General features: G+C 43.6%; 1 protein-coding gene and 1 pseudogene across 2 annotated transcripts; one reads left to right on the forward strand and one right to left on the reverse strand.

Moving 5' to 3' along the window:
- Window positions 1-337: 337 nt before the first annotated feature.
- On the reverse strand, window positions 338-112142 carry alg14 (ALG14 UDP-N-acetylglucosaminyltransferase subunit). 2 transcript variants are annotated; one of them, XM_078560823.1, is made up of 4 exons: window positions 111872-112137; window positions 97143-97294; window positions 81996-82118; window positions 338-9066 (listed from the first exon to the last, which is right to left on the reverse strand). In XM_078560823.1, the coding sequence occupies exons 1-4, from the start codon at window positions 112014-112016 to the stop codon at window positions 8836-8838; spliced, it is 651 nt and encodes a 216-aa protein (XP_078416949.1). In that variant the 5' UTR covers window positions 112017-112137; the 3' UTR covers window positions 338-8835. The 2 variants fall into 2 exon arrangements, with proteins under 2 accessions (XP_078416949.1, XP_078416950.1); XM_078560824.1 differs by lacking the exon at window positions 81996-82118 and having other exon boundaries at window positions 111872-112142.
- A 17236-nt stretch (window positions 112143-129378) lies between these two features.
- On the forward strand, window positions 129379-129842 carry LOC144692731 (THO complex subunit 7 homolog pseudogene; annotated as a pseudogene).
- Window positions 129843-144179: the final 14337 nt, after the last annotated feature.

Consider the following 144179-nt stretch of genomic DNA (forward strand, 5'->3'; position numbering starts at 1 on the left):
TTGGCAAAAGCCAGCAAGGAGATAGGAGAACATTTTTCACACAGTGAGTGGTTCATGACCAGGAATGCATGGCCTGTAAGGGTGGTGGAAACAAATTCATTAGAAATTTTCAGAAGGGAATGGATATAGACTTGAAAAGGAAAATGCGCAAGGTTACAGGAAATGGCCAGGGGAGTGGGGCTAATAGGATCACTGTACCAAAGAGCCAGTGCAGGTGCAATAGGCTGAATGACCTCCTTCTGTGTTGTATAAATCTATGCAAAATAATTTGTGCTGAGTCATTTACATTCACTGTTCTTGTTTTCTTTAGATTAAACAATATTCAAATTTTTTAAAAAAACTGATTTCCCTGAATTTACCTGCATGCTTTGGGGTTCAATTTCTTCCCCCAACAAATTTCTTCCTATTTTAAACTAAGAATAAAATCCGAAAACAACAAGCCAAGGTTTGGAAACTGGCACGAATATTAAGCTTAATGATCCTTCCATATAGCGTGGTACATTATGATCATCATAAGTGCCATATCATTTAATTGAAAGCCCAAAACCCCAGAATGAAGCTACATGATATGTGATTATATTTTGGCAACTCTTAGCAACTTTCACCCTGTATTGCCACGCCAGTGCTGACAGTGCAAAGTGCACAAGTTTGTGCTGAGCTTGGGGAGCAAACAGATGCTACTGCACAGAACACTGCTTCGTAGGCATGAGAAGTTACAAGATCACACCGATCAGCAAAGTTCTCATTATGACATAACGTGCTTCACTACTCACTGCTATTTTTAAGCTGGTGCTGATGCACTCAGTAGAATCTCACAGCCAAGCATTGCGTTTTGACAAAAACTTCACTGCTCAGAGAATATGTCCTGGTATGTCAACAGTAACATCATAATTATTTCCAACAGAACCAACACCTCAATAGTTGCTTACTTGTGGGAAACTATATCCTGGCTTTGCTGCTTCACCCTTCTTCAAGCTTCAAGTCAGTCATGTGAACAAATAAATTTTTTTAAACTATTAAATGCCAATGATTTAATCATGGAGTCATGAACAACTTAGAAAAGGAGACAATTTATCCCATCATGGCTGTTGCAGCTTCATAATGAAACTATAGATTCCTATATCAGTCACCTGGTCTTTTGTCATTCCCTTTAATATCTCTTCTCTTCATTATCTAATTACTCCTAAAATGCTGTAATTAACACAAACAATGCAAAAACTTCCATTTATATTTCACCTTTCAGAATCTCAAGACATCCCAAAGCATTTACAGGCAATTAAGTACTTTTCAAGTGCTGTCACTGTTATAATGTACAAAACATGGCAGCCAACTTTCACACAGCAAACTCCCACAAACAGCAATGAGCTAGTGATGTTGTTTCAAGGATAAATATTGACTAGGATACCAGGAAGAATGAGAACTCCCCTGTTTTTCATTAAAATAGTGTCGTGAGATCTTTTGCTTTCGCCTGAGAGGGCATTTGGGGGATTGGTTAAACATCTCATTCAAATGACAGCACCTCCAACAATGCAGCACCCCCTCAGTATGGTACTGAGTGATAAATAAGATAACCTACTCAAGTCTCTGGAGTGGTGTTTAGCCCAACAAACTTCTGACCCAGCAAGCAAGAGTATTACTTATTGAGCCATGATTGAAACTCAGTTTCAATAGTCACTCGTGGTAATGTATTCAATAATATGTGAAAAATATCCTCTAGCCTCCCATTTATATTTTTTAAAAGTTGCTGATTTACTAACCCATGGAAAAAACCTTTCACTATTTACTATTTGCCCTTCAAAACACTAAGAGTTTGTTTCCTTGACCTCCTCTGATGAATATTGACCTAGTTTGTCAAGTTTCAGTTCATAACGTGCTAATACTTTCCTAGTAAATCTATGTTAATTATCTGCTTTTGTGTTGAAATCTTTACATTAATTTCAGAATCCCATTTGCCTTTTATAGATTTGCTTTTATAGATTTATGTAACTGCTTCCTTCCTTAAATCAGATCTTCCAGTCGATTGAGTAGTTTTTTTTTGTACATTGATTCTGTCATTGGTTGGATTACCACATATCCCTTCACTTCCCTCACCCAAGTCCTTCTACAGTCTCTTGAAATATTTATTAGTCATGTGTGACTTGCACTTTACAAGTTCATATTGGCTTTCCCTGATGAGCCCAAATCTTTCTAAGAGCTCTCTATTTTTAGACCTTATGAGCTTTGCAGTTTTACTACTACCAACATGAGGCTAACTTGTCCAGTTGCCTGACTATTGTTTTCCTTTATTGAACAACGTAAATTATAAAGCGCCTTTAACTGGTGAAATATTCCAAGGCACTTCATGGGAGATTTATCAAGCACAATTTGACACCTAGTCACTTAAAGGAAATATTGGGGCAGGTAACCATAAGGTTGATCAAACAGCAGGTTTTAAGCAGTGTCTTAAAGGAGGAGAGAGAGAGCTTAGGGCCTTGGAAGCTGAAGGCATGGCCACCAAAGGGTGCAGCGGTTAAAATCAGGGACTGAAAAGGAACCAGAGTTGAAGGAGTGCAGAGATCTCAAAGGGTTATAGTCATTTTCCAGTCCTTTGAGACAATTCCCATTTCTTCAATATTCTAAGGGGTAGCCTGAACTGACTTGCTCTACTGTCCATTAGTAATTCCCAACTCCTCCTCTGATAATTCTATGTTCTTTTCTTCATGTTCCTCCCTAAGTGCAGAAGCACAGTATTAGTTAAGTATCTGTACTATTCCTTTCTGCTTCACTGTAAGACTTCCCTTTTCAGCCTCCATAACCCAGCCCATATTTAATTTGTTTAAATTTTTGATATATGTAGGAAAGCCTTCATCATTACCATTTAAATTGACTGCCAGTCCTTTTCACACTTAGAGCTGTTCTAATCTATCTCCCGTATTTTGATATTTTTTAATTCGTTTATGGGATGTGGCTGTCGCTAGCTAGATCAGCATTTATTGCTCATCCCTAATTGCCCTTAAGATGGTGGTGAGCTGCCTTCTTGAATTGTTGCAGTCCCTGTGGTGCAGGTACATCCACAGTGCTGTTAGGGAGGGAGTTTCAAGACTTTAACCCAGTGACAGTGAAGGAACGTCAATATATTTCCAAGTCAGGATGGTGAGTGGCTTGGAGTGGAACTTCCTGGTGGTGGTTTTCCCATGTGTCTGCTGTTCTTGTCCTTCTAGATACTAGCAGTCATAGGTTTGGAAGGTACTGTCTAAGGAACCTTGGTGAGTATCTGCAGTGCATCATGTAGATGGTACATACTGCTGCCACTGTGCGTTGGTGGTAGAGACAGTCAATGCTTATAGATGGGGTGCCAATCAAACGGCTGCTTTGTCCTGGATGGTGTCAAGCTGCTTAGGTTGTTGAAGCTGCTCATCCAGGCAAGTGGAGAGTATCCAATCACACTCCTGACTTGTGCCTTGTGGATGGTTGACAGGCTTCGGGGAGTCAGGAGTTGAGTTTCTTTCCACAGGATTCCTAGCCTCTGACCTGCTCTTGTAATCACAGTATTTATATGACCAGTCCAGTTCAGTTTCTGGTCAATGGTAACACACAGGATGTTGATAGTGGAGGAAGCAATGGTAATGCTGTGAAATGCCAAGGGTCGATGATAAGATTCTCTATTGTTGGAGTTGGTCATCACCTGGCATTTGTGTGGCACAAATGTTACTTGCCACTTCTCAGTCCAAGCCTTGAAATTGTTCTGGTCTTGCTGCAGTTGGAAATAGACTGCTTCAATATCTCAGGAGTCATGAATGGTGCTAAACATTGTGCAATCATCAGTGAACATCCCCACTTCTGACCTTATGATGGAAGGAAGGTTATTGATGAAGCAGCTGAACACTGTTGGGCCGAGGACACTACCCTGAGGAACTCCTGCAGTGATGTCCTGGAACTGAGATGATTGACCTCCAACAACCACAACCATCTTCCTTTGTGCTAGGTATGACTCCAACCCAGAGGAGAGTTTTCCCCCCGATTCCCATTGACTCTTGTTTTGCTAGGGCTCCCTGATGCCACACTCAGTCAAATGGTGCCTTGAGGTCAAGGGCAGTCACTCTCACCTCACCTCTGGAGTTCAGTTCTCTTGTCCATGTTTGAACCAAGGCTGTAATGAAGCCAGGAGCTGAGTGGAGCTGGCAAAACCCAAACTGGGCATTGTGAGCAGATTATTGTTAAACAAGTGCCACTTGATAGCATTGTTGATGACCCCTTCCATTATTTTGCTGATGATGGAGAGTAGGCCGATGGGGTGGTAATTGGCCAGGTTGGATTTGTCCCGCTTGTGTACAGGACAGACCTGGGCAATTTTCCATATTGCTGGTTGGATGCAAGTGTTGTAGCTGTACTGGAACAGCTTGCCTAGGGGTGTGGCAAGTTCTGGAGCAGAAGTCTTCAGTGCTATTTCCGGAATGTTGTCAGGGCCCATAGCCTTTGCAGTATCCAGTGCCTTCAGCCATTTCTTGATATCACGTCGAATGAATCGAATTGGCTGAAGACTGGCATCTGTAATGCTGGGGACCTCCAGAGGAGGCCGAGGTGGATCATCTACTCAGAACTTCTAGCTGAAGATTCTTGCAAATACTTCAACCATATCTTCTGCACTGATGTGCTGGGCTCCTTCATGAATGAGGACAGGGATATTGGTGGAGACTCCTACCCCAGCGAGTTGTTTAATTGTCCACCACCATTCAAGGCTGGTTGGGTGTGGCAGGACTGCAGAGCTTAGATCTGATCCATTGGATGTGGAATCGTCTAACGCTTATCTATCATTTGCTGCTTATCCTGTCTGGCACGCAAACAGTTCTGTGTTTTAGCTCCACCAGGTTGACACCACATTTTTAGGTTTGCCTGTTGCTGCTCCTGGCGTGGCCTCCTGCACTCTTCATTGAACTAGGGTTGCTCCCCTGGCTTGGTGGTCCTGGTAGAGTGGGGGATATACCGGGCCAAGGTTACAGATTGTGTTCGAGTACAATTCTGCTGCTGCTGATGGCCCACAGCGCCTCATAGTTGCCCAGTCTTGAGTTGCTAGATCTGTTCAAAATCTATCCCATTTAGCACGGTGGTTGTGTCACACAACACAATGGAGGGTACCCTCAATGTGATGACAGGTCTTCATCTCCACAATGACAGTGGGGTGGTCACTCCTATCAATACTATCATGGACAGATACATCTGCTGCAGACAGGTTGGTAAGAATGAGGTCAAGTATGTTTTTCTCTCTTGTTGGTTCCCTCACCACCTGCCACAGACCCAGTCTAGCAACTATATCTTTTAGGACTCAGCCAGCCCAGTCAGTAGTGGTGCTACAGAGCCACTCTTGGTGATGGACATTGAAGTCCCCCACCCAGAATACATTCTGTGCCCTTGTCACCCTCAGTACTTCCTCCAAGTGGTTTTCAACGTGGAGGAGCGCTGATTCATCAGTTGAGGAGGGGGAGGGACGGTATGTGGTAACCAGCAGGAGGTTTCCTTTCTCAGGTGCCATGAGACTTCATGGGGTCCAGAGTCGATGTTGAGGACTCCCAGGGTAACTCCCTCCCGACTGTATACCACTGTGCCATCACCTTTGCTGGGTCTGCCCTGCCCGTTGGAGAGGGCATACCCAAAAGGTGCCTGGGACATTATTTGTAAGGTACGATTCTGAGAGTATTTCCATGTCAGGCTGTTGCTTGACCAGTCTGAGAGACAGCTCTCCCAATTTTGGCACAAGCCCCCAGATGTTACTAAGGAGGACTTTGCAGGATTGACAGGGCTGGGTTGACTGTTGGCATTTCCAGTGCCTAGGTTGATGCCAGGTGATCTGTCCGGTTTCATTCCTTATTGCAGTTTGATACAACTGAGTGGCTTGCTAGGCCATTTCAGAGGACACTGAAGAGTCAACCACATTGCAATGGGTCTAGAATCACATGTAAGCCAGACCACGTAAGGACAGCAGATTTCCTTCCCAAAACAACATTAGTGTTTTTAATAGCCTTAGTTTTATCTTTAACTTTATATTTGCCTTGATCGCATGATCTCTGAAACTTTGGGCTTTGTTAAACATCTCCACTGCTCATTAGAATATTTTTGGTCTGTCCCCTATCCTGTTGGCTAAATGCTGCAGAGGCTCTGGGTTCAAATCCTACTATTGAATAAAACTGCAGTGCAATAGTGAGTGAGTGCTTCAGCATTGTCTCTTGGATTAGATGCCAACTAATGGGCTCGAAAAACTGAATAATCTACTCCTGTTCCTTAATGATCCATTGATGTACCGATTCAGGTGGACATAGATGATCTCATGGGTTTTTTTCTCCAATGCAGAGCAGGGAATTTCCCAGCGTTCTGGCCACTCTTAACTCCACGTACATTTGATCATTGTTATAGGATCTAGCTGTATGTAAATTGGCTCACATCATTTTCTGCAAAACAGTGACTAGACTTCAAAAGTAGTTTCTTAGTTGGGTTATGCTTTAGGCTATCCTGAGGGATGTGATATAAATGCTTTTTCCTCCTTCATCCCTTTCCTTTCACTGCTGCAGTGTTGGGTTGTGTGCAAAACTTTCCATAAGTTAATGAGGTTTATGACTCCCTTCAGCCTAATATCAGTCCAACACCTCGTGTTTTTGACAGGCTTTTTCTCAAATTCTGACAATATTGCACGATCAGCACTAACCCTTAAATGTTCTCCCACTGTCAAGCTACTTACCTATCCCAGTTTATTACTCGAAATGAGCTCTAAAACTGCATCCTTCCTCATTAGACTTGTAACGTAGAGTTAGTAAACAGTTCAAAATACACTCTGCAAACACGTCCCTATTTTTGACCATCACTGTTAGCATTATCCCGTTCTGCCTCTGGCTTGTTGAGTGTCCTACATTGTTATAGGTCCTTCTACAAACCTCTTTGAATGGCCTTGAACTTAGCACGTTTGAATTATCTATAATTGTTCTGCTCAACTGACTGTCAATATTGTTGCAATGCCTATCATCATTTTTCGATTCAATTTGGTCTAACACCTGAGATAATGACCTTTTTCCCTAATTCTGTCATTATTAAGTGCCGAAATGGTCCACTTAATAATTGTTAGTAAGAACGACAGTGGCGTCAGTACAAGCACATAGTCATTTAAATTCCAGAGCGATTTGTAGATTTCAGCTGCAGCAGGTATAAATCAAAGTTTGAGAAAAACCTGCTTATGTGAAGTTCCAGGAGAAAGGGCTCATCCTTTAAATTCCAATCTATGGCAATGTCTGTTCAGAATGCAGATAAATGGAATGTACAGTTGACAGAAAGTAAACATGACACATTGAGGTCAGGATAGGAATCTGCACACCAATTCATTTAAGATACCATTGCAATAACTAGGCAACAATATGAAAGAAAGGAAACTGGCAGCTGCTTATGAATTATTGTTGCATTTGTACACACTGATTTTGAGGTATTTGGCTTGCCGCCAAGCCCTGGACAGATTTCTAAATCAGCTGAAAAGAACCTTAGAGCTAGACTTGCTTTTTTTTTTGTTTCCTTCTTTTAGAAAAGAATATTTCTCTCCTTGAAGTTGCACCCCACTATGGATGTTTCCCCCACGATAGATTATGGAGGTGCAGTCTGAGTCGCAGCAAGTCAAATTTTCCATCACCCAGGACTGAATAATTACCTTCGGCATGATGTTTCCTACATTAAACAATGACTACATTTCAAAAGTACTTCATTGGCTAGAAAGCACTTTGAGATGTCCTGAGGCTGTGAAAGGCACAATATAAATGGAAGTCTTTCCTTCTTTCTTTAACACTGGAACCTCAAGCATCTGCCATAACCGAAGGGATCAGTCCCTACCTTTCCATCCTAGTGATCAATAATTGAGAATTACCTGAACTTTTTTTTAAAAAACAGGTGCAGTGAGAGGAATAAGGAGGAAAAGCAAGGGTAGAAGATAAAACAAACCTCCAGGAGAAACAAAGGAATAACAGAGAGGAGAAGTAAAATATAAAAAATTGACAATCTGAAAAAAGAAAGCCAGCAGTGATGAGCATCAGAGATTAGGGTAAATAATGACAGAGCAAATAGTTCGAAGTGTCACAGAAAGACTTTAGATAAAATAGATGTATGCCAGCCAACATTTTTTATCACTTCTGTAGTTGGCTTTGGTGTTTCGAAAACCATAGGTAGGAAGAAAGCACACAATAGTATGAAAGATTGCTCATAACATGAGTATCTGACAGCTCAAAAAAGGGAAACATGCTCTACAAAACAAGGAGAGTTCAAATGACTTCTGGCTGGGAGTCAAGTGTACTGCCACGCTAACCTTTGATGTGCAAAATGTTTATAGCAATTAAGCATTCGCAATAAATATAAATTAAATGCAGGTCCATTTGGTATATATTGTCAGTCAGGGACTGAGGTATACAGCAAGAAGATAATAGTGTTGATCCATTAAAACGAGCTGGTTTGTTGGGTCTAATGGCCTTCTATTAAAACATGGTGACAAGAAAGTGGAGAGCTGAGGAGTCTAAAGTACTTGAAGCAACCAACATTTCTAACAATTCTATAAGATTGTTTATGCGGGAGTTAACTCCCTCAAACTGGACATGTTAATACTTTCTCTGACCAAGCAAGCAGTCCCAAGACCACAAATTTATACCGAGCATATCTTCCCCCAAAACCATAAATTTACACAGAATTTTTCCTTTCGGTATGCATTTTCCCCCCTTACAGGCATGAGGCCCAATATACAATGTCTGGAATGTATATTTATTCTGCATAGCTGCTGCTTCCTGACATCTGGGCACAGATGTTATCTAGGCAATCAGCAGCCCAGCCTCAACGGGCAGCTCAAACTAGTCGGCCAAGGTAGATTGCTTTAGGATATTTCTCCTGTAGCGTTGACCACTGAACAAAAAAGTAATCTGACAAATTGTACAGTATCTTCCCAGAAAGAGACAAGGTTTCAACTCGGCAGATGCTCTCTATGTAGATAATCAGTGTTTTCTTCATTCCGAGTATTCTGAGGATCAGAGCAGATATACAGAGAGGCACACATGTTCCAGGTCCGTTACACAGCACCTGCGTAGAGAAAAGGAAAGGTTATTTGCATAATTTACAGATGTTTGAGAATTTAGTGCAGCCAATGTGGATCATTAACACTCTACCCTTCTAGTGTTGGATGTAGGGTCTTCACTTTTGATAGCCTGGATATGGAACATAATTTCAGGACTACCACTTGGGAGGTGACTGAAATAAAGAGAGAGAGAGCGAAAAAGGGAGAGAGAGAAAAACAAGGAAATAAAGAAAGAGGGAAAGGCGGAAAAAGTTTAAATTCCACTTTTTTAAAAAAAATATCCATACAAGAATCTTGTACCAAAATTTGTCTAATATGCTGAATTTAGCAGACACACTGAATTTAGCAGACAGTTATGATTGAGAAAACTGGATTTCCTGCGACAATGAACCATCCTGGGCAACCCCAGGTCTGAGCCACAACAGTAGTGGGGCGTTAGGATGGGGAATAAATTCTGCCAGGATCCCCACTCTAATGATCTTTGGTGGAAAGTTCACACAAGTGGATGTCTGGAAAGGACACAAACCCCTCTGCTGTGATGCCTGCTCCAACCTACTTGGTCTGAAATGCTGCTGTTTAGGCTCACATGTGAAGAACGGCACTCGGAGGTTGACAGCACTTGTGAAACTGCAGCCAAACTGGAATTCTCAGCTTCAGGAAGCAAGAAAGATCATCCAAAAAATTATTTACAATGACAATGATGTCCATCCCAAGCAATGATCTAATTCAACCCTGCCAGCCAAGAATAAACCACTAAGGACAACATTTTGTTACATTCCACACATGCACAGTGTAAATCATAAGCGTTACACTGTAAAATGATGATCTGGTTTCATTGATGTGTTAGATGAAGTAATGGTGTGAAATTAGATCTCCACCATTAATGGCTTTCATTTGACATCATCCTCGCACTGTCAAGGTAAAGAGCAGCAACAGCAGTCCTCAAACACAAGAGCTTCATTTTTTAAATTTTAAAAATGATATTGTGGTAAAATTATCTTCCCCCTTTTCCCCCTAGGCTGGTACCCCAGCAGTACCAGCTGTTCATTATATGGTTTGACATTCCCATAACTAATGCTGTCTCTCAATTTAGGAAATATAAAATAACACCACAACACCCACCCCTCCTCACTCCCTTTCCCCAAGCACCTATATAGCTGTGCTTACCATACTGATCATGCTGGTTACAACAATGCAGCCCCTTCTTCTGGGCTCTGGCCGAGCTCCGCTCCATCATCCTCCTACTGGCTCTCTTTTTGACCTCATGCCCCTAACCTCATGCTCTATCTTTCTCCTCCGTTACAAAAAGTCTCAAACCCTACTCTACCTCACCTCTGCCTCCTCCACTGACACTGGCCAATCTCTAGCCCTGCTCAAACTTCGCACCCTGCTGGTAACCTTGAACCTTCCTCTACCTTTACTCTTGCTCAACCTTGACCTCTCCTTTACTTTTCTACTGGTCTGCCTCAACCCTCCAGCCTCAAACATAACAATTCTCCCTCAGACCTGGTCTAATTATTCCCCTATCTATAAATATATTTGACCTAAAAAGCTGACAAAGTCTCCACTCCCCATGTGAAAAATAAATTGACTTGAATTTACATTGCACCTTTCCTGATCCCTGGACATCCCAAGATGCTTTCCAGCCAATGAAGAATCTTTTGAAGTGCAGTCTCTGTTCTGATGTACAAAACACAGTTGCCCATTTGCACACAGCAAGCTCCCACAAACCCCAATGATATAATGGCCAGATAATCTGTTTTAGTGATGTTGGTTAAGGGATAAATCTTCAACAGCACCTCGGGGAGAAAATCCCTACCCTTCTTTAAAATAGGGCCATGGGATCTTTCAGCACCAACCTAAGAAGAAACATCTCATTGTAAAGGAGGCACCTCCAACTCCCTTTGTGTGGCAATGAACTATCAGCATAGATTTTGTGCCCAAGTCTCGAGAGTGGGAGTTGAACCTACAACCTTCTCCTCAGTGACCAGGGTGCTATCACCGGGCTAACACCAAGACCCAAAACAGCAAATCTCAAAAGTAAAAATTCATCGCTTTTTAGGCTGATTGTCCATCAAGACAAAATAGCTCGTCTGTTTAAGCAGATATCCTAATTTAAGATAGAGCCAGCTAAAATGCTTAATAAAAGGCCCTGGATGACAAATTTGTCCAGGTGATGGCAATAATTAATATGGATCACCAGGCTGTCACATGCCTACTTTCATAGACTGTGATGCTTGAACAGGGCTCTCACTCTTAACCTTTGTTTTGAAGGTGCTCACTCTGCTCATTCAGATTCTGAGGGGCCACCCTGGGTTAGAATTTGATTTTTAGTCGATAACTCTGTTACAGTTGAAGATACCATTTAATCTTCCTTTTTTGTTATCTGACATCAGAAAACAGGAGCTCAGAAACTGGATGCATTCTCCATGTTCTTTCTTGCTGCTGGCTATGTGGGCCCGAGACACTGTCCGTCACCTTTCCCACACAAACCCTTTTTGTTACAGATGCTTGATTCAGAAGTCAGAGAATTCATTGAGCTCTTTTTGACATAGCTTTTAAGAACTTGCAAGAAAACAAGAATTACTTTATAGTACTAATTTTGCTAATTATTTTATTCCGTCTCTTCATAACGAGCATTTTTCTATCAATTTCAGTTACAGGTGAAATATTTCCCTTTCCAGTGCAAATGTGCGTGATATGTCCTAGTTAGTGTTCACAAGGTCAAGTTTCAGTTGGCAGGAAACATGTGCTCGCCTAGGAAAACAAGACTATTGTGTGGAGCCCCGGTGAGAAATATCTGGAGGGGGTCCGGATCATAACAGAACCTGACAGCTTTATATAGCAACATATTAATTTCCCCTGTCTCAGTCATTTTTAACCAACAAAACTTGATCCAAGCAGACTTTTCTTTTTTAAAAAAAGCAAAATTATATGAGAATTGACACCAATTAAAATGGATGTAATAGCTCATCCAAAAACATCACTTGAACAATGATGCTAACTTCGGTAGATAGGTCTGGATGAAGGTGGACCTTGGCTTAAATTCTTCCAAAATATGGCCATTCCATACAACACATTCCAGCTGCTGATCGCACTCCGCAAAAAGAAATGTTTATTGCCAGTATCCTAAGTTTACCTTTCGCAACCTTGATTATTTTGCTGCGCTACTGTGACATATATCTAAATACTGTTCTGGGTTCGCTTTCTCTCTGCCTTTAATTATCTTATATCCTTCTGTAAACATCGTCTCTTTTGAGACTGAAAACCTATGGCTCATCTTGTTCTTCCTTTAATGCTTCTGGTGTCTTGCCCAAGTTGCATTCTTTGCACATGAGCTCAGTGAAAGCGGTTTGTGCTCAGTGTGAGCCTGAAATATTCAGGGAGATCATTTCTAACAAGTAAAATCATATTCCTGAAGAAAAAAAAATTAGAAGCAGGGTCATTAAAATTAAAGAAAGTGAAATGACTCAAATGAAACAATTACAGAAACCAAACGCTCTCGGTATGTGGTTAAATATGTCAAATCCAAAGTCTTCACTTGAGCTTCATGGTGAACTATTGAAAAAATGTCCCTTTCTTCACATCTCTTGGAAGCTAACTATCCTAAAATGCTGACATCGATTAAGAGGTACACTAAAGCCAATGTGCTAACTCAGCCTGTGGTAAATTACATACTGAGTTTAGGAATCCTGACATCAGATCAGACACTAAACTCAAAGTTTATTGCGCAGTGGCTCTCCATATGCTTCTCCATGGTGCTGAACGTAGAGACACCATATAAAGGACCTAGGGCAACATGATTAATGCTGTCTTAGAAGGAACCTTTGAATCAAGTGGGAGGACAAAAACAAACATGCACGCCCTCCAAGACACAGATATGCCAAGTATTGAGGCTATGATAATCTCGCATCAGCTGAGATGGGCAGGCCACGTCATCAGAATGCCCAACTCAAGACTGCCCAAACAGGCACTCTACTCAGAACTACCCCAGGGAGCCTGTTCACATCAGGGGTAAAGGATATGTTTTTAAAAATAATCTCAAAGCCTCCATGAAGACCTGCTCTATTATCAATACAGGGGAAGCAGATGCCCATGCATTACCAAAATGGCAATTCATCATCAAAAATGATCTTCCAATCAACAAGAGCAGTCACAGAGAGAGAATGGTAAGAGAGATGGAAAGAGGGGGCAGCTGCTCCAGCCAATAATCCATCGCCAACAACAACTGGTGCCCTCACTGTGGGGAAAGCCTTCCAAGCTAAGATACAGCTCAGATGCTATCTGCAAATGCACAGCCAAAACTGACGTCTCACTTCCACCCAGCCATCCACAAGAAAGAATCAACCTCGACACGGGGGATTGCCAATAATATGACAATTACTCTCTCAACAACGAGGAGGCAAAAAAGTCAGCAAATACATTTCCAAATGAAGTATCCAAATTCACTGGAAAAACTCAGCAGGTCTGGCAGCATCGGTGGAGAAGAAAAGAGTCGACGTTTCGAGTCCACATGACCCTTCAACAGTTCTGATGAAGGGTCATGTGGACTCGAAACGTCGACTCTTTTCTTCTCCACTGATGCTGCCAGACCTGCTGAGTTTTTCCAAGTAATTCTGTTTTTGTTTTGGATTTCCAGCATCCACAGTAGCTTTTTGTTTTTATCCAAATTCATTGTCTGGAGGCCTGCCCTTCCTGTTTCTAGATTTGCTCTGGTGTCTTCAGGAGCAACTTGGTTAGCTTAAAAGGGGACTGAAAGTTCAGATTGGTCCAGCAGCCATTTCAATGACTTTCAGGAGTGAGAAGGGTGTGCTGCACAATTTCAGGCAGCTTTGGGCCATCTTCCAAGACAATCCAAACCAAAGTGGCTTTGAAGGCAAGGAAATCCAGAACAGCAGCACATCTTGACTATTGTTCTTTTTGACAATGCGTTTCCTATCAAGAATTGTGAGGGTAACTCTAATCTGAAAGTAGTCGACTGGATGTTCACAGAATTTTGGAAGAGGGACAACATCACATTAATACAATGCTGCAGAATGTGAATATACATATTCACATTAAAGCTGGTTTTATTAATATACCGGTCATTACCTTGACATCTATGTATTACTTCCAAATGGAAATATTGTAACCTTACCTTCAACATAACTTCAGTAATAGACTTAAGCAAATTTGAGTGTAGGACCAATTATCCGAAAGATCTTAATTGACGTTTATATGAGGACCTGTCAAAACTCAGCTCTGAAATTCAGCTGGAACATTCTTGAAAGATCTGGGTCTTTCGTGTAAATAAGTAATATAGTAAAATTTCTCTGCAATCATTCAGCCACATCTTTTGTAAGTCTGACTCCTTAACTTTCACGCTCACTGCAATTAAAGGAAATTACAGAAAGCACAAACCGCCCCTCCCTAACTTTCTTGCTCAACTTTCTGCTTGATTAATCTTAGACTGGGTAGATTTTCAGCAGAATATTTTTATCACTCAAGTATTTTAATTGTTTGAGCAAGATAGGTGATTCTGAAATTACTTCAACCCATCCCAACCCTTCCAAATATTTATTTTGCAAATATTTATCCACTTCCCTCTTAAAAGTATTATGGCACAGCCAATGGTTAAATGCTGAGCTGGTCAAATCCCAAAGGGAAACTTAAAACAACTGCCAGAACTGTTTTGCAATTCGTATATTTATTTCAAAATGCGTGCCTTGAATTCAGTAGTAATTAAGTCCACCAAGTCTTAGAGGGCTTTTACAAAACTAAATTAAACATTTATTAATAAAAGAAATAATTTTATGCATGCACATAGGTCTACAAATTACTACTATGATAACTCCTAGCTCCCCTAATTAATCTAATTCCCAGTTACACCTCTGTTAGGGCAACAGTGAAACATGGAATTAAACAGACCCAGGCAAAGCACACACTCTGAACAGTCGAATTCAAAGTGAATTTTTCTCAGCTTCGGTTCATTGTAGACAGCAGCTTGAGGCTTAGATGCTGGAGGATTTTCACACGTGTTAGGTCTTAAAATGCCTTCTCTTACACACAGCCTTCTCTCTTTTATACATAGTTTCCCCTTTGAATGCAAATTCCCATTGTTTCAATATGTCTTTGGACTTTACCTCGCTAATAATAAAAATCTATCATAGTACTAATGTTAACAGTAAACTTTGGGAAGAATAAACACACAGGGAGGAATTTTCCCAGAATTGCACTAAATGCCGTAGTGGACGGAGAAAATGGAGTCCTACCAGCTGATGAAAATGGCGGGTTTTCATGCTGTATCTTCTCGATCCTGCCTTATTATTTATTCACTCCAACAAAACATGCCATTTCCATGGCAGGCAGGCTGTCATTCGCCCAAATGCCATCACCCCGCTGTTGCATCATGCCGACTGCCATATTTAAAAGGTAGCCAAGTGCTCATGGCCAGCAAAGGAAAAAAGACTGCAGCCCCCCACTTCAACAACGGGTCCCTCGAGCAACTGCTGGATGCCGTGGAGGCCTCCCCAGCTTGGGAGGTGGTGGTCAGCGCAAATGCCCTGCAGAGGAGGACAGCCACCCAGTGCCGCAATAGGATGAATGATCTCCTCCATTCCGCCAGGGTAAGTCACTCTTTTCATCACTCCCAGCTCACACACTCTCAAATCCATCACACATCCACAGGGCCCTCACTCACTGCCAGTGCAAGGGACATCACCATTTACTCTTTCACACGCACCATCATTGTCCTCATCCCATCCATGGGACCACTCGCCACCCACCACCCACGCAGGCCAGGCATACATATCATCTGGCCCGGCAGGCGTCCTGATACACTGTCCCCATCTCTATCCACGCAGGACAAACTGGCTCACAACAGGAGGGAAAGGTCGCAGACATGTGGAGGGATGCCGGAGATCAAGGTTCTGAGAGAATTCGAAAACAGAGCCATCCAGCTGGCCAGTGATGACCGGGACCGGTCCTGTACTGGCATTGAGGTAGGCGCTGCTCTACCAAGCGAGGATCCAGCAGTGCAACATCCATCAGACAACCATGCCGTGAGTGATGTGTCCTCTTTCACAGGCCGCTGCCATGCGCTAATTATCTCCCCTTGCTTTCGCAGGCACATCTGGGAAACAGCAGACGGAGTCCACGACCCAGAACCTCCAATCAAGATCTGAAGAAACCTCTGAAGAGGAATCTGAAGGCACCCTCCCTGAAGTCCTGTCAGGGGCTCACACATATCCTCCACCAGCACAGAGACACACATCTTGGTGGGACCTAGCTTTAGAGTAGCCTTGGGATCACAATCTGGTGAGCACATCGCACTTTCTGATCCACAGCAGGTGGTTGCAGGGACTTCCCAGGTCCCCGGTACTTGGAGGACTGCTGGAGGCTAGAACGTTGCTGAGTCTGAGTCAGATGACGAGCCTCTGGACTCAGTCATGTCACAGTTGCTGGAGCTGCAAAGGCAAGCTCAGGGACATCAGGAAGGGATGTCCATTGCACTCCTCAGATTACAAAGCACGATGGAGGAGTCCATCCATCTTCAGGCTGAGGTAATAGCGCCGGCATTGCAATGCACCGAGGTCAACACTGGCAGGTTGGTGGCCACCATAGAGACCTTGGTCCAGGATGTCGCTCCTGCACTGCTGCATGGGCTTAACTCCATCGCTAATGCCATAGTTGGCCTCCAACGGTGTGTACGCGAGGAGGGGTGCTGAGCAGCTTGATCTCACTCCAGCTACCCCTTCCGCTCAGAGTCAGCCCATGGGGAGGTGGATCAGCAGGTGCACCCTCCGGGGCCATCCACCCAGGTAACTCTGGGAGTGACCGGCCCATCTGACTCCCCTATTCCTGTGACCTCCGCAGATCCAGCTTCACAGGCCGAGGAGGGTGCCACTGGAAACCGTGCGCAAACCTGCAGGATGCGGTTCTGGTGGTCGCATACAAGCTGCACCTTTAATGAGAGGAAGCCCTTGCAGTTGATGAAGTCCACTGAGTGTAGCGATGGATACCTGAGCGCCACATGAGTGCAGTCAGTCGCCTCCTGCACCTTTGGGAATCCCGAGATCAGGGTGAATCCAATGGCCCTTGCATGCCGGCTGTCCCGGTCCCGGGCAAAATGCACAAAGTTGTGTGCCATGGAGAAGATGGCATCCATGACCTCAAGGATGTATTTGTGGGTGGCGGATTGTGAAATCCCACAGAGGTCACCTGTGGAGCCCTGAAAGGAGCAGCTGGCATAGAAATTGAGCACCGCGGGCACTTTCACAGCCACTGGCAGTGGATGCCCTCCATGTCCCTTAAGCACCAAGTCCTGCAGTAAGTGGCAGATGTGAGCCACCAGGTCCCTGGACATGCACAGTCGTCAGTGACACTGGTTTTCAGTCATCTGCAGGAATGGCAGGCAGAGTCTATAGACCCTGGGTGTCGCTAGGCACTGACCAGCCACGGCTCACTGTCGCTCCTGGACAGTGTGTGCTTGAGCCCCTGCTGCCCCTTCTTCATGAGGCTGCTGCTCCTGCCTTTGCACAGCCAGGGGCCTCAGTCACTCTCTTCCCTGTCTTCTACGGTCTCTGTAGGCCATCAGGCATACAGCTAGGTCACCAGGATCCATGATCCTTACGTGGTCCCCCTGCAGCATGAAAGAGAGAGAGTGAGAGAGAGAGAGAGAGAGAGACACGTCGCTATCATGGCCGTACTTAGCACCTTTCCAGGCCCCGTGTGAACGCCCCTGTGCTTCCTGGAGAGTGCTGGTCACCCCTCGGATGGCCAGAGATGAGTTCGCTGCATGACTGCCCTGTGACAAGGGAACACTGGTCCAAACCAGGATGCTGAGATTGCAAGGGGCTGTGAGCACCTCCAGCAGTGACTGCTACATGGCCAGCGCTGGCGAGGAGATTGTACAACGTGTGCAGTCCAACTGCTCCGCAGACCAATAAAGTGGTGACGGACTCAAAAGTCTGTGCTGGGGGGGGTTGGGGGTAAGGTATGGAGCGCTTGGTGGCCCTTTGGTGCCTCCGCGTTGCTTGCATGGATGGGCAGGCTAGGGGCCTGACCCCAATCATATCACTGTGGCTGGGCCTGGTCTGTCTTAGTTGCAGAGGCATGGTCAGTTTATACAGGTGTCCCTAATGCGTGGCCACTTCCCTCGCTTACCCTGCCCCCCACCTCGATTGTGTGTGTGTGGCTGCAGTGCCAGGGCAGCACATGAACCCCACCCTCAGCAGTCGCCTCCGAGGCTGGCCAGCACTTGACCCCAGACACCCCCCACCCCTCAGCAGTTGCCTGCGGGGCCAGGCATCCGTTTTCCCCACCCCCACGGTGCCTGAAGCCTGTAAACAATGGGCGAGCTGTGGAGAACGCCACAGCTCACTCACCTCAGTTCCCCCAAAGTGAAAGCCACCAAGTGCACATTGTTGTAAAACACATTGGCGTGCTTTCCCACCAACGTGGACGGATGATATGGTGGGATTCCAAGAGCCTGGTGAGATGGCCTTTTAATTGTATGTTAATGTATTACAATTAGCTCCCCGCTGACCGATGGCGGGAACGCAGCCCACCGTTGGCAGACTGAGCAGAAGATTGCGACCTGCCTTCACGCCGTCGTGAAGTGGGTCCCGCCATATTTTCTGCGCACGCCACCCATCTCGCCCACCATCAACGGGCTCGGAAAACTCTGCCCAGTTTCTGAACTTCACCTGGCTAGGTGTAACATTTCACCCCCTCTTTTGAATTCAAGCTACTCTATTTAAAAATACAAATGTTCCCTTTACGCCTCATATTCTAAAACTTCAACCATGTTTACCTATTTTGCATTTCAAACCTAGCTTCTCTTCTTATATTAAAGTCTTCAGACCAGCCGTTTTTAATTCAATTAAGTCCCCCCACCCCCCCCCCCCCCCCACACACACACACACATATAGACACAGACCCCATTATTACTCTACTTTACAATAAATTCCAATAATAGTATGAAAATGACAAAAGCTATTATGAATTCTGCTATCATCATTGCTCCTGGTAGAGCATTCCATGTCCGATTGCCAGATGGTCTCCTGTGCCAAACTTCATGCATCAACAACATTCCACATAAAAAAATTCTCAGAGTCTCTCACTTTCTTCTTTCAACGATAATCGTAACTATCACCACAAAACACAAAGATCTTCCATCCCGGTCACATCGTCCACCTTCGCCCTTGCCTCTACTTACCTGCTGATGAAACAATCACTGATGCTTTTGCTATCTCCATACTTACTGGTAAATGCTCCAATGTTCTCCTGGGGCAACCTCCAACCTGCAGCCTCCATAAACCTGAGCTCATCCAAAACTCTGCTGGCCATATCCCAACCTGCACATTCCAGCTTACCCATTACCTCAGCCCATTGACTGGCTTTTGGTCCATTAAAATCTCGATTTAAAATTCTCATCCTTATGTTCAAATCCCCCATGGCCTCACTCCTCTCTATCTCCGTAAGCTGCTATAGCCTCACAATACTCCAAGAATTTCAATTTTGGCCTCTTGTGGAAACCCCATTTTCTACAGCCTATCATTTGTGGCTTTCCCTACAGTCTTCATGGCATGTTTTCAAGTCTTACAAACCAGCAAACTCCCCTACCCAGTGGTAGAGAGCACTGTGTGTATTAGTGGGTCATTTGACAACACACTAGTTAAGATAGGGCCATCCGACAACATTTAGTTCATGTATTATTTAGTATTATAAATGATCGCATTTGATTGGGTGTAGTACTTTCCAGAGTCTGGGTGATACATGACATCTATCTGCTCTGTCACAATAAGGCCTTCGTTATTAGAAGCTGCGGCAAACCATTTGGCAACAAACTGCAGATCTTCCTGAATGTGTACCTCTAGAGCCAAACCATCTAACATAATCACAGAATCCGAAGCTACTGGATGGAAGCACACACCCTTATTTAACTTCAGGAAAAGTAATACAGGCTCATTTATGGTGAGCTGAATTGAAAGATCTGTATCTCTGGAAGCAGGTGAGAGAAGATTGACCCCTGACCTTTCCTTTTGTTCCAGCTGACTTTTCCCCCCACCGCCCCCGCACCCCCCACCTTTTCAACAACATAAAACCCATCACATTTCTACCTCTCCTCAGTTCCAAAGAAGAGTCATATTGGACTCGAGTGTTTCTATCCTCACAGATGCTGCCAGACCTGCTGGATTTTTCAAGCACTTTGTTTCTATTTCAGATCTCCAGCATCCTTAGAATTTTGCTTTTATTATACGAGAGAAGATTGTATTTCTTTGCACTGGGAGCGGTTAGGAATCCATATGGTTTGCTCTTACCAAATTTTGATGCAAAATACAGTAAAATGGAGTATTCAATTCTCCAAAGCAAAGTCCACGCACAGTCACAGACATCGCTAGCTAGTCCAATTAAATATCTAAGTGGCTTGTTTTATTTAGTTGGTGCCATTGGTAGCTAATGATTTCCAAACACTCACAATCAAATGCTGCCTCAATCGATACAATTTGGTTTGGGTGAACGAGTTGAAGGAACAGATCTTCAAGGGTCAACTTCTGAAAGAAGGAAGCAGGGTCATGGGAGACAGGGGTGGGGTCAGGGGGATGCGTCCTGACCTTTTCTTTTATGAATAAGAGAAACTAGCAGGTCCTTTGGGGCACTGCATGCTCTGCCAATTACCACATAACAAACATAACAACATAGATGCACTGTACTACACAGTGTTCTTATAAAACTTAATGGGGAACCTGCCTGCCGCTGGCTCAAATACATCCCTCAAAGTGGCAGTGCCAAATTCCTGAAGGACAGATGCAGAATCGAGCTGAACTTGCCCTTTCAATGTACAAGACGGAACTATAGTTCTGTGCAAAATAAGCAAAGGCTTGGCTGAACTATCACTGCACTTAAGGTAGTGTCCTTGGTGTCTAAACAATATAGACAAAGCATTCATTTTTCTGTTTCCATAAAGGATATCCCGTCTTATTTTTGTGTTAATTATAAACTAGGATTGAAAACTGCTTGTTCAACTAATCTGCTATTCAGTCTTTAATTTCAGCCGATTTGGCAAGAACTAGAATCAATTTTGTTGAAGAGAAAGGCATGAAAATAAGCTCTGGCAAAGCACGACCACCTATTTGGTTTGCACCCAATTCAATTTAAACTAAATAGTGGGGGAGGGAGAGGGTTCACAAGATGGGAGATTTGGAAAGTTAAAGCGAAAGGACAAGACAAGACAACAGTACACGGTAGCAATATGGGTAATGGAAATCGGAGCAAGACAGAAAGGGACAGAGCATACAAACACAGGAGCACACCAGCAAATGTGATCAGGGTAGGGAAAATTGGCTTTAAACTAACAGAGTGGGGTGTGGTAGGGAGGGTTCGGGTGAAAGAAAATTTAGAAATTCAAAGATAAAAGTTGGGGCAATATAAATATATATTGATGTGGGTAAAGATAAGCTGAATGGGACAAGAAGGGACAGAGAGTTTAGTGGTGTTAGTGCAAAGAGCAATGTCCATCCAGGGAAAAGTAGTAAAAATGAAAGTTAAGTCACTTTATCTGATAGCATGGACCATCCGCAATAATTCAGGTGAACCAGTGGCACAAAGAGAGATAAATGGTTTAGGTCTAATCACCATTATGAGACAAGGTTACGAGGTGACCAAGGTTGGGAGATAAATATTCCAGGGTACACTTTTTGAAAAGACAGGCAGAACAGAAAAGGAAGAAGAGTAGCCTGATAATAAAGGAAGACATAAGAACATTAGTGAGAAAGGACCTTAGCTCAGGAAATTAGGAAGTAGAATCAGCATGGGTGGAGATTAGGAATAGCATGGGTCAGAAAACACTAATAGTAGTAGTAAAAGTGGGGGACTTTAAGTTTCAGTATGTTGTGGAACCAACTAGGGACAAAGCTATTTTAAATCTAGTATTGTGCAATGAGGCAGGGTTAATGTGTAATATCATAGCAATAAGACCCACTGGGAAATAGTGATCATAATACAATTGAATTCTACATTAAGTTCGAAAACAACATACTCCAATCACAAATAAGAAGCTTAGACTTAATCAACACAAATTGCATAAGTATGAGGGGAAAGCTAGCTAAGGTTAGTTGGGTAAATAGATTAAAAAGAATGGCAATAAATAACCAATGGGAAACAGTTAAAGAAACAGTTCAAAATGTTCAACAAAAATACATTCCATTGAAAATCAAAAGCTCAGTGAGAAAGATCCATCTGTGGCTTTCTAAGAAGAATAAGGATAGTATTAGATTAAAAGAAGGGCTTAAATGTTGCAAAGAATTGTAGGAAGTCTGAGGATTGGGAGTGTTTTAGAAACCAGCAAAGGGCAACTAAGATGTATAAAATACAAAGCTAGATGGGAATGCAAGCTGTGAGGAGGACATAGAGGCTTTCAAAGAGATAGAGACAGGTTAAGTGAGTGGCTAATAAGATCCCAGATGGACTATAATGTGGGGAAGTGAGAGGTTATTCACTTTGGTTAGCATGCAAGTACAGCAAGGAATTAGAAAAGCAAATCGTATGTTGGCTTTTATTGTAAGGGAATTAGAGTACAAGAATAAAGAAGTCTTGCTACAATTGTACAGGGTTTTGGCGAGACCACATCTGGAATACTGTGTGCAAATTTGGTATGCATATTTAAGAAAGGATATATTTGTATTGGAGGCAGTAAAGTGAAGGTTCACTAGATTGGTCTTTGGGATGAGAGAGTTGTCCTATGATGAGAGGCCAAGTAGATTGGATCAATATTCTCTGGTGTTTAGAAGAATGAGAGGTGATCTCATTGAAACATTCAAAATTCTGAAGGAGCTAGAAAGGGTAGACATGGAGATTGTTTCCCCTGGCTGGGGAATCTAGAACACGGGGAGCAGAGTTTCAGGATAAGGGGCTGATTATTTAGGATTCAGAAGAGGAGAAATTCCTTCAAAGGTCTGTGAATATTTGGAATTCTCTCCCCCAGAGGGTTATGGATGTGTCATCATTGAATATATTTGAGGCTGAGATGGACAGATTTTAGGTCTCTCAGGGAATCAAGGGGAGCAGGCAGGAATGTGGAGTTGAAGGCCAGGATCAGCCATGATCGTATTGAATGGTGGAGCAGGTTCGATGGGCTGTATGGTTTTCTCCTGCTCCTATCTCCTATGTTATGCTGTTAAATTTTGAAAGTGGTTGCCCAGTAAACTTTGATCACAGTAAACCAGACAATAAATAAGATTTTTTAAAAGGCTTTTTATGAGCGCAATCATGTTTTCCCACAGAATTATGGAAATTACAGGTCAGAAGGAGACCACTTGGCTCTGTCACCTTTGTGGGTAATAGCTCTCCAGTTGTAGCTATTTGCTCTAATCCAATTTGCCTGTACTTTTCTATATTTGTTCTTTTCAAATTCTCATGCACTTCCTTTTGATGCTATAGTTTCTGCCTTATAAGGCATAAAGAACTCATTACATGAAAAAAATTCCAACTTCTCTTTCAATTTTTCTACTGTGAACCTTCAGACTATGCCCCTTTGTTACTGATTAATTAACCAGCAGAAGCAATCTATTATTTAACATTTAAAAGCATTAACTAATTAAAAATTTCCCTTAGATTTTCCTAAATGTCTCTGTTCCCATGGGGAAACAAGAACAATTTTTCCAAACCTTTCTTCAAGAAAATAACCCTTCATTTTTGGTGTATTCTTCCTCCCCACCTCTGTAATCTCATGCAGCCCCACAACCCATCAGAGATACCTGTACTCCTCTAATTCTGCTCTCATGAGCATCCCTGTTTTAATTGCTCCACCATTGGTGGCCATGCCTTCAGCTGCTTTGGCACCAAGCTCTAAACCTCTTCACCTCACTTTCCGCCTTTAAGACACTTCCTAAAACCTACATTTTTTTTATTCATTCATGGGATGTGGGCAGCGCTGGCTAGGCCAGCATTTATTGCCCATCCCTAAATGCCCTCAGAAAGGTGGTGGCAAGCTGCCTCCTTGAACTGCTGCAGTCCTTGTGCTGAGGATGCACCCACAGTGCTGTTAGGGAGGGAGTTCCAGGATTTTGACCCAGCGACAGTGAAGGAACGGTGATATATTTCCAAGTCAGGATGGTGAGTGGCTTGGAGGGGAACTTCCAGGTGGTGGTGTTCCCATCTATCTTGTCCTTCTAGATGGTAGTGGTTGTGGGTTTGGAAAGTGCTGCCTAAGGAGCCCTGGTGAATTCCTGCAATGCATGTTGTAGATGGTACACACTGCTGCCACAATTCGTTGGCAGTGGAGGAAGTGAGTGCTTGTGGAAAGGGTGCCAATCAAGTGGGCTGCTTCGTCCTGGGTGGTAACAAGCTTCTTGAGTGTTGTTGCAGCTGCACTCATCCAGGAAGTAGAGCCTCACTGGCGAAGGAGGCTCCTCAAATGTCCCCATCCTCAATGATTGCGGAGCCCAGCACATCACTGCAAAAGGTAAGGCTGAAGCATTTGCTATAATCTTCAACCAGAAGTGCCGTGTGCATTATCCATCTTAGCCTCCTCCGGAGGTCCCCAGCATCACAGATGCCAGTCTTCAGCCAATTCAATTCACTCCACACGATATCAAGAAATGGCTGAAGGCACTGGATAGTACAAAGGCTATGGGCCCTGACAATATTCTGGCAAAGTACTGAAGACTTGTGCTCCAGAACTTGCTGTGCCCCTTGCCAATCTATTCCAGTACAGCTACAGCACTGGCATCTAGCCAGCTATGTGGAAAATTGCCCAGGTATGCCCTGTACACAAAAAGAGGACAAATACAACCCGGCCAATTTCCACCTCATCAGTCTTCTCTCAAGCATCAATAAAGTAATGGAAAGGGTCATCAACAGTGCTATCAATTGGAACTTGCTTAGCAATAAACTGCTCACTGGCGCCCAGTTTGGGCTCCACCAGGGCCACTCAGCTCCTGACCTCATTACAGCCTTGGTTCAAACATGGACAAAAGAGCTGAACACCCGAGGTGAGGTGCGAGTGACTACCCTTGACATCAAGGCAGGATTTGACAGAGTGTGGTATCAAGGAGCCCTAGCAAAACTGGAGTCAATGGGAATCAGGGGGGAAACTTTCTGCTGGTTGGAGTCATACCTAGCACAAAGGAAGATAGTTATGGTTGTTGGAGGTCAGTCATCTCAGCTCCAGGACATCACTGCAGGAGTTCCTCAGGGTAGTCTCCTCGGCCCAACCATCTTCCGCTGTTTCATCAATGATCTTCCTTCCATCATAAGGTTAGAAGTGCAGATGTTTGCTTATGATTGCACAATGTTCAGCACCATTCGCAACTCCTCAGATACTCAAGCAGTCCATGTCCAAATGCAGCAAGGCCTGGACAATATCCAGGCTTGGGCTGACAAGTGGCAAGTAACATTCGTGCCACACAAGTGCCAGGCAATGACCATCTCCAACAAGAGAGAATCTAACCATCACCTCTTGACATTCAATGGTGTTACCATCACTGAATCCCCCACTATCAACATCCTGGGGGGTTACTATTGACCAGAAACTGAACTGGACTAGCCATATAAATACTGTGGCTACAAGAGCAGGTCAGAGGCTAGGAATCGTGTGATGAGTAACTCACCTCCTGACTCCTCAAAGCCTGTCTACCACCTACAAGGCACAAGTCAGGAGCATGATGGAATACTCCCCACTTGTCTGGATGAGTGCAGCTCCTACAACATTGAAGAAGCTTGACACCGTCCTGGGCAAAGCAGCCCACTTGATTGGCACTACATCCACTCCCTCCACCACCGATGCACAATAGCAGCAGTGTGTACCATCGACAAGATGTACTGCAGGAATTCACCAAGGATCCTTCAACAGCACCTTCCAAACCCACGACCACTGCCATCTAGAAGGACAAGGGCAGCAGCTAGATGGGAACACCACCACCTGGAACTTCCATCTAAGTCACTCACCATCCTGACTTGGAAATATGTTGCCGTTCCTTCACTGTTACTGAGTCAAAATCCTGGAACTCCCTCCCTAACAGCACTGTGGGTGTTCTTACACCACATGGACTGCAGAAGTTCAAGAAGGCAGCTCACCACCACCTTCTCAAGAGCAACTAATGCTGGTCCAGCCAGCAAAGCCCACATTCCATGAATGGATTAAAAAAAAAATCCACACAGTCTGGTCAATGGTAACCCCCAGGATGTTGATAGTGGGAGATTCAGTCATTGCCATTGAATGTCAAGGGGCGATGACTAGGTTCTCTCTTGTTGGGGATGGTCATTGCCTGACACTTGTGTGGCACGAATGTTACTTGCCACTTGTCTGCACAAGCCTAGATATTGTCCAGGTCTTGCTGCATTCGGACATGGACATCTTTGACCAAGCTTTTGGTTATGGGACCTAATATCTCATGTGACTTGATTTATAATTTTCCTTTATAATGCTCCCGTAAAGCATCTTGGGACACTTTATGATGTTAAAGGTGCTCTATAAGTAGTTGTTGTTGGTGGATGTCTAACTCAATTTACACAGCAGGCCTGGTCCAACATCTTGATTTTTGACGTAGGCCACATTCAGCAAAAGTTATGTAAAAACATTGGGATAGAAATTGCTTTGTCTCACAGCCAGTTTGAGAGTGTAAAATGGGTGCATTGTGCTCCAATTTATGGGTGCAATGTCCTGCACCTAATCTGTGTCATGGTATGACCGCCACCATATTCTTTCTTGCCAGTTTCAGCCTGCAGTCCTAGGATCCTGCCCAGTTGCAGTCCCAGTTCCAATCTTCCATTTCTCACACCCTTTGTCCCAATGTTCCAGTCTCATGACTACCCCAATCCCCCAACACCAGCCCCCAACATGCAGCCCCGATCTTCATCTCGAGTTCCAATCACACTTGTGTACCAACCTTGTGGTAGTCGGAGGGAAGGAGGTTGATGACATGGAGTGCATGCAGGGTACTGTTGTGTTGCAAAGTTAAAAAGGCACAGTTCATGTCCCAGTACAGGACATCTGACAACATTTAATTCAGCACAGTTGGGCTAAATTAAACTGTACCGATGGCCACATCCAGCCCAAGGGACATCTGTCTGACATTCTCTGTCGGGTTAATCTTTTCATGGTTTTAATATTCTAAGTTGTACATTTACACGGAAGCATTTTTTTGTTGCCCTCTATTTCTTTAGGGGGTGAAAGGTGGCTATTATGAATCAAGCAGCATCCAAAAATCATGTGGTTGGAAACCTAATGTATTCTTATGATGAAAAAATCCAATCTCTTGGTCAAAAATGGGAACAAGGGTTTCAAGAGGAGGATGAGCCACCATTTCAAGCTGCAGTGTGAGCTTGCTAAAAGTAACTTGCTGGTTTTGCCAGCAATGTCCACATCCAATGAAAATATAAATTTAAAAAAAACTGATGGCACATCCAATTAAAATATTGGATGTTTCTAATGGACAATCTCCTCTATGTGAGCAAAGCAGTGGTTGTGAAAAGGCTCTGCAGCATTGATGACCTACTCTCAGGTTAAGGACACAGTAAAAAGCTGCACCCACTAATGGGAAAACATTATACCAAGGCTCATCTAGCTTTAACAGAACATGACGTTTTGATGGAGGGTCAAATTACATTGCATTGGGGGTTTAATAACAACAACTATTGCCTTTTAAAGAGTAATAGTACTTCACGGAAGCACAAAGGGAAAAAACTACATGCCACATCGAAAGAGAAGGGGTGGTCAAAGAGGTGGGATTTAAACCGGGTGTTAAAGGAAGAAAGCGAACTGAGGAATAGGAAAGATTTCAGCGAGGGGATTCCAGAATTGAAGACACTGCTGTCAATAGTGCAGCACAGGGAGGTGATAAACATAAAAGGCTGGATTCAAAGAAATGATGAGTTCAGGGGATCATATTTTTCATGGGTAAGTTAGAGTCAGGAAAGGGCAAGTTTAGAGATACTTAGAAGATATAGAGTTCTCTACATTACAATAGTGGCTAAACTTCAAAAGTACCAATAAGCTATTCACCAATTCAGGGCATCCTGTGGTCATGAAAGACTATATAAGTGCAAGTACTAGTTATTCTTTCTAGTTGCTTTGAAATGTTTCCAGGAGACAATATGTGGTCAGTCGAGTAATATGTGCAATGAAGTGGACTGCCTGTTAATTTAATTTTTGGGTTTCTGAGTTTCTCATGTCTTATAGAAAAACAGTTCCCTTTTCCCTTTCTTTAAACAGTCAATAGAGACGGAATTGCTGATAAAATGGTATCAAGTTCAATTGCCTGAAATGTTTTCTGGTGTGTCAGCTGCGACTCAGTTGGTACACTCTTGCCTCTGAGTCAGACGGTTGTGGTTCAAGTCCCACGCCAGAGACTGAGCACAAATTGAAGGCTGACACTCCTGTACAGTACTGAGGGAGTGCTGCACTGTTGGAGGTGCCATCTTTCAGATGAAATGTTAAACTGAGGCTCCATCGCCCTCTCTTGGGTGGAGGTAAGAGATCACATGGTATTATTTCAAAGAACAGAGGGGTTCTCATTGGTGTCCTGGCTAATATTTAATCTCTCATCCAACATCACTTAGAACAGATTGCCTGGTCATTAACAATCACCGATTACGGGAGCTTGCTGTGCACAAATTGGCCATTGTGTTTCCTTCATTACAGCAGTGACTACCTTCAAAAATATTTAACTGGTTATGAAGTGTTTCAGGACATCCAGAAGCTGAGAAAGGTGCAAAATAAATAAAAGGTTTTTTTTTCCATCATTTAACTATACTTGCCATTGTATCTGGAAACAATCATTCCTTTGATACATCAGCAAGTGTAAATCACAGCATAAAGCCTTCAACAAATACCTTTTAGCTAGAAATAGTCCACTTGATACCTTATACTATCCAATAAATATTAATGGTTCCAAACAGTTTAATTTGGTCTCTCTCTGGCAGCAGCAGCAGTTTTCTGCAGACGATATGAAAGTATCTTATTGTTTAGAATACATGAGCACTTTTTGACTTTTCGGTATGCATATGAAATTCATTTTTTTGGTCATTTCCTTCAAATGTAAACTTCTTTTATTTTGATGAAAAGTGATGAAATTAGATTAATGTAGTAATTCATAATTTTTCTACCTCAAAAATAAACAGGAAGTTTGAAACAAAAACCATGGTTTTGGCTCAGATTTTGCAATGGGATGGTAGGCACTGTTCACCTCAATGACAGCGGCTCTCAGATTTTTGCAGTCTTTATAGAATGCAAACTTGCTCTATTGTAGCATCTGGTCCAGCACAATGCCCTCTGCAGGAGTTCTGTGGCATCCACGAGCGGGACAAGAAATATGTAGCTCTTGAAGCAGATTGAAGCATCCTCACCGAGACGTGCAAAAAACAAAACAAAGGCTAAGAAAATACAGATGAGATATTTGTATATCTCATATATACAAATGAGATATTTTGTATCAGAGAGATAAAAGATACAGACAAATGACAAAGAATGGAGAAAAACTTGACTTCTGAAGGAATTAGGCTCCACACTTGAAAAACATACATTTAGAGGGCCAGAGAGATTATTTGACAGTAATGATTGCTTAAAAACTCACTCAATAATGAATGCATGAGACTTAACTAGTTCTCCACTAGAGATTGCAGGAAAAATGAGCCAGTATCTTAGGTTCACATTATTGCAGTAATTTCAATGCTGAGTCTACTGATGAGGACTGTACCAACGCATCCTGTGAAGGAGGAGGAGGGATATCTCTGACAGCAATTTCTGGATTTCCGCGTTAAACTGCCCATGTGCAGACGCCTGAAGTGCTTTCTGACTTCCCTCATTATAATGGTGAATACTGTTAGTCTCAGCATCATTCTTATCGCAAAATCTAGCCCTGTTCTGTATACTGCATCTGCTGCTAAAGATTAGGTCTGCTCTACATCAGGGATACTAATTCAGGTTGGGAGATACTAAGTGGAACAACTGTGTTCAGTCTGCAGGTTCCAAGCTTCTGGTTACCTGTCATTTTATTTCTGCATTCCATCCCCACCTTGATCTTTCTGCCCTCGACCTCCTGCAGCGTAAGCTCAAGAAACAACACCTCACCTTTCAACTAAACACTTTACAACCCTCCACCTTCAACACAGAGTTCAACAATTTCAGATTATAACCTCCACACTTTTCTTGTGGACAGGTCTGAAGTTAACATGGTAAACAGGAACAAAAAGAGGCAGGAAAGTGGGTTTCATAAACCGCACTATGTTTAAACAGAAGAGTGCTGGAAAGAGGTGAAAAGTATTTGATGATAGACAAAAAAAATCATACAAAAAGGCAGGAGAGAAAAAAAACGGCAGGAGAGAAAAAAACAAGTCAAACAGCTCCAAAATAAGAGGCAAGCTAAGTGAGGAATGTGAGGAGGAGAAATTGGCAAGAAGTAGGAGAGACAGATAGGCTCTGAAGTGGCTGAAGCTTTTGCTTACAGATGATTAAACCCTTGAACTGCCTTTTTTAAAAGAAGAGTTTGTGTATTGCGACCATCACCTCCCTTCTACCTTTGTTTCAGTCAGTTAAATAATGGATGCTTCTTTCCATTAATGGTTCTGCCAATCAGTCTCTACCCAAAATGTCAAATTGTTTTTTCTCTCTCTTCAGATGTTGACAGACTTGTATGTCCTCCCATGTTCACTTCATATTTCTAACATCTATCATTTTTTAAAAAAATGTCTCTTTTTGCAAGAGAAACACGCTATTGTTTCGGATACTATATTCATTCAGAAAGAGGATGGAGTCACTTCAAAAGTACAATCTTAACTGATTTAAAGCTAACTTAGAAACAGCCCCTATATGTAACACACTTTATATAACAATCTGTATCCAGCTCCAACAAATCGAGGTGGTGAAAACACTGATCTGAATACATAAAACTAGAAACATTAAGGTAGATATCAAGATGCACATGAACAACAAACAACTGTGCAAAAAGCAGGAACGGGAGAAATTGTTAACTTTACTCTTATGCTTCGAGTCAGTTCCAATGAAATCTCCAAGACCTTAAACCTCCAGCTTGACCTTCCTAAGGATGTTTATGTTGCAGTCCTGTGATCTCAGCATATTGAAATGTTAGACACTGTCACTACCCCAAAAACAAATAAACTCCAAGCAGGAAAGTGCACAACTTTAGAAATGTCCTGGGGTCACTCTGAAGGCGAAAATATTAAACTGTTAAAAACTGGCTCATGGAATGACAGTAACGTGAAACTAATAGAAAGCAATTGAGATGTTCAGGTGACGAGGTGAGCTGGAGTAAACTTAGACAATTCATGCTTGGCATTGTGACTCCAAGATTGTGCAGCTGTGGTTTTAAGAGTGTGGTTTTAAACCAATCATTTTAAACTTCCAGAACTTCATGAGCCTCAGTAGAAGTTTAAAAATGTGTTATCAGTGAAAGCAAGCCTTAATGCAGAATATCACATCCACTGAGTATTGAAATATACTATACAAGGGTATTTATAACATTTTTTCTTATTTTATTATACATGACATGGGCTCTCTCTTCCACCTCTTTTTCTATTAACAATGTATTACTGCATCAACTACTATTCACCAATAGTGGGGTATATTCTCTCCTTTCAAATAGAATACACAAAAAATAGTCACTTCTCTATCTATATTCAAAGGTCTTGCACCTAACAAGCACACCCTGTTTCACACCCTTCCGGCTGTCATATTTTTTGGTGACAATTTGGGCTGGATTTTCCTGTTCCAACGACAACTAAATCATATTGGACATGCTTCACAAATGGTGGGTGGGGCATGATTCCGGATTCAAGACCCCACTCCCAGTGCGGCAATTTTCATTGGCGGGGTGGAGGTGGGGTTGAGAGGGGGTGGTAAGGGGGTGGGTGGGTGAGTGGTATAAGGGTTAGGGGGTGAGGGTGAGGGGGCATCACACTCATCTTCAGAACTGGGCTGATGTCTCAGTGAATGAAGGTGGGCCTTTTAACCTGGCCACCTAGGCATCAGCTCTCCTTCATCTCAGGCCTGCTGCAGGAGAGAGCAGGCCCACTCCTGACTCCCCACCATGGAGATTGGCTGTGCCAGCCCACACTGTCAGGAGGTGGGATCGCAACATTGGGAAATTTTCCAACTCCCGATTCCTGCATCCAGGGTGAAAATTTGCTCCTTTGGTGATTAAAACAGTGGTGCATCTGAACTGGAATTGTGCGAACACAGAAATCAGGAAAGATCGATGGAAAGCTGCCAATGAGGGAGTATTGAGGTGTCAGCCAAGCACAGTGCTGGCAATTGCACCTCAGCATCATCAGGTTGTCAACCCAGTCTCACTTCAGAGACCTGAGCACATATCTAAGTTGGCACTTCAGTATAGTGCTATGGGAGTGCAGAACTATGGAAGGTGCATGAGGCACCATCTACCCTCTCAGGTGGATGTAAAACATCCCACGGCATTATTTGAAGGACAGTATAGTTCCCCCAATAACCTGGCCAATATTTAGCCCTCAACCAACTTCACTAAAACAGATTATCGACAGTACTTTCCTGCAGGATAAAAAAGGATCGCTCTACAAAAATATTTTCCTGATCTAATGTTAAACTTTGCCATTCCCTCCCAACAACTCTACTGGTTGCCAGTGCTCTTCCTTCTGCACGTTAGTACTACTGGTTATTTGGAAAGTGCACTAAACCTCGTAAAGTGATAACATGATGTAAGACCCTGACCCAGTATTTTCAAATCCCAGGAACCTCCCCAGTCACAACCCGACACCCAAATGGTATTGCTAAACGTGAAGCCTCCTTAATAGTGATTCTAAGCCAACAGATAATTTCTATTCCTAGGATCATCCTCGAGTAATGTCAAACCCCAGCATTGCTCTATCCCTCTATACCCACCTCTAATGACCCCCAGAACAGCCAGATCCCAGGATTCTCTCTCCTAATTCTGGCTCTTGTGCATTCCCTATTATAAACGTTCTACCAATGGTGGCCATGCCTTCCGCTGCCAAGACCCTATGCTCTGGAATTCCTAAATTACACTTTTCTGCACTCTATTTGCCTTCCTCCTTCAAGACATTTCTTAAAACATATCTCGGACCAAGTTTTTGGTCACCTGTCCTAATATCTCCTCACATGGCTTGGTTTTTTTTCATTCATGGGCTGTGGGCGTCGCTGGCTAAGCCAGCATTTATTGCCCATCCCTAATTGCCCTTGAGAAGGTGGTGGTGAGCTGCCTTCTTGAACTGCTGCCATCCCTGTGGTTTAGGTACATCCACAGTGCTGCTAGGGAGGGAGTTCCAGGATTTTGACCTGGCGACAGTGAAGGAACAGTGATATATTTCCAAGTCAGGATGGTGAGTGGATCTGAGGGGAACTTCCAGGTGGTGGTGTTCCCATGTGTCTGCTGCCCTTGTCCTTCTAGATGGCAGCGGTCGTGGGTTTGAAAGGTGCTGCCTAAGGAGGCTTGGTGAATTCCTGTAGTGCAGCTTGCAGGTGGCACACACTGCTGCTACTGTGTGTCGGTGGTGAAGGGAGTGAAAGTTTGTGGCAGGGGTCCCAATCAAGCCGGCTGCTTTGTCCTGGATAGTGTTGATTTCTTGAGTGTTGTTGGATGTGTGCAGCTCCAAGCAAATGGAGAGTATTTCATCACACTCCTGACTTGTGCCTTGTAAATGGTGGACAGGCTTTGGGGAGTCAGTTAGTGAGTTACTCGCCAGAGGATTCCTAGCCTCTGACCTGCTCTTGTAGCCACAGCATTTACACGGCGCGTCTAGTTCAGTTTCAGGTCAATGGTAACCTCCAGGAAGCTGATAATGGGGGATTCAGTGATGGTAATGCCATTGAACATCATGGGGCAATGGTTAGGTTCCCTCTTGTTGGAGATGGTCATTGCCTGGCACTGTAAGGGGTGCAGCAAATTCTGGAGCATAAGTCTTCAGTACAATTACCAGAATGTTGTCAGGGCCCATAGCCTTTGCAGTATCCAGTGCCTTCAACTGTTTCTTTTTATTACATGGAGTGAATCAAATTAGCTGAAGACTGGCATGTGAGATGCTGGGGACCTCTGGAGGAGATCAAGATGGGTCACCTACTTGGCACTTCTGGATGAAGATTGTTGTGAATGCTTCAGCCTTATCTTTTGCACTGATGTATTGGGCTCCTCCATCATTGAGGATGGGGATATTTGCGGAGTCTCCTCCTCCAGTGAGTTGTTTAATTGTCCACCATCATTCACGACTGGATGGGGCAGGGCAGCAGAGCTTAGATCTGATCCATTGGTTGTGGGATCGCTTAGCTCTGTTTATCACTTGCTGCTTATACTGTTTGGCACGCAAGTAGTCCTGTTTTATAACTTCACCAGGTTGACACCCCATTCTTAGGTATGCCTGGTGCTGCTCCTGGCATGTCCTCCTGCACTCTTCATTGAACCAAGGTTGATCCCCTTACTTGGTGGTAATGGTAGAGTGGGGGATATGCTAGCCATGAAGTTACAGATTGCGGTTGAGTGCAGTTCTGCTGCTGCTGATGACCCACAGCATCTCACGGTTGCCCAGATTCGAGTTGCTAGATCTGTTTGACATCTATCCCTTTTAGCATGGTGGTAGTGCCACACAACACGATGGTGGGTATCCTCAATGTGAAGACCGGACTTCAAATGGACAGATGCATCTGCGGCAGGCAGGTTGGTCAAGTATGTTTTTCCTTCTTGTTGGTTACCTCACCACCTATCACAGACCCAGTCTAGCTACTATGTCTGTTAGGACTCGGCCAGCTCGGTCTGTGGTTGCGCAATTGAGCCACTCTTGGTGATGCACATTGAAGTCCCCCACTCAGAGTACATTCTGCACCCTTACCACCCTCAGTGCACCCTCCAAGTGGTGTTCAACATGGAGGAGTATTGATTTATTATCTGAGGGGGGAACGGTATGTGATAATCAGCAGGAGGTTTCCTTGCCCATGTTTGACCTGATGCCATGAGACTTCATGGGGTCCAGAGACAATGTTGAGGACTCCCACGGCAGCTCCGTCCCAACTGTATACCACTGTGCTGCCACCACTGCATTGACAGGGATGATGATGGTGGTGTCTGGGACGTTATCTGTAAGGCATGATCCATGAGTATGACTTTGTCAGGCTGTAGCTTGACTAGTCTGTGAGATAGCTCTCCCAATTTGGGCACAAGACCCCAGATGTTTGTCAGGAGGACTTTGCAGCTTCGACAGGGCTGGGTTTGCCACTGTCGTTTGCGATACCAGGTCAATGCCAGGCGGTAGCTTTGGTTTCATTCCTTTTTATTGACTTTTTAGTGGTTGGATACAACTGAGCGGCTTGCTAGGCCATTTCAGAGGACACTTAAAAGTCAACCACATTGCTGTGGGTCTGGAACCACAGACCAGGTAAGGCTGGCAGATTTCCTTCCCTAAAAGAACATTAGTGAACCAGATGGGTTTTTACAACAATCAACAATGGTTTCATGGTCATATTTAGACTTTTAATTCCATATTTTTATTGAATTCAAGTTCCACCATCTGCTGTGGTGGGATTCGAACCCAGAGCATTAGCCTCGGTCTCTGGATTACTAGTCCAGTAACAATATCATTACGCCACTGCCTCCCCCTACTTTATTTTATAATGCAGCTGTAAAGCGTCTTTGGGATGTTTCATTATGCTACAGGCACAGTTGTTGATTCTTAACCAAGTTTCATCAAACCATAGGTCCACCCACTCCATGTCTGGGGCCTGTCCCCTTGTTGTAAATCCCAAGTTCCCCAAGCCCGACATGGCATCAAACCTTAAGACTGCTATCTAACAACTGCCAAATTCAGGCCCTGGCTCCTTTGTGTCGATAATAATTCGAGAACTATCTCCCATACTGCAAAACTCCATCTCCGCACAGTTCTGCTTTGCCCCTGAATGATACAACCCAGTTCAGCGAACATGCAAGTCTACCCAACCTACTATAACTGCCAAAATCCAGTCCCACATTGACCCAAAAGACCAATCTTACTCCTAAATGGCAGGTATTTCCCTCCAACCTGGTAACATCTTTCCTATACTTTATCTGTGCAGCCTGCAATTTAAAAAATGACATCAAGTAAGTAAAAGCAATACAGTAGAAAGTGAATTCAGTGACTTACAATCTCCACAGTAAAATGCATACACAAGGAATTTGATCTTCAAAACACTGGTAATAATCCCACAGAACCACATGATCAAATTTCAATTATCGTGAATGAGTACGTGTGATAATATATTCAATGTAGTGTGACATTACACCCCTATTGTTGTCATTATAGTGTCAGCCATGGCTCAGATGTAGCATTCTCGCCTTTGAATCAGAAGCTTGAGAGTTCAAGTCCCACTCTTATTTTTATCCAATCATGTAACAGGCTGATTTCCCTTTGTAGCCCATGTCCTCCTCCCCCTCGCAGCTTACTGTCCCACCTAACTTTGTATTGTCAGCAAATGTGGATAGATTACACTTGGCAACCTCATCTACTGTAGGAACAACTCATATTTATAGAGCACCTTTAATGCATTACAATGTCCCAACCCACCTTACAGGGGTATTATAAAGTAAAGTTTGACAATGATTCACATAAGATAAATGTTAGGACAGATGACCAAAGGAGTGTCTTAAAGAAGGAAAGAGCGGTCGAGAGGTGGAAAGGTTGGGGGGTGGGTGGGGGGGCGGGGATGTTAAATGGATCGAAGCCAGATAGTGAAGTATGAAACTAGACATAGATCCTTTTCTTGATGGTAGGTTTATTCGCAGAGTACAGCATTACGTATCTCTGCCTCCTATTGACCAACAACCCTAGTATCCCAGCAGTACCTTTCTACATATGCTCAAGATATTTAATCTATCAATAACCTCCACCTGTTTATCCTTAACCTTTGCAATACAATTACATAACATTAACAGAGGGAGTTCCAGAGCTTAGGTCCTAGGCAACTGAAGATGCGGCCACCAATGGTGGAGCGATTAAAAGCAGGGCGCTCAGGAGGCCAGAATTAGGAGAACACATATCTTGGAGGATTGTGGGGCTCAAGGAGATTACAGAGATAGGGAGGGGCGAAGCTATGGAGGGATCTGAAACCATGGTTGAGAATTTCAAAATCAAGTCATTGCTTAAACTAGACCCATTGTAGGTCAGCGTGCACAGAGGTGATGGGTGAATGGGAATTGGTACAAGGCAGGACATGGGAGGAGACTTTGGATGACCTCAAGTTTACGGAGGGTAGAAGATGGGAGGCCAGCTAGAAGTTTGTTGGAATAGTCAAGTCTGGAGGTAACAAAGGCATGGATAAGTGTTTCAGCAACAGATGAGCTGGGGCAATGTTATGGAGGAGGAAACAGACATTCTTGGTGAAGGTGTGGATGTGTGGTTCTAAGCGCATCTTGGGGGAAAATATGACAACAGGTTGCGAATGGCCTGGTTCAGCCTCAAAGTTGCTAGGAATAGGTATGGAGTTATTTGTAGAAGACCGAAGACACTGGCTTCAGTCTTCCCAACATTTAATTGGAGGTAATTTCTGCTCATCAGCACAGGATGTTAGATAAGCAGCCTGATAATTTAGGAAGATTGAGGAGTCAAGAGAGGCGATGGTGAGGTAGAGCTGTGTCATCAGTGTACATGTGAAAACCGCTGCATTTTCAGATGACGCCCCCGAGGGGCAGAATGCAGATGAGAACTAGGAAGGGGCCAAGGAAAGATCTTTGTTGGACATTGGGGGGGTGGGGGTGCATGGTGTGAGAGTGGGAAAAGAGGCCATTGTAGGAGATTCTCTGGCTACAATTAGAAAGATAAGAATGGAACCAAGTGAGAGCAATCCAGCTCAGCTGAACGAGTGGAGAGATACTGGAGGAGTACAATGCAGTCAACTGTGTTAAAGGCTGCAGACAAGTCGAGAAGGACAAGGAGGGATAGTTCACCTTTGTCAGTCACATTGGATGTCAAATTGTGACTTGGATAAGAGCCATATTGGTACTGTGGAAGGGGAGGAAACCTGATTGGAGGTTTGGAACATGTAAATCATTAATACATAATGTAAATAATTGAGGCTTAAGTGCTGAGCCTTGTAGCACTCCACTACTTGCTCCTGTCATCCACTTATTCCTGCTCTGCTTTCTGTCCATTCAACAATCCTCAATCTATGCGAATATGGGCTATGTTTGCTGCCAATGCCGTTTTAGATTGTGATGCGTGAGGAAAATTTGCATTTTTAGATAAATTAGAGTAGTTTTAATTTCCAAGAGATGGTAGCATGTTATACCTAGCTAAAAGAAGCTAAGCCAAACAGTGTGTTTATTTTTCCCAAAGGTTAGTGATAATATGAATACTATGAAGGATTTATATTATGAGAAAAATAAAGTTGCCAAGACATATTGGAACAAAGGAGTTTACATTAAAAAGGGAGAAACATGTATAAAGGAAATGAGGTTATGTGTAGGGGAGAAGGCATTCTAAGATCAACACAAGTGTGAAGAGCCTCCAGCCTCCATGTATCAAGTTGCTGTCCACAGGAACCAAAGTTAAGAAAATTCACTTTGAAGATCACTGTCCAGGGTATCATGTGCTTTGCCTAGGTCTGTTGAAATCTTTTATTTTACTGTTGCCTTAACGGAGGTGTAACTGGGAGCCAGATTAATTGGGGGATTTAGGAGTTATTAAAGTAGTAACATAGTAGTAATTTGTAGACCTATGTATGTGCATAAAATCTTTTCTTCTATTAATAAATTTTTAATTTAGTTTTGTAAAAAACCTCTATGGCACGCATCTTAGATAACATACAAATTTCAAAACAGTTGTGGCAGCTGTTTCAAGTTTCCTTCTGGGATTTGAGTATCTCGGCATTTACCATTTGCTGTGCCATCACAAAATGGATGGCATTGGCAGCAAACATAGCCCATATTTGGGCTATGATTGAGGATTGGTGAATGGACAGAAAACAGAGTAGGAATAAGTGGATGACAGGAGCAAGTAGTGGAGTGCTGCAAGGTTCAGTACTTAAGCCTCAATTATTAACAATATTTATTAATGATTTACATGTTCCAATCAGGTTTCCTCCCCTTCCACAGTACCAATATGGCTCTTACCAAAATCACAATTGACATACAATGTGACTGACAAAGGTGAACTATCCCTCCTTGTCCTTCTCGACTTGTCTGCAGCCTTTAACACAATTGACTGCATTGTACTCCTCCAGTATCTCTCCACTCGTTCAGCTGAGTTGGATTGCTCTCACCTGGTTCCATTCTTATTTTTCTAATTGTAGCCAGAGAATCACCTACAATGGCCTCTTTTCCCACTGTCACACCATGACCCCCATGTATTTGGCATTTCAAACCTAGCTTCTCTTTTGATAACTCAAAAGCTCCAGACATGTCTCCAACTGAATTAATTCCCCTCCACAAACACATCCACCCAGAGAGACTAATCCAAACCCCACTATTTAACTAGCTTTACAATAAATCTCAATATTATAAAAATTATATTTTCATGACAATATGTAGTTGTACTGTCTTACTCTGTGACATTATTGCCAGCGACGGAGTTCCTAACTTTACTAAGATAAAAGCAGAATAGTGCGGATCCTGGAAATTTGAAACGAAAACAGGAAATGCTAGAAAAACTCAGCAGGTCTGACAGCATCTGTGGAGAGAGAAACAGAGTTAACGGTTCGAGTCCGTACGAATCTTCTTTAGAAGAAAAATCAAACTAACTCGAAGCGTTAACTCTGTTTTTCTCTCTGATTGGCCCTACGGTCAATGTCTCTGCTCATTAGTGCAAAATAATCACAACAACATAACTGGGACACACAATGGCAGCAAGGCAATAAAATCATGTTCTGTCATATTCACAATCAGCTCTGCAATTAAGGTCGCAGACTATTAGACGCTGCATAAACACAAGCAATGAATAGGGAGGGAGATGTGAATAACCCCGTATTTAGGATAACATCTTTAAGTGAATAATTCCCAGTCGCTGCTTCTCTGAGGGTCCCATTTTTAGCAATCTGCGCAACATCACTGGCTTACCGTAGTTAAATAAATCAAATCCATGCACTCTTCAAGTAGCGAGATCTTAAAGGGTCAGAAACATTGCGGTGTTAAATTTCTATCTAAAGCTTTCTGGCAGGCTGGGGCACATTGAAGTAACCTCATTGGATTTCTGTAAATGCGCGGACCAGTGCATATGCATAGACTGATATTGGCAGTCATCTTTGTGGCTATCTGGCATTGGCAGGAGACTGTGGCTACTATTTTAGCCTCCCATCACAAGCCCTAACTTTGTGCAACAACCTCTTGTATGGCACCTTATCAAATGCCCTCTGAAAACCCAAATATACTGCATTCTTGGTTCCCTCTGATCTATCCTACTAGGAATACCCTCAAAAAACCTCTAATAGGTTTGTCAAACACAATTCCTTCTCTTAAAACTATGTTGACTCTGCCAAAGCAGATTGTGATTTCCCAAGTGCCCTATTACCACATCCTTAATAATAGATTCTAGCATTTTCCCTGATGTCAGGCTAACCGGCCTTCAATTTCCTGTTTCCTCTCTGCCTCCTGTCTTGAACAGCAGGGTTACTTTTGTTTTTTTCTCTAATTCACAGAGGCCATTTTAGAATGGTCCAGGTTGACACTGCAGTGCAATAAAAGCTAAAGGGAAAGCATACAATGCGGCGAAGAGCAGTGGGAAACCAGGGGATTGGGAAGCCTACAAAGACCAACAAAGGACAACTAAAAAAGAAATAAGGAGGGAGAAGACTAAATATCAGGGTAAACTAGCCAGTAATGTAAAAGAAGATTGCAAGAGTATTTTTAGATATATAAAGAGTAAGAGAGAGGCAAAAGTGGACATTGGGCCGCTGGAAAATGACGCTGGAGAAGTAGTAGTGGGGAAAAAAGAAATGGTGGAGGAACTGAATAGGTACTTTGCGTCAGTCTTCACAGTGGAAGACACGAGTGACGTCCCCAAAGTTCAAGAGAGTCGGGGGGCAGAGGTGAGTATGGTGGCCATTACCAAGGAGAAGGTGCTAGGAAAACTATAAGGTCTGAAGGTGGATAAGTCACCTGGACCAGATGGATTACACCCCAGAGTTCTGAAGGAGATAGCTGAAGAGATAGTGGAGGCGTTAGTGGTGATCTTTCAGGAATCACTGGAGTCAGGGAGGGTCCCAGAGGACTGGAAAATCGCTAATGTAACCCCCCTGTTTAAGAAGGGAGTGAGGCAAAAGACGGGAAATTACAGGCCGATTAGCCTGACCTCGGTCGTTGGTAAGATTTTAGAGTCCATTATTAAGGATGAGATTTCAGAATACTTGGAAGTGCATGGTAAAATCGGGCAAAGTCAGCATGGTTTCATCAAGGGGAGGTCATGCCTGACAAATCTGTTAGAATTCTTTGAGGAGGGAACGAGTAGGTTAGACAAAGAAGAGCCAATGGAAGTTATCTACTTGGACTTCCAGAAGGCCTTTGACAAGGTGCCGCACAGGAGGCTGCTCAGTAAGATAACAGCCCATGTTGTTAGAGGCAAGGTACTAGCATGGATAGAAGATTGGCTGTCTGGCAGGAGGCAGAGAGTGGGGATAAGGAGGTCCTTCTCAGGATGGCGGCCGGTGACTAGTGGAGTTCCGCAGGAGTCAGTGTTGGGACCACAACTTTTCACTTTATACATTGATGATCTAGATGAAGAAACTGAGGGCATCCTGGCTAACTTTGCAGATGATACAAAGATAGGTGGAGGGACAGGTAGTATTGAGGAGGTAGGGAGGCTGCAGAAGGATTTGAACAGGTTAGAAGAAAGGGCATAGAAGTGGCAGATGGAATACAATGTGGGGAAGTGTGAGGTCATGCACTTTGGTAGGAAGAATAGAGGCATAGGCTATTTTTTAAATGGGGAGAGAATTCAGAAATCTCGAGTGCAAAGGGACTTGGGAGTCCTAGTCCAGGATTCTCTTAAGGTTAACTTGCAGGTTGACGCGGTAGTTAGGAAGGCAAATGCAATGTTGGCATTTATTTTGAAAGGACTAGAATATAAAAGCAGGGATGAGCTGCTGAGGCTTTATAAGGCTCTGGTCAGACCACCTTTAGAATATTGTGAGCAATTTTGGGCCCCGTATCTCAGGAAGGATGTGCTGGCCTTGGAAAGGGTCCAGAGGAGGTTCATGAGAATGATCCCAGGAATGAAAGGCTTAACATATGAGGAATGTTTGAGGACTCTGGGTCTATACTCGATGGAGTTTAGAAGGATGAGGGGGGATCTGATTGAAACTTACAGAATACTGAAAGGCCTGGATAGAGTGGACATGGGGAAGATGTTTCCATTAGTAGGAGAGACTAGGACCCGAGGGCACAGCCTCAGAGTAAAGGGAAGACCTTTTAGAACAGAGATGAGGAGAAACTTTTTAGCCAGAGAGTGGTGAATCTATGGAATTCGTTGCCACAGAAGGCTGTGGAGGCCAGGTCATTAAGTGTATTTAAGACCGAGATAGATAGGTTCTTGATTGGTAAGGGGATCAAAGGTTACTGGGAGAAGGCGGGAGAATGGGGTTGAGAAACTTATCAGCCATGATTGAATGACGGAGCAGACTCGATGGGCCGAATGGCCTAATTTCTGCTCCTATGTCTTATGGACAGTGCTATAGGAGTGCTGCACTGTTGGAGGCAACTTCAGATGAGACTTTAAGCTGAGGCCTCATCTTTCTTCTCAGCACTATTTCAAAGAACAGCAGAGATCTCCCCTTGTCCTGGTCAGTATTCATACCTCTACCGACATTACTACAACAGAATATCTGGACATTATCTCATTGCTGTTTGTGGGATCTTACTGTGCACAAATTGGCTGACACATTTCCTACATTACAACTGTGACTAAACTTCAAAGTGCTGAGTTGCAATGCAATTTAGAGTGTCCAGAGGTTGCGAAAGGCACGACGTAAATGCAAGTCTTTCTTTGTAAAATTATTCTTAATGAGCATGGCCATGGCACATCTGCCGGTATACATTTAAAATCTCTACTGCAGAATGTTGCATTCCACTAATTCTGGCCCTCTGTGCATCCCTGATTTTAAATGCTCCACCAGTGGTGGCCGCACCTTCAGTTGCCTAGGCCCTAAAGCTCTGGAGCACCCTCCATACACCTCTCTGCCTCGCTTTTCTCTTAAGATACACCTTAAAGCCTACCTCTTTGACCAAGCTTTTGGTCATCTGACCCAATTCTCTTTCTGTGGATCGGTGTCATACTTTATTTCACAATGCTCTTGTGAAACACCTTAGGAAGTTTAATTAAGGGTGGTATATAAATGTGAGTTGTTGTTGTCAAATGTGAACCAAATAAAGTGCCACAAATCAAAATTTTCTGTGAGTTTTCCTTCAGATTCTCCATCTTCCTGGAATATAAATTTCACACATGATGCACAGGTCGTTCATTTTGACCATTGCCATGACACAACTGCCTTCTACTGTCCAGCATCTTGATTCACATATAATGATGCTGATGTTGGCAAAGATACTAAAGCACCTCCACTGCTGGTGAAACCATATCCAAATGAATCATCATCTTTAAGGAGGGGATGGGGGGGAAAAATGGACGGGGATAAAATGATGGTCTTTGTCCCAGTTCAAAGCGTCATTGTTTGTCCAAATCTTCAACAGCCTACGCAAACCATTTTCCCTAACATCATTTACTGAGACAGCTATCATTCAATTTATAATGTCTTAGTCCTATAGAACCTTACTGAGGAACTTGAACAGGTTTATCACCACAGGCAACAGCATCTTCTTACACAACTCATTCCGCGCTTCTCAGGCTGTAACTTGTCCGTGCCCTTACTTGGAAAGCTCTAGAGGAAAGTAAGGTCCTCCACTCGGGGCCTCCCAATTTAAGCGTGGCATCAGGCAGACGGCAGTGAGAAATGGGGCGTGGATATGCTTCACCAAGTCGCTTCCCATTTAAGTGCACAGTCCATATTCTGCTGTTAATTCTGGCAGCTAAGAGGAGCCCCGATGTCAAACAAGCAGGAACGTCATACAAGTATTAATCTGGGGGCAGGGATATTACGCATATCATTGCCCACCTTTCTGATGTGCAGCAGATTGGATGTGAAATGGATGCCCAGGATTGCAGGGCAGCAGTAATTGTGTGTCAGGGAGCGGAAAGTTATGCCAAGGTCAATGTATTACACCCATTAACGTTTTTTTCCCCCTCAATGGTGGTGAAATTCTTTTGATCCTTCGTGCCAATTGTTATAATTGTCCTGCTCCCAGCACAATTACTTGCACCAATGAGTTTCCTGATAACAATTCCCCAATCTGAGCTGAAGGGCCAATAAAAGGATGCCAAACAAGTGAGGCTAAAAATGGTACTCTACGCTCATGCACCAATACCCACACAACTACACCTGCACACAGAGGTAACTATACAATGGTTTAACGGCACATAAACATGCAGCTTTTATGCTCCACAGAAGCCTCCTCCCAGCCCTCTTCATCTTGGAGGTCTAGGAGGGGGGCTGGTGGGAGTGCATGTTCTGTTACTCCAAGAGGCAGCACAACCAATAAAAACACGTTTGTTTAGTGTTGGTAACATAGAAACCCTCTAATATGTGTCGCTCAGGTACAAGAAAAAGATGCATGTCAGGATACTAGGAGGATCCATTAGCTTGATCACGGATCGGTTTTAGAGAGGACCTTGAAGAAGTGAAGAGGGAAGCAGAGACTAAGGTAGTGAGTCCCAAAGTCTGGGGTCAAAGTAGTTGCAGGCACAGCCACCAATGAGGAAGATCATTGTGGGGGTGGAGGGCGGGGCGGGGGGGAGGAGTGGAATGGACAAGGACTGAGTCAGAAGAACACAGAGTTTTGTTTGTGGTGGTGGTGGGGATGGAGGGGTGCGGACAGTTGTAGTGTTAGCGAAGATCATAGAGACAGGGAGGACGAAATACAAAGATGATCACATGAAATTTGAGGCCTTTGAGCACGAGGATCCAATGCAGGTCAGTAAGCACGGGGCTGATGGGCAGGCAGGGTGTGATGACAACAGCTACAGGCAGCTGAGTTTTTGGGTTAGGCAAAGTTTAAGGAAGGTGGAGGATGAGATGACAGCCATGAAAACATTGAAACAGTATAACTTTGGATGCCTCAAAAGCATTGGTGAGAACATCAACCGTAGAATTGCTGAGGTACAGGAAGAGGTGAGTGACAGTACTGTGGTGGAGGGATGGTCTTTGTAATGGAGAGGAATATGGCATTGGAAGCTCAGAACAGGGTAAAATAATGCATCGAGGCTGTGAACAATTTGTTTCAGTCATGAAACAGTGGCCGGAGTGGTTTGTGAATGAAGACCCTTGTGTAAAACAAACGTAATAGCTTCAATAAGTGTCAGTTAAGGAATGAAACTGGACAGACCACCCGGCATCGACCTAGGCAGCGGAAACAACAACGGCAAACTCAGCTGTTGGAGGAGCCCAGCACATCAGTGCAAAAGATAAGGCTGAAGCATTTGCTATAATCTTCAGCCAGAGGTGCCAAGTGGATGAACCATCTCGGCCTCCTCCAGAGGTCCCAGCATCACAGGTGCCAATTCAATTCACTCCATGTAATATCAAGAAATGGCTGAAGGCACTGGATACTGCAAAAGCTATGGGCCCTGACAATATTTCAGCAATAGTACTGAAGACTTGTGCTCCAGAACTTGCCGCGCCCCTAGCCAAGCTGTTCCAGTACAGCTACAACACTAGCATCTACCCAGCTACCCAGAGGGCCACTTGGCCTCCGACCTCACTACAGCCTTGGTTCAAACATGGGCAAAAGGGCTGAACTCTCGAGGTGAGGTGAGAGTGACTGCCCTTGACATCAAGGCCGCATTTGACAGAGTGTTGCATCAAGGAGCCCCCAACAAAACTGGAGTCACTGAGAATCGGGGAAAACTCTCTGCTGGTTGGAGTCATACCTAGCACAAAGGAAGATGGTTGTGGTTGTTGGTCAGTCATCTCAGCTCCAGGACATCACTGCAGGGGTTCCTCAGGGTAATGTCCTTGGCCCAACCATCTTCAGCTGCTTCATCAATGATCTTCCTTCCATCATAAGGTCAGAAGTGAGGATGTTGGCTGATGATTGCACAATATTCAGCACCATTCACGACTCCTCAGATACTGAAGCAGTCTATGTCCAAATGCAGCAAGACCTGGACATTATCCAGGCTTGGACTTACAAGTGGCAAATAACATTCGCAACACACAAGTGCCAGGCAATGACTATCTCCAACAAGAGAGAATCTAACCATCGCCCCTTGATGTTCAATGGCATTACCATCACTGAATCCCCCATTGTCAACATCCTGGGGGTTACCATTGACCAGAAACTAAACTGGGCTAGCCATATAAATACTGTGGCTACAAGAGCAGGTCAGAGGCTAGGAATCCTGTGACAAGTAACTCACCATCTGACTCCCCAAAGCCTGTCCACCATCTACAAAGCACAAGTCAGGAGTGTGATGGAATACTCTCCACTTGCCTGGATGAGTGCAGCTCCAACAGCACTCGGGAAGCTTGACACCATCCAGAACAAAGCAGCCCACTTTATTGGCACCCCATCCACAAACATTCACTCCCTCCACCACCGAAGCACAGTAGCAGCAGTGTGTACCATCTACAAGATGCCCTGCAGGAAATCACCAAGTCTCCTGAGACAGTGCCTTCCAAACCCACGACTACTACCATCTAGAAGGACAAGGGCAGCAGATAGATGGGATCACCACCATCTGGAAGTTCCCCTCCAAGCCACCCGCTATCTTGACTTAGAAATATATCTCCGTTCCTTCACTGTCACTGGGTCAAAATCCTGGAACTCCCTCCCTAACAGCACTGTGGGTGTAACTACACCACATGGACTGCAGCGGTTCAAGAAGGCAGCTCACCACCACCTTCTCAAGGGCAGCTAGGGATGGGCAATAAATGCTGGCCCAGCCAATGAAGCCCACAATCCCATGAATGAATTTAAAAAAAAGCCTTGGATCAGTTGGTAACACTCTTGCTGACTCAGAAGGTCGCAGGTTCAAAACAAGGACACTAATGAGAACAAAAATCAAGGCCGACAGTCCAGTAGAAGCTGAGGGAGTGCTGCTCTGTTGGAGGTGCCACCTTTTGGAAGAGACGCTAAACTCAGGGCCCTGTCTGGCCTTTCAGGTGGAAGTGAAAGATCCCATGGCCAAATTTCTGAGAAGTGCAGGGGAGTTCTTCCCAGTATAAAAACAGGAAATGTTGGTAAAACCAGAAGGTCTGGCAGCATCTAAGGAGAGGGAAACCGAGTTAACGTTTTGAGTCCATATGACTCTTCTTCAGAGCTAAAGGAGCTTAGCTCTAAAGAGTCATATGGACTCGAAATGTTAACTCTGTTTCTCTCTCCACAGATACTGCCAGACCTGAGTATTTGCAGCATTTTCTGTTTTTATTTCAGATTTCCAGCACCCGCAGTATTTTACTTTTATCTTAGAGTTCTTCCCGGTGTCCTGGCCAATATTTATCCCTCAGCTAACATCACTAAAACTGAGCTGCCGCTTTTCCTACATTACAACAGTGACTACACTTATAACGTACTCCGCTGCCTATAAAGCGCTTTGGAGCATGCTGCAGTTGTGAAAAAATATTTATAAAAGCGTTCTTGCTTTTCACCCGAATGGGATGTTAAATCGAAATCCCTTTTGCTCTCTAATGCAGATATAAAGATGTATTTGCAGCGCAAGGTCTGACACTGCCTCCAGAAAGGCTTGATGTTCTGCAACCATACTTCTTTTAAAAGCAGGGCCCAGACGAACTAGATCTCCAGTTTCTTCAGCGGATAGACATGGGGCATGACCGTCCTGGCGGGCAACACCAGGCGCACTTTCGCCCTTATCTGAAAGTTCCAGGAAATAAAAATGACCATGAGGTACATCACCCAAAATTCCACCTTTCTTTCACTAACAGCAATATCAGTCTAATTCAGGAACTACTCAAATTGTCAAACTAGTTTTAACTCTTTACCTGCACTGGAAGTTTCATTGAATTTCTAAAGCAAAACTACCAACTAAAATCTTCCGTCCAGTCACAGGAAAGGGTTGAGTTGCATTTGGAAACCCCTGATTTCAGTTTTACTATATCCTTAATGAACAAGAGCATAAAGTAGATTACCTTCATATTTTGTACAGTTCCAAACACGTGAACATAGTATCTCATAGTTATAGGTTGCTCTGAATGCTTGATTACTGCGAGCTGCCAATTGCTAATTTCAGGTGTTGAACAATATTTTGGTTTGGCTAAGTAGTTGTTGAATAACTCTGCCATTGGAGTAACACAAGACCTTAACATAATAGACAAGCTGCTCAGGAGGCTATCCTTTTTTGCATTACCTCCCTCAACTGCTGCATCACACTATGGTTAACTGGTGCTAGCAAGGTAAAAAAGGCAGATATATTTATATCTGTTCTGTTGAAGTTCTGTTCTGTTGAAGGGTCGTGAAGACTCGAAACGTCGACTCTTTTCTTCTCCACCGATGCTGCCAGACCTGCTGAGTTTTTCCAGGTAATTCTGTTTTTGTTTTGTGATATATTTATGGAGTGCCTTTTACAACCTCTGGGCACCATAAAGGACTGTAAGCCAGTTAAGCTATTTTTGAAGCACAGTCACTGTTTTAGGGAGCAAGGCATTCAATTTGCACACAGCAAGCTCCCACAACCAGCAATGTGACAATGACCAGACAATCTGTTTTTTGTGATGTGGATGGAGGGATAAATACTGGTCAGGGCAGAGGAGAGAACTGCCCTGCTCTTCTTTGAAATACTGTCATGTGAACTATTATGTCCACTTGAGGGGGCAGACAATTTAACATCTCACCCCCAAAGTGCAGCACTCGAGTATTTCATGGAGTGTTAGCATGAGAATCAACTGCCACACCCCCTCCCCTCCCCTGCTCCCTCCATCAACTCCCCCCCTCTACCCCCAACCCCTACAGCATGAAATGATTTGAGGAAATATGCCATTGTAATTCTATAATCTCAAGAAGGAAATGTGAGAAGAAACATGGAAACAAACACAAGCATGGGAGTAATTTAGAAACATAAAGAAATTTGGAAGTAAAAGAAAGGGAAAACTAAAAGTCAACAAGAAAAAAGTGAGAGCCAGAGAAGTGGGAAATTAACTGGTGAGAAAATGTAGAGGGGGGGAGAAAGGGCGGGGAGGGGAGCGAGAGGGAGAAAGGGCGGGGAGGGGAGCGAGAGGGAGAAAGGGTGGGGAGGGGAGCGAGAGGGTGGATAAGGAGAGAGCGGAGGAGGAGATAGGGGAGAGAGAGAAAAAGAAAAAGAGAGAGAGAGGAGGGGAGAGGGAGAGGGAGGGGGTGAGTGGGGAGAGAGAGAGGGAGGGACTGGGGGGAGAGAATGAGAAAGAGAGGGGGGAGAGAATGAGAAAGAGAGGGGAGAGAGAAGGAGAAAGAGAGGGGAGAGAGAAGGAGAAAGAGAGGGGAGAGAAGAGCAAGAAAGAGTGGAGACACATCAAGAGCAAAAGCAAACAAAGTAAAAGAAACCTGAAACAGAAGTTTCCCAGTCCAATAAATCTTCATTTGGAGACTCCAACTGGCTTATCAGTAAAGGCAATAGTATCCTCTTACACTGTAACAACACTGCAGATTCTATGGTCTCTTGTGTTATAAATTCATTGTCTGTATTCCCAGCTAGTTACAATACTCTTAAGGTGCTTCTACTCCACAGGAATGCAGCCGACTGCAGACGTATAGTTCTCTTGGCATTGGCTCCGTGTCTTAACTGTAAACAACTTCGCCCACAGGAAACCAGTGGATTGTAGACCCAAAAAAATTACAAACCTGCCATTGAATTAAGGCTTCTGTTGGAGAGTGCTAATCATTCAAAGCCTGTCCCTCAGGCCTTAGATCAGACAATCGGGCCTCTGGAGACCTGCAACCAAAGCTGGGGGTGTGGGAGTGTAGGGGTGCAGGGGCTAGCGTTTGGAGATTGTTCTTTTCAGAAGATAAAACTGTAATATTAAAAACATCTTACAAAAGCTGAAGCATCTCTTTCCAGATTCCTAAGTATACTGACAAAGAATATAGAGTATCAATGGGTTAATTATGGGACTGAATTTCATAGCTAATGGTGAAAGCATTTAAACTGCAGTCAGTGATCTCACTCAACAGAACTGAGCGTCACTCACACCCTCCTACACTTATTCACAGAGGAATTATTTAATGACGGAACAATTGTAAATCAGGACGCCAGTGAAATTTGACAATAAGTGCTCATTAACTTTACTGCAAATTCAGAATTTGCCACAAATTTCTCTCAATAAAAGTAATGGTAGCCCTCGAGTTGCACAGAAGATTCTTTGCACTTTCACACGCACCCCCCAAGCCAACGTGGAGTGCACAGATGAAGATTTCTTTTTATTAGAAACTGACATTCTGCTCCTCAGATTATGTCTCAGCAAAATATAAATGGCTTCAGAGCGGAAAAATAAAATTCCAAGCTCAGTCTCTTGACTCAGCCCATCATCCTCCCACTGAGAGGAGAAAACCTGATCCCATTTCGCTAAAGCTTTCAGACTTGAGACTGGCAGCTGGCCAAGGGGTCTGTGAATGCAGCCTGTGAACACAGCACTTCTGTTCTGGTAAAATAGTACAAATCACTGGGGACCAGTCACGAGCTCTGCTGCAGTTCTAATGCGTTGTCAAGGCCACAGAGGGTATCCTTCTTCACCCACTGCCATTCTGTAGCCGAAGCACTTGTTTGGTTAATAGTCACTTCAAACATCTGTAGACAGTGCTTTCTAAAAGTGACCTAATTTGTAAGCAAATGAACAATTTTCCTCCACACAGTCCCAAACACAAACGATGCGTCGGTAGTGCCGTCTTTCGGAACAGACATTAAGCCGACGCCCTATCTGCTCTCTCAGGTGGATGTAGAAGATTTTATGTCACTATTTCGAAGAGTGGGGGAGTCCCCGCAGCGTCTAAGCCAATGTTTATCCCTCAACCAGTCACTAAACAACAGATTAACGGTCATTCATCTACACTGCTGCCATGGGAGCTTGGGGTGCAAACTGGCTGCCACATTTCCTGCAGAATAGCATTGACTGCACTTCATATAGTAATAGTTAACAGCACCTTGAGATGCTCCAAGGTCATGAAAGACACTACGAATTCAAGTCTTTTTTTCTGTTATGATGGTCAATTCACCATAGCAAACTCTAACTAGCTACATGGAGTTATGTTGTGATATTATAGCTATTATTTGAAATATAGCAACCATGAAGTATATCAAGCTGAGTGAAGCTGCGTGCAGGGAGATTAATTAACAGTTGATTTTATTCTGTCTGATGCATGACCAAGTTTGAAAAGTAGGATTGAAGGTGACGGTGAATATGTTTTTTTCTTTCCCCAACCAGAGATTTGTACATTGTGTTCCTGTGGACATGATCCATCTGGCTCGGTGACCACCACGGCACAGGGGCATGGTATGGGCCAGACCTGCGCCATGTACAGAAACACCGAGAGCACCTCGCACCTGATGACCAGGCAGTGTCGCTCCCACATGCCCAGTTTCTGCCTCACCTTGACTATATATTCCTCACAGCTTTTGGCACACGCCCCGAACCGCATCCTCAGTACCCTCAGGTAGTCTGACCTGAAGTCGAAGGAGAAAAAGGATCAGTCAGCCTAGTTCCCAAAGAACATGGCTCCATTCTTGCTGTGATTCGCCTTGGCTCCCGAGGCATGTTCAAACTGGTCGCAGATGCTAACCAGTCTGCGAACTGATGGCGGATACGAGCAGGAGACAGCCACATTGTCCACGTACAGGGAGACTTTGATTTTCATGCTTCCCCTGCCTGGGATCATCACCCCTCTTATGCCCACATCCACCCTGATGGACTCGGCAAAAGGTCCGGTACCACATACTGTCACTATGATGTGAAGTGTGCATGTGACATGTTAATCTTTTATTTCATCAGCTGGTCAAACATATACTGAACTGCTTGAAAAGAACTTTTAAAAAGCAAGCACAGACACTGACTTAAGATAGTTGCCACAGGTCACATGACGACTGGTATTACAAGTTGGCCAGTTTCTGGAAGTCTCCAATGTGAATTACAATTAAGACAGGCCAAGACAACCTCCGATGAAATTTCACACCTGCTGATGTCAAGAGCTATTCCAAAAGATGAACTGAAACCGTACTGGCTCTCACCATTTGCATTTCTGTACAGCTATCCTTTCAGGCAGAGGCAGAACAATGGTCATATAGAAGGTGTTCTTCCTAGCTCATCACAGGGAAGAATCATCTATATTAGAAGTGATAAAGAAACTAGGCCACAAAATAGCCACGGTCTGTTCGGACATGAAATATTAACTACCTTCTGAAAACAATGTGGGTAGAGAGGTCATGTGACCAGAATAACCATTTTGAAATGTCTTTTGTTACAACACCCACGCTGCTAAAAACAGATTCCGGAAGAAATCTGCCAATGGAGCAGTAACACCATCTCTCCTCCTCTCTCTCAAGTCCGAGGTGGAAAAACAGAATTCCAAGCTCAGTCTCTTGGCTCAGCCCAGTATCCTCCCACTGAGAGAAGAAAACCTGATCCCATTTCTCTAAAGCTTTTGGAAACATTTTGGAAACCACCACAGGGATAGGGAATTTCCACTGAAAGAAACCTCAGGTACAATTCACATAGAAATTTGGAAAACACGGATTACAGTTTTAAAGAGACTGTCATCCAGAAATTGCAGTTTGCATCAGCTGCAACTACACTGGAGTTTCAAGACCACCAGGGAAAAAGTTCTGACTCAGCCACGAACACCAGTGAAGGGCTCAAACAGTGAACATACTATCTTTTTTTTAACCTTTTAGCATTGAGTTTTAATTTGGCCAAAAAGTAACCTCCTACTCTATAGCTTGGAGCTTTGCGTGAGTGTGTGTTGCAAAGGTCAGGATGTGGGTTTACCCTTTTAAATTTCTTTACATCTTCACCTGGGTGGGGTTTTAACTCAACAAAAACTAACCACTTTGTGTTTAAATTCAAGAAGGCCTGTCAGACTCAGTTCTTTGCAATCAGCGCATGAACGGTTAAGCACGGACATTGAACTAATACCTTCATCCGTATCATTTACAAAAAACCCTGTTACAATCAATCGAGGAGTGAGAAAGAAAGGCCGAGTCCTGACATGGGTCCTCCACGTCCAAAACAATACGAATAAAACACAGAGGAAAGGGCGGCAACCTTACCGACTCCAGACTGGATTGGAAAGCTTTCCTATTCCCAACCATTGATTGAAACCGTGCTACTGATGTTTATAGAGCAGTTGGATCCAATTGCGGATTCCCTCCCAAACCCCATTTTGGACAGCACATCCATCACGTAGGTGTGCCACATTGTCAAAGGCCTTCTCCTTGTCCAGGCTGATGAGACTGGTGTCTGCCCTCTGACCTGCACAAAGACGATCGTACCCCTGAGTAGATCTTCCTGCCGTGTACAGTGCAGGCCAGGTCAAGGTGAATCACCAACTCCAGAGCAGAGTTGACCAGATTGACAATGACCTTGGTTAGAATTTTGTGGTCCACATTCAGCAGTGAAATGGACCGTCAATTTCTAACTTCCCCCATTTCCCCATTCTGCTTGTAGCTGAAGGTGATGATGCCTTTCCTCTTGGATTCTGACACACTGCTGGCCAATTCCAGCAGGTATGGCCAATCCAGTCCCCCAGAGCAGAATACAACTTGGATGGTAAAATGCTGCTTCCGGGAGTTTTACTCATCTCAAAAGGACCTGACAGCCTTGTCAGCTCGTCCAGGGTCAGAGATTTGTCCAGACCCTCCCCTGCTTGCTGTCATCTAAGACCTCGGTGACAGAGGACAGGAAGGACTTGGAGGCTATGCTCTCAGTGGGCTTCACGAGGCACAATCCAGCATAAAAGGATTCCCTGATCCTCAATATGTCAGACAGTGTTACCAAGTTGTCTTCTTCCTTCAAGACTGCTAATCACAGAGGTGTCTCTGTGTACCTTTTGGAAGAAGAACTAAAAGTACATCTTATCCTGCTCTACCAAACTGAATCTGGACTGGAAGATGATTTTGGAGGCCTCCAAGGCAAACAGCAAAGCCTGCTGGCCCCATCACCTCTTGGACATCCTCCTTGAAGTCAAGTCCCATCGCCTGCAGCAGTGGCAGATTCTGTATGTTTTTCTGGAGTCGGGGCATTTCCCTAGTCTCTCTCTCTCACCTTCTGAACAGCTTTGAGGGTGAAGAACATTTTGACGTTTGCCTTGATTGCTTCCAATGTCGTGGATCCAGAGAGGTACTATTCTCCAACCTTTGTTTAACCCTTTGCGTTCCTCAAATGTTTTTTGGGGTCAACAGTTTCACGTTTAGCTTCCATATCCCCCTGCCATCCTCTGGGATTCCTGTGAGGGCCAGTAGGAGGCAGTGGTCAGAAAAGAACACTGTCTTGACATAATTTGACGATGAATGTTTGGGACACAAACAGGAAGTCAATCCTGGAATGGTTGGACCAGTCTGGCCTTGACTAAGCGTATCTACATGATGCTCTGTATGCAGGGATGAAGATGTTTCACAGCTTGGCATCTTTTACCATCTCCTTAAGGAGTCTGGACATGGCCCTGCTGGATCAGCCAGACACATCAATGATGCAGTGGATGTTGCTGCATAGAACAACCAGCTTGAACAACGCCTGCAGTCGTGGGAGCTGCTGGAAGATGGCCAGCTGCTCACTCTGTAGAGCCGGGACATACTTGTTAATTAACTGGAAGGGTGTGTTTTTTTATATACTATGCCTACTACAAGGAGGTGAGTGCTCATCACCTCCTTAACTGTGGCGATGGTGGAGTTGCCTCTCTGCAGAATACCCAGGCTGGAGGAACGGCAATCGTTGGAATGGCCCCTGGGACCACCACCAGGACCAATTTCTATAGCTGTTGAGGTGAGGTATTCTGTACTCATGCAGGAACAGGTCAGCTTTGACATTGGCCAGATATTCCAAAGTAGAGACAAAACACAGTGGCTTTAACGTTATGTACATTAATAGAGGCAATTTTTGGCCACCACCATGAGCTTGCATTTTTATAGTGTCTTTTAGGACATCCCAAGGCAATTTACAACCAATGAAGTACTTTTGCAGTCATTGTAACAGTTTCAGTTTTCAATCCTTCTTACATATACTGACATTCCACTGGGGTATGTGGTAAGATATACAATAACAGACAGCTAATGTTTGTACAGTTACCTTGGACAGGGTCTGCTATTTTACATCCAGCATCTCTCGCTGGTGATCAATGCTTTGGAATGAAAGCCTCAACAGCACACCCGGTTTAGAGACCACCTGGTTTGCAGCTCCGTTACTGATAAGGAGATCAAAGTAAATTTTGCTTTGCGTGGGTTTCATCTTGAAGAAGACTGGCTCATAACTCAGATAAGCCGAGTATCGTGAGGTCACAAATTAATTGACACTCATGTCAGAATGTTCAATGCTACATTTAGAAAATGTTTTTCTATTAACTAAAGATCATTCAATAAATACTATGCTTTTTTATTGCTAGAGTTTGAGGACAACGAGTGTTAAAAGTATTAAGCAGTAGCATAACTGAAATGAGTCAGATTATATCAACTGCACTTACATGCCCCACAACCTATTTGAACCCTCAGATTGTGTCACATCATATTCATGATCATTTTCTTCTTCATACCTCGTTTGAAGCTGAACCTTGCTACTGTAAGTCTCTGCAGGAACTGTCAGCCATCCAGTACTTTGACATAATGTGCACATTATTTGTCTCTCAGCCCTGACAGGCTTCAGCAGTTTACAGAGCATGAGATCAATCCTGTCCATGTCTAGACACTTGCACTTTCCAGCAGAGATGAAGAAACAGTAACCAAGAAGTACTAATTTTTCCTTTCTCTAACCCATCAGGTGCTGGAGCAAGTGTCGACATCATCTATCGTTAACTTGGAAAGAAAAATCAGCAAATTCTGGTTTGTATGTACCTTTTGCCACATTCACTATAATTTACATTTTGTCAGCTAATGTAACAGCTGGTTTCATTCTACAGTAAGGTTTATATTATGAAACTGATTCATGAAAGTTACAGTATAAAAACATTTCAGAAAGTGCTAAATTATTACATGGATCCACCAAAATGTCCAGCTTCTACTTTGATTCACCACAGGAGTAGGAGTCAGCCCCTCCAGCCTTTTTTGAGAAGGATACATTATGCATGGCTGAATAAGGAAGATAAAGAGAGTGTCAAATTGAAAGAAAGTGTATAATCTGTAAAGATTAGTGATAGGTCAGAAGATTGGAAAACTTCAAGAACCAGCAACGAATGATGAAAATAATAGAGGGAGAAAGAAGAGTGAGAGAAAGCTAGCTAGTAATGTGAAAGCAGATAGTAAGAGTTTCTATAAGTAAATAGGAAAAAAGTAACTAAAGCTATTGTTGGTCCTCTAGAGAGTGTCTTGGGGAATTGATAATGGAAAATGAGATGACAGAGGAGTTGAACAGGTATTTTGCGTATGTCTTCACTGTAGAAGACTTAGAAAACTTCCCAAAGATATTTGGAAATCAAGAGGTGGTCGGGAGGAAGTTAAAACAATCACTATCACTAGGGAAAAGGTGCTGGGAAATCTGTTAGACCTAAAGACTGACAAGTCCCCTGGACCAAATGGCCTACATCCCAGAGTCTTAAAAGTGGCTGCAAAGATAGTAAATGCATTTGTTATAATCTTCCAAAATTCCTTAGATTCCGGAAGGGCCCCAGTGAATTGGAAAATAGCTAATGTAATATAACAAGCAAGGAGGGAAACAGAAAGCAGGAAACTACAGGCCAGTTAGCCTAACATCTCTCAGGGAAATTGCTAGAATCCATTATTAAAGAGGTTATAGCAGGACACTTAAAATATCGTAATTTGTTCAGGCAGAGTCAACATGGGTTTGTGAAAGGGAAATCATGTTTAATTTGTTAGCGTTTCTTAAAGGAGTAACAAGCAAGGTGGATTAAGGGGAACTGGTAGATGTGGATTTCTAGGAGGCATTTGGTAAGATACTGCATCAAAGGTTACTACACAAAATAAGATTACATGGTGTAGGGGATAACATATTGGCATGGGTAAAGGATTGGTCGGCCAACAGGAAACAGAGCAGAGATAAATGGGTTTTTTCCAGGTTGGCATGCTGTGACAAGCGCAGTGCTAAAGGGATCAGTACTGGGACCTCAACTATTTACAATCTACATCAATGATTTGGATGAAGGGACTGATTGTACAGTAGCTAAATTTGTCAATGACACCAAGGTACGTAGGGAAGTAAGTTGTCAAGAGGAGGTAGAGAGTCTACAAAGGGATGTAGACAGGTTAATTGAGTGGGCAAAAATTTGGCAGATGGAGTATAATGTGAGAAAATGTGAACTTGTCCACCTTGGCAAGAAGAACAGAAAAGCAGTATACTATCTAAATGGAGAGAGATTGCAGAACTCGGTGATACAGAGGGACCTGGGTGCCCTGGTATATGAATCACAAAAAGTTAGTATGCAGGTATAATAAGTGATTAGGAAGGCAATTGGATTGTTGGCATTTATTGCATGGGGAATGGAATTAAAAGGAGGGAAGTTTTACCACAGCTGTACAGAGCCTTAGTGAGACCACATCTAGAATACTGTGTACAGTTTTGGTATCCTTATTTGAAAAAATATACTTGTGCGAGAAGCAGTTCAGAGAAGATTCACTCCACTCCTTCCTTGGATGAGAGGCTTATCTTATGAAGGGAGGTTGGGCCTATACCTATTGGAGTTTAGAAGAATGAGAGGTGATCTTATTGAAACATACAAGATCCTGAGGAGATTTGATAGGGTAGATACCAGGAAGTTGTGGGAGGGACTAGAACCTGGGGACACAGTTAAAGAATAAGGGGTCTATCATTCAAGACGGAGATGAGAATTATTTTGAGGCTCGTTAGTATGTGGAATTCTCTCCTCTTGAGGATAGCGGAGGCTCGGTCATTGAATTTATTCAAGGCAGAGTTAGGTGGATTTTTGATAGGCAAAGGAGTCAGTGGTTATGTGGGGGCAGGAGGCAAAGTGGAGTTGAAACTCAACCAGATCAGCCATGATCTTATTGAATGGCGGAGCAGGCTCGAAGGGCTGAATGGCCAACTCCTGCTTCTAAGTCCTATGTTCCTATGTTCTGCCATTTAATGGGATCATGGCTAACCTGCGACCTAACAAGATATGTCCCTTAGCAGCTTTGATTAACAGAAGCCTATCAACTTCAGTATTAAATTTAACAATTAATCCAGCATCAATTACCGAGAGTTCCAAACTTCTACCACCCTTTTGTGTGTAGAAGTGTTTTCTAATTTCACTCCTGAAAAGTCTGGTTCTAATTTTTATTCTGGGCCTCCTAGTCTGAGACTCCCCAGCCAGCGAGAGTAGCTTCTCTCTATCTACCCTATTCGTTCCCTTCATATCTTGAAAACTTCAATAAATTCATCCCTTGCTCTTCTAAATTTCGGACAATACAACCATAGCATCCTTATAATTTAACTTTTGGAGTCAGGATTTTGTTCTAATAAATCTCACTGCGCTCCCTCCAAGGCCAATATATTGTTCCTAAGGTCTGGTGCCCAGGGCCACTCACAGCACTTCAGGTGTGGTCTAAACAGGGCTTTGTACAGCTGTCACATATCTTCTACTCCCTTGTATTCTGGTCATCATTCCATTAGTTTTTTGATTATTCTCTGCATCTGTTCACGATATTTTAATGATCGGTGTACCCCACACCCCAGCCCCCAAGTCTCCATGGACCTCCACTGTTTCTAGCTTTTCACTATTAACAAAGTATGCTAATCTATCCTTTTTAGGTCCAAAGTGGATTATCTCACATTTGTCTACATTGAAATCCAGTTGCCTATTCACTTGATCTATTATTATTGCTTCGTAATTTTATGGTTCCATCTTCACTGCTTACAATGCCCATCTTCTGTGCCATTGACAAGCCTGGCTGAGTAGGCTAATAAGTATGGCAAATTTTTGAGGTCCCAACATAGATCCTTGCTGGACACCACTTGCCACATCATGCCAATTAGAATATCTGCCCATTATCCCTACTGTCTCCTGCTGCTCGACCAATTTCCTAACCAGGTCAATAATTTGCCTTCCATTCCATGAACTTCTACTTGAGCTAAAAGTGTTTAAAGAGGGATTTTAGCAAATGCCTCTGGAAGTCCACGTAAACAACATCTATAGGCATTCCACTGTCCCCTACTTTAGTCACTTCAAAAAAATTCAGTCAGGTTCGTCAGGCATGATCCATTCATGATCCACACTGATTCGCTCTGATCAGCTGACAAATTTCAAGGTGTCCATTCACACTATCCTCAATTATAAACTCCAGTAACTTCACGACAGCAAATGTTAGGCTAACCATCTATGGTTCCCCACTTCCCTTCTCAAACCCATCTTAAATAGCGGAATGACCTGGACAATTTTACAATCTAAAGGAATGGTTCCCAAATCAAGAGAACTTTTGAAAGATGACAGTTGAGGCATGTGTCATGTTCTGCCCTCCTTCCTTTGAAACCTTGGAATGAAAACCATCTGGTCCTGGTGATTTGTCATTCTTTAGTGCCTTGATCTTTGTCATTATTGTTATTTTCCTAACGGTAATTTTGAGGAGTCTCTGTTTCAATATCAGTTTCTTTGGGAAGTCTGACAGGCTGACCTGTCCCTCTTATGAAAATACAGACGCAAAGTAATTATTCAACATGGCTGATATTTCCGTGTTTTCATTGGCAATATCAGTAATCAGTTTGAGGGGTGAACTTTGCTCCTGACCATCCTTTTCTTCTTAATAGAACTGTAAACATTTGTGTCGATTTTGTTATCCCTTACAAGTCCTTTCTTGTATTTCTTACTGTTTTCACATTTTTTGCTGTTCTTTGTATCTCTCCCATTCTTTAGGACCTGTGCTATATTTTGCATTTTTATACACATTTTCTTTTAGTTTTATGTTGTCTCTTATCTCTTTTCCCATTCATGGTTGTGTACTTTGGCAAGTAGATCTCTTGCCCCTTAGTGATATGAAATGGTTCTGTTTCATCCCATTGAAGTCAGCCTTACCTAAACTTAGGACCTTAGTAGCTATTTTACGTTTTTCCCTTTCAAACACTACACTGAACATGATCATATTATGATTGTTATTGGATAAATGTTCACACATTGTTAAGATGTTAACTAAATCTAGCTCACGACTCCATCAAAAATGGTATGCCCTTTTGTTGGTTCTAGGGTATATTATTGCAAAAACTACCCTGGACACACAAGAAATTCATGAGCGTTCAATATTGTGTTGCACATGATGCATCAGTGTAAGGTTTTCTCTTAAAGAAAATGGCGAAAAGCTTTTTCTCAATTTTCACAAATACACTGCACGGTTTTGTTACAGCACTGAGAAACAACACGAGCTAACCGAACACAGACAGGATTGAAAAGTTCCATGGGTCTTTGTGTTTAAAGAGAGGTTATGCCCAATGCAAGAATGTTGCAGAAGCCCGAACATGAGTGACTGAATCAAATGGGACTTTGAACTCAAAATATCAAGAGGTCATAAGCTGCCTTTCTCAAAAGGAAAATAAAAATCCTGACAACATCAGCCTTTCAAAAATTACTTCAATCTGTGTGTGGATGTTGAGTGAGAACAGGGCTGGGCTTGGCTACATTGCTCCCCAATGGTAACTTGCCAACACTCAGTGTCACAGCTCACATATAAATAACAGTCACTGGGTAAAGTCCAAGGAACCAATCCTCAGAAAACAGTGAAAAAACTTTCAGGGAGTGTATGAAAATTGGCAAAGAGAATCTCAACTGACCATAGTTACATGGGTGGTCTTCGTTTTCATAAGTACTCCTGAGACAGCAATGACTAACGAGGCAATCATAGGATTTTATCAGTGCAATATTTTACAATTAATATTAAGTTCTATATATCTTTAAAAGGTGACAAGATTCTCAAGTGCATACTTAAAAGACTGCAAGCACCAGGATGATGTTATTACTACGTGTAACATTACAACTTGCATTCAAGTAGCACCTCGAACATATTAAATATTCCAATATGCTACTAAACCCTACATGAACTAAGGTTTCTTCTGTCTGCAATTTGTGACAGGACTGTAAATGGGTCTTTAAATGGTGCTAAAAACTTACACTGCAGTACATACTTATTTCAGTACACCTCAGCATACGTTTCACATGAAGTATTACGCCCGAGGGCGAGAAAGTCAAACAGCCTGGAAATCTGGTCATTCAGGACTCATTTTTCAGCTGCGTAAAGGGCCAAGAATCCAACATGGTGGGCAGGAAGCACATGCTATCACAAGTTGGTCTTAACAGTAAAAGGATTGTCAGGGGAGCAATGGGGCCAAATTAGAGATCTACTGGAAGCTGAAGACATGCCTGAGGCACTAAATGAGTTCTTTACATTGGTGTTTAGCAAACTATGGTAAACGAATAGATTGCTGGGATACTGGATGAGGTAACAATAGATAATGATGAGGTACTAGAAAAGCTGGCAACACTTAAAAGTAGATATGTTACTTGGTCCAGATGGAGTGCATCCTAGGTTGCTGATGGAAGTTTGGATATAAATTGCAGAGTTGCTGGCTACAATCTTCTAATCCTCTCTCGATACCGAGGTGGTGCAAAAGGATTAGAGGATTGCAAATGTCACATCCAGGTTCAAAAATGGGGAGAAGGATAAAACTGGCGATTACAGGCTAGTGGTTTAATATCGGTGGTGAGGAAGCCTTTAGAAATAATAATCCAGGAGAAAATTAACAGCTATTTGGACAAGCATGGACTGATAAAGGAGTGCCAGCTCAATTTATTATGGGCAGGTCACGTTTGATTAGCTTGCTTGAGTTTTTTGATGAGGTAACAGAGATAGTGGATGAGGGCAATTGATGTTGGGTATATGGACTTTCAAAAGGTATTTGATAAAGTGCTACATTATAGGCAAGTTAGCAAAATTAAAGGCCATGTGATTAAAAGAGGCAGTAGCAGCATGGATACAAAATTGGCTATGGAGAGAAAACAGATTTGTGGTGAATAGCTCAATCCAGGCAGCAAAACAGACATACAGTGGAGTCCCCCTAGGTTCAGTGCAAGGACCACTGCTGTTTTGATACACATTAATGACTTGGGCTTGGAGGTACAGAGCACAAGTTTAAATTTACATATGGCATGAAACTTGTAAACGTAGCAAATGCTGAGAAAGATAGTAACAGAATTCAAGAGGACAGAATGGTAGAATGGACAGACACAGGGCTGATGAAGTTCAATGCAGAAAAGTCAGAGGTGATACATTTTGTTGAGGAGTACGAGTAGAGGCAATACATGCTAAATGACACAATATTAAAGGGGGTACAATACGAAAGGTGCTTTTGCACAAATTATTGAAGGGTGTGTTTGGAAGGTTTTGATTCCATTTAGCCAATAATTAACTCGAATTATCTAACGGAAAGAACATTGAGCAGCGTAGTTGACAGGAGGGGCAGGACAGGCTAACAAAGCAGTTAACAAGGCATATTGGATCTTGGGCTTTATAAACAGAGGTACCGAACATAAAAACCCAGGAGTTATGCTAAACCTATAAAAGTTTGACCCCAGCTGCAGGATTGAGCACAGTTGTGGGCGCCACACTTTCAGAAGGGTGCAAATGAGATAGATTAGAATAACTGCCGGGGTAAGGGAGACTGGAGAAGCTGGGGTTATTTTCCTGAAAGCAGGGAAAGCTAAGAGGAGATTTGATAGGGATGTTTAAGCTTATATGAAGGGTCCAGATAGTGTAAATAAAAAGTGTCCAATGGCTGAAGGGTCAATAACCAATGGACACAGATTTAAGATCAACGGCAAAAGAAGGTGACATAAAGATAAACTTCTTTTGTGCAAGTGGTTAGGGTTTGGAATGCACTGCCTGACAGGGTGGTGGATACAGATTCAATAGCAGCTTTCAAAGAGAACTGGATAAATACTCAAAGGAGAAGAAAAATGCAAGGATATGGGAAAAGAGCAGATGGGCTGGGGGGAGGAAATGGGACTAACTGAATTGCTGTTCCACCCTTTTGTCTCTTCCTCACTTACTCAAGGACCACAGCAACCTAATCATTACTGTCTGCCGCTTACCAACTTGATGGTAATGAGGCTCAATATTTGGTATGCCTTGGACCTCGCCATTCAGGTGCAGGGATTGGTTTCTGAACCCACTGCATGCCCAAAAAAATAGGCCTACGCAAATTTCTAGGCCAAAATATTGATATGCACTGTGTGGGGAAGGATCAACGGTGGGTGAGAAAGGGGTTTGGCGGGGGGGGGGGGGGGGGGGGGGGGGGGTGATTTAATGGTGAAAATATGACAATCTGAAATTGAGTGTCACATATATGTAGCAGTTCACTGAACTTCAAACCTCAGTTTGCCCCTAAAGCTTATGACAGCAAAGAAAGCTGTCCTTTTATATGGCGCTTTATTTTTCCCCTTAGAAAGGTCTTAAACCGCATTGCATACAATGAATCACTTTGAAGTACAGTGACTATTATGAAGGCATACAAGGCAGCCAGTTAGCAGGCAGCAAAACTTCACAAACATCAGTGAAATAAGTAACCACTTAACTGTTTGCTGGGGCAGGGGAGGGGTGCAGGGGGGCGCGGGGGTGGTATTGAAAGGTCACTTGCTAAATCTCTGCCTTTCTTCAAATAGTGCCATGGCATCCTGAAATACCAAATTAAAAACGACCATTTAACGTCTCGTTGGAAGGAAATTAAAACAAGGGAGATCCGATAACAAAGGAAAGGTTCAAAACAGGAGATTAAATTCAAAAATAAAATTGGAGGGGATACAGTAACATGCTGGGAATGTTACTGGGCAAGTGACTCTGAAGCCTGGACTAATGATCATGAGTTCAAATCCCAGCACAGCAGCTGGTAAATTTTAACTCAGTTAATTAAATAAAATCTGCAACAGAAGGTTAAAATCATTAACAGTGACCATGAAACAGCTAGATTGTCGTAAAAACCCACTGGGTTCACAAATGTCTCTTAGGGAAGGAAATCTACCTTCCTTACCTGATCTGGCCTACATATGACTCCAGACCCAGGGCAATGTGGTTAATTCTTCACTGCCCTCTGAAGTGGCCGAGCAAGCCATTCAGTTGCCTCAAGGTGGCTCACCACCACCTTCTCAATGTCAGTTTTACCAGTGACATCCACGTCCCATGAATAAATTAAAAAATATTTGGCAGAACATAGGGCGGGTAGATATTGGAGAGTGGTGGAGAGAGAATACTATTAAAGACCAGAGCTTACATACGAGTTTCTCTTTCAAATTGCTCTTGCATCTTCTTTTAGGAATATATCCTCTTCAGCTAGGCTCCTTTCATTTGAAGTCAGAACATTGATTAAGCCCCATTACAGGACCTGAGTAGACAATCCGGGGAGAAGCATCAGGGAAGGAGAGCGTGGTTTTATTGGAGGTGCCATCTTTTAGATGGAACATTTAACCAAGACCCTGACTACCAAAGATGCTACAACACTTTTTCCAAAGGAGGACAGGGAATTCATCCGGTGTTTTGACCAACAATCATCCTTCAACCAATTTCATCAAAACAAATGAACTGGACATTTGCCTCCTTGCTGCTTGTAGGAGTTTGCTACAAACATACGAATTAGGAGCAGGAGTAGGCCACTCGGCCCCTCGAGCCTGCCCCGCCATTCAATAAGACCATGGCTGATCTGAATGGAACCTCAACCCTATGTTCTTGCCTACCCCCGATAACCTTTCACCCCCTTGTTAATCAAGAATCTCTCTAGCTCTGCCTTAAAAATATTCATAGACTCTACTTCCACCGCCTTTTGAGGAGGAGAGTTCCATAGACTCACAACCCTCAGAAAAAAGTTCTCCTCATCTGTCTTAAATGGGTGACCCCTTATTTTTAAACAGTGACCCCTAGTTCTAGATTCTCCCACAAGAGGAAACATCCTCTCCACATCCACCCTGTCAAGACTCCTCAGGATCTTAAAAGGTTTCAATCAAGCCATCTCTTACTCTTCTAAATTCCAGTGGGTAGAAGCCTAATCTGTCCAGCCTTTCCTTACAAACCAACCCGCCCATTCCTGGTATGAGTCTGGTAAACCTTCTCTGAACTGCTTCTAACGCATTTAGATCATTCTTTAAATAAGGAGACCAGTACTGTACACAATACTCCACTTGTGGTCTCACCAATGCCCTGTACAACTGAAGCATAACCTCTCTACTTTTGTAATCAATTCCCCCACAATAAATGATAACATTCTATTAGCTTTCTTAATTACCGGCTGTACCTGCATACTAACCTTTTGTGATTCATGCAGTAGGACACCCAGATCCCTCTGAATCTCAGAGCTCTGCAACCTCTCACCATTTAGATAATAAGCTTTTTTATTCTTCCTGCCAAAATGAGCGATTTAACATTTGCCCACATTATACTCCATTTGCCAGATCTTTGCCCACTCACTTAACCTATCCATGTCACTTTGTAGCCTCCTTATGTCCTCTTCACAATTTAATTTCCTACATATCTTTGTGTCATCAGCAAATTTAGCAACCATTCCTTCGGTCCCTTCATCCAAGTCATTTATATAAGTTGTAAAAAGTTGAGGTCCCAGCACTGATTCCTGTGGCACACCACTTGTTACATCCCGCCAAGCAGAAAAAGACCCATTTATGCCAACTCTCTGTTTCCTGTTAGCTAGCCAATCTTCTATCCATGCCAATATGTTACCCTCTACACCATGAGCTTTTATTTTCTGTAATAACCTTTGATGTGGCACTTTATCAAATGCCTTTGGAAATCTAAGTACAGTACAAACACCAGTTCCCCATTATCCACTACACGTGACTCCTTCAAAGAACTCCAATAAATTGGTTAAACATGATTTCCCTTTTACAAAACCATGTTGACCCTGCTTGATTGCCTTGAATTTTTCTAAATGCCCAGCTATAACATCTTTAATAATAGCTTCTAACATTTTCCCTATGGCAGATGTTAGGCTAACTGGCCTATAGTTTCCTGCTTTCTGTCTCCCTCCCTTTTTGAATAAAGGAGCTATATCTGCTATTTTCCAATCCGGATCTAGGGAATTTTGGAAAATTAAAACCAGTGCATCAATTATCACACTAGCCACTTCTTCCAAGGCCTTAGGATGAAATCCATCTGGACCTGGGGGTTTGTCAGCCCACAGCCCCAACAATTTGCTCAGTACCACTTTGTTGGTGATTATATTTTTCTGAGTTCCTCCTTCCCTTCCATTTCCTGATTTATAGCTATTTCCGGGATGTTACTTGTGTCCTCTATAGTGAAGACCGAAGCAAAATACCTGTTTAATTCATCCACCATCTCCCAATTCCCCAGATGCACTCTCTATAGGACCAACACTTAGTTTGTTAACTCTTTTATTTAAATATCTATAGAAACTCCGTCTTTTTATTACTGGCTATCTTTCATATTTTTTTTCACCACTTATTAATCTTTTTGTCATTCTTTGCTGTTCTTTATATTCTTTCTAAATTTTCTGACTAATTATATGTTTTTTAAGTTTGATACGCCTTTATCTCTTTAAGTTAGCCACGGATGGTGGGCCCTCTCCTTGTAATTTTTCTCTCTCATTGGAATGTATCTATTCTGTGTGTTCTGAAATATCCCTTTAAATGTCTGCCATGGAACGTCTATTGACCTATTCCTTAACCTCATTTGCCATTTCACTTTCATGAACTCTGCTTTCATGCCCTCATAATTGCCCTTATTTAAGTTTGAAATACTAGTCTTGGATGCACTTGTTTCTCCCTCAAAATGAACGTAAAATTGAATCATATTATGATCGCTGCTACCTAGGGGCGCCTTCACTATGAGGTCATTGACTAATCCTATCTCGTTGCTCAATACCAGGTCTAATATAAAACAGATTTTACCTGGAAAAACTCAGCAGGTCTGGCAGCATCAGCGGAGAAGAAAGGAGTTGACGTTTCGAGTCCTCATGACCCTTCAACAGAACTGAGCAATATCAGGAGAAGGGTGAAATATAAGCTGGTTTAAGGTGGGTGGGGCGGGGGGGGAGAGAGAGAGAGAGAGAGCAGTTTGGGGCGGGGGGGGGCGGGGGGGAGGTGGTTGTAGGGACAAGCAAGCAGTGATAGGAGCAGATAATCAAAAGATGTTACAGACAAAGGAACAAAGAGGTGTTGAAGGTGGTGATATTATCTAAACGAATGTGCTAATTAAGAATGGATGGCAGGACACTCAAGGTACAGCTCTAGTGGGGGTGGGGTGGAAAGACTGACAGGGCATTACAGGTATAGATTTAAAAATAATGGAAATAGGCAGGAAAAGAAAAATCTATATTAATTATTGGAAAAAACAAAAGGGAGGGGGAAGAAATGGAGGAGGGAGTTCAAGATCTAAAGTTGTTGAATTCCTTTGTCTGTAACATCTTTTGATTATCTGCTCCTATCACAGCTTGCTTGTCCCTGCAACCACCCACCCCCCCAACTTCTCTTCCCCCCCCCCCCCCCCCCCCCAACCAACCCAACCTTAAACCAGCTTATATTTCACCCTTCTCCTGATATTGCTCAGTTCTGTTAAAGGGTCATGAGGACTCGAAACGTCAACTCCTTTCTTCTCCGCCGATGCTGCCAGACCTGCTGAGTTTTTCCAAGTAATTCTGTTTTTGTTTTGGATTTCCAGCATCCACAGTAGTTTTTTGTTTTTAAACCAGGTCTAATATAGCCTGCTCTCTTGTTGGCTCCAGAATGTGCTGTTCTAAGAAAGTATTCCAAAAACATTCCATGAACTCATCTACGCTACCTTTGCCCAACTGATTTTTCCAGTCTATACATAGATTAAAATCCCCCATGATTATTGCTGTACCTTTCTCGCAAGCTCCCATTATCTCTTCTTTTATACTCTGTCCTACTGTGTAGTTACAATTAGGGGGCCTGTACACCACTCCCACAAGTGACTTCTTGCCTTTATCATTCCTCATCTCAACCCAAACCACTTCTACATCCTGGTTTCCTGAACTTAGTTCATCCCTCTCTACTGTGCGAATACCATCATTAATTAACAGAGCTACCCCCCACAACAGTTTCCTAACTTCCTCTCCTTCTTAAATGTCACATACTCTTCAATATTCAGGTTCCAATCTATGTCATCCTGTAGCCGTGTCTCTGTAATGTCGATCAGATCGTACTTATTTATCTCTATTTGCACTATCAGTTCATCTGTTTTATTTCAACTGCTACATGCGTTTAGATACAGAGCTTTTAGTTTTGTGCTTTCATTATTTTTGTAGTGTCTAGCCTTATCTGCTGATTTACTCTTGGATTCGTACTCTCTGTCCCTTCCTGTCACAGTCCGTTTATAATTTCCCATATTAATGTCTGTGGCTTTTGCCTTGTCTTTACTCTTTGGTTTACCACATCTTCCCAAATTTGGTCCCTTGCCCTCACTATTCCGTTTAAAGCCCTTTCTACTTCCCTAGTTAGTCGTCTAATAAGGACACCCGCCCCATCACGGTTAAGGTGTGGACCGCCCTAACTGTACAGATCCCATTTTCCCCATCACTGGTGCCAGTGCCCCACAAAATGGAACTCACTTCTCCCACACCAGCCTTCGAGCCACACATTCATTTCTCTAATCTTATTTATCCTATGCCAATTTGCACGTGGCTCAGGTGATAATTCAAAAATTATTACCTTTAAGGTTCTGCTTCTTAATTGGTGCCTAGATCATCATACCGACTATGCAGAGCCTCCTTCCTCATCCTGCCTATGTCATTAAAACCTACATGGACCATGACCACTGGATCCTCCCCCTCCCACTGCAAGTTCCTCCCCAGCCCTGAGCAGATGTCCTGAAACCTGGTACCGGGCAGGCAACAAAGCTGCCTGGACTCTCGCTCTTTGCTACAGAAAACAGTGTCAATCCCCCTCACTATACTGTCCCCTACTATCACTACATTCCTTTTTGCTCCCCCCACTTGGATGGCTTCCTGTACCATGGTGCGATGGTTGGTTTGCTCACCCACCCTGCAGCCCCCACTCTCATCCAAACCAGCTGAGAACACCTCAAACCTGTTGGACAATTGCAGGGGTTCACATTCCTGTCCTCCGGGTCTCCTTACCTGCATCACTCGTAGTCACACCCTCCTGTCCCTGGCCACTGACCATATCAGAAGGCCCTATCCTAAGTGGTGTGACTGCCTCCTGGTATAAAACATCCAGGTAACTTTCCCCCTCCCTGATGTGTTGCAGCGTCTGCAGCTCAGCCTCCAGCTCAATGACTCAGAGCCGAAGTTCCTCAAGCCACAAACACTTACTACAGACGTGTTTGCCCTGGGTCACAACATTATCCAGGAGCTCCCACATGCTGCAGCCTTGACACATCACATGCCCTGTCGCCCTTAATGTGTTTTAAATAATTACTTAATGATATTAATCATTTGCTTATGTTGCTTTCATATATATTTTATTAACTTTACTACAAAATGGTGTACTATTTCAAACCTTAGGGATAGAATAGAATTTACCCACTTACCAGATACTCACCGAACACCAGCTCCTTTCTCTGTAGAGAAAGAACCAATTTCTATGGGGTGAGAAAGATAAAAAGAGGAAACGAACAACTCCTTCTCCCAACTCTTCTCTCACCAAACTCCAAGTCTTCACTCAGTTAGTCACTTAGTTAGCTGCACTCTGTTTGCCAAGGCTGCACTAAAGAAACCTGAATTCATAGTAAACTGAACTGGGGCTACAGTAACCAGATTCAACCAGTTAGCTAATTAATTACCAAGCTCCTACAACTGAGAGTGAGTTTACCCGGTCTATACTGCAAGAAAGAAAGAACATAGCCTGCTTACACAGACTAGATTAGATTTTAAGAACAAAATTTAAGAGCAAAATTAACACTTAAAATTCCCCTCTCATCAAACTCCAAGTCTTCACTCAGTTAGTTCCTCTTTGCAATTACTCTGCTGTGTTTGCCTACAAAACATCACTGATCATGCTTCAAGACAACAGGATTACAGGCAGTCCTCAACTTTAGGACATTCTTAAGACACTTATAAATTGACACCCTGTCTTGATTTTCCCACGTCGGTTTTGACTTTATGACGCCGCACCAGCGAACAAGTTCAAATGTTCGTACGTGCGCATCGACATTCTGCGCTGCCCATCTCCCTGACTCAAGACACTCAGTTGCTGTTCCGACAGTACTGTACTATATTTCTACAAGTATTTTTAGCTTGTGATTTTTTTATGCCAATCTGATTTCTGTTTACAACATAAATACATTAATGTTGCTTTATTACTCTCTATAATTGATTGAGTACAAAATTCTGGGTTATTTTGGTGAAAATAGGGTATCAGGCCTTGGTTCAGGAAACAATCCCCCATTTAGAACATTGCTCTGATGGGAAAATCGGTTCCGAATTACGACATTTCGACTTAAGGTGTGGTTTTCAGGAAGCAATTGTGTCGTAAGTCCGGGGACTGCCTGTACATAAATTCAAGGTCATTCTTTCTCATTCCAAAGTTTTGTTACTCCCGATTTTCTTTATATTTCCACTTTGTCAGCTGTGGTTCAGTTGGTGACACTCTCATTTCAGAGTCAGGAGGATGTAGCTCAAGTCCTGTTCCAGAGATTTGAGCACAAACATTAAGGCTGGCACTCCAGTGCAGTAACAAGGAAAAGCTACACTACCGGAGGTGCTGTCTTTGGATGAAAGGTTAAACAGAGGCCTGCCTGCCTCCTCAAGTGGATGTGAAAGATCCCATGGTGCTATTCCAAAGAGAGGGGTTATCCCCGGTGTGGGGAACAATATTGATCCCTCAATCAACATCGCAAAAACAGATTATTTGGTCATTATAACATTACTGTTTTTGGGAGCTTGCTGTGCACAAATTGGCCAACACGTTTCCTACATTACAGCAGACACTATACTTCAAAAGTACTTCCATTTGCTGTAAAGTGCTTTGGGGCGTCCTGAGGTTGTGAAAGGCCATACACAAAGGCAAGTCTTTCTTCTTCTTTGTCTTTTGTCACAGTCTTTATTTTGCGCTCTTCAGGTGCCTCACCAACTCCATATTAAATCAACTGAAGCAACTTTTATATAGATACAGGGAAAAACTTTTTTGTTTCAAAGAGAATTACATACCAAGAACAATCTGTTAACTGGGGCAGAAGAGACAAATATATTCGGGAAATTCAAAACATTGCTGGATGCCAGAATAGGAAAGTTAGATTTGGATGAGCTTTCAATGGAACAAATAGCTTTACTGCTTCTTTTCTTCTCCCGTGTTATTGTCTATCTTCTGAGCTTTTCTGACTGGTAACCCCCATTGGCCTTGATTATTTTCCCTCTGGTTTTAAACAAATCATTTCACTTTCTCCTACAGCAGCAAGTCAGCACTGGGATAATCAATTTATCAAAATCAACATTTCATCATCTCCGGCTGACCTTTGCTCAGGAATCATTGACTCTCATTGCTTTCATTTTTCACACGGGATGGCCACGTTTTCTGCCTGACTAGCCGACAGTGCCCTTCGCATAATTGCGATTGTCCCCCATTCACATAGGGCAACATCCACCTGCAAGAGCTTCTCTGCTTTTGTTGAGTCAGCTGCCAAAATGTTTAGCGACGATTTGAAGGGTCATCTGGAGGATTTTTTTTTTCCCCCTTTGTGGTGGACCCCAGGTTTTCCTGCACAACTCTGCAAACACTTTTTAAAAAAATCCTGATTGGCAATACCACAACAAGCACTCCCACCAACCCCCCCCGCCCCCCCCACCCACCCACCCACCCACCCACCGAACGGATGCACACAGCTAATGCTTGTTGCAAAATTACAAAACATTAATTTCACTGACACCATCCTTGCTCATGCACAGGAACCAGAGATGTGCAGATTACATCTTGCAAAAACTTCCACAAAAACCCACTCAAAATGGAACGAGAATATTTGCGAAATTCGTGTCTGCCTGTTTTGGTGAGAAACTAGATTAAACTATGAAAAAGCTTAAGCTGATCCAGGAAAACTGTCGTGGTCCTTTTTAGCAGTTTTCTGGCAAAGTGAATCGCTTGCCTTTTGTAGAAACCTGTCCAAGTTTCATCCCAATGAAATCAAATCGGACATAGGAACAGCAGTCAGCCATTCAGCCCTTCCAGCCTGTTCTACCATTCTATCTGGTCATGGCTGGTCGTACGTCAAATCCATTCATCCCCTGAAATACATAATTCCTTGACAGCCTCCTAACTGAAGTTCCATCAGTCTCAGTGTTGAGAAAATTTCAAGTGGCCCAGCGCCCATTCTCTGTTGGAGAATGTTCCAGATTTGACTACCCCACTGTGTGGAAAAAGTGCTTCCTGATTTCGATACCGACTGGCCTAACTCTAATTTTTAAAAGCATGTATTCTTGTTTTTGATTCTTCACCAGAGGAAATAGTATCCTTCTAACCTATTGAATCCCTTCTTCATTTTAAACACCTCAATTAGTTCACCTCTCAGCCTTTTAAACTCAAGCAAATACAAGCCAAGATTACATAACCCATCCCCATAATTTAACCCCTTAAGCCCTGGTATCATACTGGTTAAGCTGTGCCTTACTCCTTCCAAGGTCAATCTCTTTCCTGAGATGTGGGGTCTAAAATTCAATGGAGTACCATGGATGGGGTCTGACCAGAGCTTTGTACAATGGAATCATAACATTCCCCCCCACTTAATGTTCCAATATCTGGGAGTTTAAAAAAAAATCAATATTCCATTAGGGTTTGATTACTTTTGCAGTTCTGCACTTAGATTTTACCAATTTGTGTACATGGCCACCCAAATCCCTCTACTCCTCCACAATTCCTAGCCTATCATTAAGAAAATATTCTGATTTATCTTTCTCAGATTCAAAGTGGATGACCTCACACTTCCCCACATTGAACTCCATATGCCACTGCTTTGCCCACCCACCTAATCTGTCCATATCCCTTTGTAACTTCCTTCTCTCATCTGCACATAATACTGTGCACTCCTAATTTGAATATCATCGGCAACTTCATATATGAAAAATTAAAGCTTCAGTACAGATCCCTGGGGAACACCACTCGTCACAACCTACCAATCAGGAAAGTTCCCTTTATCCCCGCTCTCTACCGCCCACCTCCCAATTATTTACCACATGTGTGACGGACTACAACCTCACAATACTTTTTTTTACAAAACTGAACCCTGGCTGAACACAACCCTTAAAATGGCTGAACCTGTGTTTGTCTGTGACTCCAGAACAAAAGAAGCCATTTTGCAGTTTCAGGGAAAAATCACACCTCGTTATCTCTGAGGAGCCACTGATGATCGCCTGGGGACCGCACTGCCCAACTTTAAAGAGAGCTATACATTGGCCATTTGCATTTGATAACCCAGGTAGCCAGCCAGCAGGAGACCACAGGGTCTGCTAAGACATATGGTTCCCCCCCACCTCCCCAAGCATTCCTTTCAACCCAATGGCTGGGTTGAAGACCGAGCCAAATTCCAGCTGATGGATACACATCCTTTGTTGAAGGCCTGGTGGAGAGGTGGGAGTCGTGCATCATAGGCCTCTGGCTTGTTGAACAAATAATATTGCCTTTGCTGAGCTGAAGAGCTCTGTCCACCTTTTAATACCTGACTAGCAGCCACACAGAAAGGTGTTCTGCCCAGGGTGAACACCTTACCCCATCTACACTGCTTCTGTTGGAAGTTTTGTGCCAGCAACTACAAGACTGATTCATCTCTGCATGCCTATCTATTCTTGTGAAGTCAGCACCACTGGAAATGTGAATCAGTTTTCAGCCTGCCGACCTCCATGGAGGAATATCTCATTGGCTTTTGATTCTAGAGCTCACGTGAACCAATATTTATTTTCTCTGTGGTCTCTGTACTATAAAACCTTTTCTCTATTCCTCTCTTTGCTGCCTGAGTGTGGAGGTGACGGTGAACCCTCCATTTCGTGTTGAGTGTGTGCAAATAAACTAAACGTGTTGAGTTCATCCCTGTTGAGTTTGCTGTGGGGTTATTAATAGGAACTTGGATCGCACAAAAGCCTGAGGAGTTGGGGAAATATACCACCACTTATAAAGAGGGAAACAAATCAAAACGCCTTTCTCTTTATGGACAGGCGGTGAGACAAGAAATTAGTGCTGTTTCAATTAACTCCCCACCTGTCCGCAACACCATGTCACAAGGTCATCTCCATCTGTGTGCATTTTACTTTTTTGTTAATAATCTCTTAACTTTTATCAAGTGCCTTCTGGACATCCATATATTCAGCATCAATTGATACTCCTCGATCCACTATATTAATGACCTCCTCAAAAAGTTTAGCTAGGTTACAGACTTGATTTACCTTTCACAAATCTATGTAGGTCCTACAGTACGCTCTGCCAGATTACCGCACAGAGAGCAAAGATGGAAATTATCCCCAAAGTTTCCAGAGCAAACTACACAAGTTAAAATTCCGTCAACTTGCAGCTAGTTCACAGGGTAAGCCCCAACATTCAGTAAACAGAGTGGAATTACTGTGCAATCACTAGGCTGAGTAAAAACACATTTTCCTTTGCAGATTTAAACTGTGCAGAGGAGCAGCAGGAGGTTTGCATTAGGCTCCAACACTCAAAGCATCAAGTTTGTTTCTCAAGTGGTAATCCAGCCCATATGCATCACTTAATATCAAGGAAAAGAAACAGTATATTTCTGACAGTAAGGGGTAATGGAAGAAGCACTAACATCACTAAATAAATTTTTGAGTTGTCACAATTTTTTTTTTTATATAAGGATGGGGCAGATCAGGGGAGGGTAAGAATTCAAAATCAGAACCATATTTCCATTATGCTGCAATGACACAATTTTCAATATGGGTGGGCCAAGGGATTACAGTTACGTGCTCCTGCCCAGCTGCAGTCTTAACCCCATTTCCTAGGCAGTGAATATTGCAAAGCCAAATACGGTAGGCCTGTGTCACTGACCATGACAATGGACCAGCAAGGGGTGGGCTAAACTAGACTAAGGTTGTTTTAATGGAATTGTTAAAGTGTATTCTAATTTTTTTGTACAAAAAGATCTCCTCAGGAGAAATGGTCACAGATCAAACGGAGAATAATAGTTAACTTAGGAATGGTTCCAAGGCAGTGATTCCATCAAGTGGCTCAGGCAGCGTAAACCACAATATAGAGCGTATCAGCATCATTTAAACCCGGAGGCCAGACAAAATGACTCCCAAGACTTATCTTTTAATAAAATTATACTGTGGCGTTCATGGGAGGCTTTTTCTGGGTTTTTCTTTTGTCAGGAGCAAGTAATCACTGCAGGTGCCCTGGCTGAAAATCCACATGCAAGAGAAAATATCAGTACTTTGTAATTCACAATTGGACTAAATGTTGCAGTGGTCATTGTTAATATCATTTGGTCAATGGACCAATGTATACCAAGATGCACTGCAGGAAATCACCAAGGCTCCTTAGACAACACCTTCCAAACCCACCCCCATCTAGAAGGACAAGGGCAGCAGACAGATGGGAACACCACTACCTGGAAGTTCCCCGCCAAGCCACTCACCATCCTGACTTGGAAATACATCGCTGTTCCTTCACCATCACTGGGTCAAAATCCTGGAGCTCCCTCCCTAACAGCATTGTGGGTGTACCTGCACCACAGGGACTGCAGCGGTTCAAGAGGGCAGGTTGCCTTCTCAAGGGCAATTACAGATGGGCAATAAATGCTGATCTAGCCAGCCACACCCTCATCCTGTGAATGAATTTTTAAAAAATTAACTGAATATGGGCGCACGTAAATAGAAATACTGGAAGATCATATTCTCATTGGGTGATGCTGACCTGAGCTACCACAGATATAAGTGTATACAGCACATTGTGCTGGTGTAAAACTCACACCCAAGCCGGCAGGTAAAACATATTGAAAATATTTTCTGCTCTTTTTTTGAAGCCAACTGCAGTATTTTAATATGAGCATCAAAAGCTTTATCTGTTCAAATTGATGATGATTGGAATGTGGAATACGTTATGATAACAGGCTATCAGGGCTAGTGGCAGCCGTCTGTCCCGTAAGGCAGTGGTTTGCGCCATGGTGGTCAGCTCTGTGTTCAGTCTCACTCTGGCATGGCAGTCCCAGCTGCATTTGCTGCAAAGGAAGGCAGTGGGATGAGAAGTTGCACGATTCATTGGCCTTTCTTTACTCTGGGCGCTCTTCTCGATCAGCCAAGCTTTCCGTTTCTGCTCGCCATTTCAAACGGCCAACCTCCACAGGTCACGGCCATTAGTGCCCCTTTCCCAGTGGTCAGCATCCGCCATCTTTGTAACTCGCTTGCCGTAGAGGTAGGGGTTTCCACAAGGTTGTGACCCAGTGGGCAGTTCACCGTACAGAAGGTCTTTGGGTATATGGCAGCCACCCATCCAATGAATGCTGTCAAGCCAGCTCAGACATCATTGGCTTAGCATATGTGTATGCTGATAGGATTAGCATACTCCAGGGTCTCCGATTTGGTGACCTTGCCCTGCCAAGGGATGCTTAGGGATGTCTGAGACAGTGAAGGTGGAAACTGATCAGCCTTTTCCCCTGCCTCACATGTTGTCCAGGTCTCATCACTGTAGAGGATGCAGGCTTGGTAGACTCTCAGTTTGGTGTTCTCAGTCAGGTTGCTGTTGTTCCACATTCTCTTACTCAGCCTGGACATAACAGCTGCAGCTTTTGCGATGCATGTGTTGGGTTCAGCATCAAGTGCCAGATAACTGGTGTTTGTGGAGCCTGGATATGTGAAGCTATTGACAATATCCTGTGTCACATTGTCAATGCTAATAGATGACAGTATGGCAATATCCTGGACTATGACATTTGTCTTTCTGATGCTGATGTTCAAACCAAACCCTCTACAGGCATGAAAGTCTCTCTGTCCATTCGTCGCTGACAGTCTTCCCTGGTATGGAGCGCTAGTGCAGCATTGTCAGCTTAGAGCAAGTTTCTGATAAGGACTTGGTGCCCTTTTGCCTTGGATCTCAGATGAGGAAGGCTGAATAGCTTTCCATCAGTTCCGGGTATGTAAGTAGACACACTCTGAAGGTGACCCGAAGGCACATGACAGCAGCAAAAAGAAGAATGTGCCAAGGTGTGCCAGTGCCAGAACACAGCTATTTGACCCCACTACGGATCTCAAAAGTGCTCTGCTGTAGTTCTGTCGTAGCTGGCCTTGCCTACCATTATGTCATGGAGAGAGGAGATCACATTGAGCAGCTTCAGCGGGCAGCCAATTTTCTCCAAGTTTAAATCGACCGCCTCTGCTCAGGTGGTCAAAAGCCTTGGTGAGATTGATAAAGGCAATATATTGTGGTCTCCTCTGAGCACGGCATTTCTCTTGCCGTTGCCAGACTGAGATCATATCAATTGTAGATATTCCTGTTCTGAAACCACACTGGGATTTAGGGTAGATTTGTTCAGCCAGGATATGCAGCCTGACAAGGGCAACATGGGAAAATACTTTCCCCATGATGCTCAACAGGGAGCTGCCTCAATAGTTGATGCAATTGCTGTGGTCTGTCCTTCTTCTTGGACCAGGCCACAATCCTGCATCAGGTATATTGTGGGCACTGCCCCCTTCCTCCAGCAGAGACAGAGAAGTTTGTGCAGATGCTGCAGGAGTGCCAGTTTCCCATGCTTGATGAGTTCAGGCAGTGTAGCATCAGCACCTGGAGCTTTGCCCTGGACAAATGCATCAATAGCTTTGCTAAGCTCCTCCACTGTGGGTTCAATGTCCAGCTCTTCCAAGACAGGTAGACTTTCTATAGTGTCCAGAGCTTCCTCAGGTGACAGTGTTCTGCCCAAGTACAACTCAAGGTAGTGCTCCACCCATCTCTCCAATTGTTTTTTGCAGTTGGTAATGACCTCCCCTGCCTTTGCTTTTAACCGAGCCATTTCCTATGGTGATGGACGTATTGCCCTTTTGATCCCTTTATACATGCCCTTAACATTCCCAGTGTCGAAGGTTATCTGGACATCCTGGCAAAGTCGTAACTGGTGCACTGTGTGGCAGTCTGGTGGAGTTTACTTCGAGTGGTTCTTAGTGCATTCAGAGTTTTCTCACTCAGATCTCTCTTGTAATTAATGAAAGTGGACTGCTTGTCTTCAATGACAGGTCCCATCAAACCGGTCAGCATTTTCCCATTCTTGCTTCCCATATGTTGAAAGTGCAGCGTTATAGATGGTGTCTCAAAATATGTTTCGTTTCACGTCTGCAATGTGCGTCCAATAGCTCGATATGATGCGTCAAGTGTGTGGGTGAAGAGAGCTAGCTTGCTTCCTGCTTTTGCACGCTAGTTTGTTTTGGCTAGCAGCAGTGCAAAAAAAGAGAGCCAAATGTGTAAGCCTCTCCCTGTCAGTACACAGCCTCTCCATCGACAAGTCCTCAGTTGTGCTTCCTCGTAGCAACACACAGAAACTGGGTCCCTCGCGGCCCAGGCTAAAGCTTCAGAGGAACTCAGAGTCTGACCACAAGGCGTCCTGGAGACATCCAAGAGTAGCCCATTGGCACCAGCTGGATCTGATCATCACCAGACATGACTCCTCGAACAGCATTCTCACCATACGCGGCTACCATAGCACTGACTGTGAGACAGATCTGGCTGTTGAAGCCGAGCCAATCACAACACTTCAGAGTACATAAACATTCAAAGGAAAAATATATTAAAAGGGGACGAGCAGGAATACTGGATTCAAGTGGAAAGCTCCAATAGGTATAAGCAGGCAAGAATTGAAACAGGCATGATTAGCTGCAAGGCCTCCTTTCATGATGAAATTTCTACACAACCACCTAATGCAGCTTACAACGTTGAAAATCTCATGCTGTTCATTTGAAGTAAAGAGAGTGGCCAAAGACAAAAAAGGCTGAAAATGTTTTGTGACAAGAAATCGTGTAATTATAGCACCTTTTATGATCTGCAGTGAATGAAAATGCTTCTAGGCCACTTCAAATAGGTGTAATTATTTGACTTCAAGTGGGTAGAAACATTAGTTTTTATTTTGTTTACCTTCTATTAGTGTGTGGACCAATGCATTTGTATAAAATCACCAAAGTGACCTCAGCATTTCAGCATTCAGTGCAGTTAATGCATGTAATACAGATGAAGTCTAACAACAACCGAACATGACCTTGCAGATTATGTAGATGCAAAGCAAAGGACCATGGGCAATGTTTCACAAACTATTTTCCAATGGGCCCCCATTTTAACTCACTATGACCTTCTCAAGGGCAATTAAGGATGAGCCTTACCAGCGATGCCCAAATCCCATGAATGTATGTAAAGAAATTCTTGAAAACTAACATGATCCCAGATGCCAGCAATAAAGCAGCATGGCAACATTAAAAGTTGGCATTTTATAGATCAGCATATAAGAATACATCATATAAATACAAAAATCGATTTTTAAAGCATATTATAAAAATATTATTTTATATACTCATGCAGGTTTCAACCAAGTTCTCCATATATTTCCACAAGGAGAGATGGTGGTGTAGTGGTAATGTCACTGGACTAGTAATCCAGAGGCCCAAGCTAATGCTCTGGGAAATAAATTCAAATCCCACTATGGTAGCTGAAATTCAAATAATAAAATCTGGAATTAAAAGCTAGTCTCAGTGATAGTGACTATGAAACCATTATTGATGTAAAAACCCATCTGGTTCTCTAACGTTCTTTAGGGAAAGAAATCTGCCGTCCTTCCCTGGTCTTGCCCATATGTGACAGCAGGCCCACAGCAATGTGTTTGACAATTAAATGCCCCCTCTACCCCCACCCCGCGCGTACACACACACACACACCCCCACACCCAATCCCCCTCAGCCCACTCACTCACGCAGCAGCTCCTCTCGCCAATCCTCCTCCCCCACACTCACTTACTCAGCAGTCCCTCTCTTCCACCCACCCCTCCCTGGGCCTACGGGACCCCACCGTTCCACCAAGTGGCCGGCAGTAAAGCGCGCCCTCCCGGTGGGATGCCTGACAATTCAAGTTCAAGAGAGTCGGGGGGCAGAGGTGAGTATGGTGGCCATTACCAAGAAGGTGCTAGGAAAACTGAAAGGTCTGAAGGTGGATAAATCACCTGGACCAGATGAATTACACCCCAGAGTTCTGAAGGAGATAGCTGAAGGGATAGTGGAGGCGTTAGTGGTGATCTTTCAGGAATCACTGGAGTCAGGGAGGGTCCCAGAGGACTGGAAAATCGCTAATGTAACCCCCCTGTTTAAGAAGGGAGTGAGGCAAAAGACGGGAAATTACAGGAGGCTGCTCAGTAAGATAAGAGCCCATGGTGTTAGAGGCAAGGTACTAGCATGGATAGAAGATTGGCTGTCTGGCAGGAGGCAGAGAGTGGGGATAAGGGGGTCCTTCTCAGGATGGCGGCCGGTGACTAGTGGAGTTCCACAGGGGTCAGTGTTGGGACCACAACTTTTCACTTTATACATTAATGATCTAGATGAAGGAACTGAGGGCATCCTGGCTAACTTTGCAGATGATACAAAGATAGGTGGAGGGACAGGTAGTATTGAGGAGGTGGGGAGGCTGCAGAAGGATTTGGAGAAGTTAGGAGAATGGGCATAGAGGTGGCAGATGGAATACAACGTGGGGAAGTGTGAGGTCATGCACTTTGGTAGGAAGAATAGAGGCATAGACTATTTTCTAAATGGGGAGAGAATTCAGAAATCTCGAGTGCAAAGGGACTTGGGAGTCCTAGTCCAGGATTCTCTTAAGGTTAACTTGCAGGTTGAGTCGGTAGTTAGGAAGGCAATTGCAATGTTGGCATTTATTTCGAGAGGACTAGAATATAAAAGCAGGCATGTGCTGCTGAGGCTTTATAAGGTTCTGGTCAGACCACATTTAGAACATTGTGAGCAATTTTGGGCCCCGTATCTCAGGAAGGATGTGCTGGCCCTGGAGGGGGTCCAGAGGAGGTTCACGAGAATGATCTCAGGAATGAAAGGCTTAACATATGAGGAACGTTTGAGGACTCTGGGTCTATACTCAATGGAGTTTAGAAGGATGAGAGGGGATCTGATTGAAACTTACAGAATACTGAAAGGCCTGGATAGAGTGGACGTGGGCAAGATGTTTCCATTAGTAGGAGAGACTAGGACCTGAGGGCACAGCCTCAGAGTAAAGGGAAGACCTTTTAGAACAGAGATGAGGAGAAACTTCTTTAGCCAGAGAATGGTGAATCTATGGAATTCATTGCCACAGAAGGCTGTGGAGGCCAGGTCATTGAGTGTATTTAAGACCGAGATAGATAGGTTCTTGATTGGTAAGGGGATCAAAGGTTAAGGGGAGAATGGGGTTGAGAAACTTATCAGCCATGATTGAATGGTGGAGCAGACTCGATGGGCCGAATGGCCTAATTTCTGCTCCTATGTCTTATGGTCTTAATTCCCTTGAGCCTGCTCCTGCTCGTTACTGGCAGAGATTTTCTGGACTTTCTGACACTCTCTCCTCCTGGCTTTGGCCAGTGCCTGCCGAGGGGAAGCGGAGGTTTTTAAAAGGGCCGAATTCCATTATCCAAGAGTCAGAATTCCGCCAACGGCAGTAACTTCTCATCCCTGAATGAAAAGAAGGCCGACCACACTTCAGTCGCTGATTGCTGATTCAGCGAAATCCCAGAATCACTCACTATTCTCAACATGCAGTGCAACTGCCCAACACACACTTGTGCCGTTTCAACTAAAATGCTTGATGCTTAATTTATCATAAACTGAGGGAAATGAAAAGTGAGATTGTTTGTATATCGGTTGTCTGGATGATTAAATCAGTTTGCTTATACGTACCACATCGGGTTTCAGCTGGAATAGCAGTGGGATGGAATAGAGCAGTGAATAAATTGTTGATACCACTGAAGTAGTCCAGGACTGACTAACCTCACGGCTACGAGGAATCCAGTGAATGGTATGCTGTGAAAAAAGTGGTAGATGGAAGTCATGCTGAGGAAGGCTTTTAGCATCAGAAGTAGAAAGTAGCATTAAACCACAACACTCACTCGACCAAGGCTAAATATATTTACCTTCAATTACTCATTACGGCAGGGTTCACAATGAATCCTAACTGGGCCAGAATGCAGCATCTTCTGGCACATTTTAACTCGAGCAGTCCTAAACAGATCATAAATACTTGACCAAAAACACTGTCCCTTCTCTCATCAAGGCCATTGGCAATTATTGTCCCAGAGCCGCTCCAGCTTTTCCAGAATCTTCAACTCCAATTTTGTGCAACTAAAAATCTTAGAAGTTTATCTAATACTTTTCACAACCTTGGGATGCCCCAAAGTACTTTCCAGCCAATGACATACTTTAGAAGTGCAGTCACTGTTTTAATGTAGGAAATGTGGCAGTCAATTTGCGCACAGCATGATTCCACAGTTTGCAATTGGTGAGGGATAAATATTGGCCAGAACACAGGGGACAACTCTTCAAAATAGTGTCTTGGGATCTTCTATGTGCATCTGAGATGGCACCTCTGACAGTGCAGCTGAGATTTTATGCTCAGGACTCTACAGTGAGACTGAAACCCACACCCTTATGACTCGGACGTGAGAGGGCTACCAACTGAGCCATGGCTGACACTGCACAACATACTACACAAAGAACGAGAAGCCATTTATTGTGATTTAATTCTCACTGTTCAGTGGGTAGATATACCAATTCAGCAGATATCCAGCCATGCAGATTGGCAACATAACTCTCTAGCCCTACACCCATATCCCTCAATTCCTCTAGTGTCCAAAAATCTCAATTGTGAACACCCTCAATGATTGAGCATCCAAAGCCCTCTGTTGCAGAGAATTCCAAGGATTCACAACTCTCAAGTGAAGAAATTTCTCCTTATCCCAGTCCTAAATGGCCAACTCCTTATCCTGAGCTTGTGACCACCACCCCACCCCCTCTACCCAGCAACCAAGGCCAACTTGAGGCCAAGTGTCATTTCAGCACATTTCCTATGAATCTTAGCCTTAGCCACAAAGCACCCAGGATGTAGAAGAGGCACGGACACTGGAAAATGGTATAATTTACCCCTGTAATTCCTGATCCCTCTGGACACAGCAGAAAATAACAAGCCAACAGGCCACATCATTCAGGCTGAAAACCACTAATTGATAAAGAGATTCCAAGTTCAGAGGAGCAAAATGGATCAATCAGCTGAATGGGTACTGTGGTAAAGATTTCATTCACCACTAGTACTTTAAAAACATTTTACAAACAGGAATAGCCCCATAACACTAGTTTTTCTTGAAGCAACTTCTGTAATTTGGATTACACATTCCTGATCAAAGCTTCCAAATGAGCAAGACACTTCATGGCATCTCTATCGCCACCAGCCAGAATAGTGCTGAAGCAAAATGAAGAACATGTCAGTTATAGATTCTTTCTTCCCTTTAATCTAGGGAGGAAGACAGCTAGGTATCACTCACAATTCACAGCCAATCAAAATTGATTTTAATGTGGCCAGGAATAAATTGAAGAAATAGACCAACGTGTCCCAAACTCATTCCCAGTGTGGCCCCATTTTAATGCTTCAGACTTTGTCTGACCCCAGGGTGAAAATTTGAGGGGAGAGGGGGAGGTGTGTGGGGTGGGGTTGAGGAAGTGGGGGGTTTGGGGAGGCTTCAGTTGTTGAGCAGCAGAGGAGGGAGGTGTTGAGCGTGCCAAGTTCAACATCCCACCAACCCCAAACTATCTCCCGCTCATAGGGAGAGTTGATGAAAAGGCAAGTTTCCCAAAATAAAATGAACCCCCTACATATTCACAGGCTTTGTTTACAGGAGCAATCAGATCTCAGAGAGCATTCCATTAGGCCACACCCACCAACAGAGAAAAAACACAAGGATTTTTAAAGGGACCTCGCAGCAGTTAGCACTCAGTCCCGACTCCAGAGCAGCTACTGCTGCCCTGGAGCTTGCCACCCAAAAATCTCGACACGTGACCCCACTGGGGGAAGTGCGGAGAACGGCCCACAGTTTGAGAAGCCTTGAAGTTGATCACCAGGTTGTCAACGGTCTATGCTGAATAACTCCATCACCTGAGTGTACTTTATATTTTCCAGCACTTGCTGAGCAATTCAAGGCTGTATATGTGACATTCTATCCCCGGTCAGAATAGAGACAATTCCCCTGCAATCACACCCTGGAGACTGCACTGCTTGTAAATTGCTGCGATTGATTTTGTGCACACAATTTATATTGTGGAACTGTCCTCCACTCATTGCCTATTGCTGGAGAAATCACCCTGCTTTTATCAGGAGGAGTTGCTGCAGTTTGAGTGATGAGGTCTGTTTGCTGCAGCTCATAGAGACTCTTTTTATGTCGACTCTATAAATAGAAAAACTAAAGTACTGCGGATGCTGGAAATCTGAAACAAAGAGAGAAAGTGCTGGAAATACTCAATAGGTCTGGCAACAGAGTTAATGTTTTGGGGCTGTGGCCTATCATCAGAACTGGGGAAGCTAGAAACGCAATAGGTCTTGAGCAAGTGAAAAGGAGGAGGGTGGGAAGAAGAACAAGACGGAAGGTCTGTGATAGGGCGGAGGGCAAGAGATTGAATGGCAAAAGGTTTCACATGGGTGCAAGGTCAAAGGGGCTGGTATTGGGACATGTAAAGAAATGAAAGATGTGCCTAGAGGAGATGTGAACAGCAGGATAACTGCCATCCAAACACAAAATAAAGGAAATAAGAGAAACGAGAAAAAGCCTAACCAGCAATTCGACACGAAACAAAATGGGGAAGGAGGTTATGATCTAAAATTGTGGAACACAATGTTGAGCCCAGAAGCTGTGAAGTGCCCAGTCGAAAGGCAAGATGCTGTTTCACTGAGCTTCATTGGAAGCCTGCAGCAAGTCAAGCACAGAAAGGTAAGAGCAGAAGTAAGGTGCAGAATTAAAATTAATATGCTTACACTTTAGTTTGCTGGGAATCTGCCCTGCCTCCAAGTTACTGGTTGACACAGCATGGTCAACAAACACTCTGATATTCAAACAGCTAACTCCCAAATGATGAAATGCTGCTACTATAATCAGGAGACATCCAGATACAATGTGATTGGCTTTTGAAAAAAAAAGCTCGTTTTGGCACACCAAACCTGAGGAATAATGAAAATGGCTCCTCCTGTCAGAATGATGACCTTACATATGTTAACAGATCACAAGCCTGGGCTATTTGGTCAAACAATCTGGATATGAAGGAGTAAGATATAAACAAAGGGCAGACTGACCCTGCCTGCCTGTCCTTCCTACCCCCATTCAACAGCACCCACGCAGATTGGAGTCTCTCCCAGAAAGCAGTCTCCAAAGACACTTTGTTATCACAGCTGTACTGTCCCATATATAGTTTTATATTACGTATATTAAAAAAACAAAGATTTATATGACCTGATACAGGGCTGATCTCTGATCGGTTGAGTACACTGAGATATGAACCTCTCAGGCTATGATTTCTCTCCACGCACCAATTTAAAAACACTCTACCCTTTGTTCCATTTTCCAGAGAAGTTATTATCCCGCCCTCGCCTGTAGTTGGGCAGCCAGGCAAACATGATTAAAGTTCCATTTGATGAAGAATATGACTGCTCGTAAAAGCAAGAGTGAGGAGAGTTACTAACCCCACAGCATGGCAGATAGTTCAACTCGCAAATAATTTAGTTTTTTTATTCCTTAAAGCAGTAAAGAGCTGTCCTTCTTTCGCTCAAACTTCCACGGAATGCATCAAAGGAAATGAGTGCTATGTTTAGGAAGAGAACAGTTGTATACCATGTAAGCACCTGCAAACAATTTGATCATTTAATCCTGAGGATAACTTTGGCAGTGTGGGGGGGACGTCCTAGGGTGATTGGCTGGCCACAGGGGCCATCATATCCCACAGTGAAGCAAGTAGGTTGCATATGGAAAATGAAGCTCAGTCACTCATCACTAGGGACGTTTTGCTGAACTAGGAGCTGACTGAGTTGTAATACAATAAATAATATGAAACCCCCAGTGAAAGGAAAGTAAATTGTGCTTTATTTTCATTAAAAGGCATTTAGAATCTTCGCATACATATATAAATCCCAATATGACCTCAACACACCGTCTCTGCAATCGACTGCAGCCCTGATTCCCTTTCCAAATGTTCCACTTCTCGGATTCTGGCCCTCTGTGCATTTCCCTGTTTCCCCCCACCTCCCCCAGCTTTCACCCTGCCCAACCTAGCCTCGCTCTGCTGATGGAAGATTGTGCAGCTGCTGGTGCGCTACCTTTCAGAGATCCCTCCTTAAGTGTCTCTGTCGCTCTCCGCTTCTAACAACTGAAGGAGCGGCGCACTGTTGGATAAGGTGGGCGTAAAAGATCCCAGGGCACTACTTTGAGGAAGAGCAGGTTGTTCTCCCCGGTGGCCTAGCCAGTCATGCAACCAGCGTCAGTTAACAAAAACAGATTATCTGTTCAATTTCCCTCTATTCCATTTAAAAAATATATTCTTTCATGGGGGGTGAGCGTCACTGGCAAGGCCAGCGTTTGTTGCCCATCCCTAATTGCTCTGAAGGCAGCAATGATGAGCCACCTTCTTGAGCTGCTAAAGTGCATCTGGTGTAGGTACACCCACAGTGCTGTCGACTTTGCCTTTGTGGCTTGGTGCAACCAAGTACTTACTAGGCCATTTCAGAGGGCAGTTAAGAGACACCACATTGCCGTGGGTCTAAACAGAGTCACATGCAAGTCCGAACGGGTAAGGATGGCAGATTTCCTTCCTCACATTAGGGAGCCAGAATGGGTTTTTACGACAATCGGGTAGTTTCATGGTTTCATTTTTATATTTCCAGATTTAGTTAAATTTAAATTCCACCAGCTGCAGTGACAGGGTTTGAACTTGTGTCCCCAGAGCATTAGTCAACACCTCTGGGTTGCTCGTACATTACCGCTATGTCACCATCCCTATGTTTCTGGGAGCTTACTGTGCGTAGCCTGGCTGTCACCTTTCCTTACTTGACAACAGTGACTATGCAACTCATAACTCACTGGCTGTAAAGCAAATTGGGACGTCTAGAGGTGGTGAAAGGCGATCTATAAATGCAAGTCTTTCTTTCTTCCTTTGTGTCCTCATTTAACAAGCATTGTCGATATAAAATGGCTGCACCGTAATTATATTCTCCCTCTAACAGACGCACTGCATCACCATCACTCACAAGATGATGAAATTACAGAACAGGATGTTTACATTGACAACAAAAACAAAAATACCTGGAAGAACTCAGCAGGTCTGGACAGCATCTGTCAGATCTTCATCAGATCGTTAACTGTATCCCTTTCTGCAGATGCTGTCAGACCTGCTGAGTTTTTCCAGGTATTTTTGTTTTTGTTCTAGATTTCCAGCATCCGCAGTATCTTGCTTTTATCTTAGTGTTTACATTGACAGTTCACAATACAAATGTGGAATTAAGAATTTATAATGCTAATGTACAAATAAGGACAGAATGTACGAATTGACAGGGACTTTACATCTGCTAGTTCTGACCTATTTATCCCATCTTCTTTGTCTGAAGACTACGGTCTGTTTTCACTCCTTGCGAGTTATGGCTTGGAAGTCAACCTGTAACATATGTACGCGAACGTACTTGGAGAATCTATTTTAGATGTTTAAAAAAGAATCGAACAAAAACAAAAGCCACCAATGGAAGTTAAAGCAACCTGTATACTTAAAACCATTTTAGTAACACACAGCCATGGTTTAATTCATTTTGTCACGCAGGTTTGGCAATAGTTCGAAGAAAACTGTCTGACCTCAATTTTCCAGGAATAATATCATGAACTTCTGACCCTCCTGCATTACCCTGCCAAAAAAAAAATTAGGAACAGTTTGGTTCCATTCGTAAAGTATAAGTTCAGAATAAGAAAAACGCGAAGCTGTTTTGCTTATGTGGCTGAATTAATTGCAAACATCAAGTGGTTTAAAAAAAGAAACCGAGAAACTTCCTCTTTATGCCCTGGCCAAGGAGGTATATTCACATGCGTATAGAGTTTTGAGTTGATATTCCATGAAACACAGAATGTTGAGGCCATGTGTGGTTTTCAGGTGAAGCGAGGTTAAAAGGTGAGGATAATTGGATTCGAACATTCAGGTGCAACAGTCCCCATTTTAATGTTGGACATTCTGTTCTCATTGTTCTCCATCAAAAAGCCCAGTTGGGGGAGGATAGAACAGGAGCCAATTTATTAATTTTTTTAAAAAACACACTTCTGGATTTATTTAGAGTTTCGTTTTAAAGGCATACCCCCTCCTAACTCGAGCACAGTTTTAGTCTGTGTTGATTTAGAGGGGCTCAAGTGATTTTCCCCCCTCCCCAGTCAATGGCCACTACCTGCAAACAATTATAACATAATTAATATATAATTAACACTCATCTCCTGTCCTATGGCTGATAGGGAAAAGGAATAATGACGATCTTAGGCCAGTTTTCTGCTAGACGCTGCTTGAACCAATTCGTGGTTAAAGTTGAGGCCAAGGGACACATCCCGATATATTTTAAGTTCCATTTTCCCCAACCACATGCATCACCTTAGCTGATCTGGCATTCCTTCTTGGTAGCTATAGCACTAGAATGACCACATTGCCTTCATCTTACAGACATTTCTCCTATTGCTGCCCAAATTCGTAGAAGATTTTATGGGCCAAAATGAAAACTAAGCCGATGCCCTTGCGTGGATACGACTCCTTTTTTTTCCGGAAGGGGTAAGGGTTTTGATTATGACATGCTTATTAATTAGACTGGCGTCAAGCAATGTACCTGGATTCAGTTCAGGGTCTCTCCCAGCACTCTTGTGTATACAGCACAAAGACAGCTTCCACAAACTGGCCCTCATCTCTTACAAACAAAAATTTGCTCCCTTATATGGTGGAATGAATGAGATTTAATATTAACCCTTTTCCAAGGTATCTTGCAATGGAGAATGTGGTTTTTTTGCCCCCCCCCGCTATATTTTCGTGGACACATTGAAACACAGTATTCTGGCAGTCCACCAGGCACAGGCTAAATTGAGTTAGTGAAATTTATTTGCAGGAAAACGAATTATAGAGATAAATGAATGCAGCAGCCAACGAACCTTCAGTGTGATATTTGACTCATACAATGCTTAAACTGTTCTCTAAAATAAGCTGAAGGTCTTAGTTCTGCCTATTCAGTTTCAACTAAATCTCTGATGGGTACGTTACGTGACAAAGACTTTCCACAAAGCCTCTTCCTCACATCCTTGACTTGTAAATTGGCATTCAAACGAGAAACTGGAGATGCAGGAAAATTCCACACCTATTATACAGGTCTTCTGGGGCTCCGAGGCAATTTAAAACACACAAGATCAAAGAAACTTTCGTAATAGCCAGGCAATTATGTTATCAATCAATTTGATCATTCGAATAGATAAGAGTGAAAAAAGCAGTTATTGTGGCGCTTCTGTTTGCTTCTGCCACCTGGCCTCTGACATCAAACAACTAACTTGCTCTAATTGTCAGTTTGGATCAGGTATAACTCTAAGGGCTCACACCTTAAAAAGATGTGATGTAATTCACTTGTGAATGAATGCAATTTCTGAAGGACACTGACTGCACAAGCCAGCCCTCATTTAAAAAGGTATATATTACTAGAAACTACTTGCGTGCTCGCTTTGTTACACCCAGCTCCCTGCAACCCCAGGACAATAAAACCTCCCTCAAGAATGCAGGTATTCTGAATTCCAATTTTAAATTCACAATATCCTGGCTGAGGTCATCGGGAAACACAAAGCTCAATAAGGCCAGGGCACCTGGTACACAGAAACATTAAGATAAAAGCAAAATACTGAAGATATTATTTCCTCCGCTAAACTCAGTACTCGGTCACCGTTTTTAAAAATATAAACACAAATACACTGCGCACTTTAGCCAGGTGCAGAGCTGGTTTTGTGCTTCTTTTGGCTGCAAACGCTTTGTCCATAAACTTTCTGCTCCAGATTTCTGTATCTGACTTACTGAGGAAGAAGAAAAAAAAAACTTGCATTTGAACAGAACCTTTCATAATCATGGGGTGCCGCAAAACACTTTGCAGCCAATTAATTACACTTGAAGTGCAGTCATTGCTTTAAAAGGCAGGGAACCGAGGCAGCCAATTGGCACACAGCAAGGCCCAAAGGAGCAACGAGGCAAACAACCAGATAATCCATCACAGTGGCATTGATTAGTGATGACTTGGAAAGCCAATAACACTAACTTAATCTATTTACCTTTGGGTGGGTAGTAAGCATTGCATTTTGGGAAGGTGATCTCTCAAAACGTGTCAATATTTGCAGGTGGTTCCCACATGTAAAGGTTTGAAAACCACCGTATGCTTCTTCTTGAAGACAGTAGCTTTTGGACCCATTTCACAACACTGCTGTAAAATGACCTTGTGTCAATATATATATCTTAAGTTATTTGTTATGCCCACTCCTGGTGGAAAGGCCTCTCACTGCACCACTACGGGCCAAGCTGGCCGAATCTTAAAGGACATGTCTGCCAGACTGGCCCTGTGGCAGGTGGTGAAGGAACCAACAAGAGAAAGAAAACCTACTTGATCTCGTGCTTACCAACCCGCCTGTCGCAAATGCAACTATCCCTGATATTCTCGGTAGGAATAACCGTCACACAGCTGAAGTCCCATCTTCACTGAGCATATCCTCCAACATGTCGTGTGGCACTATCACCGTGCCAAATGGGATAGATTCAGAACAGACCCAGCAGCTCAAACTGGGCATCCATGAGGTGCTGCGGACCATCAAAACTGAAATCAACCACAATCTATAATCTCATGGCCTAGCATATCCCTCACTCTACCATTACCATCAAGCCAGGGTACCAATCCTGGTTCAATGAGGAGTGCAGGAGGGCATGCCAGGAGCAGCACCAGGAATACCCAAAAATGAGGTGCCAATCTGGTGAAGCTACCATATAGGACTATATGCATATTAAACAACGGAAGCAGCATGCGACAGTCAGAGCTAAGTGACCCCACAACCAACAGATCAGATTAAAGCTCTGCAGTCCTGCATGAGGCAGCAGTGAGCATAGTGGTACTGTCACTGGACTAGAAATCCAGAGGCCCAGGTTAATTTTCTGGGAATCCGGATTCAAACCGCACCACGACAGATGGTGGAATTTGAATTTAATAAAAATCTGGAATTAAAATGCTCATGATAAGTATGAAACCATTGTAGATTGTCGTAAAACCCATCTGGTTCACTAACGCCCTTTAGGGAAGGAAATCTGCCATCCTGGCCTACATGTGACTCCAGGCCTACAGCAATGTGGCTGACTCTTAGCTGCCCTCTGAAACGTTCTAGCAAGTCACTCAATTGCATCAAACTGCTACGAAGTCTTTAGAGAAAGAAACCAGATGGATCACTCTGCATCGACTTAGACACCAGAAATAACAATAGCAAACTCAGCCTGTCGACTCTGCAAAGTCCTCCTTGCTAACAAATTGTGCCAAAATTGGGACAGCTGTCCCACAGACTGGTCAAGCAACAGCCATATTAACGGATTTTTAAAAAAAAATTATTCATGGAATGTGGGCTTTGCTGGCCAGGCCAGCATTTATTATCCATCCCTAGTTGCCCTTGAGGAGGTGGTGGTGAGTTGCCTTCTTGAACCGCCGCAGTCCATGTAGTGTAGGTACACCCACAGTGCTGTTAGGGAGGGAGTTCCAGGATTTTAACTCAGCGACAGTGAAGGAACGGCGATATATTTCCATGTCAAGATGGTGAGAGACATGGAGGGGAACTTCCAGGTGGTGGTGTTCCCATCTATCTGCTGCCCTTGTCCTTCTAGATAGTAGTGGTCGTGGGTTTGGAAGGTACTAAGGAGACTTGGTGAATTCCTGCAGTGCATCTTGTAGGTGATACACACTGCTACATACCACTGTGTGTCGGTGGTGGAGGGAGTGAATGTTTGTGGATGTGGTGCCAATCAAGCGGGCTGCTTTGTCTTGGATGATGTCAAGCAGATAATGTCCCAGACACCACTATCACCATCCCTGCGTGTGTCCTGTCCCACCAGCAGGACAGACCCAGCAGAAGTGGCAGCACAGTGGTATATAGTCGGGAGGGAATTGTCCTGGGAGTCCTCAACATAGACTCCGGTCCTCCATGAAGTCTCATGTCATCAGGTCAAACATGGACAAGGAAACCTCCTGCTGATTACCACATACAGCCCTCCCTCAGCTGATGAATCAGTGCTCCTCCATGTTGAACATCACTTGGAGGAAGCGCTAAGGGTGGCAAGGGTGCAGAATGTATTCTGGGCGGTGAACTTCAATGTCCATCACCCAGAGTGGCTTGGTAGCACCACTGCTGACCGAGCTGGCCAAATCCTAAAGGACACAGCTGCTAGACTGGGTCTGTGGCAGGTGGTGAGGGAACCAAGAGGAAAAAACATACTTGACCTCATCTTCACCAACCTGCCTGCCGCAGATGATCTGTCTATGACAAGTATCAATAGGAGGGACCACCGCATAGTCCTTGTGGAGACAAAGTCTCAACTTCACACTGAGGATGCCCTCCATCGTGTTGTGTGGCACTGCCACCATGCTAAATGGGATAGATTTCGAACAGATCTTGCAACTCAAGACTGGGCATCCATGAGGCGCTGTGGGCCATCAGCAGCAGAATTGTACTCAAACACAATCTGTAACTTCATGACCCGGCATATCCCCCACTCTACCATTACCACCAAGTCAGGAGATCAACCTGATTCAATGAAGAGTGCAGGAGGGCATGCCAGGATCAGCACCAGGCATACCTAAAAATGAGATGTCAACCTGGTGAAGCTATAACACAGCACTATTTGCATGCCAAACAGCGTAAGCAGCAAGCGACAGACAGAGCTAAGTGATCCCACAACCAAACAACCAATGGATCAGATCTAAGCTCTACAGTCCTGCCACATCCAGTCGTTTAATTGTCCACCACCATTCACAACTCACTGGAGGAGGAGGCTCCACAAAAATCCCCATCCTCAATGATGGAGGAGCCCAGCACATCACTGCAAAAGGTAAGGCTGAAGCATTCGCAACCATCTTCAGCCAGAAGTGCAAAATCAGGGAGAAAACTATCCGCTGGTTGGAGTCATATCAGCACAAAGGAAGATGGTTGTGGTTGTTGCAGTCAATCACCTTAGTCCCAGGAAGTCATTTCAGGAGCTCCTCAGGGTAGTGTCCTCAGTCCAACCATCTTCAGCTGCTTCATCAATGACCTTCCACCTATCATAAGGTCAGAAGTGGGGATGTTCGCTGATGATTGCACAATGTTCAGCACCATTCACAACTCCTCAGATACTGAAGCAGTGTATGTCCAAATGCAACAAGACCTGGACAATATCCAAATGGCAAGTAACATTCGCACCACATTAGTGCCAGGCAATGACCATCTCCAACAAGGGATAATCTAACCATCGTCTCTTCACATTCAATAGCATTACCATTGCTGAATCCCCCACTATCAACATCCTGGGGGTTACCATTGACCAGGAACTGAATTGGACTAGCCATATAAATACTGAGGCTACAAGAGCGGGTCAGAGGCTAGGAATCCTGCAGCAAGTAACTCACCTCCTTACACCCCAAAGCCTGTCCACCATCTACAAGGCACAAGTCAGGAGTGTGATGGAATACTCTCCACTTGTCAGGATGAATGCAGCTCCAATAACGCTCAAAGCTCAATACCATCCAAGACAAAGCAGGCCCCTTGATTGGCACCCCATCCATCATCATAAGCATTCATTATCTCCACCACCGACGCACAATGGCAGCAATGCGTAGCATCAGCAAGATGCACTGCAGCAGCTCACCAAGCCTTCAACAGCACCTTCTAAACCCATGACCTCCACCAATTAGAAGACATGAGAAGACTACTAGATGCATGGGAACACCACCATTTGGAAGTTCCTCTCCAAGTCACACACAGCCTGACTTAGAACTATATCACTGTTGCTTCACTATCACTGGATCAAAATCCTAACATTCCCTCTGGGTGTACCTACACAATGTGGACTGCAGCGGTTCAAGGTGGCTCACCACCACCTTCTCAAGGGCAATTAGCAATGGCCTTGCCAGCAACGCTCCCATCCCATGAATAAACTCTTAAAAGAGATAGTGATTAGAAATGTTTGTACTTTTTGTGCTTGCAAGGATTGCTAGGTTACGGATAGGCCCCATGCATTTTTTACCTTGTGAACTAGAGACCGACTGTACTCAAAAGAAATCAATGGAGCAAGTGACAGGGAGAATGTAATAATTTAGACACATTTACAATCTCACCTGCCTCAGTGTCTGCTTCAAACATTAAACCACACCATTGTCAGCTCTGCTGCCACCTGGTGGTAGAATAGAACTCAAACTTTCCCTTGCTCTTCACTAAATTATCCTAGAGTATTCAATCTGAAATACATAACAACCTGAAACTGGAAAAACACAACAGATATAACCTTGAACCTCAAACTTTTCATACTAGAAAAGGCAACTGCATTTTCTCAGAAAAACAAGGTACTCCGGATGCTGGGAAGCTGAAAGTAGTACACGAAATATTGGAAAAACACAGTAAGGCCAATAAGCACCTGCAGAGAAAACAGGTCAAATTTACACTTTGGCTGCAGCTCCTGCAACCTCAATTCAGTAATTTTGAACTTCTATATCATCATTTTTTTCAAATCAGTTTTAATTTTATGCCTGATCCGAAGGTTTTCCATCTCTTCCATTTCCCAAGATCTGTACACAGTTTTGCTTCCGCCCATACACTCCCGGTTGTTTGCATATACTAATGTTTCTTTAATGTCGAATGTCCATGGTTTGACTGACCATGATGAGATTACATCACTCCAGCCATGACTCTTCCCCCTGTTACAGGCGATTTCCCCCCTCCTGCATTTCTGGTTTTATGAATAAAGGGGAACTTTAATTCCCCCTGATCAGCGAGAGAAGAGGAGGGATGTTTAATATAGAGCAGCTCCAGTTCCTCTTCTGTTCTTGCCAATTTCCCATTTTAATGCAGCAGACGGAGGCTGCTGCTGGACTCTGCTGGGGGCCTCATTAATAAGTCAGGGTTCCATGGTGTACTTGGCATTTCTACCCGATCTTGAGCAATGTGTCTGCTCATTCAGGTGAAGCTGTTCTTCAGCCAGCGAGGGCCTTTTAAGGCAAAATGTTTCCTTACTGGGACCAATAAGATCACGAGTGCTCCACCAGATCCCACAAGGAAATTCGGAGCCTCTGCCTCCCCAGCCACCCCCCACACTCCCCATCGATCCCCTGTTAATTGTATGTTAATTATAATGTTAAGATACAGGGTGAAGGGCATTGTTTAATTAAGTACTTCGAGCACTTAAGGGACTGTCAATCTGTTTAATTAGTTAATTTGTTTATTAGTCTATTTTATTGGTATGCTCAAAAGAGTATAAAAAGAGAGACAGCTAGAACACTGGATTAGTGGTTAGGAGGCAGACATATGTAATACTGTATTCTGGAAATAAAGGAACAATGAGGAAAAGGGTGTGTGTCTAGTTTCATACCTCACCATGTGGCTTGTGATCCATTTATCATCCTCTGCCACAAAATCTTTGTAATAACTCCTTCTGGAACTCACTTTGCTGCTGGCTTGACTTTTTTCTCTTCTGCTGATGGACACCCTCTGGACCTCCCTACCTTTGTTTTTATTTATTCGTGGGATGTGAGCATCACTGGCGAGGCCAGCATTTATTGCCCATCCCTAATTGCCCTTGTTCTGAGGGCATTTTTAAGAGCCAACCACATGGCTGTGGGTCTGGAGTCACATGTAGGCCAGACCAGGTAAGGACGGCAGATTTCCCTCCCTAAAGGACATTAGTGAACCAGGTGGCTTTTTACAACAATCGACAATGGTTTCATGGTCATCATTAGACTTTTAATTCCAGATGTTTATTGAATTCAAATTCCACCAGATTCAAACCTGGGTCCCTAGAGCGTTACCCCGGGTCTCTGGATTACCAGTCCAGTGACAATATCACTACATCACCACCTTCCCGCCTCATTCACAGTTGGCACAGAAGTTTAGTTCCAGCAAGACATCAAGGAAGATTCCTGTGCCAGCTCCCTGTTGGCACTTTAAAAAATAAAACAATTTCTGACCGCCTTTTACTATCCAAGACATAAAGGCCTTCTCTCTCTCTCTCTCTCCAGATGCTGCCTGACCAGCTGCTCACTGCCACTATTTTCTGTTCCAATGACCCTCCTCAAAAAAAGCCAATTCATCTTTCAGGAGACAACTAACAGATTTCACCCTCACAATTGGAGAACTTAACAGCCATTAACTGAACCAATGACATCAAGTTCTATTAACTGACAGCGCTGCGGGAGCGAGTCTGACATCACTGACACTCCTACTGGTGTTGGTATTCCTATCAATTATAAACTAAACAGACATCTACCACTTTCCAGCCTGGGATCAACCCTGGCTGGTGAATCTTTGGAAGCTCTATGGCTGTGGGGGCCCCTCACAGTCAAGCCTACCTGCCACTGGTGCCCACGCACAGTCATATTTCAGGCAACGCTTGCTGCATTGTAAATAGGAGTAAGAATCTAGCATTGATTCACAGTCTTTGCTAATTTACCTGATCTTGGCTACAATTGGCCTCAGTATTCCCGCTGGATTTTGGGGGTTGGGAGGGGGGTCGGGGGAAGCAGGGTTAAAGGAGAAATCTTCCAGTTGCCACTACTGACTGCAAACTAGGGACCTCTGCTGGACAAGTTCATAGTTACACTTATAAAAAAATATAAACATTTATATGTGCTCTTCAGGCAAAGACATTGGGTTTGGTGGCGATCATAATGACTCTCCTGTTGGCCGACAATACCACAAAAAATGTGAAATAAGACACAATAGTTGCTTAAGGGTGTACTATCCAGACCATGTTAACACTTACCTGAGGTGCAGTATTTCCTTTGGTTCTAGCAGCCTCAAGGATGCGGACTTTCTCTTCACTCATCCTGTCGGTGTTAGCAATGACATAATGCCTGGGAGCATATGAAGCAGACAGGCTATCCATTAGCCTGAGAATTTCTGTTGTGTGTCCCCCTGAGAGAAAGATAGTCAAGCATGAAACACAATGCTGGACCAAACATGAGTTCTGTCATCATAGCCCCTTAAGCACCACAGCAATTCACATTCATTAAGCACCTTTAATGTCATCAAAAACACCCAAAGCACCTCACAAGAGTCCTGTCAGACAAAATCTGACACGAGGTGGTCCATTTAAGGGTCATTTTAAAGGAGGAGGGAGAATGGCAGTAACGTGGCTCAGTTGGTAGCATTCTTGCCTTTGAGTCAGACGGTAGTGGGTTTGAATCCTAATCCAGCCCTTGAGCACTAAAATCCATGCTAACACCCTAGAGCAGTACTAAGGACATGCTCTACCCTCAGAGGTGCTGTCTTTCTGATGACACACGGAACTGAGGCCTTGCCTGCCCTGTCAGGTAGACACAAATGATACCCTGGCACTATTTCAAAGAAGAGCAGGGGAGTTATACCCCACATCCCAGCAAAAATCTATCCCTCAATCAACATCACAAGGACAGAAGCTAGGAAAAAGTGGAGGGGGTGGCTGCAGGATGACATAGATTAGGACCTGAATATTGAAGGGTTTGTGGCATTTAGGAAGGACAGGGAGCTAAGAAAAGGTGGAGGGATGGCTCTGTTAATTAATGATGGTATTAGCACATTAGAGAGGGATGACCTAAGTTCAGGAAACCAGGATGTAGAAACGGTTTGTGTGGAGATGAGGAATAATAATGGCAAGAAGTCACTTGTAGAAGTGGTGTATAGGCTCCCTAACAGTAACCATATGGTAGGACTGATGTAAAGGAAGAAATAATGGGAGCTTGTTTGAAATGTACGGGAATAATCATGGGGGATTTTAATCTACACAGACTGGAAAAATCAGATAGGTAAAGGTAGCCTAGATGAGGAGTTCATAGAATATTTTTGGGATAGTTCCTTAGAACAGCACTTTCTGGAGCCAATCAGAGAGCAGGCTATACTAGACCTGGCATTGTGCAACAAAATAGGATTAATTGATGATCTTATTGTGAAGGCACCCCTAGGTAGCAGTGATCATATGACTGAATTTTACATTTAGTTTGAGGGAGAGAAGTGTGGGGCCAAGACTAGAATTTTAAACTTAAATAAGGGCAATTATGAGGGCATGAAAGCAGAGCTAGCTAAGATAAACTGGCAAATTAGGATAAGGGATAGCTCAATAGTGATGCAGTGGCAGACATTTAAGGGGATATTTCAGAATACACAGAATAGATACACTCCAACCAGAAAGAAAAATTGCAAGGGGAGGACCCACCACCTGTGATTAACTAAAAAAATTAAAGACAGTATCAAACTTGAAGAAAAGGTATATAATTGCGCAAAGATGAGTGGCAGGTCAGAAAATTGTTGTTTTTTTATATTCTGTCCAAAGAATGACTAAAAGATTGATAAGGAGGGAACAATTAGAGTACAAGAGAAAGCTAGCTAGAAATATAAAGACAGATATAGAATCTCTTATGAGGTATTTAAAAAAGAAAAGAAATAACAAAGTGAGCATTGGTCCTGTGGAAAGTGAGTCTGGGAATTAAGAAGGGAAAATAAGGAGATGGCAGATGAACTGAACATATATTTTGCAACAGTCTTCACTATAGAGGACACAAGTAACATCCTGTAAATCAGGGAATGGAAGGGAGGGAGGAACTCAAGAAAATTACAAACATCAGGAAGTGGTCCTGTGCAAATTGTTGGAGCTGCAGACTGACAAGCCCCAGGTCCCGATGGACTTCAACATAAGGTCCTAAAAGAAGTTGATGCGTTTGTTTTAATTTTCCAAAACTTCCTAGATACGGGCAAGGTTCCATTAGATTAGAAAATAGCGAATGTAACTCCTTTATTCAAAAAGGGAGGGAGACAGAAAGCAGGAAACTATAAGCCAGTTAGCCTAACATCTGTCATAGGGAAACGTTAGAAGCTATTATTAAAGACATTATGGCAGAGCACCTTGAAAAATTCAAGGTCATCAGGCAGAGTCAACATGCTTTTGTGAAAGAGAAATCATGTTTAATCAATTTATTGGAGTTCTTTGAAGTAGTAACATATGCTGTGGATAAAGAAGGACCAATGGATGTACTATACTTAGATTTCTAGAAGGCATTTGATAAGATGCCACAAAGGTTATTGCAGAAAATAAAAGCTCATGGTGTAGGGGGCAACATATTGGCAAGGATAGAAGATTAGCTAGCTAACAGGAAACAGAGAGTAGGTATAAATGATAACAACAAAAAACTGCGGATGCTGGAAATCCAAAACAAAAACAGAAATACCTGGAAAAACTCAGCAGGTCTGGCAGCATCTGCGGAGAAGAACAAAGTTGACGTTTCGAGTCCTCATGACCCTTCAACAGAACTAAGTAAAAATAGGAGAGGGGTGAAATATAAGCTGGTTTAAGGGGGGAGGGGGGGTTGGGGAGAAGTGGGGGGTGGTTGTTGGGACAAGCAAGCAGTGATAGGAGGAGATGTCACAGACAGAAGAACAAAGAGGTGTTGAAGGTGGTGATATTATCTAAAAGAATGTGCTAATGAAGAGTGGATAGCAGGACAAGCAAGGTACAGATTGCTCTAGTGGGGGGTGGGGTGAAATAAGACTAAAAGGGCATAAAAGGTATAAAAATAATGGAAATAGGTGGGAAAAGAAAAATCTATATAAATTATTGGAAAAAACAAAAAGGAGGGGGAAGAAACGGAAATGGGGCGGGGATGAAGGAGGGAGTTCAAGATCTAAAATTGTTGAACTCAACATTCAGTCCGGAAGGCTGTAAAGTGCCTAGTTGGAAGATGAGGTGCTGTTCCTCCAGTTTTCAACGCAAACAATGCAAAATGTGTTCAAGGTCAGAATTAGGGAAGCACAGAGATCACGGAGGAATGTAGGGTTTGAGCAAGTTACAGGGATTGGTTAGAGTGAAACCATGGAGCAGATGGAGAGGTTCTGGGGTAGAAGCTCAGCTCAAGATCAAATAGGAAGCAAGTTTGCTAACCATCTCGTTTGGGTTGAAAGAGTTCTCAGGGAGGAATATGGAGTTGATAGCTAGGGAATGGTGTGTGTGTGTTGGGTACCGAAGACAATGGCTCCAGACTTCCCAAAGTTTAATTGGGGAGAATTTCTGCTCAACACTGGATTTCAGACAAGCAGCATGACAAATTAAGAGACAGTGGAGGGGTCAAGAGGATGGTGAGGTATAGCTGGGAGTTGTCAGCATATATTTCGAACATGGCATTAGGTTTCAGGTGATGTCGAGGGGCAGAACCTAGATTATTAACTGTACAGTGCATCTTAAGAAGCATCTAGGAATAGAGTGAATGAGGACATCAAACGCTGTCTAAACTTGAAGAATTACACATCATAGATGATTAATCTAACTAATAACGACTATGAATAAAGATTATGGTTTGATAAGTACAATATTTATCTTGGGGAAGGCCACAATAAGTCCTAGCATTCTTCAACTGTCTAATCACACTAACAAACACTTCACATGTGTTTACAGCAATTAAAAAGCTCATTTGTTTTCATTTAAAATGGAGTCACTGAGATTGTGTGCTAGCTCAGCAGCTCCAAATGATTGGATATCCCTGGCTTAGAGAATCTTCTCTCTGAATAGTATCTTCCAAGGGTCAGCCCCATATCTAAAACATTAATGAATCTACTGTCTAAAAATCAGACTGGGGGAACCAAAATTGAACAGACAAGGCTGGAATGTGCTCTGATGAGACTTAGCTGTTTTATTCAACAGATTTTGAATTGAATGCTAATGTAGCACAAATATTACACGTATACTGTTATGAGGCTATGTCCTTTTTTTGAAGATATGATTTTTCAACTAACTGGAACTTTTGCAATTTGAACTGAGACTGCTTAAAAAATGCAAGGCCACGTTCCAAGTAGAAGGTGAGAGGCCAACAAGTTACCGTCAGGGAACAGTGAAGAGAGAGACATTCCCTATAACCCAGAGACCCATCTAAACATGTTACTGTCTCAGGAAGAGACATTAAAAACACAAAGTACTGGATACTGAAACAATAGCTTACAAAAACTATTGAAAATACACAATGGGCGAAGTACTTCAAGGCAAGGCTGCCAGCCAATGGAGGGAGATTGCAAGTGACACAGGTGGTGTCCAGAAAGTCTTTGGCAGAGGAAGCATGCTCAGGGATAAAAACAAAAAACTGCGGATGCTGGAAATCCAAAACAAAAACAGAAATACCTGGAAAAACTCAGCAGGTTTGGCAGCATCGGCGGAGAAGACATTCGTCAACTTTGTTCTTCTCCACCGATGCTGCCAAACCTGCTGAGTTTTTCCAGGTATTTCTGTTTTTGTGAAGCAAGCTCAGGGCTCTCTCTCTCTCTCTCTCTTGGAATAAGTGTGTTGCCCAGTTCAGTAAGCCAACTCTACCAGTGAACCGAGATCTCATAATAATTGCAACATCTCCTACATCTGACCACATCCAAGAAACCAGCCAACCTAAATCGGCCACAACACTTAAAATCTACGCCCTAATGACAATCAAAGGACACTTAATCGTATATTTTTTTTACCTTTTTTAAAATTGGACTCTAACTCCCCTTATTTCTGATACCTATGCGAGTGTGGGGCCCCAAAGATTGCATGAGGGCTGAATGCTTGACATTGTGTTTTTATTATTTTTCTCACAGCTTAAATAGTTAAATAGATTCTGATTTGGAAAAGGCATATCCTCATGTAAAAAGAAACTTAAACGTTTGTTGTGACCAATTGAGGAGGTTGAATAGAGGGGAACCAGTTCAGCCCTTCTCATCTGGTGGTAACAAAATTAGGGGCTTGTCCAGGAATTGTTCCCATAGATTGACAAAAGAATTGGAGTGAGGGAAGTAAATTGTTCCTTCAAGAGCAATTTAAAAACGGCAAAATGTTTCCTTGGGTCTGTAATACTAAAGTGCTAAAACGCCCACATTCAGTGTTAGTGCTTTCATCGAACCGGATGAGATAACTGGCGAGAAGTTAAAGGCACTGTCCTTGGAAGAATTAAAAGGTGTAGCTAGGCACTTAGAGGTGCCCACAAGATGCACTGCAAGAACTCACCATGGCTCCTTAGACAGCACCTTCCAAACCCACGACCACCACTAATTGCCGTTCCTTCACTGTCGCTGGGTCAAGATCCTGGAGCTCCCTCCCTAACAGCACTGTGGGTGTATCTACACTACATGGACAGTAGCAGTGGAGTAGCAGTATTGTCATTGGACAAGTAATCCATAGAAGGGTAATGCTCTAGGGGTCTGGGTTCATGCCACATGGCAGATGGTGAAATTTGAATTCAATCTTGAATTAAAAGTCTAATAATACCCATGAAACCATTGTCTATTGTCGGAAAAACCCATCTGTTTAACTAATGTCCTTTCGGGAAAAAAAGCTGCCGTCCTGGTCTGGCCTACATGTGACTCCAGACCCACAGCAATGTGGCTGACTCTTAAACGCCCCTCTGAAATGGCCTAGCATTTCTCAGTTCTCAAGGCCAGTTAGGGATGGGCAATAAATGCTGGCCTAGCCAGTGATGCCCCCATCCCATGAATGAAAACTATTAAAAAATAGTTCAAAACAACAGATCACCACTGTAAGGAACATATCATTTTATTTTCTGTTGGATCTGGGATTAAAATTACAATGACTGCAGGTTGAAAGATGTGTCCACTGGAACAGGATGGGACATATATACAATGTTGCAGTCCTGGAACAGAGTGTGCCACGAAAGACAGGATGGTGCCTGAAAGGAATCCTGGACAAGGGAGCTGCCTGACAACAGCACTTTAATTGGCTCCTGACCAGATGACCAGGTTTTGTGGGAGAAGCAGTGCAGCTGAATAGCTCCTAGCCTGAAAGGAACAAGACTCAAAACCTCGCTCTCGTGTGTGTGGAAAATTCCAGTGATTAATAGCTGGCTGGCTTTTTCTCCTCATATCTCTATAACCTGCTCTCTCTGAAAACCCCTGTCAAGAGGCAAAGGGGAAAATCACTGTTAGAGACGTTGAAAGGCAAGAGCTGAACTAAAGACTGAAAGTGCTGGAAGACCACCTCGTGTCATCAACAAGAACTGAAAGGAATTTGGAAGACATCAATCAACCCATCAAATCCTGTACTCCAGAATTGGTGCTATTGAACTGTTTTATCCCACCCTTAAAATCCTTGTTTTTGAGTGTCTTGTGTGTCATGTATGTGTGTGAATCGGGATTTAAGAAGGGGTAGAGTTTAAGTTATAGAATTAGAAGTTAGCAGTTCATATTTCTTTCTTTTGCCACTGGTTAACGACAGTTTGTTCAATAATGAGTTATTTACTTATTATTAAGTTTACAAACCTGGTGCTCGTATTCTGCTAACCTAAATTAAACAGTCAGGTAGAATTAGGGTAATCTGGTGGTTTAGTCAAACGTTTTCACAACTGTCGTGGTTTGGGGAACAGTGGGGCTTGATATTACAGCACACTATCCCCAGTGAGTTGTGAAACCAGCACCTTCTCAAGGGCAATTAGGGATGGGCAATAAATATTGGCCTAGCCAGCGGCGTCCATGAATGAATTAAAAAAAAAGTTCCACCCGAAAGCTAGGAAAAACAGAAATTTTAAAACGGGTGGCAAAACATCTTAGGTGGAAATTGAGGACACTGAAAGAGTTAAATTTGTGGCAGAGAAATAACGATTGCAGCAGTGGAAATTAGAATTGCAATTTGAGGAAAGGGAAAGACAGAGGCAGGAATGGGAAAAAGAGAGAGAGAGAGAGAGAGGGGCAGGCAGGAACAGGAGGAGAGAGAATTCCAGGAAAGGGAAAGAGAATTTAAAATAATACAGCTCAAGCTGAGAAGCGAGGGTCCCACCGTGTTCACTGAAGACACCTCTGGCTCAGTCTTTGGGGCTGAGGTCTTCAGGTTTGCCCATTTACTCCCCAGGTTTTATGGAGAAGAAGTGAATGCCTTCTTTATCTCTTTCGAAAGGACAGCACAGCAGATGAAGTGGTCAGCCTAACACTTGTCCCTGCTGTTGCAGAGTAAGATGACAGGAAAACCTCAAGGTATTTACTCCCTCTCGGAAAGTGCAACAACCTATGGAGGCAGCAAAATGGCTTTATTAAATGGGTACCAGTTAGTGCTAGAGGCGCACCACCAGAAGTTCTGCACTCTCAGGAAACGGCCTGACCAGTCTTACCTGGAATTTAATCGGCTGTAGTGGCTCGCTTTTGACCAATGAGTACAGGCACTTAAAATTGAGGCCACTTATGAAAACCTTCATGAAATAATTCTCCTTGAGGAGTTCATAAACCCCGTACCCTTCCCAATAAGAACTCTCATAGAGGAACAGAGCGTAACAGGGGCCAGACAGGCAGCAACCCTGGCCAATGGTCATGGGTTTGTCCACAAACCTTCATCCAAAAGGAAACCCTTTCTGAGTCACTCCCATCCAACTGAGAAAGATAGAAGGTGGGAGAGCGATAGGAAACTGAATGCCCATGAGAAAGAAGGGACGGCTGGAAACACAGGGCGCCCTCCTCAGGCCAGAAAGGATGGTGCTGAGAAGAGGAGTGAGCCCAAGGAGTTTGTGCGTTTTAACCGCCGCAAAGCACGACACACAAACCCCATGCAGAAAATGGGAGTTGGACAGAGAGCACAGCAGACCAGGCTATTGCTCTGACTGTGGCAGCAAATCCCTGTAGACGCGCTACTGAGAGTGTGGGTGAGCTTTTGTATCAGAAGAGGGGTCACATTTCTCCAGAGTGAGGTGAGTAAGCCCATAGTGATACTGAGAGATACAGGGGTCAGCCAACTCTACTGCTGGGAAAAGGCATGACCTTTCCACCAGAAAGTGCAGTAAGTGTCAAGGTGTTAGTAAAGAGTATTGAAAGAGGGTACATGCCCATCCCCTTATACTGGGTGCACCTGGAGTGCAACCTTGTGTCAGGACCTGTGACTTTGGGAGTCGTCCCCAGTTTGCCCATGGTTGGGGTCAACCTGCTCCTCTGCACTGACCTGGTAGGATCAAAAGCGATAGCATCCCCAGTAATCCCAGAGAAGCCGACTGAGGTCAGGGAGATGGAAGAGCTGCAGGGAAAAGTACCTGGCATTTTCACCTGACTGTGTGGTAATCCAGTCTATGGCCAGATAAACTCCATCAGGGGAGGCTGAAGTGGCACTGCAGACAGATGACTCCTACTGTCTGGTTATCTGAGACCTTTTTCGGGAGGCTAGGGGACCCTAAAGAGGTAATAAATAGGGTTGCAGCTCAGCAAGCCGGCAAGTTAAAAAAGTTACCTCAGACTGAGCAAACTGAAGCTGAGGCAGAGACAGTCCCTGAATGTTACTACATTAAAAATGAGGTGCTGATGAGGAAGTGGAGAACCCCCTCACAGACCTGCAAATGAGGAGTGGACAGTGATCCACCAGGTAGTGGTGCTGCCGAGGTACCATGGGGAATTACTAAAGCTAGCACAAAAACCCCAATGGCTAGGCGTGTTGGCATTAAAAAAACCCAAGCACGCGCCACCCAGCATTTTTACTGGCCACATCTCCACAAGGATGTCGTAAGGTTTCGCAGAACCTGCCACATCTGCAAGGTTGTGGGAAAACCCCAGCCTGCAATGAAACTTGCACTTTTGATTCCTGTGCCGGCTTTTGCCGGCTTCCCAGAGGCCGTTGTACTGAGGACTATATCTGCCAAAATAGTGGAGGGGGAATTAACACAATTCTTTACCCGCTTATGGGCTGCCCACCAAGACCCAGTCGGCTCAAAATTTCATGTCCTAAATAGTCCAGGAAGTCATGGTTAAACTGGGCGTGACCCAGCTGAAGTCTGCAGCGTATCCCCACAGTCACAGGGGGAACTAGAACGGTATCACCAAACCCTAAAAACAATGATCAGGGCACAATGCCACGAGTACCCCCATGACTGATATAAAGGACTAGGTTTCCTTCTGTTCACTACCAGGGACTCACCCAGTGAGTCCATCGGTTTTATTCAGTTTGGATTGGTTTATGAACACTAAGTGAGAGGTCCTCTGAAACTAATCAAGGAGAGATTTTTAGGATAGAAGGAGGAAGTTTCCATGTCAGACTATGTCATCATTTTCCGTGAGCAACTCTTGAGAGCCTGCAATGTGGCTTGAGAACTCTCAAAAATCTCCCAAACTGCTATGAGAAAACAGGCAAATATGCCAGGACCTGAATCTTTCCACCAGGGGACTACATGCTAGTGAAACCCTAAAAGCCTGGTTCAGGGGCCTGCACAGAGTAGCAAAGAAGCTTTGGGACATAAACTATCTAATTGATACCCCAGGCCACAGGGAAAAGCAAAGGTTGCGTCAGGGCAACATGATAAAACAGTGTCATAGCTGAGAAGGGGACTAGCAGGTAATGGTCTGTCCAATAACAACAGACCGAGAGAATGGGAGAAACAGAGAGGATGAACTGATGGGAGCCAGTTCACCCCTTCTCACCTCATAGGGTCAGAGTTTTACAGCATGAAAAGAAACCCTTCGGCCCATCATGTCCGCGCCGGTCACCAAGCCCCTATCTATTCTAATTCCATTTGCCTGCACTCGGCCTTGTATGCCATGGCATTTCAAGTGTTCGTCTAAAGACTTCTGAAATGTTGTGAGGGTTCCTGCCTCTACCACCCCCTCAGGCAGTGAGTTCCAGATACCCCCCACCCTCTGGGTGAAAATATTTTTCCTCAAATGCCCTCTAAACTTCCTCCCCCTTAACTTAAATTTATACCCCCCTGGTTATTGACCCCTCCGATAAGGGGAAAGGTTTCTTCCTATCTATGCCCCTCATAATTTTGTACACCTCAATCAGGTCCCCCCTCAGCCTTCTCTGCTCTTGGTGAATCTCCTCTGCACCTTCTCCGGTGCAATCACATCCTTCCTATAGTGTGGCGACCAGAACTGCAAACAATACTCCAGATGTGGCCTAACTAACGCTTTATACAGCTCCAACATAACCTCCCTGCTCTTGTATTCAATACCTCGACTGATAAAGGCAAGTATCGCATATGCCTTCTTAATCACCTTATCTACCTGTCCTGCTGCCTTCAAGGATCTATGGACATGCACACCAAGGTCCCTCTGATCCTTTGTACTTCCTAGGGTCCTACCATTCATCATGTACTCCCTTGCCTTGTATTCCTCCCTAAATGCATCACCTAAAACTTTTAAGAATTAAATTCCATTTGGCACTCTTCTGTCCATCTGACCAGCCCATATATAACATTGTATAATCCAAGGCTTTCCTCCTCGCTATTTACCACACCACCAAATTTCGTGTCATCTACTTACTGATCGTACTTCATGTCTAGATCTTTTATGTACATAACACGCAGCAAGGAGCCCAGCACTGAGCCCTGCGGTAGGCCACTGGACATAGGCTTCCAGTCACGAAAACAACCTTCGACCATCACCCTCTACCTCCTGCTGCTAAGCCAATTTTGGATCCAATTTGCCCTGGATCCCATGGGCTCTTACCTTCTTGACTGTTCTCCCATGCGAGACCTTGTCAAAAGCTTTACTAAAGTCCATGTAGGCTTCGTCAACTGCACTACCCTCATCTACACACCTAGACACCTCCTCTAAAAATTCAAATTTGTTAGACATGATCTCCCCCTGACAAAGCCATGCTGACTATCCCTGATTAATCCTTTCTTCTCCAAGTGGAGATTAATTCTGTCCCTCAGAATTTTTTCCAAAAGTTTCCCTACCACTGATGTTAGACTCACTAGCCTATAGTTCCCTATATATCCCTACCACCCTTCTTGAATAATGGTACCATATTAGCTGTCCTCCAGTACTCTGGCACCTCTCCTGAGGAGGATTTGAAAATTAATGTCAGGGCTCCTGCAATCTCCTCCCTTTCCTCCTACAGCAGCCTGGGATACATCTCATCTGGGTCTGGGGATTTATCCACTTTTAAGCCTGCTAAAACCACTAATACCTCCTCCCTCTCATTGTTAATTTGTTCAAGTATATTACAGTCCCCGTCCCTGATTTTCATACCTACATTATCCTTCTCTATAGTGAATACAGATGCAAAGTACTCATTTAAATCCTCACCTACATCTTCCGACTCCTCACTGAGATTACCACTTTGGTCCCTAATGGTCCCTACTCTTTCCCTGGCTTAACCTCTTGCCCCTAAAACACCTTTGGATTTTCCTTTATTTTTACTGGCCAGAGTTTCTTCATACCCCTCTTTGCTTTCCTAATTTATTTTTTAAGTAACCCCCTGCACTTTCTATCCTCCTCTAAGGCTTCCGCCTTTTTTGAGCCCTCGTTATTTACTATGAGCTTCCCTTTATTTCCTTATCCAATCATGTACATTCCTTGACTTCCAGGGTTCTCTGGATTTGTTGATCCCACCCTTCACCTTTACGGGAACATGTCGGCCCTGCACTCCCACTATTTCCTTTTCATTTGGCTCCCACTGCTCTGATGTAGATTTTCCTACAAGTAGCTGCTCCCAGTCCATTTTAGCCAGATCCTGTCTTATCAGATTGAAATTGGCCTTCCCCCAATTCAGGTCCTTTATTTCCAGTCCATCTTTGTCCTTTTCCATAACTACCTTAAATCTTACTGAGTTATGGTCACTATGACCAAAGTGCTCCCCCACTGACACTTCTACCACTTGTCCGGCTTCATTCCCTAAAACTAGGTCTAGCACCACCCCCTCTCTTGTAGGACTTTCGACATGCTGGCTTTAAAAGCTCTCCTGGATACATTTTAAGAATTCCACCCCCTCTAAGCCTTTCACACTTTGTCACTGTTTCCCCAGTTAATATTGGGGAAGTTGAAATCCCCTACTATTACCACCTTATTAGTTTTAGAATTCTCTGAGATTAGCCTACATACCTGCCCTTCTATCTGTCCCAGACTGTTTCGGGGCCTATAGTACACTCCCAGCAATGTGATTGCCCCCTTTTTGTTTTTAAGTTCTATCCACATGACCTCATTTGAGGAACCTAAGATATCATCCCTCCTTACTGCAGTTACTGACCCCTTGATCAACATTGCGACACTACCTCCTCTTTTACAACCACCACCCCCCCCCGCCGCCGCCTTAAGATTCTATATTTCTATATCCCGGAATATTGAGCTGCCGGTCCTGCCTCTCCCGTGATAGCATTGATAGCATATCCCCATGTGTTAATCAGCACCCTCAACTCACCTGCCTTACTCACAAGACTCCTTGCATTAAAATAAATGCCATCCAGCCTCGCCATGCTCCCTTGTGCTTTAACTTGAATATATACGCTCTGCCTCCCAGACTGACTTGGCTTTTCTTCTATACTTGTCTGTACATCATCCCCTGATATAACTCCACTCTGTATCCCATCCCTCTGCCAAATCAGTTTCAACCCCCACCAACAGCACTAGCAAACCCCCCTGCAAGGAAATTGGTCCCGTTCCAATTCAGGTGCAACCCAGACTTGTACAGGTCCCACCTTCCCCAGAAATGGACCCAATGATCCAGGAATCCTAAGCCCTCCCTCCTGCACCAACTCTTCAGCCACGCATTCATCTGCTCTATCCGCCTATTCCTATACTCACTAGCACATGGCACCGGTGGTAATCCAGAGGTTACAACCCTTGAGGTCCTCCTTTCAATTTGTTACCTGGCTCTCTAAATTCTTGTTGCAGGACTTCATCCCTCTTTCTACCAATATCGTTGGTACCAATGTGAATCACGATCTCCAACTGTTCACCCTCCCCCTTCAGAATGCCCTGCAGCCGTTCATGACATCCTTGGCCCTGGCCCCAGGGAGGTAACACACCATCCTGGAGTCACATCTGTGGCCGCAGAAATGCCTGTCTGTACCCCTCACTATTGAGTCTCCTACCACTATTGCTTTTCCTCTCTTTCTCCTCCCCTCTTGCGCAGCCGGGCTCTGGCTGCACTCCCCAGAGGAACCATCACTCTCAACGTTTTCCAACACTGAAAAGCTGTTCTCGAGTGAGATGCACTCTGGGGCTTTCCTGGCTAGTTGCCTGCCTCCCTTCCTCTCACTGTACTTCCTTAAGCTGCGGGGTGACGACATCTAAAAACATGCTATCCACGTAACTCTCAGCCTTGCGGATGCACTGCTGTACCGCTAGCCGATGCTCAAGCTTCAAAACCCAGCACTCAAGCTGGTCAAACCAGTGGCACTTCCTGCAGATGTGGTCATCCAGACTGCCAGGAGCTTTAAAGGCTTCCCACATTCCGCAGGCCACGCAACACATGGGACTGAGCTCCCCTCCCATACCTTTAGTTAAAATACTCTTACCCTAAATTTAAGCCCAGTAGAAAATTATTTAAGTTTCTTTCTTTTTTTAAAAAAAAGCTAGAACTCTTACCTTTCCTTCATGTAGCTTTAAAGTGGAGAAAAACAACTTACCCACTACCTACCAACCAGCTCTCTGCTTTACACTGATGCCCCTCCAGTCAGCCTTTTCAAATTCTGGCAGGGATCCTGTTGGGGTTAGCTGCTGTTCCAACTGGCTCGATCTGGGCCTCGATGCTCAGTCTTTTATTGAGAAGCTCCGCTGGTACCATTCACCCCCAAGTTCGCTCTGCTCCCGCTACTGCTCTGACTGGCTTCCCTCTATTCAACCTCCATGGTTGGTCAAAACAAAGGTTTGATAACCATGATGCACTCAAGTGAGAGAGCTTCAATATACCAGCTCAGAATAGGAACATGCACAGATACCTTCATTTGAACCATTAAATTTAGTTATCACCCCTAGGTGTCACTCGAGGGCAATAGGAGTGCAGAGGGGATGGGGAGTTAAACCAATACACGTTTATTGTCAACATATAACACTTAGCATTTCTTTGCAATCAAGCATGACTATAGACATCAAAACATATGTTAAAACCTATGTCACCTTCCAAACCCACGACCGCCACCATCTAGAAGGACAAGGGCAACAGACCAATGGGAACACCGCCACCTGGAAGTTCCCCTCCAAGCCACTCACCATCCTGACTTGTAAATATATCGCCGTTCCTTCACTGTCGCTGGGTCGAAACCTGGAACTCCCTCCCTAACAGCACTGTGGGTGTACCTACACCACATGGACTGCAGCGGTTCAAGAAGGCAGCTCACCACCACCTTCTCAAGGGCAATTAGGGATGGGTAATAAACGCTGGCCTGGCCAGTGACACCCACATCCCATGAAAGAGTAAAAGAAAATGAATTGTGTGTTTTCTACAGGCTGTTAATACTTAAAAATAAGATTGTTTTATAATTTTCTGATCGTTCACTCCCAGCATCTGTGTGCAGAGATGTGACAATCCCTCATCATCCTGAGTGATATTTACACAAGGTTATTCTGCATACATTTCAGAAATTCACTGCAAGCAAATAGTACATTTAGCCAATTGTCTAATTGTTTTTTGCAGCGTGGAGTTCTCACATGGAATTGCCTTTTTCTGTGTTCCCAAATCTGACCTCAATGTTTATATTTGCAGAAACTGAGTTCGCTTCCGGGTTCCCCTTTCCTTTACAAACATGGGGAGGCAGCAGCTACCACCGCTCTCACCCTGGCTTCCTGCTTCTTAAATCAACTTACCGGAACCGAGGACCACCAGGACGCTGACGGTGCCCTGCCTACCCGGTTTGCGAGCTTCATGTCTCCTGAGAGCCAGGAAAATTCTAGCAACGAAAATGCAACCGAGAGCGAACAGCACAGCACCTGCTGCGCAGCTCAAACCCATTGATCGCGGGAGCAGCTGTCAATCAAACCCTGCGCAGCCGCACTCCGCAACACGCAACCATTCAGCCAGCCAACCGCTGTCAATCAAACCCTGCGCAGCCGCACTCCGCAACACGAGACCATTGAGCCCGCGGGTAGCTGTCAATCAAAAGCTGCGCAGCCGCACTTCGCACTACGGGGTATCAGCGGCCGCTGTATGGAGGTCTGGCACAATTCGAAATCGCAAAGCAAATTAGCAAAAGAACAGTAGACGGTCTCAGTCAGGGGTGGAAATGGTTTTATTAATCCAGTCAAGAATCTACTTTGCAAAAACAGATTAGTTAGCAAAAATTGGCAACTCAAAAGTAACCCTCATGTTGGACTTTGTGACACATCAAGTTGCTAAACACAAAACTCAGTAAAGCTGACAATTCAAGAAATAATCTATAACTGCAAATCAGCCCAGAATAAAGGCTAGTTTCAAGAGGTTTGCATAAATCTAATTTTGTTTTATTCTACCATGGGATTTGGGCATTGCTTGCCCATCCCTAGTTGCCCTTGAGAAGGGATGGGAACACCCACAGTGCTGTTAGGGAGGGAGTTCCAGGATTTTGACCCAGTGACAGTGAAGGAACGGTGATATATTTCCAAGTGAGGATAGTGAGTGACTTGGAGGGGAACTTCCAGGTGGTGGTGTTCCCATCTATCTGCTGCCCTTGTCCTCCTAGATGGTAGTGGCCATGGGTTTGGAAGATGCTGTCTAAAGAGCCTTGGTGACTTCCTGCAGTGCGTCTTGTAGATGGTGCACACTGCTGCTACTGTGCATCGCTGGTGGAGGGAGTGAATGTTGATGGTGGTGGATGGGGTGCTAATCAAGTGGGTTGCTTTATCTTGAATGGTGTCAAGCTTCTTGAGTGTTGTTGGAGCTGCACTCATCCAGGTAAATGAAGAGTATTCCAACACACTCCTGACTTGAGGCTTGTAGATGGTGGACAGGCTTTGGGGAGTCAGAAGGTGGGCTACTCTCCCCAGAATTCCCAGCCTCTGGCCTGCTCTTGTAGTCATAATATTTATATGGTTGCTCCAGTTCAGTGTCCGGTCAATTGTACCTCATCCCATCACCCCCCCCCCCCGCCCCTTCCCAGGATGTTGATAGTGGGGGATTCAGTGATGGTAATGCCATTGAATGTCAAGGGGAGATGGTTACATTCTCTCTTGTTTTAGGTGGTCATTGCTGGCAATTATGTGGCATGATTGTTATTTGCCACTTAGGCCCAAGCTTGACCATTGCCCATATCTTGTTGCATATGGACACAGACTGCTTAGTATCTGACGTTGGAGGGAAGGTCAGCTGAACCTGGTTAGACCGAGGACACTACCCTGAGGAACTCCTGCAACAATGTCCAGGGGCTGAGATGATTCATCTCCAAAAACTACAACCATCTTACTTTGTGCTAGGTATGACTCCAACAAGTGATGTTTTCCCATGATTCCCATTAACTTCAATTTTGCTAGGGCTCCTTGATGCCCCCATAAAATGTGGCCTTGATGTCAAGGGAAGTCACTCTCGCATCACCTCTTGAGTTCAGCTCTTTTTTCCATGTTTAGACCAACGCTGTAGTGAGGGCTGGAGCTGAGTGGCCCTGGCGGAGCCCAAACTGAGCATCAGTGAGCAGGTTATTGCTGAGTAAGTGCTACTTGATAGCGCTATCAACGACCTCTTCCATCACTTTGCTGATGATTCACAGTAGGCTGATGGGGCGAACATACATACAAACATAAGAATTAGGAGCAGGAGCAGGCCACTTGGCCCTTTGAGCCTGCTCTGCCATTCAATAAGATCATGGCTGATCTGATTGTAACCTCAACTCCACATTCCCACCTACTCCCAATAACCTTTCAACAACCCTTGCTTATCAAGAATCTATCTACTGCTGCCTTAAAAATATTCAAAGACTCTGCTTTCACCAACTTTTGAGGAAGAGAATTCCAAAGAGTCACAACCCTCTGAGAAAAAATATTTCTCCTCATCTCTGTCCTAAATGTGTGACCCCTTATGGGGTCCTGAGTGGCCCTGAGTACTAGATTCTCCCACTAGAGGAAACATCCTCTCCATGTCAACTCTGTCAAGATCCCTCAGGATCTTATGTTTCAATCAAGTTGCCAGAGGATACAAGCCTAGCCTGTCCAACCTTTCCTCTTAAAACAACCCGCTCATTCCAGGCATTAGTTTAGTAAACCTTCTCTGAGCTGCTTCCAATGTATTTACATTCTTCCTTAAAAAAGGAGACCAATACTGTATACAGTGCTCCAGATGTGGTCTCACCAATGCCCTGTATAAATGAAGCATAACCTCCCTACTTTTGTATTCAATTCCTCTCGCAATAAATGATAACATTCTATTCACTTTCCTAATTACTTGCTGTACCTGCATACTAGCCTTTTGCGATTCATGCACTAGGACACCCAGATCCCTCTGAATTTCAGAGCTCTGCAATCTCTCATCATTTAGATAATATGGTTCTTTTTTACTTTTGCTGCCAAAATGGACAATTTCACACTTTCGCATATTATATTCCATTTGCCAGGTCTTTGCCCACTCACTTAACCTATCTATATCCCTTTGTAGCCTCCTCATGTCCTCATCACATATTACTATCCTTTCTATCTTTGTGTCATCAGCAAATTTAGCAACCATACCTTTGGTCCCTTCATCCAAGTCAGTTACATAAATAAATATATAGATTGTAAAAAGTTGAGGCCCCAGCACCGATTCCTGTGGCAAACCGTTTACATCTTGCCAACCAGAAAAAGACACATTTATGCCTACTCTCTGCTTCCTGTTAGCTAGTCAATCTTCTATCCGTGCTAATATGTTACCCCCTACACCATGAGCTCTTTATTTTTCATAATAACCTTTGAACTGCCATCTTATCAAATTCCTTCAGGAAATCTAAGTACAGTACTGGCTCCCCTTTATTCACAGCATGTTACTTCTTCAAAGAACTCCAATAAATTGGTTAAACATGATTTCCCTTTCACAAAACCATGTTGACTCTGCCTGATTACCCTGAATTTTTTCAAGTGCCCTGCTATAATGTTTTTAATAATAGCTTCTAACATTTTCCCCTTGACAGATATTAAGCTAACTAGCCTGTAGTTTCCTGCTTTTTGTCCCATCCCTTTTTGAATAAAAGAGTTACATTTGTTATTTTCTAATCTAATGGAACCCTCTCCGAATCTAAGGAATTTTGGAAAATTAAAACCAACACAACAGTTATTTCACTGTCCACTTCTTTTAAGATCCTACGATGATGTCCATCAGGACCTGGAGACTTGTCAGCCCGCAGCTCCAACATTTTTCTCAGTACCAATTCCCTGGTGATTGTAATTTTCTTGAGTTCCTCCCTCCCTTCCATTCCCTGATTTACAGCTATTTCTGGAACATATTGGCATGTTCTGGGATGAAGACCGATGTAAAATACCTGTTCAATTCATTTGCCATCTCCTTATTTTCCATTTATAATTTCCCAGACTCACTTTCTATAGGACCACGTTCACCTTGTTAACTCTTCTTTTAAAATATCTATAGAAACTCTTATTTGTCTTTATATTTCTATCTAGCTTTCTCTCATACTCTAATTTTTCCCTCTTTATCAATTTTTGCTGTTTTTTATATTCTGTCAAATCTTCTGACCTGCCACCCATCTTTGCATAATTATGTATCTTTTCTTTCAGTTTGATACCATCTTCAATTTTTTTAGTTAACCATGGATGGTGGGCTCTTCCCTTGGAAATTTTCTTTCTCGAAGGAATGTATCTATCTTATGTATTCTAAAATAGCCCCTTAAATGTCTGCCACTGCATTGCTATTGACCTATTTCCACAACCTAATTTGCCAGTTCACTGTGCTTTCATGCCCTCATAATTGCCCTTATTTAAGTTTAAAATACTTGTCTTGGACCCACTCTTCTCTCCCTCAAACTGAATGTACAATTCAATCATATTATGATTGCTGCTACCTAGGGAGCCTTCAGTATGATGTCATTAATTAATTCTATCTCATTGCACAATACCAGGTCTAGTAGCCTGCTCTCTGGTTGGTGCTGGAACGTACTGTTCTAAGAAACTATCCCAAAAACATTCTATGAGTTCCTCATCTAGGCTACCTTTACCCACCAGATTAAAATCCCCCACGATTATCCCCGTATCTTTCTAACAAGCTCCCATTATTTCTTCCTTTACACCAGTCCTACCAGATGGTTACGGTTAGGGGGCCTATACACAACTTCTACAAGTGACTTCTTGCCTTTATCCTTCCTCATCTCCACCCAAACCATTTCTACATCCTGGTTTTCTGAACTTAGGTCATCACTCTCTAATACCATCATTAATTAACAGAGCCACCCCTCCACCTTTTCTCAGCTCCCTGTCCTTCCTAAAAGTCACAAACCCTTCAATATTCAGGTCCTAATCTGTCATCCTGCAGCCATGCCTCTGTAATGACTATCAGATCATATTTATTTCTATTGTGCTTTCAGTTCATCTGTTTTGTTTCGAATGCTGTTTGCATTCAAATACAGAGCCTTTAGTTTTGTCCCCTTATAATTTTTGTGACCTCTAGCCTTATCTGCTGATTTACTCTTGAATTTGTACTCTTAATACTTTCTGTCCCTTCCTGTCATGGTCTGTTTATCATTTCCCATATTAATACCTTTCTCTCTTGCCTTTTCTCTACACTTTGATTGGTCGCATCTTCCCATATTTGGTCCCTTGGCCCACTATTTAATTTAAAACTCTCTCTACTTCTCTAATTACGCAGCTCACTGGAACACCAGTCCCATCATGGGGTTCAAGTGCAGACCGTCCCAATTGTACAGCCCCCACTTTCCCCTGTACTGGTGCCAGGGCCCCGTGAACCGGAACCCACTTCTCCCACACCAGTCTTTGTGCTACGTATTCATCTTTCTAATTTTGCGTACCCTATGCCATTTTGCACGTGGTTCAGGTAATAATCTAGAAATTATTACCTTTGAGGTTCTGCTTTTTAATTCAGTGCCTAGCTCCTCATACTCTCTTTGCAGAACCTCTTTCCTAGTTCTACCTATGTCATTGGTACCAACATGGACCAGAACATATGGATCCTCCCCCTTCCACTGCAATTTCCTCTGCATCCCTGAGCAGATATTCTGAACCCTGGCACCAGGCAGGCAACACAGCCATCTGGACTCTCACTCTTTGCTGCAGAGAACAGCATCAATCCACTATATTGTCCCCTATCACCTCTACATTTCTTTATGCTCCCCCCACTTGAATGGCTTCCTGTACTACGATGCCATGGCCAGTTTACTTATCCACACTGCAGACCCCACTCTCATCCAAACAAGCTGAGAGAACCTCAAACCTACTGGATAATTGCAGAAATGGAGGCTCCAACCTTCTAGATTCCCTTAGCTGCCTCACTCACAGTCACACCTTCATCTCCCTGATCACTGAACTAATCAGAATCTTAAGTGGTGTGTCTGCTTCCTGGCACAAAGCATCCAGGTAACTTTCCCCTTCCTGATATGTCGCAGTGTCTGAAGCTCAGCCTCCAGCTCAGTGAATCTGAGCCAAAGCTCCTCAAGCTACAAACACTTACTGCAGACGTGTTTGCCCTGGATCACACTGGCATCCAGGAGTTCCAACATGCTGCAGCCTTGATACATCACCTGTCCTGCCGTCCATAATGTGATTAATTAATTAATTATATTATCCAATTATTTATTTCCCCTTTTTATATATTTTATTAACTTTACCACCAGTTTGTTTATTATTATAAACGTTAGGACTGGAATAGTCCTTAACCACATACCAGGTACTCACCAAGTAGCTAGCTCCCTTCCCTGTAGTAGAGTAAGAACCAATTCCTACAGGGTGAAAAAGTTAGAAAAAGAAAAGGGAAAGGAACACCTTCTTACCCTCCTCACCAAACTCCCCCCACTCACCAAACTCCCATGTATGCACTCAGTTCCAAAGCTGCACTCATTTGCCTTAGCTGCACTAAAGAAAGCCGTCATACGTAAACTCAGCTGGAGCTAGAGAAACCAGATTCAACCGGTTAGCTAATTAACTACTCAGCTCTCTCGGCAGAGTGTGTTTACTCTGCTTAAGGCTGGAAATTGGCCGGGTTGAATTTATCCTGATTTTGTGGTCAGGACATACCTGACCAATTTTCCATATTGCTATGCAGATGCCAGTGTTGTAGCTGTACTGGAACAGGCAGGCTAGGGGCACAGAAAATTCTGAAGCACAAATCTCCTGTACTATTGCCTGAATATTGTCAGGGCCCATAGCCTTTGCACTATCCAGTGCCTTCAGCTGTTTCTTGATATTGTGTGGAGTGAATCGAATTGAGTGAAGACTAGCATTGTAATGCTGAGGACCTCTAAAGATGGCCGAGATGGACCATCCATCTGGCACTTCTGGCTGAAGATGGTTGCAAATGCTTGAGCCTTGTCTTTTGTACTGATGTGCTTGGCTCCCCCGCCATTATAGATGAGGATATTTGTGGAGCCTTCTTTTCCTATTAGCTGTTTAATTGTCCACCACCATTCATGACTGGATGGAGCATGACTGCTGAGCTTAGATCAGATCTGTTGGTTGTGGGGTCGCTTAGCTCTGCCTATTGCATGCTGCTTCCGCTATTTGGCATGCAAGTAGTTCTGTGTTGTAACTTCAGCAGATTAACACCTCATTTTTAGGTATGCCTGGTGCTGCTTCTGGCATGCCCTCCTGCACCCGTGGCTTGATGGTAATAATGGAGTGGGGGATATGCCGGGCCATGAGATTACAGATTATTGTTGTATACAACTTTGCTGCCGCAGGCCCACAGGGCCTCATGATTGCCCAGTCTTGAGTTGGAAGATCTGTTCAAGATCTATCCCATCTAGCACTGTAGTAGTGACACACAACACAATGGAGGGTATTCTCAATGCGAAGGCGGAACTCTGTCTCCACAAAGACTGTGCAGTGATCACTCCTACCAATACTGCATCTGCAACAGGTAGATTGGTGAGGATGAAGTTAAGTAAATTTTTCCCTCTTGTTGGTTCCTTCACCACCTGCTGCAGACCCAATCTCGCAGCTATGTCCATTAGCACTTGGCTAGCTCAGTCATTAGTGGTGCTACCAGCCACTCTTGGTGATGGACATTGAAGCCCCCACCCAGAGTACATTCTGTGCCCTTGCCATCCTCAGTGCTTCTTCCAATTGATGTTCAACATGGAGGAGCACTGATTCATCAGCTGAGGGCACATGGTAGGTGGTAATCAGCAGGTTTCCTTGCCTATGTCTGATCTGATGGTATGAGACTTCAGGGGTTCTGGAGTCAATGTTGAGGACTCGCAGGCAACTCCCTCCTGACCATATACCATTGTGCTGCCACCTCTGGTGGGACAGGACATACCCAGGGATGATGATGGTGGTGTCTGGGACATTGCCTGTAAGGTATGATGCGGTGACTATGACTATGTCCAACTGTTGCTTGACTAGTCTGTGGGACAGCCCTCCCAATTTTGGCACAAGCGCACAGATCTTAAAAAGGAGGACTTGCAGTGTCAACAGGTTTGAGTTTGCCGTTGTCGTTTCCAGTGTCTTGATTGATGCCGGGTGGTCCGCCTAGTTTCATTCTTCTTAGACTTCGTAGCAGTTTGATAGAACTGAGTGGCTTGCTAGGCCATTTCAGAGGGCATTTAAGAGTCAACCACATTGCTTGTGGATCTGGAGTCACATGCAGGCCAGACCAGGTAAGGATGGCAGATTTCCTTCCCTAAAGGACATCAGTGAACTGACAATGATTTTGTGGTCACCATTCGATAAGGTTTTAACTCCAGATTTATTCATTGAATTTAAATTCCACCAGCGGCTGTGCTCCCAGAGCATTAGCTTGGGCCTCTGGATTACTAGTCTAGTGACATCACCGCTATGCTTTTTGCTTATATTGTATTTTAGGATTTTAATGAGTTTGTTTTACAACAAACAAGATGGATTTTAATGAGTGTCTTACAACAACAACATGAATTTATATGAGAACATAAGAAATAGGAGCAGGAATAGGCCATTCAGTCCCTTGCGCTTGTTTGCCATTCAGCAAGGTTATGGCCAATCTTCTATTTCAACTCCACCTTCCTGCTATCCTCATATCTCTTAGAATCCAAACATTTGTCCAACCCTGATTTGAATATGCTCACCACCTGTACATCCACAGCTCTGTGTGGTAGAGACTTCCTAACATTCACACTTTGAAAAAATTTCTCCTTACCTCTGTTGAAAATTGCTGAACCTTTAATTGGAGACTGTGACCCCTAGTTTTCGAGTTCCCAGCTAGGAAAACATCCTCCCAGCATCTAACCTGACAAGCCCTTAGGAATTTTATGGGCAAGATGTTATGTGTTGGCGAGCAGGGGTGGGGCCCGCTCGCCGACGCGTAAAATGAAGCGCGGTGACATCAGGGGGAACTCCCGACGTCACCGCGCTCCATTTAAATTTTCAGGAAGGCGGGGGTGCAGCGAAATCAGCTGCACGCCCGCTGACCTGTTAATGGCCAATTGAGACCATTGACAGAGGCAATTAAGTAATTAAAGGTTACCTTAAGGTTGGCGGGCAGGCCAGGAGCCCTGGCGGGAATTAGAAAAAGCATGAAACCTCATCCACAGGCGGGATAAGGTTTCATGTGGGTTGTAAAAAATTTTAATAAAGTTTTTGTGAAAATTATGGACATATCCCAATGGGGACATGTTAGGGAAATTTTATTTTTCTATTTTTAAGTTTTTTACATTTACAACTGATTTCCCTGAGGCTGCACTTAGCCTCAGGGAGATGCATGCGCTCTTTCATATGAATGCGCGAAAGAGCGCTCTCTCGATTTTGGAATTCCCCCCCCCCATCCGCCAGGAAGCGCATAGCGCTTCTGTGCAGACGTCATGCTGAGCAGGCCTTAACTGGCCCACCCACATACATTGGCGCTGTGCCCTCAATCGGGGGCACCGATTGGAAGCGAGCCCGCCCTTCAACTTCGCCCCCGACGAATTCAGCTCTATATGTTTCAATGAGATCACCTCTCATTCTTCTAAACACAAGGGATTCCAAGCCTGACATACACCATCACTCCCCCTAAAACAATCCCTTCATCCCAGCAAACAGTCTAGTGGATCATTGTTACCCTCTAAGACAAGTATATTCTCCCTTAGGTAAGTAGACCAAAACAGTCCGTATACAGTCCTTCAAGTGCGGTCTCACCAAGACCCTACAAAATTGCAGTGAGACCTCTTTACTCTTATTCTCTGACCCAGGTCCTTGCATCGGCCAAAGTGGGATCGCCGCCCACTTGCGGCCTTGGCAGCAGGGCTTCAGCCTTCATGCAAAAATTCAGCCCGCTGTGAGGGGCAGCTACATTTCTGTGGATAAATGTAGTTTCATTCCCTCTTGGGAATCAAGGATGGGCTTAAATCAGATGTGTACGTTGGGAGGGGGGGCTGCTTCTTTCTTCATAGCCCATTTTGGGGAAAGCATTACAGCCAGGAGCTGCTTGATTTAAATTCTTATTTGGCAGCCTTCTGAAGTCACCAACAAGGAAGGAAGAGGGACAGAGAGGTGGGAGAATCAGTGGAAAATATACAGCAAATCCCACACCAATGTGGTTGACTCTTAAATGCCCTCCAAAATGGCCTAGCAAGCCACACAGTTGTATCAAACCGCTAAAAAGTCCAAAAGGATCAAAACCGGACGGACCATCAACCTAGGCACTGGAAATGACAACGGCAAACTCATCCCTGTCAAACCTACAAAGTCCTCCTTACTAACATCTGGGGGGTTGTGCCAAAATTGGGAGAGCTGTCTCAAAGACTTGTCAAGCAACAGCCTGACATAGTCATATTCACAGGATCATATCTTATAGACAATGTCCTAGACACCGCCATCACCATCCCTGGGTATGTCCTGTCCCACCAGCAGGACAGACCCTGTAGAGGTGGCGCCACAGTGGTATACAGTCAGGAGGGAATTGCCCTGGGAGTCCTCAACATCGCTCCAGACCCCATAAAGTCTCATGGCATCAGGTCAAACATGGGCAAGGAAACCTCCTGCTGATTACCATGAACCATCTCCCTCAGCTGATGAATCAATACTTCTCCATGTTGAACACCATTTGGAAGAAGCACTGAGGGCGGCAAGGGCGCAGAATGTACTCTGGGTGGGGGACTTCAATGTCAATCACCAAAAGAGGCTTGGTAGGACCACTACAGACCAAGCTAGCCGAGTCCTCAAGGACTTAGCTGCTAGGCTGGGTCCTGCCGCAGGTGGCGAGGGAACCAACAACAGGGAAAAACATACTTGACCTCATCCTTACCAACCTGCCTGCCGCAGATGCATCTGTCCATGACAAGTTCAGTAGGAATGACCAATGCAGAGTCCTTGTGGAGATGAAGTCCCGCCTTCACCTTGAGGACTCTCACCATTGTCTTGTGTGGCACTGCCACTGTACTAAGTGGAATAGATTTCGAACAGATCTAGCAACCATCAGCCTATCAGCAGCAGCAGATTTGTACTCAACCACAATCTGTAACCTCATTTCCCGGCATATCCCCCACTTAATCATTACCACCAAGCCAGGGGATCAACCCTGGCTCAATGAAGAGTGTAGGAGGTCATGCCAGCAGCATAAGTAACAAGTGATAGACGGAGCTATAAATATAGCTCCTACAACAGCATGTCAGAGGCTAGGAATTCTGCGGTGAGTAACTTACCTCATGCCTCCCCAAAGCCTGTCCACCACCTACAAGGCACAAGTCAGGAGTGTGATGGAATACACTCCACTTGCCTGGGTGAGTGCAGATCCAACAACACTCAAGAAGCTTGACATCATCCAGGACAAAGCAGTCCCCTTGATTGGCATGCCATCCACAAACATTCACTCCCTCCACTGCCGATGCACAGTGGCAACAGTGTGTACCATCTACAAGATGTACTGCAGAAACTCACCAAGTGTCCTCAGACAGCAGCTTCCAAACCCCTGGCCACTACCAGATTCATGGGAACACCACCACCTTCAAGTTTCCCTCTAAGCCACTCACCATCCTGACTTGGAAATATATCGCCGTTCCTTCACTGTCGCTGGGTCAAAATCCTGGAACTCCCTCCCTAACAGCACTGTGGGTGTACCTACACCACATGAACTGCAGCAGTTCAAAAAGGCAGCTCACCACCACCTTCTCAAGGGCAATTAGGGATAGGTAATAAATGCTGGCCTAGCCAGCGATACTCACATCCCATGAATGAATTTTAAAAATGACGTTGTTAAAGGATATTATCAGGTCCAGTTTTAATGTGGGCTCCAGCACAGGGGATGATTCTGTTTTCCATATTCTGAGAAGGAACAGGAGGCACTATATACTGCAGAAATTCTGTAGTTTGGTCTTTAATGCTGCATTCTTACCTATTAATAATAAATTTATTCAGTAGTTCACAGGCATAAGCCATGACCTGATACAACATTTATTGTACTGCTTTCCAAAGCCAAGGAGATCATTTGAATGCATGTGATATATCCAGTTCATTGAATAAATTGACAAACATTTGTGTCTACCCCTGGTCTCAGTGCTCAAACTCCAGCTTGTAGGGATCATTTTTTTTAAGTGCAGGACAGATTTTTGCCACTCTGTGTGTGTCATTTCCATGAATATACATTGTAGAAGGCAGATTAAAGGTAGGCATCTTCTTCACAAACTGGGAGACAGCAAGGTTAACAAACCATTCCTTCTGACATACTTGGTGAGTGATCAATCATATTATCAATCGTAAGTAAAATTATGTCGCTTTAAAATTGCAACTCAATTTTCCGATTGGTCAAGCCAAAACATTTTCTTTCTCATGCAACCTTCTAATTGGAAATCAGGCCTGGAAGAAAATGTGTCAATACAGATACCACTTTTTCATTGAATGTTGTTGTTAGGTTACTCTCGTATAAAGCTTGACTCTGATGGTCAGTATTTAGCCTCCCAACAAGCAATAGTTAGCCTACATAAATCTACATAGGAGCAGTGCCACAGGAGGTCAGGTAGTTTTAAGTGTGAAATGTGGTGCTGCATTGAGGTTTCAAATCGCATGGAAAAGCAAATTACGTCCACGGTCCAGAAAACTCCAGTGTTTGTCTATTTTTCACATTATTAAATTGTGTTGCTCAATGTAAACAAAAGTTACAATAATAATAATGGATATTCCATAACATAATGTAGGATTATTTCAAATTCTGTTTTAGGCATTGTACTTGAATGGGATTATTTGGGCAAGTGTTAGAAACTGTAAGGAGTTAATACATTACAAACTGATTAACAGGTACACACAAGAAGCAGGAAAATAGGAACGGTTGTTTGAAAAATCAATTTTTAGTCCACAAGTCTTCCTATATCCTGACGAAAAGTAACAATGAGATAAACGATCAGTTTAACTTGTTTTGGATGGTCTTAGTTGAAGGAGCAATGCCGCAGCTCATTACAATCAGCAGTCCCTCAGGTACATAACCGACGCCCAAACAATGGAAAATTGTGGAATGGGAGCTGAGGTGGAAATATTAGATGAGTTGTAAGCAGCAATAACACGTAGAGCCAATGAAATTAATACCTGCTGAACAGGCATAAAGGAACAAACACACACATGCACACATAGAAAGTGTTCACAAATCTATCACAAAAAATTATGTGGTTGAAAGGAAAAACTCGAAAATTGTATGGAGCGGAAAGCCTATTAGCCATATATCCAAATAATTTCAACTATTACCCTAGTCTAAAGTCACATGACTTTATATCATTGAAGAGAATCATTTTTAGACTTATTGTATGGGGTGTAATTGTGCTGTAAAATGTTAGCACATTAAAGTATCAATGCATTTGTATGAAACTCCTTTGTGTGCTATTTGAACAAAAGGTAAAAAATGGATGACATGTGGTGGAAGGGACAATAATTAAAATAATGGCCACAGCAATTTCTTACAAATTGTTTAACCTGCAGCACACTTTCATCTCCCAAATATACTAAGTGACAAATGTAGTCTGTATACCCTACAAGTGAGCTTCAGGAATCGGATTTCAGATCCAGTGGTGGATGTCATTTTGGGTTGTTTCTGACAGATATGAAATGTTGCAGGGTCAATGCAAGTCTTTCAACTTTATAGCAACCTGCAAATATTGACATATTTATTTTCTAATTTTCTAAACCAGTTTCAGCTGGTCAAAGGAAAACAGTGTTATTATTGCATAATGCAATAACCAAAATAAATGACTAAATAAATCGGCGATTACAGAAGTCAGATGATAGACATAAAAGAAAACTAATTATTTTGTGGACTTAGAATCTTCACGTAGGATTTCTGGATTCTAGGGACCTAAGTTTGTCAATTTATGGTTTGTTCCACATACATTCAGGCACTTTATTTAAATGTGTGGTACAGTTTCTGACATCTGCTTGGTTCCAACATTTCTTGTCAGTTATTTCGGAACTGCAATGAGTGTTTTTCCTTCATAATGACCATACCATTTCAGTGGAATTATTTAGTTTTCAGAAAGTTTCAAAAACCATTGGTAACCAACTAATATAGTTTCGTTCAAAGCCAAGGAGATTCACACAAATATCACAGATATAAATAACCTGTGTATTGATCTGCCTGCCTAACTTAGGCAGAACATATCTGCAGTTATACTGCTGACAGTGCATTAATGATTGATTTGCAGTCAGGCCACAATTGAATTACCTGGTTTTAAAATTCACAGTGTTGCTGAATTGACATTTAGTACAGCACAGGTACACAACTGGAAGCATGATGCTTACTCACAATTTATGATAAAAGCGAAACACTGCGGATGCTGGAAATGTGAAACAAAAACAGAAAATGCTGGAAAAACTCAGCAGGCCTAGCAGCATCAGAGGAGAGAGAAACAGAGTTAACTTTTTGAGTCCGTATGACCCTTCTTCAGTCTGTTTTTCCAGCATTTTCTGTTTTTGTTACACAATTTATGATGTCTGAGTATTCACAATATACTCGACCAAACATTATTACTTGTTGCTGCTTGATCCCTTCCTTTCACTTCAAAAAGTCTTACTATTGTAGACCTCCAAAATCAGGCGAAGACTTGAACACTGGGGAAGCTCTTGTGGCATCACTTACACACTGCTCAGCCTGGCATAAGAAAACGCTTGTTGTTTAACAAGGCAGAGGCACTCCTTTAGTTTAACTGGAGGTCTATTTATCAGTAAGATTGAGAGTCTGGAATCTGTAGTCTGAATGAACTTTTAGCGATTATGCTAAAATTGGTTTTTAACTCTTAAGTAATTTAATAATACCTTATTCATTTAGCACTCCATTAAGATTGGTGAATGTTTTAGAATAGTTAGACTGCGATGTAGTACTGTTCACATTTGGAAACCAATCATGAAGCTTTTCCATGCACTAGGAGGTACCACTGTCCATCATTTCTACAGCCCTAGAATTATGGAATTTCCAGCACAGGTGACCATTCAGCCCATTTACAAGAATGGAGATAACTTGTCTAATCCCCCATTCCTGGGTTTTTTCCTGTATCTTTTTACTTCTGTCTTTTGAAATACTTATAATTCTGTTTTTAATTATGCTAAGGACTGTGCTTCAACAGCTATAATGTGGAGAAGCAGTCCAATGTACTCGGGGTGAAACAATTTCTTCTAATTTACCCTTTCATTTTTCTAATAATAATTTTCAGTCCATGCCTCCTTGCTACTGATCGCCAACCAGCTTGAAACAATCTTTTACTACTCATTCTCAAAGCCTTTCATGCTTTGAAAACCACGATTAGATTTTCCCCTTACGTTTTCTGTTCCAATGAAAAAGATCCATTTCCAAGATTTTCATCACGACTGTAATCTCTTACTTTGAGTATCCTTCTAACCAATTTCATTGTAACCTTTCCTTGACTTAAATATGCCTCCTTCAAAGGAGTGCCCAGAATTTGATTTGGTGTTCAAACTATTGCTGAACAGTGACTTTGTGTAAAATCAACACTGCTTTGTTTTTATATTCAATGTTCCTATGTATATAAGCAAGAATTCTACTTGCCTTTTTAAGAACTATGTGTCTCTTACCATTTACGTTATACTTTCTCGTGGTGCTACTTTCCCAAAATATACTACACATTTCTCTGCATTGATATGTATCTCCTCATTCTTCTTCATATCTAACAACTCTATTCCCTTTATTGTGTGATTTCCTAAAGGATCTACAATTATCTATAAAATAAAAACTGATGTGAAATATTTGTGAAGCATTTCTGCCGCTCACTTCCTCTCGAACACAAGCTGACCTGCTTAGTGAAGAGTAGGAATAACTGGAAGTTCTTGGATTCTTCGATGTAGACAATAAAATGTCCACTTCTTCTTTGGTTATCTTTTATATATTTCATATAAGATCCTGAGGGGATTTAATAGGCTAGATATCAGGAGGGTTTCCACTTTTGGGAGAGACTAGAACCAGGAGGCACAGTTTAAGAATAAGAGGTCTACCGTTTAAAATGGAGATGAGGAGAAATTTTTTCTCTCAAAAGGTTGCATGTGAAATTCTCTTCCCCAGAAAGCAGTGGAGGCTGTGTATTTGCATTTATTCAAGACAGAGTTAGACAGATTTTTAATAGACAAGGGAGTCAAGGGTTAAGGGGGGAAGATTGCAAAGTGGAGTTGAGACACAAACAGACCAGCCATGATCTTAATGAATGGCAGAGCAGGCTCGAAGGGCTGAATGGCTGACTCCTGCTCCTAAGTCTTATGTTTCTATGTCCTATGCTCCTACATGCCTCTAAAAGCTCTTTCTATTTCTCTGAATGTTAACTACCAGTCTTTTTCCATACTCCCTCTTGGGGTGGGATTTTCCTGCCCTGCCCGCCGCCAGGATTGTCCGATCCTGCTGAAAGTCAATGTACTTTTGGCTGGGTGGCCAAATCTCCTGCGATGGGCCCTGCCGGGACTGGGCTGGAAAATCCTGGCCTTGGTTTCCCTAACCTCCTTTCTTTCCTTCAGTGTCAGTTTGGTTCAGTGGTAACACTCACCTCTGTGTCAGAAGGTTATACACTCAAACTCCACTCGATGACTCGTGCAATCCTTCAATGTCACTTCAATGCAATACTGCAACTGTATGAGTTTCCCTCTGTCACATGAGAAATTAAACCATGGCTATATTTGCTCATCCAGATGGTTTCAAGATTCAATGGGCACATTTTCAAGGAAGACCTAGTAGTTTCCTTAGCCTGTTTGCCAATATTCTTCTCTCGCTGAACACCGCCAAATGAAACTAACTGGCCATTCATGTCATTACTGTTTATGGCATCTTGTACTCAAATTAGCTGCTGCTTTTGTCTAGAAAACAAGAGTGACCACTTTCCAAAAGTGACTAATTAGCTCTGAAGCTCTGTGGGACTTTCCAAAAATGACTAATTGGCTCTGAAGCTCTGTGGGATGTTATGGGTGTAAATGCTGGTTTCTGTTTTATCTTTCAATTCTATTCTTATATTTATCATCGGTTTCTTCTGCATTATACCTGCTGGCCAGGAGTTTGCTTTGTGGATGCAAGTAGAGGTTAGGCAAAAAATTGCACCTGAAACTGTGTATTTTCCTGACATCAAATAGCACAAAATATCCTTGTAAAAGGTAAAATAATCCATGAATCACTACAAAATCCAAGCTTTGTTGAAAAGTAATTGGAACAGAATGAATGGTGCTTAAGGTGCATGGATGGAGAGCCATTAAAATAAAGCTAGAGATTGCAAGGTAAGTGCACTGTCCTGCAGATATTGAAATTATTGCCTTTAAATTGCTATGTAGAGAGTCTGAATTGTCTCAAACTTTTTTTTCTGACAGATACCGAGCTCTGAATCACAGGAGAAGACTGCCCAAAAGAAAATCTTGAATGCTAGACAATCTTGGAAGGTAGGAAGCTGATGGTAATAAACAAATAGTTCAACAATGCTGAATTAAGTGTGAGTCTTAAATACCACAGCATTCTTATTTCACTTTTATTAATATCAGTTTGAAGGGAAGTTACATAAGCAGAGTACAATCAAGCATAGTCATAAGTTTCATGCGTGGACATGCCTATCATCATGAGCACCTTCCTGTCTTTGTGCCACAATGAGGTTAACTCTTGAACCTTTGTCATACTTTCCATGTCTCAACACTGATTAGCTCACCAACATCACAGACGATGAAGTTATACGTAAGCAGCTTCTAACTGATGGAGATAGTGCTGGTGATGATCGGTGCGTTAACCTACTCCTGAAAAGCTTCATTAAGTGGTGTAATTTAGGATCGCAGGAGGAGGGGGTATAGCCAACACCAGCGCATGCTTGGTACATTGGAGCAATGTGAATTTTCTATGGGAAAAACATTGTTTGTGTATGATATGAACCTGAGGGAAATGCTGAACTATGAGAAAATATCAAAAGACATAGAAAGTAACATTGCAGCAGCACATGACAAGATCTCAGAATGTAAAAAGCAGATTTTACAAGAATTCGGAAAAAATTGTCAAGAGTATGATGCATTAGCAAAAGTCACCCAACCGCATCCTGATAGACATGAAACCTTACATCAGCTGGAGGCACTGGGTAAGGAACTACAACGTCTTCCTCACATTAAAGAAAGTGTTGAAGATAAGCTTGAGCTAAGAAGAAAACAGTCCATGTTCTACTCAGCATCATACATGAACTACATCAAACACTGGAAAGTGATGAGAAATTGTCAGAAGGTGAAGACTCTCCAGAGACTCGCATGGAGATGCAAAATGGACATTAGCGGAACTGCCATTGTGAACTCTTAAACTCATCAGACTGGCATCTCACTGCCATACTGAAACATTCACCACTGGCAGCAAGCAGGAGAAACAGACCAGAGAACTGGTCTGTACACAGAGACTGTGAAGGAGCAGGGTGAATTTTTTTTGTTTTGGATTTCCAGCATCTGCAGTTTTTTTGTTTTTATCTCTGAATTTTAGGCCTGTCTATATCATCTACTCTTTGATCTACGTTGTCATCGAGGAGGGAAGGCTGGAAGTCATCCATCCATCTCATTGTCAAACACCTATCTTCTTAGAAATTAATAAATGTTAAACGTTTATTTAAGTTTTACAAAGTTTCAAAATATTGCGCAAAACTCAAAATGTTAAAATTGTTTCAACTCTGGCTTACAGCTGTTCTTAGCATTGAAAATAAAAAGAAACTGGACTCTGTAGCAGCAGGCATCATGAGGCTTGCTCTGGGACCAGTCTGCCACGTTTCCAATATTACACTACTGTATATGTTACAATTCATTGTACTTCATTGGCTGTAAAGCATCTTCAACATCCTGAGGTTGTGAAAGGTGCTATATAAATGCAAGTTCTTTCTTTAGTTAGTAACATCATTTTACCTAATGCCTCACCTTCAGTACAATCAACTGCCATCAATTCTCTGTTTTGTCTTGTTCACTCAGTGTTTTGGATTTGTGTATTGCCCAGGTAATAAAACACTATTAATATTGATATTTTAAAACCTTGCAATACCAGAAATTGGATTGTTATAAGTATAGCAATGTGATGACAGAATCAGCAACATTCTCAGTAATGTAGCCTTTGCTTATTTATAGATTTGAATCTGGATATGAATAGAAGCAGATTACTTATACAGTGTATAAATAACTTTGGGTATATAGTTAAAACATGGCCACAAACCTCTGAACCACAAATACTCCTTCAAAAGCCATCAACCAGGCATTGTCTATATGACATGTCCAGTGAAGTGTAACTAAATGCAAAGACAAAATTTAAATTTCTGACTAACCCTTCTCTAATCTTCATGCATGATGTTAATTGCTCCATTTTAAACAGGAGGCACAAAGAATGCTTATTCACAAACATAATGGGCTGTAACTTTCGAGGTCCAGGGTGTTTTATTGGGGAGGGGGATACCCCAAAGATGCGCTGGGGAACACCCTCTCCCCCCGTCACCCTGGAAGTTCACAGGTAAGGGTTTGCACAGCAATTGCCCAGAAGTGCAAACTTCCCCTGGGAAATTGCCCTGCTCTGGGAACCATCCGAAAATGTGATTTAAATCGCAAACTTTGGATGGTTCTGACTGGGTTACATCAGAATTGCCCAGAAAATGTTAGGGGAATTAAAACCTCTTCTAACTTCTGGGTAGTCACTGTACAGACCCACACCGGCCCCCACACGGGATTTCCCCCACACCCCGACCCCCATCCAACCCGTCAACTATCCCCAACAGGATTCCCCCAGCCCCCCTGACACCCCAGGCGTCTCCCCCCGAGCCCCCAGGACTACCACCCACACGGGACCCCAAGGGACTGCACCCCCGAAGGGAACTCCCCAACCCACTGGATTCCCCCCACCCTCACAGGAAATCATCCCCCCTCCCACCCAGCAGGCCCGATTCTAACCAGCACCCCCGCCCATCCTGGCCAGGCCTGAATCTCACCCCTTCCCCCATCCACAACCAAGCCCAGCTCTCACCCCCACCCTCGTCGTGCCAGGCCCAACTTTCACCCCCTTCCTCCCCGTGTCAGGCCCAATTTTCACCCCCTCCCTCCCCATGCCAGGCCCAACTTTCACCCCCTCCCTCCACTTGACAGGCCCAACTTTCACCCCCTTCCTCCCTGTGCCAGGCCCAACTTTCACCCCCTCCCTCCCCTTGTCAGGTGCAATTTTCATCCCCTCCCTCCCCTTGTCAGGTGCAACTTTCACCCCCTCCCTCCGTGTCAGGCCCAACTTTCATCACCTCCATCCCCTTGTCAGGTACAACTTTCACCCCCTCCCTCCCCTTGTCAGGTGCAACCTTCACCCCCTCCCTCCCTGTGTCAGGCCCAATTTTCACCCCCTCCCTCCCCTTGTCAGGTGCAACCTTCACCCCCTCCCTCCCTGTGTCAGGCCCAATTTTCACCCCCTCCCTCCCCTTGTCAGGCGCAACTTTCACACCCTCCCTCCCTGTTTCAGGCCCAATTTTCACCCCCTCCCTCCCCTTGTCAGGCGCAACTTTCACACCCTCCCTCCCTGTTTCAGGCCCAATTTTCACCTCCTCCCTCCCCGTGTCAGGCCAGACTCACCCCCTTCCTCCCCGTGCCAGACCCAACTCTCACCCCAGCCACCCCAATGTGGCCTGATCCAACCCAACCCGACACCCCCACCCCACCCAAGTTCTGACCCAACCCCTCCACACACCCCTCCCCAAAAGGGCTGACCTAAACCCCAAGCCCCCGAGGCCCAACCCGACACCGCCCCCCCCAACCCTGAGCTGTGGCCCGACGCAACACCCACCCCCCCACCCCAACCCCGAGGCTTGATCTCACACCCTCCCCTACCCTCCTGCCACCGCTGTAGCCCAGCTTGACCCCCTAAACCCTCAACCCCCAGAGACCTGACACGACCTCCCCCACTCCCCCCACCAAGGCCCGATCTGACACCCACTCCCTAGGTGCAGCACGACCCGACACCCTGAGACCAAGCCCCAAGGCCTGACCCAACCCTCCTCATCCCCCCACCTGAGGCCCGACCCGACCTTCCCCCAAATCCTACCCATTAACTTTAAACACTTACCTTCTCCCTGCCCTGCCAAGGATCTTAAAACCTGGCTGGACCTTTAACTTACCTGGTTTACTTCAGCTAGTGCCGTAAAAAAAGGGGGCATGGCCTTCTTGTATTCAATAGAGCTGCCCTTTGACTCTAGGCCCCGGGGATGTACTGCACTGCCCAGGTCCCGCCTAGCCTGAGTTGGAAGGTCGGGTGAGATAGGATGCAAAAAAAATTTCACGTAAGAAAACTAGGGGCGGAGTGACAATGTCTAACTGCAGCACAATCAGATTACACGATTTGCAAAAAGTATTTGTTATGATCCCCGTAGAGACCGATAATTTAAAAAAAAGAAATTTGAACTTCCAGTTAATAGCTGAATGACACATCAAGATTTCACATTTGAATACATTTACTGTAAATAATGACTAAAACACTACAAACTAAAGGCAACTTATATTTTAAACCACAGAATGGAATATCCTGTTTTTATTCTCAGCCCAACCGAAGAAACACATTTCACAGGTGTACTTTACATAGACATTCAACTTTCTCAGAATCAAACCAGAGTTATTAGCCCCAGAGGGTTTAATGTTGTTTTTTTTTCTTTTTGAAATCTGGTAACTTGCAATCTTAGAGCTTTCTTTCACAGTCAGGTTTTCTTTTCCTAGAGACTCTCTCTAGGCAACTCTTCCAGCCTTGCTTTAACTCCCTATGAATTTGGACTTTTGAACCAAAGTGCGAGCTTCTACCTGCATGCCTGCATGGTGAACTATACAGACAGTTTTAGCCACTAGTTGCTCCCTCGCTCCTGGATCCAGTAAGACTCCAAAGCACTGACTGTGATACTCAGTGACACTCCAGAAAAGCTTGTAACTTGATCTTTACAATGGCTTCCTCATCATCTTTCCCAATGGCAAAATGAATCACATGGTCCTTGTATCTAGATAGAAATGCTAATTAGCTATCCTTGAGTGCTCAACTCTCTTTCATTTTGAAACTAAATGGGCAGTTTAAAACACAACTGTTTTGGCATTGTCAACACTTCTCTGGGATGTGGAGACTCAGTCTCCATTGTTAACATACAGGCTGCTGCCATTGTCTTCAAGTTTATTATCTGAAAAGGAAGAATGTGGAGGGTTATGGGGAGAAGATGAGAGAACAGTGCTAAGGGAATTGTTCATTCAGAGAGCTGGTGCAGACACAAATGGCCTCCTTCCACAATTTTGTGATTCTGCGCTCCTGAGAAGTGTAAATAACTTTCTTCTCATTAAAACAATCTAAGCTTTCCTTTGATCTTTAACCACCCCAAGCTGTTGTCGAGCAGGTTTCAGAACAGGTCACATGACCCCCTCTATTTTACCCTAAATTAAAGGCACAGTTCCGAAACGTAACAATCTTATAAACGTGTGGAGAGGAAGACAAGAGTTAACGTTTCGAGTCCGTATGACTCTTCATCAGAACTGAAGAGAACTAATTTCTCTTCAGTTCTGATGAAGAGTCATATGGACTCGAAACGTTAACTCTGTCTTCCTCTCCATAGATGCTGTCAGACCTGCTGAGTTTTTCCAGCTATTTTTGTTTTTGTTTCAGATTTCCAGCATTCGCAGTATTTTGCTTTTAATCTTATAAACCTTATAGTTGTAACAAAAGGATGCTTCTTAAATTCTTCCGTCAGAACGAAAGGACAATAATTGAATTGGGGTGGCGGAGTTGTATTGTCACTGGACTAGTAATCCAGAGACCTTGGGTAATGCTCTGGGGACCTGGGTTTGAATCCCACCAGGGGAGATGGTGAAATTTGAATTCACTAAAGAAAAAATCTGGAATTAAAAGTCTAATGATGACCATGAAACCTTCGTTGATTTGTTGTAAAAACCCATCTGGTTCACTAATATCCTTTAGGGAAGGAAATCTGCCATCCTTACCTGGTCTGGCCTACATGTGACTCCAGACCCACACAGCAATGTGGTTGACTCTTAACTGCCCTTTGCAATGACCTAGCAAGCCACTCAGTTCAAGGGCGATTAGGGATGAGCAACAAATGCTGGCCTAGCCAGCTATGCCCCCATTTCATGAATGAATAAAACACAATCAGCTTGGGGTTCGCTGGTCTTCCAGCTGCCAGCATTGTTTCAGTGGGCTCGACAATCTAACAATTTTGTACACTGGAGTAATGGGGCTTTATTGTGACCAAATTAAAATATGAGCAATTGACATATAAGGGGCCATGTATCCAAAACTCATCACAAAGCAATAAAATAACAAAGGTGACAAGGACAAACTATCAACATATAGGAAAGCAAACAGTAAATGTTAACAGTAAACGTTCATGTAAAAGTGAAGTTCAGAACCTTTCTGACACCAGTGCACAATATAGCTTTACAATCAACATCAAAAACAGGTTATCTGGTCATTATCACATTGCTGTTTGATCAACCTTGAAGTGTGCAAATTGGCTGCCGTGTTTCCTACAATACAACGTCTTCTTCTTGAGTTCTTTGCCCAAAGGCAGATCCTCGGCGAATATTTGCCGAACCATGGGAGAGTGCTGTGATTTCTTTGCTGTGGGGCAGGGCGATGACGCAGGCCCCCCAACCCCACCCCCCCCCCCCCCCCCCCCTCACCCTCAAGTATACCTCAGCCAGAACAGGGACTGAACCCCATGCTGTTGCCATTAACCTGATCTACACACCAGCCATCAAGCCAACTCAGCTAACAGTACACAGCAGTGCCTTTCCAATAACCGTACACAGCAATGCCTTAACGATACCAGTACACAGCAGTGCCTTTCCAATAACTGTACACAGCAGTGCCTTACCAATACCAGTACACAGCAGTGCCTTATCGATAACAGTACACAGCAGTGCCTTTCCAATAACTGTACACAGCAGTGCCTTACTGATAACAGTACACAGCAGTGCCTTACCGATACCAGTACACAGCAGTGTCTTACTGATAACAGTACACAATATTACCTTATATTATCCCCGTCTGAGCCTTGACAATAAATACCAGCAAGCAATTTTATCACAGGGAGCATCACTGCCAAGCCCAAATCTATCCTCAATCGGGGTCCACATACTTGTGGCAGGATTGCTATTGTCTCTTTAACCATGAACACACTGCTTAAGAGCATAAATGCTGAGCTGCATTGATTGAAAACTATGTAATGCCATCATTGGATAATAATATGGCGACATAATTTAAGTTAAAACAGAGTATGTAATCATGAAATATGCCAGTTGTTTGAGTGGGGCATTTTGAAGTAAAGTACATGCAACTTACTGTTTCGTCTACAAGACTTAGAAAGGACAGAAAGTGCATTTGTTTAGTTTGAGTCCCATTTCATGCTATCTTTATGTTCCCAAAACCCTCATTTTGACCACAAATCTCCCCTAATCTCATTGTGCTCCTGTGAACTCACAATAGATTTCAAACTCCATTTCAATACACCCTGGGCTTTTGGATAAGGCACAGCATGTTTTAAAGCCATCTCACAGTTGTACTTTTCCTTCTTTTATCTTATCAGTGTTATGGACAGGAGGGAGGTCAGCTCAAAGAGCACTATTTTACTCTTATCACCTGTCCGTAAACAGAAGGTGTTTTGAATTAGTTTGTTTTAAAGATTAAGTGGTGGCATATTCTGCCCAACCCCTCGATTTTTTAGTGATCCAATTTTACTAATAATCCACAGCAAACTCAAGTTAGGATTAACTCAGAGGTTTGGTTTATTTCACACATTCAAAATCCACAAAAGGAGTGTCTGCAACGTCCCGCTCTGCATTCACACAGTAAAGGGGGCGGATAGAGAAAAGGAGGTTTACAGTACAAGGACCACAGAGAAGCTGAATATCGGTTCTTGTGAGTTCCAGAGTCCCAAAGCCAGAGTCCAATGAGGGATTCTTTCAGGTAGGCATTTCGAGCTCAGCTGGCCAGAAACCGATGTTGTAAGATCCGCTTTTCAGGTGTTGTTGATGTCACAAGATGAGGTAGGTACACAGAGATTGAGTTGGTCCTGAAGCTGATAGTACAAAATCTCCCAGCAGAGTCAGGTTAAGTGGGCCAGTTGTCCTGTCTGGACAGAGCCAGCTTCTTTGTGGCTTGCCAGTGGGATGGTAAAACAGCAAACTGGGTGTGTAGCTCAGAAAGGTAATATTAAATTGTTCAAAAGGCCAAAGTCTTGGGTCATGTGATCTTCTTCCCTTCAAAAAGGGATGTTTATCCAACATTTGGAATTGGCTTTGCTTTCAGGACTGATAATATTTCAGCCATGATGGGGTGAAAGGGGTGCCATTTATGTTGAGGGCCTGGCATTTGGGAAGCCGTTGTCCCTGTAGACCCACTGACTCCCCTAGCAAGATTGACTTATCGAATGCAAATGGCCTTCCTGTAGCTCCCTTTGAAATTGGTCTGACCAGACCCACAGGTTGTCTGTCGGTAGCTCCTTAGACATAATGAGGTGTGAGATTCCCGAAACGGAGAAAAGAATTCCTCTGTTCTGGAGACTGATGAGGATAACTTCTAGACATCTTAAAATTGCCTTTGTTTAGCAGAAAAGTCCAGTTCAAAAATAAGAAATAGCAATAAGGATAAAGTTTTAAAATATATACAGTGTTGGGTTTCTGTTCCTTGTCATCAGAACCCCATACCAGTTAAGCATTCTTAAATATTTTCTGTACATTTCCTGTCAGCATTTTACATTTTAGTTAGATTACCACCCTCAGTAAACTTTCTGAACACCTCATTTATATTTCGTTAAATGTAATTCACCTGCACCAACCTCTGAGATATTTCCCAGTACAAGATTAGCTTCACTGATAGCAACTTCACATGTGCCCTATTAAATAAGACAAACTAATAAAGGCCTCTCTTATTTTGATGTAAAATATGGGTATATATTTGCAATTTTAATCATTGTTTAAGAAGAACTGTCTGCTTCATTCATGATCCCACAATCAGTGGAGATTTATTTTGCTCCTCTTTGTAACTATGATTTTAAAAAAGCTTTCCCCTTCATCTTCTCCTGGAGGTGCTGGCTTTGTGCTAGACTACATTTTCAACAGCACAAGTTCTCCTCCAGTACCTTGCTCAAGAGGACAACCTTCGTGCGTTGACTCTAAATTATGAGTGACAGGAAGAACTGTTCAGTCAAAACTTACTTTTTTTCTTTTGTGTTGTGACATGTTCTGAATGGCTGAATAGCTTATATTGATATGCATTTGAGAGAAAAGACAAGAAGAGTGGTATAAAATTGGTTAAATTAACAGTGAAAAACCCTGGAAGGACTATCCAATTTTTCAAGTAAGAAGGGATGTTCGGGATTAAACTTCTCAATTACAGACATGGAGTTTTCACTTTGACGTTTGCAAACTTGTGTTGCCCTATTAAAATTAATGAATGGAAGAATGGAGGCTAGTATGTGCTGAAGTAGAAGCCTTTGGTTATTGGGTAGGGAAGGTTTTTTTTTGGATATGCTATTTGAGATATGTGTTGAAGAAGGAAAATCCACATTTTTCTTATTTATTGTGTTTTTAGTTCTTGTTATTAAAGCCCCACCGTTTATATAACTGTTCAAGATTTTAGGTAATTTTGCTATATTTAATCTTTCTCATGTTAAACTTTGAAAATAATAACTTTTAATACATTTGCACAAAATATTGTATTTCTAACCTGTAGCTATGCAGGAACCATAAATTAAAGTGTAAACCATGTTACTTATGTTTTGAAACAAAAACAGAAAATGCTGGAAAAACTCAGCAGGTCTGACAGCATCTGTGGGGAGAAAGACGGAGTTAGCATTTCGAGTCCGTATGATTCTCCTTCAGAGTTCTAAAATGCTCGAAATGCTAATTCTGTCTTTCTCTCCACAGATGCTGTCAGACCTGCCGATCTTTTCCAGCATTTTCTGTTTTTGTTTCAGATTTCCAGCATCCACAGTATTTTGCTTTTTTTAACTTATGTTTTGGTTTGCTGAAAAGAATGTTCATTTTGAAATTGTCCACTTGTTTGCTTTCTGTAATGATAGCCTGGTCTCTTGACTTTATGCAAAAATAAAAGTTACACTCAACTGACTCTTATGCCTAATTGAGAGAGAATGAGTTAGGGAAAGAGTAATGCGCAAGAAGAGATGGAATGTACAAAAAACAAATGTAATAAAATAACTTCAGAAAAACAAAACATTGATTATCTGTAAAAAAAAATCCCCACCCCCTCCTAATCTTGTCCAGTAAGAGCCTACGGACAGTTATCAAGAGTGGGAATTCCTGACAATCTTTTCCCTTGTTGACCACTAGGAAGGGGAAAGTTTCAGTTTCTTAAATGTCTTAATTACCTGAGTCATCAAAAGAGTTCCTTAATGGAAATCTCTGTTGCTAAAGATAATCATTTCAAAACACAATCCAATTTGTATCTAGCTGATGCAAGTTTAATTCATGGCTGCAGATCAGGTTCTAATTAGGTCAACGAATGAAAAACAAACTGATTAAATTTCACAAGTCTTCTTTGTGCTTTCCCACCACACAGATTTGGCACTTAATTCTAAATTGTCCAATACTGGTTAGAAAATATTTGATCTTAATCTATAAGCAGGTCTGTAGTTCACTATAACAGCATTTACTTTGAGTTTTCGCAATAATGTATAGTAATGTCATATGCTAATTTTAATTTCACTTTAAAAGGGTTCACTCAACTCTGGCTGACTGCCCAATTGGAACCACTTCCCATTCATGACTTTCTTTCATGAGAATTTTGCAGCTGAAGCAATTGTCTATGTGCACTCCTTGTAGCAGACGGAATGTACAAGAATGCTCCACTCCGGTTAATTAACGTGTACGCCCCGGCACAAAAGAGCGAGCGGCTGGTGGTCTTTCAGCAGCTCCCACTGCTGCTGGCGACCTCCAGGCCGGTCATTCTGGGCAGTGACTTCATCTGTACAGCCCGAGGGGCTCTAAACAGTTCCCAGTCTCTCGGTGCGCTGTGGTAGAAAGATCTTAGACAGCGACCCTTCCCCATTGCGCCTTTGCGGCAGCTGCCCCAAGCTTTAGTGCGTCCCTCAGCACGTAGTCCTGGACTTTGGCTTCAATCTCAATTTCAGACTCAGAAATGACTGCATCATCGATGCGGCTGGACAATCCGGCAGGGCCGACAGCAGATTGGACGCTACGTCCAGATCCCTGATGGAAACAGTAAAGGATGCCAAGCTGCACGATGTCTTCAGCAACCCTGCAGACGGAGTGCAGCATAGATACACATGGTCGCAGCCAGACGGGTCCATCCGTTCCAGGATAGACTTCCTGTTTGTGTCCCGTGCGTTCACAGTCAGATCCACCGACGTCAAGCTGGTGTTCTTTTCTGACCACTGCTTCCTACTGGCTGACTGTCACTTAGATGAAGAGAGTGGGCAGGGGGGCATGGAAGCTAAACATACAACTGCTGACCCCAGAGAACATTGAGGAGCTCAAGAGGGATTACAAAGATTGGAGAACCATGAAACCCCTCTTTGAGTCCCTGACACACTGGTGGGAAGCGATCAAGGGAAACATCAAGAGGTTTTTCATCCTCAAAGGCGCCCAGAAAGCTAGAAAGGAACAGAGGGAAATCTCCCAACTACAGAGAAACATGCAGAACCTGCTGCGGCTGTAGTCAGTGGGGGTCGATGTCAAGGAGGAACTCCAAGAGGTGAAGAGCCAGCAAGCCTCGCTCTTTGCCTCGGAGGCCTCCAAGATCATCTTCCGGTCCAGAGTCCGCTCCGTGGAGCAGGATGAGACGTGCTCACATTTCTTCTTCCAAAAGGTACAGAGAGAGAGCTCTGTAATCAGCAGCCTGAAGGAAGAAGACAGCTCAGTAAAGTCATTGCAGTCTGACATTTTGAGGATCAGCAAATCCTTTTATGCCGGATTGTATGACGTGAAGCCCACAGATAGCACAGCCTCCCAATCCTTCCTGTCCTCTATCACGGAGGTCTTAGACAACAGTACACGGGAGAGCCTGGACAAACCGATAACTCCTGATGAACTGACTAAGGCCCTTGAATCCTTCGAGAAGAGTAAAACTCCCGGAAGCGACGGCTTGCCGGCAGAGTTGTATTTGGCTCTGTGGGACTGGATTGGCTCAGACCTGCTAGAAGTGTACGAGAGTATGCTTCTGGCCGGCAGCATGTCAGAATCCATGAGGAAAGGCATCATCACCCTCATCTACAAGCACAAGGGGGAAAGGGAGGAAATTTGAAATTGGCGACCCATTTCACTGTCGAATGTGGACTATAAGATTCTGTCCAAGGTCATCGCCAATCGGGTCAAGTCCGCTCTGGAATTGGTGATCCACCCTGACCAGACCTGCACTGTGCCGGGCAGGAAGATCTCTGACAGCCTCGCACTGCTCTGGGATACGATTGCCTATGTGCAGGACAGGGGTGTGGACACCTGCTTCATCAGCCTGGGTCAGGAGAAGGCCTTTGACAGAATATCGCACACCTACATGGTGGATGTGCTTTCCAAAATGGGGTTTGGGGAGGGAATTCGCAATTGGATCCAACTGCTCTACACTAACATCGGTAGCTCAGTCTCAGTCAATGGGTGGGAATCAGATAGCTTTCCTATTAAATCTGGAGTCCAGCAGGGCTGCCCTCTCTCCCCTGTCCTGCTTGTGTGTTGCCTAGAACCCTTTGCTGAGTCCATCAGGAAGGATCCGGGCATATGGGGAGTGACAATCCCAGGCAGTGGAGGCACTCAGGTCAAAGGCTTCCTTGTACACGGACAATGTCACCATCTTCTGCTCGGATCCGCTGTCGGTGCGCAGACTGATCTACATCTGCGGCCAGTTCGAACTGGCATCGGCAGCCAAGGTAAATCATGGGAAGAGCAAGGCCATGTTCTTTGGGAACTGGGCTGACCGATCCTTTGTCCCCTTCACCGTCAGGGCTGACAGCCTGAAAGTGCTGGGGATATGGTTCGGAGGGACCGGAGCATGCGTTAGAAACTGGAAGGAGCAAGTGTCTATGGTGAAAAGAAAACTGGGCATGTGGGAGCGACGCTCCCTCTCCATTGCGGGTATGAACCTGGTCATCAGGTGTGAAGCACTCTCGCTGTTGCTGTACGTGGCGCAGGTCTGGCCCATTCCAGACTCCTGCGCGATGACGATCACCCGAGCCATCTTTCGCTTTATCTGGAGGTCAAAAATGGATCGTGTCCTCAGGGACGCAATGTACAAGCCTCTAGATAAGGGGGGAAAAGATCTAGCTTGGTTGGTGGTGAGAAAGGCCCTTCCCGTCAGATCCTTCCTACATGCCAGGAGTCTCACCTCCTCTGCACGTTGCCCTCGAGGTGGCTGTGGTGGGGAAGAGACCGTTGTTCACCTCCTTGTGGATTGTGCCTTTGCAAAGAAAGTCTGGAGAGAGATGCAGTGGTTTCTGTCGAGGTTCATCCTGAGCAGCGCGGTGACACAGGACTCTGTGCTGTACAGGGACACACACCGAGACAAACATCAACTGCAACTGGAGGGTCATCAACTCAGTGAAAGACGCTCTTTGGTCTGCCCGAAACTTGTTGGTCTTCCAGTGCAAAGAGTTGTCCCCGACTGAGTGTTGCAGACTGGCACATTCCAAGGTCCAGGACTACATACTGAGGGATGCACTAAAGCTTGGGGCAGGGGCTGCAAAGGCACAATGGGGAAAGGTCGCTGTCTAAGACCTTTCTGCCATAGTGCACTGAGGGGCTGGGAATTGCAAAGACCCCTCGGGCTGCACGGTGATTGTATGCATTGAATTAGTATTCATTGTATTATAATTGTATTGAAGCACCTCAGAGTGCAACATGATGTACGTTGATAACTCCAATACCAATGCACTGTCTGACTGTCTGTAATGACCATATTGAAATGATTGTAATATTCATTGAATGTATTGAAGCACCTCGTGATCCGCGTGTAAAAGTTGCATTGCACTTTTTGTGATGGTGATTTAGAAATGTTTTGTAATGTTCTTCCAGATATTTTATGAATAAAGTATTTTTTCCAAAAAGAACATGTCTCTCCATCTTAGAGATATTCCATTTTGTGTTATTGATAGGTCCATCTATTTCATTAGATTTATTCCATGTTCTGTGAAAGGTCAAGATTCCCAGTGATCAAGGAAGGAGAGTAGAGTATGGCTGTGAGCTTAAAGGACATGATGAAAATTGAATACTTTTAGAGCCTGAATTTTGCAGTAGTAACAACGGCAAAACCATCAGCATTTGGCATAATTACTTCACTGAAAGTGACAGTAACTTTGGGATCCCTACAGAGAGAATAACATAGAAATCCAGAAGCTGCTGTCAGTGATTCCACGCTTCTCCAGAGAGTGCGCTGTTGAGGCACCTTGCTAGGCAGCAGTCATTGGAAAATCAATTGATTACTGAGAACATCCATGACAACACTCCTAATCTCACTGTAAAAATCCTTGAAAATGTTGCACCTTGCTGAATCAGGTATAACTGGGTTTTTAACAGCATAATAACTCCATAATCACTTCTCAACACCCCCATTGGCGCTGAGTAGCTAATTTTATATTTATGGAATTCCAAATTTCTCTGTTATGATGCAAAAATCCCACATTTTAAAAATAATTTGTTTGAAAAGGTTTCTTTATTTTCGCTTCTATCTTAATCCAATTCTAATCATTTATTTCACTATCTGAAAGTTTAAATTGAAAGTAAAGTATATTAAGCGCTTTTAAGTTCCCAGTTTTGAATGCTTCAATATGATTGGCTGCTTATGTTATTGCTGACACCATGCTGCTGCATGCCGATATATCTCCTTGACTTGGCACCAGATTTAACTTGCCATCGGAAGAGGAGAAAGCTATGCCACAGTGGTTGCCAGATCTTTCTTGGCAGCTTTCTTCGAGGTCAGTGGCGAGGGCCATCTGGAAACTACAAGCCAGTTAGCTAACATCTATCATAGGGGAAATGTTAGAAACTATTGTTAAAGATGTTATAGCAGGGCACTTGGAAAAATTCAAGGTGATCAGGCATAGTCAGCATGGTTTTGTGAAAGGGAAATCATGTTTACCTGATTTATTGGAGTTCTTTGAAGAAGTAACACATGCTGTGGATAAAGGGAAACCGGTGGATTTCCATAAGGCATTTGATAAGATGCCACATCAAAGGATATTGAGAAAAATAAAAGCTCATAGTGTAGAAGATAACATATTGGCATGGATAGAAGACTGGCTAGCTAACAGGAAGCAGAGTAGGCATAAATGTGTCATTTTCTGGTTGGCAAGATGTAATGACTGGTGTGCCATGGGGATCAGTGCTGGGCCTCAACTTTTTACAATTTATAAATGACTTGTATGAAGGGACCAAAGTTATAGTTGCTAAATTTGCTGTTGACACAGAGATAGGTAGGAAAATAAGTTGTGAAGAGGACGTAAGGATGCTACAAAGGGGTATAGATCGGTTAAGTGAGTGGGCAAAGATCTGGTAAATGGAGTATAATGTGGGAAAATATGAAATTGTCCATTTTGGCAGGAAGAATAAAAAAAAGTATCCAAATGGTGAGAGATTGTAGAGCTCTGAGGCGCAGAGGGATCTGGGT

Source organism: Cetorhinus maximus, chromosome 17, assembly GCF_964194155.1.
Source record: "Cetorhinus maximus chromosome 17, sCetMax3.hap1.1, whole genome shotgun sequence".
Taxonomy (NCBI): Eukaryota; Metazoa; Chordata; class Chondrichthyes; order Lamniformes; family Cetorhinidae; genus Cetorhinus; species Cetorhinus maximus.

Bases quoted from the DNA above. Each gene is read 5' to 3' on its own strand.
- alg14 (XM_078560823.1), bottom strand. From the start codon at position 112,016: ATGGGTTTGAGCTGCGCAGCAGGTGCTGTGCTGTTCGCTCTCGGTTGC. The intron at 97,295-111,871 runs GTAAGTTGATTT...TCTTTCTCTCAG, and splicing joins CCTGGTGGTCCTCGGTTCCG to GGGGACACACAACAGAAATT. The intron at 82,119-97,142 runs GTAAGTGTTAAC...CTTTTTTCACAG, and splicing joins AAGGAAATACTGCACCTCAG to CATACCATTCACTGGATTCC.